The sequence below is a fragment of the Monodon monoceros genome, unplaced genomic scaffold, assembly GCF_005190385.1.
Source record: "Monodon monoceros isolate NGI ecotype Baffin Bay Population unplaced genomic scaffold, NGI_Narwhal_1 Super_Scaffold_16, whole genome shotgun sequence".
In the NCBI taxonomy this organism is placed as follows: domain Eukaryota; kingdom Metazoa; phylum Chordata; class Mammalia; order Artiodactyla; family Monodontidae; genus Monodon; species Monodon monoceros.
The window spans coordinates 108,260,277-108,404,455 of record NW_021703772.1 but is presented as its reverse complement, the minus strand read 5'-3'; the positions used below and the strand labels follow the sequence as shown (position 1 = coordinate 108,404,455).

Here is a 144,179-nt window from a genome sequence, read left to right as displayed (position 1 = left end):
AAACACTAAATAAAACGTACACTTGGGTTAAAATCTCCCAAGAAATCATTGACTATATTGCATTTTATCAATTTTAAGACACTGTCAATTCTTTTTTCCAAGTTTGGGAGATCTTTTTTTTTTTGGCCGCACTACATGGCATGCGGGATCTTAGTTCCCTGACCAGAGATCAAACCAGCACCCCCTGCGTCGAAGGCACAGAGTCTTAACCACTGGATTGCCAGGGAAGTCCCTGGGAGATCTTCTTTATTGAGAAACTGAGATGTATGTTTTCTTTTTTCCTAAAAACATATGTGTGGTTTCTACGATCCATCTACTAACTCCTTCTTAGGGTTCACTTGAGCTGTTATTAAGTTTCCTTCAACTTTTATTTTCTTCTGTACTCCCCAGACCAGGGAATCTCTTCTAGCTTGAGAGATAACAGTGGGAAGCTTGATGTGATTTACTGCATATTTGCTATGCTCTAAGTCCCTTCAAGGCCTAGGCCTTTGAAACTCATTTTCTGCACCAAGACCCTAGGAACAAAGCAGGATAGAAATGGCTATGTAGGGGATCAGGCAGACAGGCACGAATCATCTTCCAGAGTTTCCTGTAGCCCCAGATGGTACAGTCTCAGCAGAGGAGCACTAAGGTAGAGATGGGGTAGGAGACTGGGGTCCAGTATGTTTCAGGAATAGCAGGATGAAATGCTGCCCAAAGACACTGTCAATTTTAAGACATATCATTGTTTTATGAAACATTGAGTGAAAGATGCCACCAATTTTAAGATAACATATTGATTTGATTAAATGCATCCTGATTTTGGAGATGCTACAATCGGATAAAATGTGGCCACTTTCTTAGCTTGGCCCTGCACTCTCTTATGTTGGGGTCTCCTTCCAAGTTCTTGGGAGGGGCATGTCCTCTTCCCCCACCTTGCCAAGCTCTGTTCTCTTCCCTTTATTAAACACCTCTTAACACCTTCTTCAAATAAATAGAAAATTTCTTTTAAGTACAACTCTCTCTTCCATTACTACCACATTTACACTTTTCCTGGAAGATAACATAATAATTTAACCAATTCAATATATTTGTCTAAAGAAATCCCTAAAGATCTCTATAATCATTTCAGTCCTAGCCTGCTGACAGATAGAGTCTGTGTCCTAACAGCCTGTGAACAGCACACAAGCACAGTGCACACTGAAAGAAGGTCTTACTAAATGCATATATGATGAGAATCTCACTCCCTAAAAAGCTCCTGAATATTCACTAGCAGAGCCTACATTTTCACTCAAACACGTGAAAGAAAAAAAATGTCTTCTTACCTGGTTTCTAACAACAACGGAGTGGAAAACCATTTTGTTGTAAGAGAGGTTGTAATGGCTTTTGAATCTGCCTTTACTGAGGAAAACAGCCATAGTCCAGTGAGTACAGTCAGAAGGCCCATTTTATGGCAAACCCCTAAAAAGGGAAAAAAAAAAAGTTTCGCTACAAGGCAATGTTTAAACCTGAATCTTAATAATTAGAGATAAAAAAGAACATGACTATCACAGAAATAAAAATGCTTCCAAAATATAACAGCACCTACTATCTAGATAATTCAGCAGATGTTTGCTGATGACTGACACACAACTAAAGGTGTGTCGTTCATTACACTCTCTTCTACAAAGGCTGCACTTCATCTCCTGTTTGTCTATACCATACAGAGATATAAAAGTCAGCTGGTGGCCCAGCAGGTTGCACACAATCATACTTTATGAAGCAGGAGAGTAAATAAAGCTTAGACAGGTGAAAACACAAATGAAAGGTGTTACAGATTGAACTGTATTCCCCCAAAAAGATAGAGTGAAGTCCTACCCCACCCCAGTACCTCAGAATGTGAACTTGTTTGGAAATATGGTCTTTACAGAGGTAATCATGTTAAAATGAGGTCATCAGGGTAGGCCCTGGTCCAATGACTGGTGTTATTAAAAGAAAGGGGCGGGGGGGGGGAATGTGGGCAGAGAGACAGGCATGCAGAGGGAAGACTACATGAAGAGACACAGGGAGAATGCCCAGTAAAAACGGGGGCAGACACTGGAATTACACTGCAAGCCACGAACACCCAGGGCTACCAGACTCTGGAAGAGGCAAAGAAAGATCCTCCTCTACAGATTTCAGAAGGAACATGGTCCTGTGACACCTTAATTTAGAACTTCTAGCCTCCCAAAATTCGTGAGACAATAAAGTGCTGTTCTAAGCCACCCAGTTTGTGGTACTTTGTTATGGCAGCCTTAGGAAGCTAATAGGGCGGGTCGCGAATGTAAAATCAAATACAGGTTCTGGAATGAGGAAATGTAAGAACTCAATAGATGCCCATCTATAAAATAAGAAAGTTGGGGTCACTGGTGAATCAGCAGGGCCACAGAATGCAGGCCTCCTAAATCCCCAGCAGCAGCCTCAGCAAGCATGCCGAGATCCTTGGTGTCCACATCATTTCACAAAAGGTCTCCGGCTTCAGGCTTCTTTGATCTGTGTTTTCATCCCCGGAAGTCTGCCTAACACAACCTAATCAGACTTCCACTGTGATATAAAAAGTCAGCATCCAAGTTCCACCCATTTGAATGGGAACCCAAAGGGGACATGAATATGTGGGAAACACTAAACCAAACTTGTGCTTCTGAATGTTAAGGTCTGGTAAAGCTCACCCCAATTCCTCGACGCCAGTTATAATATACACTGTTGGGGAAAGACAGCCCACATACTGGAGCAACCAGTCAGTATCTTCCTTTTACAAAAAGCTTTATCATTTGTGCCAACATCTTGCTTCATATAACACACAATATCTCTAAAGAACAATGTGGGGGGGGGGGGGGGGGCGGGGGAGGAGAGGTCGAAGTCGATGCAGGCCCCTCTCAGAATGTAGCAAAAGTTACTGACATTTCCCGCAGAGGAAGGACCCAAACTTTTACATACAATTTCAGCCCACTCAACTCTCTCCGGCACTCTAGCCTCAGAAACCTGCTCCTCATGATAGAACAAACACGGGTTAGCAAGAAGAGAAAGCCTTTAGAGTCAGGCACCTGTGATCAGTTCCGGAGTTTGCTACTCACTGGCAGTTTAACCACAGGCACCTTACCTGATAACTCCCTCGCCCTTAGTCTCCCACTCTCTCAAACAGGAATGACAGTATCTGCCACAACATGCGCCACGAGCGAATTGAGAAGGCAACGTGAAAGTCACTTTGTAAAGCGTCAAGTACTACACCAGAACTAACTGCTCCAGTTAAAATATGTAAGGAAGAGAAACTAGAAACTGTCTTCTAAATTACAGAATAATAACTCATCGTTATTACAAGGCCTCAAAAATATGCTTTGGAAATATATCCTCTGTGGCTAGGGAAAAAAATCAACAAAATCCTCCCCCAAAGTCACTAAGTTTCTAAAGCGGAGACAGCGCATATGAAGTATGTTCAAGCAGTATTAATGCTACAGCTATGTTCACCATTTTTCCTGAAGGGACCTAGACGTGTAATCCCCCAACAGTGGTGATTCCAGATGAGAAATTAGATGCCTCTGCACAGTACTCCCAGGCCGAGGGCATGCACAGAGTGGGGAGGGGACAGGGAGGGACCGAAGGCCCTAGGAAACACCCGCACTTACAGAGCAATTACTCCGGGCGAATCACCCTGGACAGCGCCACTGCCAAGCGCTCTGCAAACTCGTTACCCAGCCCTTCCACACAAGGCCCCAGGAGACTGCAGCTCCCGAGGGGGGCAGCCTCGTCCACTTTGTCCACCACAGCCAACAGCGCAGGGCCTGGCAAACAGCAGGTAGTCCATAAATACGCTGCATGATGCGTGAAACACTATCATCCCTACTTGAAAAATAAGAAAATGGCAGCTTGCAGAGGCTAAGTAACTTGCCGGACTAACAAATAGCAATGTTTGGAACCCACATCTGCCTGTTTTCAAAAGTTCCACAATACCATGCTCTCTGCCCTGGTCCTCTGGCTTTAAGAAGCGGTAAGAATTCATACTGTGTAGACCCAGAATGAGCAAAGGACTTTATTACAAGACCCAAGGCAAGTCCAGAGATTCTCTAGGGGCAGAGTCCTTGGGACCCAGGTGGCTGAGAGAGGTAGAGCTTCAACTTGAAACCAAGGGTGTGAGCCTGAAGCTGGGAGCAAACCAAACCAAGCAACCAGCCTGAACAGATCCATACTTGGGCTGGCTCTGGGGACTGAATGTGAGCTCCTCAAGCACAGGGAGCTTTGTCGGTCACAGTCACATGCCTAGCATAATGCCTGGAACACAGGAGGCACTCAAAATAAAATAAACACAGACTTTGTTCATTAAGGGATGAATGAAAGCCACTGGAAGAAAGGGATGTGGCAACAAGAGTAAAGGCGCTACAAAAAGCCTAAGACTTAAGAAGGGTGAAAATGAAAAGTCTATGTACCATGACTCACCCAGAGATCCCCCTGCCCTGTTTTAAAGAGACAGAGAGTTTCTGGGGCACAGTACAGCATCAGTAGAGATGGGAAAGAGAGGAAAGCTACACATTAAAGAAGAGCTTTCCCACCCCCAGACCCCACATCCTTGATACCACAGGTAACACCAGAGGAAAAGGTTGTCCAGAGAAGTAGAAATAAGAACGTCACTGAGTGGCCTTTTGTTTGAGGATGGCTTCATTCTACGAGATCCCTTATCACTCTGACCCTCTGACCTTAAAAGGAACCCTTAAAAGCTGTGAAATAACAGCTGTCAGAATCTGCAGCGTGGCACTGCATGATTACAGGCATCACGCTTCCAGCATGATGGATAAATTAAAAAGAGTCTTTAATAGGTTCTACGCCCAAAAGATTCATCTAGTAAGATCTAGTGTGTGGCCCGGTTTCTTTAGTTTAAAGACACTATCTCTTGCTCACTTATCAAAAATATTAATCAAAATTATATTATGGCAAATGTTTTTCACTTTTGGAAACAGAAGAGGCATAAAATTATAAATCATCATCAACTTTTTCTTTTTCCGTTTTTAAACTGAAGAAAATAGCTTACAAACTCAAAACAACCTTGCAGGGTGCAAGTTAATAAGTAGCCATCCGAGTTTCAACATATATGATAACAGCAAGGAAAAATAACAGGAAGTACTCTTCTTGAGAAATAAATTTACTTCTGAAAAATTTAAACTTAATATACACTTATACCTGTTAGCAAAACCCATTTGCTGTGAACCACATACATGCAATTTCAGGTTAAAATTAGATACTATACATGTAATATGAAAATGATCGCAAGTAACTGGAGAAAAAGTCTAATGGTATTTTCTCCATAGTTCAATTTATTCTCCTCAAGTTAAATATGCACTGTGAAGATGCCCTACTACTGTACAAAGCAACGTTTATTTCCTTCAATAAAAATGAGTTTCAGCTAAGTTTAACAAAATCAAGTCAAATGGAAAGGCTACAATCAACCCAAATTTTGTGTTGTTGTCATATAGCTATTTAAAATGTCTTCAAACATCACACAGTAAAGTTGGCTGGCCAAGTACACGATGAATGAATGTTTCCAATACAGTGTAACACAGTAAGGCATAAGACCCCAGGACTTTGAATGAACAAAATATGCTAGTTCTCAAATCGGGCAAGAAATGCAAAACGATCTAGAGATTCTGGCCAAGGAACACGAAGAGCTCCCACCCATAACTTATTGGCGATGTACGCAGATCCTTCTCTTCTGGCAGGTCCCACACTAAAAGTGAAACCGGATCATCCAATTTTCAGCCACCAGATCCTCGTATTAAATGAAAACGGAACCAATATTCATCACCCGAATTCATTTTAGGGAAAAAAGAAATCTATAAAAAGATCCATTCGTTCTCCAACCGGAGTCCTGCAAACTGCTGGTTCTCAGCCTACTTGGGGTCAGGCTTGGACGAAATTCACGTTAGGGCACTTCCCCCACCTCCGTCTGCACTTGGGCACACGGGTCTCGAACCTCTTCAATGAAGGTTCAAAACGACTAAACAGAGCCCGCGACCACCCTCGCAGAGACGGTATGTGCCCAGAGGACACCGAGGGACAACTCGGGGGACTCGCAAAAAAGGGGAGGGCTGGGATACAGGAGGGGAAACTGAGTCAGGGAAGAAACGGAAGCTCAAGGTGACCGGGACACAAGGTGGCCTCGCTCCCCAGACCCTCTCTCCCCCCGCGAGAACTCCCCACGCCACCCCCCCAGGGGTACCTGTCACCGGCCGCGCAGCGGCAGCACACGCGCCGCCCGCAGACCCTTTCCAGTCCATGCCGGGGCCGCGCTTCGTCCACGACTGCCCCTGCGACAACGCCGGGGCGGGGCGGCGCAGCGGCGGGGCGGCAGCAGCTGCGCCAGTGAGCGGCCTACACGCGCCTTTCCCGTGGCTCCGCTCGCAAGCCGGCCTTGCAAAGATAGAGCCCTGCCGCCGACCGCCCTTTACTTCCGCTTCCTACTGGCTAGAGACGGAGGACTTCCGGCTACCGAGTCGCGGCCGGAGCCGCCCAGAGCGTCACTCGGCCGCCATCTTACATCCGATGAGGCCCCGCCTGTCTCCTTGCTCTCTGCAGTTCAGTGTGGGTAGGGAGGCGTCGATCTTCGAGGTCGTGGGGTCTCGTAAAGGGGGCAGCTGAGACCCAGAAGCTTCTTTTACATAGAAAGTGTAAAATTTTAACTGACTTTTGATTATATGACACAAACAGCCCTTCGCTTGAGAATGGCAGAGCAAGGACTAAAAACACTTGCCTTAATCTGATAGCTATATGTCTCTACTGTGCTTAAGAACTTCTGTAGCTGACTACTGGGCTTTCTGTTCCTTGCTGGACTAAAAGGATTTCAAATAATTTTAAGGAATGGAAATGACTGTTTTAAAATTTATTTCTTGAGGGAGATTTTGTGTTAGTAGATTTCTGTTGTGTGTTTTTAAAATCACTTCAGGTGATGCTTCCATAAAAAAGGAATTGTTTAATTCACTGAATTACAGAGTTAGTTTTTTGCTCTCTGTTTTAACTTGGTCTTCTACTATTGATGCATGAATAACACCAATATTTGCTTAGTTATAGCATACAATCAAGTGACAGTGCAGAACTTCTAGGAAAGTTGGGTTTCTCTTTTTCTAAAATTTTCTCAGAAAATTCAGTGCTATTTTGTTTGACTTAAACGCAGATTTTTTTATTGTTTTAATTTTTTATTTTGAAATAATTACACAATCACAGGAAGTTGCAAACATAGTACAGTGAGGTCCCATGTACCTGGTTCTCCCAATAGTTACATCTCAAATAAGTATATTACAGTCTCAAAACCAGAAAATTGACATTGGTACAATGTGTTTGTATAGTTTTGTCATTTTATCACTTGTGTAGATTTGTGGTACCACCACCAAAATCAAGAACTATTCCAGCACCACAAATATTTCCAGTGGGTTAGGGGGAAGGAAGGACAATTAGGTGGAGCACAGAGAATTTTTAGGGCTGTGAAACTATTCTTTATGATATTCTAGTAATGGATACATGTAGTTATACACTTGTCAAACCCACAGAATGTACACCAGGAACCCTAATGTAAACTATGGACTTTGAGTGGTAAGGACGTGCCAATGTAGGTTCATCAATTGTAGCAAATTGTGGATGTTAATAGCAGAAGCGGCTGGGCATGTGTGGCGTTGGGGGTATATGAGAACTCTCTGCACTTTCTGCTCATTTTGCTATGGCTCTAAAACTGCTCCAAAGTCCAAAAAATGAAGTCTTTTTAAAAGTGAAAATCATAAATGTTAAAGGTGGAAGGAATATAAGAAATAAACTAATCCTCTTTTCTCATTGAAAAAATAAGTAAAAGTAAGACTCAAACTTTCAAAAATAATTGATAGACTTTATATTTTTAGTAGTTTTATATATATATATTAATTTTATAGGAGTATAGTTGATTTACAATGTTGTGTTAGTTTCAGGTGTACAACACAGTGATTCAGTTATACATATACGTATATTTATTCCTTTTTAGATTCTTTTCTCATATAGGTTATCACAGAATATTGATCAGAGTTCCCTGTGTTATACAGTAGGTCCCTGTTGGTTATCTATCTTATATATAGTAGTGGGTGTATGTTCATCCCAAGCTCCTTTAGCACAGTTTTAATTTTACAGAATAATTGAGCAGATGGTACATACAGTTCCATATAACCATCCCACCCCAACACCTAACAAACACCCAATACCAGTTTCCCCTAATATTAACATCTTGCACTAGTGTGGTACATTAGGGTTACGTATATGTAATGGAATATATGGAATAGTTTTCAAACGGAATAATTTCCAAGCCACATATCTGAAAAAGGACTTGAATCTAAAATATATAGAGGACTCTCAAAACTCAATATTGTGGAAATAATACTGATACATTATTATTAACTAAGGTCTATATTTTACATCACAGTTCACTCTTAGCATTGTACAGTTTTATGGGTTTTCACAAATGCATACATAATTATCATTACAGCTTCATGCAGGATAGTTTCACCCCTCTAATAATCCCCTGTGCTTCACCTATTCACCTCTCCCCTGAAATCCTGGCAACCACTGATCTTATCACCATCTGCTATAGACTGAATGTTTCTGTCACATCCCTAAATTCATATGTTGAATCCCCCAATGTGATAATATTTGGAGGTGGAGCCTTTGGAAGGTGCTAGATCATGACGGTGGAGCCCTCATGAATGGGGTTAGTGCCCTTATAGAAAAGACCCCAGAGAGCTCCCTTGCCTTTCTCCCATCTGAGGACACAAACGGAAGTTCTTGCCTGTGGTCCACTTTGTCCATTAAAGTCTTTAGCATATTACACAAAGTTACTTTAAAATTCTAGTCTGATATTTCCAAAATCTCAGCCATATTTGAGTCTGATCTGATGCTTTATCTCTTCAGATTATATTTTTTCTTGAATTTCAGGATGGCTCTAATTTTTGCTTGAAACCCAGACATGATGTACTGGGTAAAAGGAACTGAGGTAAATAGACCATAGTATGAAGTTTTATGTTCTTTTGGCTAGGAGTTAGGCTGTGTTTACAGTTTGCTGTAGCTGTATATGTCAGAGACCTAAATTTCTTCCACTGTCCTTGTTTTTCTCTCCTCTTTTGTATTGGGTTTCCCTAGAAGCTGCTTCTTAAATAGAGTCTGGACATTGTAGTCCTTTCAGCTGTAATCCACCTTATTATACAGGAGCCCTGTTGATATGATGGTGAGGTTGATGAGAGGGAAAGCTCTGCAACCCTGTGATTAGCTCTCAGCGTTTAGGAGGCCTGTGCCCCTGGGCTGTGACCTTCATAAGTGCTATTCCCGTTTGTATGAGATAGGGTAGCCAGAGGGGGCTGGAGTTGGGTAATTTCTTCCCCTCCAAGTCAGAAAAAGCTATGGTAATGGCTTTTTCCTTGCTGGGTAGGACGTTTTTCTGGAGAATTCTCTGGGCTTGTTTCAAAATGATTACTTTCCCCCTCCCCCAGACCAAGCATGAAGGGATTTTTCTAGGGTACCCACTGTGAGAACCTGGTAAGTCTCCTGAGGCAAACCCCACAAAAGTGTGGGAGCCCTCTCACCTTATTCTGGGTCCTCAGGAATATTTAACTCTCAAATTAGTCTAGACGCAGCCTCTAGAAATTCACCCAAATTGCCTGTTCAGTGTTCCTACCAGTTACTAGTTGCAGCCGCTCCTACTGCAGGTAAGCTGCTCTGTATTCTCTGTGTTTGTCCATCTCTCCAGTTTGGGGGGTGGCAGTTTGTCTCTGACTTAATTCTCTCTTGATTTTCAGCTCATTCAGTTTTTTCTTGTTGGGAGGACAGGAAAGATAACTCCCAAACACTACTCATAGAGCAGAAACCAGAAGTCCCAGACAGACCACTTGCAAGGAGTTGGTGACAGAACCCAGGTCTCTAGATCAGTGCTGTCTGATAGAAATAAAATGTGAACCACATATGTGGTTTAAAATTTTCTAGTAACCACATTTAAAAAGTACAAAGGGGCTTCCCTGGTGGCGCAGTTGTTGAGAGTCCGCCTGCCAATGCGGGGGACACGGGTTCGTGCCCTGGTCCGGGAGGATCCCACATGCCGCAGAGCGGCTGGGCCCGTGAGCCATGGCCGCTGAGCCTGTGCGTCCGGAGCCTGTGCTCCACAACGGGAGAGGCCACAACAGTGAGAGGCCCGCGTACCGCCAAAAAAAAAAAAAAAGAAACATGCAGCCAAATAAAATAGAGGGAAAGGGGAAGAGGTGGAAAGAATACACAGATGGAGGTTCCAAGGGAAAGAGCAGGCAACACCTAAAACCTCTCCCCCGCTGTGGACAGGAGCACTGGCTTGACTGGTTTGCGAGTCAGTGATGTGAGAGCAATGAGTTTCACGTATTCCACAAGTTATACTTTCTCCCCTGAACAAGAAGCCCTAATTCCACAGACCAACTAGCCATGGACCCCTTAGGCCTTATAAGCCTGACCTTTAGGCTACTCATGGCTCGGGGATGGGCCAGCTCTACCATTTCTCAGGCGTCTCTACATGGAGGTTAGCTAATGTATTACAATGAGTGTATAATGAGGCTCAAGTTCTACTGGAAGTCGAATCTTCTGCCATCTTGGACCTACTTGGTTCTAACCAGTTTTTGTTCTATCCTCAACGGCTGTGTCATTCTCCTATAGGTTGTGCCCTGCCCTCCTCCTTCCTATCTCAGTTGAATGCTACCCAAACTGAGGAGACACTACTGATTCCCCAGGAGACTGCCTGCCCTTGGTCCATCTTGGCCAAACCACCTCTTTCATGTGGACACATGTACAAGAGTTAGACTCAGAGGTCATCACTTGATGTTTTATCAGGTGGCAACTGGAGACATAATTCCCAACTATCACCCCCTAAAACTTTCTCGTTTGGAATGGAGGCGTGGTTTCCAAGTCTTGATTTTCTCTAAGCACTTCTATACCCCAGGATTCTTTGTTTAGTAAGGTGTTCACATCACAATAATTTCTTACTGTTCTTTTAATGTAGATTCTGTTTAATATGGGTGCATCCTCTCATTCCTGGGCTGCTTTCAATTATATTCTTAAAGAAACTTGAATAATCACCTCTTGGTGACTATAATTTAGATAGTAATTCTGCTAAAATAAAGTAAAACATACCTTTTTTAGGCTATTTTTTTAAGATTGCTTCAGGAGATTGTGGGGATGTTTGAAGATGGCCTCCAAAGATTCTTGCCTCCTAGTATTCACAACCTTGCATGGTCCTGCAATATTGTAATTTATGATAAATATATAGGGACTTCCCTGGTGGCCCAATGGGTAAGACTCCGTGCTCTCAATGCAGGGGGCCTGGGTTCAATCCCTGGTCAGGGAACTAGATCCCACATTGCATGCTGCAACTAAGAACTGGTGCAGCCTAAATAAATAAATAAATATTTTTTTAAAAAAAGAAAGAAAAGAAATATATGTATTTGGTCATTCAGATGACCAAAATATATCTCTCATATATATTTGGTCATCATCTACAGTTCCTGGCTCACAGCTCCAAAATGCTTCGAATTTCCTGAGTGATGAGAACTTAAAGATGTCTCTTAGGTTACATTAATGAGATGACTTTTGAAAACCACCTAAAGGTGAGGGCTAGTTGCCAGAACCAACCATATGATTAGAAGGTTGGAACTTTCAGTCCCCCCACACACACCTCCAAGGAGGTGAGAGAGGCTGGAGGTTGAATCAATTACCAGTGGCTAATGATTTAATCAATTATGCCTATATAATGAAGCCTACAAAAAACCCAAAAGGGGGGGGGGTTTGGAGAGTTTCCATGTTGGTGAATACATGGAGATTTGGGGGAAATGGCACTCTCTGAGAGGGCATGGAAGCTCTGTGTCCCTTCCCATATACCTTGCCCTATGCATCTCTTCCATCTGGCCCTTCATGAGTTATATCCTTTTATAATAAAAAGGTAATCTAGTAAATAAAATGTTTCTCTGAATTCTATGAGCTGTTCTAGCAAATTAATTGAACCCAAATAGGAGGTCGGGGGAACTTTTTATATATAGCCAATAGTCTTGCAACTGGCATCTGAAGTCCAGGGTAGGGGTTATGGGAACCTCCAATCTGTAGTCCATCTGTCAGTACCACTGGTAACAACCTGGTTGTGTGATTAGTGTTTGAAGAGGGGGTGGGGAGTCAGTCTTGTAGGACTGAACCTTTAACCTGTAGGATCTGACACTACCTCCATGTAGAACTGAGTTGAATTCTAGGACACCCAGCTACTATCCGAGAATTGCTTGCTGTTGTGTAGCAAATCACTCCCCACCACGAACTGGAATTGGGATCTGGACAATTTTACGTCCCCTCCCACAGTGAACATGGATGACCTAGGTAACCAACAGATTATTGTGGAAATTATGGAGTATGTCTTACGAGATTAAGTCATAAAAGACATTGGTACTTCCCTCTTGCTCTCTCTTGCATCACTCGCTCTGGAATAAGCCAACTGCCGTGTTGGTGTTGAGACTCAAGCAGCCCCAGGGAGAGGTCTACGTGAGCAGGAGATAAGCCCCCAGCTAACTGCCGGCATCAACTTTCTGGCCGTGTATGTGAATTGTCTTGGAGTTGGATGTTCCCACTGTGGCTGCAATCTCTGCCCATAATCTTAATTGCACCTAGTGAAAGGCACCAAGGCAGAACCACTCAGTTAAGCCAATCGCTGGCCCCAACTCACAGGAACTATGTGAGATAATGGTTCTTGTTTGTTAATGCCACTATGTTTTGGTATAATTTGTTACATATCTCAAAGCCACAAAGCAGTGTGGCCCTGTGCCAGTGCACACAGAATGGCCTGGGGGCACATCAGCCCAGGCAGAACTGAAGTTGGATGGGCAAGGGGTACCCATGCTGGGAGCAAAGGCAGCAGCTGTAAATTGTATCCTCATTACTCTGACCAGATATAGAGTTTTGCTAGGGAGTAGTCCATGCTTGTTTCATGCAGTTTCTGAGGAATCCCTGCTCCACGTCGTATCCTGAGGCATGTAGCTCAATGATGCCTCGAAAAGAAACCCTGTATTCACTGGGAATCATTTTTTTCTCAATATTGTGTCTTTGTAAACAGTCTTGAAGGAAAAAAAAAGTCCAACACCCCAGATTGTTTGAATTTGAGATGAGGTTTATCCATAGCAGCTGCATGTTAATGATAAATCTAGAACAGTGTTTAGACTGCAACAAGCAGTAACGTATTTCATATTGTGACGTAATGCTCATAAACATATCTATAAAACTGAAAAATATTTTATGAGACTATACTTTATACATTTGATCATGTAAAAACATTACAAAGCTGATATCAAATATTATTCTATTCATATGTATATATAACGCAGGAAAAAATAATACAAAAACAAAAAAATGGGAAGGACTTTGTTCAATGACTGTTCTTGAGTGTATTTCAACCCAGAACACTCAAGGACAAAGCTATTATGCACATATCTGGTTGAGACTTATGTGAACGTTCATAATAAAAACTCAGTGGTAAGTCTCATACTTGCTAACTATAGATAAAATTCTCCTACATTTCACAGATGTGAATTATGTTATGTTAAAATTAAATGCTACATAATACAAAAGAAAACAATCAAACTGAAAAAGAAAAAAAAGAAAGGAAAGAAATACAAAGTCAACTGGAAAACATGATTTAAAATGGCAATGAAAGGACTTCCCTGGTGGTGCAGTGGTTAAGAATCTGCTTGCCAATGCAGGGGACATGGGTTCAATCCCTGGTCTGGGAAGATCCTACATGCTGTGGAGCAACTAAGCCCACGAGCCACAACTACTGAGCCCGTGTCCTGCAACTACTGAAGCCCGTGTGCCTAGAGCCCCTGTTCCACAACAAGAGAAGCCACCACAATGAGAAGCCTATGTACCACAACAAAGAGTAGGCCCCACTCACAGCAACTAGAGAAAGCCCACATGCAGCAACGAAGAACCAATGCAGCCAAAAATAAATAAATAAATAAATTTATTTTTTAAAATGGCAATGAATACATATCTATCAATAATTACCTTAAATGTCAATAGACTAAATGCTCTGATCAAGAGAAATAGAGTGGCAAACTGGATAATAAAAGAGCCTACAATATGCTGCTGATAAGAGACCCACTTCAGGGCAAAGGACACACATATATTGAAAGTGAGGGAATGAAAAAAGATATTTTGCTCAAACAGGTAACAAGAAAGCAGGGTGGTAATACTCACATCAGACAAAAGAGACTTTAAAACAAAGCCCATAAAGAAAGATAAAGAAGGATACTATATAATGATAAAAGGATCAATACAAGAAGTGGATACTACACTCATTAAAATATATGTACCCAGTATAGGAACACCTTAATACATAAAACAAATACTAACAGGTATAAAGGGAGAACTTGATGGGAATACAATAATAGTAGGAGATTGTAACACCCCACTGACATCAATAGATAGATCTTCCAGATAGAAATTCAATAAGGCAAGAGAGATCCTAGATGACACAATAGAAGAGTTAGACTTCATTGATATTTTCAGGACATTACATCCAAAAAACAAAAAAAAACCCCAAGAAACAGAATACACATTCTTTTCAAGTGCACATGGAACATTCTCTAGGATAGACCACACTCTAGGACACAAGAGAAGCCTCAACAAATTTAAGAGGATAGAAATTATTTCAAGCATCTCTTCTGACCACAACAGCATGAAACTAGAAATCAGCCACAGAAAGAGAAATGAGAAAAAAATGATTACATGGAGATTAAACAACATGGTACTAAAAAACCAATGGATTAATGATTGAATCAAAGAGAATAATTAAAACTACGTTGAGACAAGTGACAATGAAAACACAACCATACAAAATCTATGGGATGCAACAAAAGCAATCCTTAGAGGGAAGTTCATAGCAATACAGGCCTTCCTCAAAAAAACAAGAAAAATCTCAAACAACCTAACCTACCACTTTAAAAATTAGAAAAGAAGAACAAACAAAACCTAAAGTCAGCAGAAGGAAGGAAATAATAAATATCAGAGAGGAAATAAGTAAAATAGAGATAAAAACGATAGAAAAAATCAATAAAATCAAGAGCTGGTTTTTTTGAAACAATAAACAAAGTCAACAGATTTCTGGCCAGGCTCACCAGGAAGAAAAGGGAGTGGACCCAAGTAAACAAAGTAAGATATGATAGAATAGAGATAACAATGGATACTGCAGAAATACAAAAATCCATAAGAGAATACTATGAACAATTATATGCCAACAAATTGGACAATCTAAAGGAAATGCACAACTTTCTAGAAACATACAGCCTGCCAAGAAGAAATAGATAAGTCAAGAAGAAATAGATAATTTGAACAAACCAATCACTAGAAGTGAAATAGAATCTTTAATTTAAAAACAACAGAAGGGGGCTTCCCTGGTGGCACAGTGGTTGGGAGTCTGCCTGCCAGTGCAGGGGACACGGGTTCGAGCCCTGGTCGGGGAGGATCCCGCATGCCGTGGAGCAACTAAGCCCATAAGGCCACAACTGGAGAAAGCCCACACACAGCAACGAAGACCCAATGCAGCCATGGATAAATAAATAAATAAATTTCTTAAAAAAAAAAACAAAAAACAGAAGGGCTTCCCTGGTGGCACAGTGGTTGGGAGTCCGCCTGCTGATGCAGGGGACATGGGCTCATGCCATGGTCCAGGAGGATCCCACATGCCGCGGAGCGGCTGGGCACATGAGCCATGGCCGCTAAGCCTGTGCGTCTGGAGCCTGTGCTCCGCAACGGGAGAAGCCACAACAGTGAGACACCCGCGTACTGCAAAAAAAAAAAAAAAAAAAACCAGGAAACAAAAAAACTCCCTGCAAACAAAAGTTCAGGACCAGATACCTTCACTTGGGAATTCTACCAAACATACAAAGAACTTATCCTGACCCTTCTCAAACTCTTCCAAAAGACTGAAGGGAAGAGAACAGTTCCAAAGACATTCTGTGGGACTTCCCTGGTGGACCAGTGGTTAAGACTTAGTACTCCCAATGCAGGGGACCCAGGTTCAATCCCTGGTCAAAGAACTAGATCCTGCATGCTGCAACTGAGAGCCCACATGCCACAACTAAAAGATCCCGCTTGCTGCAACTAAGACCTGGTGCAGCCAAACAAATAAATAAATTTTTTTAAAGAATAAATTAACCAAAGACATTCTATGAAGCTACCATCACCCTAATAGCAAAACCAGACAAAGACACTACCAAAAAAGAAAATTACAGGCTAATATCATTGATGAATACACATGCAAAAATTCTGAAAAAAATATTAGCAAACCAAATCCAACAGCACATAAAAATGATCATACAGGGAATTCCCTGGTGGTCCAGTGGTTAGGACTCCACGCTTTCACTCTGGAGGGCCCAGGTTCAACCCCAGTCAGGGAACTAAGATCTCACAAGACACATGGCATGGCAAAAAAAGAAAAAAAAAGATCATACACCACGATCAAGTTGGATTCATCCCAGGGTCACAAGGATGGTTTAACACATGCAAGTCAATTAATGTGATATACCACATCAACAAAAGAAAAGACAAAAACCACATGATCACCTTGATAGATGCAGAAAAAACATTGATAAAATTCATTCATGATTAAAAACTCTTTCCAAAATGGGCATAGAGAGAACATGTCTCTATATAATAAAATCTATTTATGAAAAGCCCACAGACAACATAATACTCAATGGTAAAAAGCTGAAAGCCTTCCTGCTAAAATCTGGAAGGATGCCCATCCTCACCACACCTATTCAACATAGTATTGGAAATCTAGCCACAGCAATCAGACAAGAAAAAGAAATAAAAAGTATCCAGATTGGAAGGAAAGAGGTAAAATTGTCATTATAGGCAGATGACATGATACTATGTATAGAAATCCCTGAAGACTCCACACAAAAGCTACTAGAACTTATAAATGAATTCAGTAAGGTAGCAGAATACAAGGTTAACATACAGAAATCTGTTGCATTCCTTCACACTGGCAAAAAAATATCAGAAAGGTAAAGTTTTTTTAAAAATCCCTTATAAAATCACATCCAAAAAATGTACTTAGGAATAAAGCTCACCAAGGAGATGAAAGACTTATATGCTGAGAACTGTAAAACATTGATAAAGGAAATTGAAGATGATTCAAAGCAATGGAGAGATATCCCATGCTCTTGGATTGGAAGAATTAATATTGTTAAAATGACCATACTACCCAAAACAATCTACAAATTTAATGTGATCCCTATCAAATTGCCCATGAGATTTTTCACAGAATTAGAACATATAATGCTAAAATGTATATGAAACCATAAACAAGCAGAAGTACCAAATCAATCCTGAGGAAAAAAAACAAAGCTGGAGGCATAACCCTCCTAGACTGCATACAGTACTACAAAGCTACAGTAATCAAAACAATATGTTATTGGCACAAAAACAGACATATGGATCAATGGAACAGAACAGAGAGCCCAGAAATAAACCCATATACTTTTGGTCAATTAACTTTCAACAAAGGAGGCAAGAATATACAATGGAGAAAAGGCAGTTTCCTCAGAAAGTGGTGTTGGGAAAGCTGGACATGCACATGTAAATTGATGAAGTTAGAATACACCCTCATACCATATGCAAAAATAAACTCAAAATGGCATAAATACTTAAATATAAGACATGACACCATAAAACTTCTAAAAGAGAACATAAGCAGAACATTCTCTGACATAAATCATAGCAATGTTTTCTTAGGTTTCCCAAGGCAATAGAAAGAAAAGCAAAAATAAACAAATGGGATGTAATCAAACTTATAAGCTTTTGCACAGCAAAGGAAACCATAAACAAAACAAAAAGACAACCTAAGACTGGGAGGAAATATTTGCAAATGATGTGACAAACAAGGCCTATTTTCCAAATTAAACAAACTACACATACAACTCAGCAACAAAAAAACAAACGACCCAATCAAAAAATGAGCAGAAGACCTAAATAGGTATTTCTCCAAAGAAGACATACAGACAATAGGCACATGAAAAGATGCACAACATTGCTAATTATTAGAGAAATACAAATCAAAACTACAATGATGTATCACCACAATCCAGTCAGAATGGCCATCATTTAAAAAGTCTACAAATAATAAATGCTGGAGAGAGTGTGGAGAAAAGGGGACCTTCCTACACTGTTGGTGGGAATGTAAACTGGTGCAGCCACTATGGAAAACAGTATGGAGGTTCCTCAAAAAACTAAAAATAGAACTGCCGTATGATCCAGCAATCCCACTCTGGGTCATATATCCAGACAAATCTGTAATTCAAAAAGATACATGCACCCCTACATTCATAGTAGCACTATTTACAATAGCCAAGACATGGAAGCAACCTAAATGTCCAGTGACAGATGAATGGATAAAGAAGATGTGGTATATACATATATACAATGGAATATTACTCAAGCCATAAAAAAGAAGGAAATACTGCCATTTGCGGCAACATGGATGGACCTAGATTTTATCATACTAAGTAAAGTAAGTCAGACAGAGAAAGGCAAGTATCATATGATATCACTTACATGTGGAATTTAAAAATAGATATAAATGAACTTATTCACAAAACAGAAACAGGCTCAGGGACGTAGAAAACAAACATGGTTACCAAAGAGGAAGGCGGGGGAGGGATAAGGAAAGTTTGGGATTAGCAGATACAAACTAGTTTATATAAAATAGATAAACAACAAGGTCCTACTGTATAGCTCAGGGAACTATATTCAATATCTTGTAATAAACCATAATAGAAAAGAATATGAAATAGAATATATATATGCATCAGTATAACTGAATCACTTTGCTGTACACCAGAAACTAACACAACATTGTAAATCAACTATACTTTAATAAATTAAATAAAATAACATATTTAAAAATTAGGGGCTTCCCTGGTGGTGCAATGGTTAAGAATCCGCCTGCCAATGCAGGGGACATGGGTTCAAGCCCTGCTCTGGGAAGATCCCACATGCTGCGGAGCAACTAAGCCCGTGCACCACGACTTCTGAGCCTGCGTTCTAGAGCCCGTGAGCCACAACTACTGAGCGCAGGCACCACAACTACTGAAGCCTGCACGTTCTAGGGCCCAAGTGCCACAACTACTGAATCCCACGTACCTTGAGCCCGTGCTCTGCGACAAGAGAAGACACCACAATGGGAAGCCCGCACACCGCAACGAAGAGTAGTCCCCACTTGCTGCAACTAGAGAAAGCCCACGCACAGCAACGAAGACCCAATGCAGCCAAAAATAAATTTTTTTAAAGTTTTAATTAAATGCTATAAATCCACCCCCTGCCTCTTGGTAATGGTCAAACTGATCATTTACCAGTGAATCAAATGTCAACTATAGACAAAAGCTTGAGACACCAATAGTAGCAAATGCACATCCCTTGTACCATCTCACTCACAAACTTGTCAAAACTGGCATTAGCATCTGTCACAATGGGTGTAGTTTCAGAGTAAGAAACTGTGAAAGGCAGTGTGACATTTTCTGTTCTTTTTTTTTTTTTTTTTACTTGTCATAGCCCACAGATTTTTGGGTAGCTGGTCCACAGACTTGAAAACACTGGCTTAGAAGCTTTAACCTTTTAAATAGATACAGTATATGGTTCCCTGCCTGTATTAGCTTTCTATTGCTGCTCTTACAAACTATAACAAAATTAATGACTTATAGCTACACACTTGTATTTTCTTACAGTTCTATAGGTCAGGAATATGACATGGATCTCGCCGGGCTGCATTGCCCTCTGGAGTCTCTAGGGAAGGACCCACTTCCTTGCTCATTCAGGCTCTCACAGAATTCAGTTCCCTGGGGTTGTTTGACTGAGGTCCCCAGTTCCTTGCTGACTGTCATCTGGGGCTACCTTTAGCTCCTAGAGGCCTCTCTCTGGTCCATGAACATAGCTCCCTGCAGCTCAGAGCCAGTAACAGGACGCTGAACACTTCTCTTCTGTTCTTGCATCTCTCCCACTGCAAGTCAGAAAGGTTCTCCGCTTCTAAAGACTCGTGTGATTAGATTGTGCCCACTTAGGTAATCTCCCCATCTCAACCTCCATATCCTTAGTCACATCAGTGAAGTTGCTTTCGCCATGTCAGGTACCATTTATAGATTCCAGGGATTAGAACATAGAAAACCTTGGGACTCTTATTCTGCCAACCATGCTAACACATAGGTGCATGCTTACATACGTACATTTTATTGATAACAAAGCTTAGGATTGTCAAATGAAATTATTTCTTTATCATACTCGAGTATGTTGAAGACGCAGTGTTTTGGGGAGCTTTGTAAGCTTCCATCTGGTGCTTTCTCTGTAGACTTCAAAGTGCCATTTGCTTTTCCAGATGGTGTTTTAACATTTATACATAAATCTGGGTACACACAATAGCACACAGAAGTCACGTTTAGGTGTAAACTCAGAAGAATACTAAAGATAAAAAAGAGGCAAATCTCAGCCAGTCTTTACTTGTAATTTGTTAGATGTGAAAAGGAAAACCTGAATTTTTCAGGTTTTCCTTAAAGTATCCTGAATGGGACAGTTGGTTCTTTACCCAGTATCCAAAGAATCTTCCTTTAGGCTGCAAACCATCTTGTGTCAGCTGTGGTGGTACCTACTATATACTTTCTAGTGTCCATGGCTCAAGACTCCAGAATCTTGAGATCAAACTTGTCATTGGCCAGTTGTTGTGAGGTAGATTAAGTTTGGCATTCACATAGTCTCTGGTCTCTGTGACCACCACTGACTTCCAGCAGCCATACCTCTGGTCCCTATTCCAAAGCCCTCGTGTCACAGAATGCCCCACACATTTCCTTGACGTAAGAGGGATGGTATATCTAGCAAACGTTCTTTCATTCATTCAGTTAATTAATACTCACTCTGTGCCAGAAACAATCCTTGGCCCTCAAGGAGCCCAGGCTATGGGGAGAGAGACAAAGACACAGATGATTCTAAAACAGGTGAAAGGCAAAGACAAAGGCCATTTTAGGCTATGGTTGTGTGCAGAGGAAGGGCACTAAGCCAGCAAAGAGAATCAGGGAAGGCTGCCTGTAAGCTGTTAACAAGTTTGATTACTTCTCTCTTTTATATGATAATGCTTTTCATTATTAAAAAAATATAACCCATTGGACAAAGAAAATTTGGGAAACTCACATGTAGAAAAATTAACCTATACCTCTATCTTCCAAACATGTCTTCATTTTAAAATTTCCATCTATTTCCTTCTACTATTTTTTCTATTCGTAGAAATAGAGAGAGAGAGAGAGATTTGGGAGATTTTATTTTAATATATAAACTTTCACATGCAAGCAGCATTTTCTAAACTTTGAAAATTTAGGGACATCCCTGGTGGTCCAGTGATTAAGACTCCGCACTTCCACTGCAGAGGATGCGGGTTCAATCCCTGGCTGGGGAACTAAGACCCCGCAGGCTGCACAACGCGGCCAAAAAAAAAAAAAACAAGGAAAGAAAGAAAATTTAGCTGATCACTATCACATAGATTTGAAAATCCACTTGACATTACTATTTCACACAAATTCCTGGTGTAATTTAATTTTCAAATATTTGGGGATTTTCCACATATTTTTCTGTTATTACTTGGTAATTTAATTCTGTTATGGTCAGAAAACATGCTTTCTATAATTTCAAATTATTAAAATTAATTATAATGTGTGACAGATAAGAATATGGTCCATCACAGTGAATGTTCTGTGTGTACTTGAAAAGAATAATTTGCTCATGTTGGATGAAATGCTCTAAAGTATCAATTAAGTCAATTTGGTTGATAGTGTTATTCAAGTCTTCTTTAATCTCACTTATTTTCTGGCTTATTTTCCTTTCTTTGTTATCCAAAAGGTAACATATTTTAGATATTCTTTTGCACTTTACCTTTTTCAACTTATACCCTGGAAATTATCTACATGTTCATGGAAAACTTCCTCTCTAAATTTTTTCTTTTTTTTTTTGGCGGTACGCGGGCCTCGCACTGTTGTGGCCTCTCCCATTGCAGAGCACAGGCTCGGGACACGCAGGCTCAGCGGCCATGGCTCACGGGCCCAGCCGCTCCGCAGCACGTGGGATCTTCCCGGACCGGGGCGCGAAACCGTGTCCCCTGCATCGGCAGGCGGACTCTCAACCACTGTGCCACCAGGGAAGCCCCAATTTTTTTCTTTTTATTGTTATAATTTAAATATGAACAGTTTAATGAACAGTTGTTTGTGTTTTAACAAATACATTCAGTTGTGTAATGACGACTACAATCATGATGTACAAAAATTCCATCACCTCCCAAAATTCTCCCATGCCCCTTTGTAATCAAACTTCTCCCACGATCCCAGGCCCTGGCAACTACTTGTCTGTCTCTATCCCTGTAATTTTGCCATTTCCAGAATATCATAGAAATGAAATCACTGTGTAGCCTTTCCAATCTGGCTTCTTTCACTTAGCATAATCTGTGTAAGATTCATATATGTTGAATGAAACAATAGTTCAGGGACTTCCCTGGTGGTCCAGTGGGTAAGACTCTGCACTCCCAATGCAGGGGGCCCGCGTTCGATCCCTGGTCGGGGAAATAGATCCCGCATGCACGCTGCAACTAAGAAGTCTGCATGTCGCAACTGGAAAAAAAAAAAAAGATCCCACATGCTGCAACTAAGACATGGCACAGCCTAAATAAATAAATATTTTTTAAAAAAGAAAGAAAGAAAGAAACAGTAGTTCATTCTTTTTTGTTACTAGGTAGTATTCCATTGAATGGCTGTACCACAATTTTTTAGCCATTCACCAGTCTTTGAACATTTGTGTTGCTTGGTAATTATGAATAGAGCTACTATAAGCATTCATATATGCATTTAATGTGAGCACTTTTTTCATTTCTTTTGTGTAAGGCAGAGTAACACTTGCTGGATAATAATGCAAATGTAAAATTAACTCTATAAAAAATTGACAAGCTGTTTTCCAGAGTGACACAAGATTTAAAAGCATTCACTTTCTATAATTAGGAAGATCCTGAAAGTAAGTACCTCTTTATGTTTGGCACCCTCACTTTGCCTCACTTGCCTCACCTAGCCCCAGCCCTGTCTCTAATACATATAGGACTATTCAGGTTATCTGTTTCTTCTTGTGTGAACATTGGTAACTTGTGTCTTTCAAAGAATTTGTCTATTTCATCTAAGGAATTAGGAAACTTTTTCTATAAGTGACCAGATAGTAAGTATTCATAGGCTTTGTAGGTCACATATATTCTTTGTCACATCTTTTCTCTTTCTCCTTCTCCTCCTCCTTTTTTTTTTTCCTTTTGCAAGCTTTTAAAAGTATAAAAACCATTCTAGGCTCATGAGCTCATTGGACCCAAGAGCCATAATCTGCTCCTGGCCTAAGTTATCAAATTTAGGGGCATAAAATTCATAATATCCTTGCTTCTCCTTTTTTTTTTTTTTTTTTTTTTTTTTTGGTCATGCCATATGGCTTGTGGGATCTTAATTCTTGGACCAGGGATTGAACCTGGGCCATGGCAGTGAAAACACCAAGTCCTAACCACTGGACCACCAGGGACCTCCCCATTTGTTTCTCCTTTTAATAACTGTAGAATCTGTAAAGATATTTCCTTTCTTATTTCTGGCATTGGTAATTTGTGTAGTCTTTTTCTTAATCAGTCTAATTAGAGATTTATTTATTTTAATTGCTCTTCTCAAAGAACCAGTGTTGCTTTCTTTGGCCTTTTTTCATTTATTTTCTCTTTTCATTTTCAATGAAATTTGCTTTTTATTTCCTTCTTTCTGCATGATTTGGGTTTAATTTCCTTCTCTTTTTCTAGTTTATTAAGGAGAAAACCTAGATCATTGATGTGAGACTTTCTTCTTAAAGCTGTAAATTTCCCTCTAACTACTTAGCTGTGCTCCACAAATTTTTATTTTGTATTTTTATTTTCACTAGATTCAAAATGTTTTCTATATTCCCTGCTTCCTCTTTGACTCATGGATTATTTATAAATGTGTTGTTTAATTCCTAAAATTTTAGGGATTTTCCAAAACTCTTTCTGTTTCTCTCTAATTGTGGTTTGCAAACATGATTTATATAATTTCAATTATTTCAAATTTGCTAAATTTTGCATTATGGTGCAGAATTTGATCTAGTGTGGTGAATGTTCGATGTGCAATTGAAAAGAATGTGTGTTCGGCTCTTGTTGGATGGAGTATTCTATACATGTCAATTAGCTCAGCTTGGTTTGTGGTGTCATTCAAGTCTTCTATATTCTTACTGATTTTCTGTCTACTTTTTCTAGCAATGACTGAAACAGAAGTGTTGAAGTTTCCAATTATAATTGTGTTTTTGTCTATTCCCTGTTTTTAGTTTTTTCACTATTTAATACATGTCTTTTAAAGCCCTTTATGGCAATATATATTTACCATTGTTATGTCTTCTTGGTGAATTGACCACTTTATCATAATGGAATGGCTCTATCTTTGTTAATATTCTTTGCCCTGGAGTATATTTTTTGACTGTAATATGCCCAATACAGCTGGGTATTTTTAGTTCTTAATATTTGCACTTATATCTTTTACTTTTAACCTATCTACTTTGCCTTTATCTTTAAGGTGGGTTTCCCTCTTTAAAGTGGCCAAAAAATAAGTCTTAAGAAATTTAAGAAGTTTGAAATAATATCAACCATTTTTCTAACCACAGTGGTATAAAACTAGAAACAAATTACAAGAAGAAAAATGGAGATTCATAAATATGTGGAGATTAAGCAACATGCTACTGAGCAACCAATAAGTCAAAGAAGAAACCGAAACATAATTTTTTTTAAACTTGAGACAAATAAAAATGAAAATACAACATACCAAAACTTATAGGATGCAGCAAAAGCCCTTCTAAGAGGAAGGTTCATAGCAATAAATGCCTACATTAAGAAACAAGAAAGATCTCATATAAGCAACCTAACTTTATACCTCAAAGAACTAGAAGAAAAGAACAAGCAAAGCACAAAACTAGTTGAAGGAAGGAAATAACAAAGATCAGGGTGGAAATAAATATGATAGAGACTAAAAAGACAATAGAAAAGATCAATGAAACCAAGACCTGGTTCTTAAAAATATAAGCAAAATAGACAAAACTTTAGTTAGACTCACCAAGAGAAAAAGGAGAGGACTGAAATAAATAAAATTAGAAATAAAAGAGGGGAATTCCCTGGTGGTCCAGTGGTTAGGACTTGGCGCTTTCACTGCTGGGGTCCTGGGTTCAGTCCCTGGTTGGGGAACTAAGATCCTGCAAGCTGGGGGGGAAGAAAACCACTTACAAAGGATCATAAGAAACTGTTATGAACAAATATACATCAACAAACTGGACAACCTAGAAGAAAAGGATAAATTCCTAGAAATATAAAACCTGCCAAGAATGAATCATGAAGAAATAGAAAATCTGAACAGACAAATTTCTAATAAGAAGATTGAAAGAGTAACCATACCTTGAATAAACAAAAGTCCAGGACCAGATGGCTTCATTGGTAAATTCCACCAAACATTTAAAGAAGAGTAAATACCAATCCTTCTACAGCTCTTCCAAAAAATAGAAGAGGAAGGAACACTTCCAAATTCATCTTACAAGGCCAGCATTACTCTGATACCAAAAGCAGACAAAAACACTACAAGAAAAGAAAACTACAGGTCAGTATCCCTGGTGAACATAGATGAAAAAAATCCTCAACAAAATATTAACAATTCGAATTTGACAATACATTAAAAGGAACATAGACCATGACCAAATGGGATTTATCCCTCAAATGTAAGGATTTGCAGATGTCAACATCTGCAAATCAATGTGATACACCACATTAACAAAATGAAGGATAAAAAATATATAATAATCCCAATAAATACAGAAAAAGCATTCGACAAAATTCAACATCCATTTATCATAAAAAAAAAAGCTCTCCAGAAAGTGGGCATAGAGGGAATGTACCTAAACATAAAGGCTATATGTGACAAACCCACAACCTACATCATACTCACAATGAACATCTGAAAGTTTCTCTTTTCTCCTAAGATCAGGAAAAAGATGAGAATGACCACTCTTGTCACTTTTATTCAAGGTAATATCTGAAGTTGTAGCATGAGCAATTAGGCAAGATAAAGAAATAAACATCATTCAAATCAGAAAGGAAGAAATAAAAAGTATTTACAGATGACATAATATTATATATAGGAAACTGTGAAGACTCCACCAAAAAACTGTTAGAATAAATGAAATCAGTAAAGTTGCAGGGTATGAGATCAATATACAAAAACCAGTTGCATTTCTGTACACTAACAATAAACTACTAAAAAGAGAAATTAAGAAAACAATACCGTTTACAATTGCATCAAAAAGAATAAAATAACTAGGAATAAATTTAGCCAAAGAGGTGAAAGACATACTCTGAAAACTATACTACATTCATGAAAGAAATTGAAGACACAAATAAATGGAAAGATATTCTGTACTCATGGATTAAAATTAATATTGTTAAAACGTCCATACTATCCAAAACAATCTGCAGATTCATTTGAATGTCTATCAAAATTCCAATGGCATTTTTTACAGAAATAGAACAAGCAATCCTAAAATTTGTATGGAACCACAAAAGACCCCAAATAGCCAAAATGGTCTTCAGAAAGAAGTTCAAAGCAGGAGGTATCACACTTCCTGCTTTCAAACTATACCACAAATCTACAAAAATCAAAACAGTATGGTATTGGCACAAAAACAGACATATAAATCAATGGAACAGGATAGAAAGCCCAGAAATAAATTCACATATTTATGGTCAATTAATCTATGACAAAGGAGGCAAGAATATACAATAGAAAAAAGACAGTCTCTTCAGCAAGTGGCTCTTGGAAAGCTGGACAGCTACATGTAAAAAAATGAAATTAGAACATTTTCTAACACCATATACAAAAAAAATAAACTCAGAATAGTTTAGAGACCTAAATACAAGACCAAAAACCATAAAATTCCTAGAAGAGAACATAAGTGTAACACTCTTTGAGATAAACGTAGCAGTATTTTTTTGGCTCTGTCTCCTAAGGCAAAGGAAACAAAAGCAAAAATAAATAAATGAGACCTAATTAAACTGAAAAGATTTTGCACAGCAAAGGAAACCATGGACAAAACGAACAGACAACCTACCAAATGAGAGAAAATATTTGCAAATGAAATGACTGATATCAGGTTAATATCCAAAATATATAAACAGCTCATACAATTCAATATCAAAGAAACAAACAACCTGGTTAAAAAATGGGCAGAAGACCTGAATAGACATTTTTCCAAAGAAAACATATAAATGGCCAACAAGCACATGAAAAAATGTGCTTAACATTGCTAATCATCAGAGAAATGCAAATCAAAACCACAATGAGATATCACCTCACATCTGTCAGAATAACTAACTATCATCAAAAAGACCACAGATAACAAATGTTGGTGGGGGTGTGGAGAAAAGGGAACCTTTGAATACTGTTGGTGGGAACCTAAATGGGTGCAGCCACACTGTGGAAAACCAGTATGGAGGTTCCTCAAAAAACTAAAAATAGAACTACAGTATGATCCAGCAATTTAACTCCTGGGTATACATCTGAAAAAAACACAAAAACACTAATTTGAAAAGATGCATGCACCCCAATGTTCATGGCAGCATTATTTACAGTTGCCAAGATATGGAAGCAACCTAAGTGACTATCGATAGCTGAATGGATAAAGAAGATATGATGTGTACATACAATGGAACATTACTCAGCCATAAAAAGAATGAAATTTTGCCATTTGAAACAATGTGGATGGACCTGGAGGCTATTACCCTTACTGAAATAAGTCAGACAGAGAAATACAAATACTCTATGTTATCACTTATATGTGGAATCTAAAAAATAAAACAACCTAATGAATATAACAAAACAGAGACAGACTCACAGATACAGAAAACAAACTAGTGGTTACAAGTAGGGAGGGGCAAGATAGGAGTAAGGGATAAAGAGGTACAAATTACTATGTATAAAATAAATAAGCTACAAGGATATAGTGTACAGCACACAAAATATAGTGAATATTTTATAATAACTATAAATGAAGTATAATCTTTAAAAACTGTGAATCATTATGTTGTATACCTGAAATTTACGTAATATTGTAAATCAATTATACCTCAACAAAAAAGGAAAAAGAAAGAAAGAAAGATTTCAAAAAAGGCAATCTATGGAATGGGAGAAAATATTTGCAAACCATAAATCTGATAAGGGGTTAATATCTAAAATATATAAACAACTCATACAATATAATAGCAAAAAAAATCTTATTTACAAAGATGATTTAAAGAAATGGAGAGATATACCACACTCTTGGATTGGAATAATTAGTATTTGTTAAAATGGCCATACTGGAGACACAAAAGACCGCAAATAGCCAAAGCAGTCTTGAGGGAAAAAAATGGAGCTGGAGGAATCAGACTCCCTGACTTCAGACTATACTTCAAAGCTACAGTAATCAAGACAATATGGTACTGGCACAAAAAATATATATAGATCAATGGAACAGGATAGAAAGCCCAGAGATAAACCCACACACCTGTGGTCAACTAATCTATGATAAAGGAGGCAAGGATATACAATGGAGGAAAGACAGCCTCTTCAATAAGTGGTGCTGGGAAAACTGGACAGCTACATGTAAAAGAATGATATTAGAACATTCCTTAACACCATACACAAAAATAAACTCAAAATGGATTACAGACCTAAATGTAAGACTGGACACTATAAAACATTTAGAGGAAAACATAGGAAGAACACTCTTTGACATAAATCACAGCAAGATCTTTTTTGATCCACCTCCTAGAATAATGGAAATAAAAACAAAAATAAACAAATGGGACCTAATGAAACTTAAAAGCTTTTGTAAAGCAAAGGAACCATAAACAAGACAAAAAGACAACCCTCAGGATGGGAGAAAATATTTGCAAACAAATCAACAGACAAAGGATTAATCTCCAAAATATATAAACAGCTCAGGCAGCTCAATATTAAAAAAACAAACAACCCAATCCAAAAATGGGCAGAAGACCTAAATAGACATTTCTTCAAAGAAGACATACGGATGGCCATGAGGCACATGAAAAGCTGCTCAACGTCACTAATTATTAGAGAAATGCAAATCAAAACTACAGTGAGGTATCACTTCACACGTTAAAATGGGCATCATCAGAAAATCTACAAACTACAAATGCTGGAGAGGGTGTGGAGAGAAGGGAACCCTCTTGCACTGTTGGTGTGAATGTAAATTGATACAGCCACTATGGAGAACAGTATGGATGTTCCTTAAAAAACTAAAAATAGAATTACCATATGACCCAGCAATTCCAGTACTAGCCATATACCCAGAGAAAACCATAATTCAAAAAGACACATGCACCCCAATGTTCATTGCAGCACTACTTACAATAGCCAGGTCATGGAAGCAGCCTAAATGCCCATCAACAGACAAATGGATAAAGAAGATGTGGTACATATATACAATGGAATATTACTCAGCCATAAAAAGGAACAAATTGGGTCATTTGTAGTGATGTGGATGGATCTAGAGACTGTCATACAGAGTGAAATAAGTTAGAAAGAGAAAAACAAATATCGTATATTAATGCATATATGTGGAACCTAGAAAAATGGAACAGATGCACCAGTTTGCAGGGCAGAAATAGAGACACAGATGTAGATATCAAATGTATGGACACCAAGGGGGGAAAGGGACGGGGGTGTGTGTGATGAATTGGGAGATTGGGATTGACATATATACACTAATATGTATTAAATGGATAACCAATAAGAACCTGCTGTATAAAAAAATTAATTAAATTAAATTTTAAAAAATAGCCATACTACCCAAAGAAATCTACAGATTTAATGTGATCCCTATCTAATTACCCGTGACATTTTTCACAGAACTAGAACAAATAATGCTAAAATTTATGTGGAACCATAAAAGACCCAGCATTGCCAAAACAATCCTGAGGAAAAAAAACAAAGCTGGAGGCATAACCCTTCCAGACAAAACTGCAAAGCTACAATAAACAAAATAATGTGGTACTGGCACAAAACCAGACATATGGATCAATGCAGCAGAATAGAGAACCCAGAATTAAACCCACACACCTATGGTCAACTAACTTTTGACAAAAGAGGCAAGAATATACAATGGAGAAAAGACAGTCTCTTCAGCAAGTGGTGCTGGGAAATCTGGACAGCCACATGTAAATCAATGAAGTTAGAACATTCCTCACACCATAGACATAAATAAATTCAAAATGGCATAAAGACTTAAATATAACACACCATAAAACTCCTAGAAGAGAACATAGGCAAAGCATTCTCTGACATAAATCGTGGCAATGTTTTCTTAGGTCAGACTCCCAAGACAATAGAAATAAAAGCAAAAATAAACAAATGGGACCTAATCAAACGTATAAGCTTTTGCACAGCAAAAGAAAGCATTAAAAAAAAAAAAAAAACGAAAAGACAACCTATAGAATGGGAGAAGATATTTGCAAGTGATGCAACCAACAAGGGCTTAATTTCCAAAATATACAAACAGTTCATATAATTCAATATCAAAAAAATGAACAACCCAATCAAAAAATGGGCAGAAGATCTAAACAGATATTTCTCCAAAGAAGACATACAGATGGTCAATAGGCATATGAAAAGATGCTCATCATCGCTAATTTTTAGAGAAATGCAGATCAAAACTACAGTGAGGTACCACCTCAAGGTGGTCAGAATGGCAATCATTAAAAAATCTACGCACAATAAATGATGGAGAGGGTGTGGAGAAAAGGGAAACCTTCTACACTTTGGTGGGAATGTGAATTGATGCAGCCACTATGGAAAACAGCATGGAGGTTCCTCAAAAAACTAAAAAACAATGAAATAATGACATTTGCAGCAACATGGATGGACCTAGAGATTATCATAAGTGAAGTAAGTCAGACAGAGAAAGAGAAATATCATATGATATTATATGATATTTACACTTACATGTGTAATCTAAAATATGATACAAATGAACTTATTTACAAAACAGAAGCAGACTCACAGACATAGAAAACAAATATATGCTTACCAAAGGGGAAGGGGTGGAGGAGGGTTAAATTAGGAGTTTGTGATTAGCAGATACAAACTACTATAGATAAAATAGATAAACAACAAGGTCCTACTCTATAGCACAGGGGACTATTCAATATCTTGTAATAATCTATAATGGAATAGAACATGAAAAAGAATACACATGTGTGTACATATATGTATATGTATGCATATGTATATATATATGTATATGAATCACTTTGCTGTACACCAGAAACTAACACAACATTGTAAATCAACTATACTTCAATTTTAAAAAAATAACAGGCAGAGGATCTGAATAGACATTTTTCCAAAGATGATATATAGATGGCCAACAGGTACGTGAAAAAGTACTCAGTATCACTATCAGGGAAATGCAAATCAACCCACAATGACATATGACCTCACACCTATTAGAATGGCTATTATGAAAAAGACAGGACATGGTAAAAGATGTAAAAGAAAGATGTAGAATAAAGGGAATGGTTGGTGGGAATGTAAATTGGTGCAGCTTCTATAGAAAATGATATGGACATTCCTCAAAAAAACTAATAGAACTACCCTACTATGATCTAGCAATCCACTTCCAGGTATTCATCTGAAGGAAATGAAAACACTAACTCAGGTAGATATCTGCACCCTCATGTTCATTGCAGCATTATTTACAATAGCCAAGACATGGGAACAACCTAAGTGTCCATCAATGGATGAATGGATAAAGAAAATGTGATGGAGATAGAGGTAGAGATATATTTCAAGGACTAGTATTCTGCCAAAAAAAAAAAAAGGAAAGAGCGAAATCCTGACACATGCAACAACATGGATGGACCTTGAGGGCATTATGCTAAGTGAAATAAGGTAGACAAAGCAAAAAATTACCATGTGATCTCACTTATATATGGATATAAATTAAAAAAACAAAAAACAAAAAACTAACTGATAGGTACAAGAGAACAGATTGGTGGATGCCAGAGGCAGGGGTAAGGGATGGGCAAAATGGGGGAAGGTGGTCAAAAGATACAAACTTCCAGTTATAAAATAAATAAGTCCTAGAGAACAAATACATGTATACCGAGGGGAAAAGGAGGGGTGGAGTGGGAGGAATTGGGAGACCGGGACTGACACATAAACACTATTGATACTATGTATAAAATAGACAACTAATGAGAACATACTGCATAGCACAGGGAACTCTACTTAATGCACTGTGGTGACCTAAATGGGAAGGAAATACAAAAAAGAGGGGCTGACACTTCCCTGGTGGTCCAGCGGGTAAGACTCCATGCCCCCAATGCAGGGGGCCTTGTTCGATCCCTGGTCGGGGAACTAGATCCCACATGCATGCCACAACTAAGACTTTGCATGCCACAACTAAAAGATCCCGCATGCCACAACTAAGACCCGGTGCAGCCTAAATAAATAAATTTTTTAAAAAGAGGGGATTCATTTTGCTATACAGTAGAAACCAACATGACATTGTAAAGTAACTGTACTCCAATAAAAATTAATTTAAATAAATAAATAAATAAAATAAGTCCTGGAAATGTAATGCTCTAAATAAAGTAATTGGGTTTCCTCTAGACAGCATATATTTGTCTCCACCTGCTCTCTCTAAGAATTTAAATTCCCTGAGCACAAGGATTTTGTTGTTTTTTTTTATAGCTATATTCCCTGTGCCCAGAAAACTGTTTGGCCTGAAGCAGATATAAAATTTTTATTGAATGAACATCCAGCTTAAATATACTTTACTAGAAAGATTTCTTCATTTAAAGGCATGATATGGTTCTTCTTATCATTCCTCTGGTATTCATGTTGAGAGTCCTCATTTTTCTTTCCGATTTGAAAAATGTAATGTCTTCATTTACTTAGTCTTTTTTTTCCCCTCTGTTCTTTTCTTATGAGAGTAACTTGCCAACTGAATCTTTGTCTTTTTGCCTTTCAAAGTGATGATTGTTTAGTTCAAATGAATTTCCCTGACTTTTATTTCCCTCTCCTTGAATGTTTTGTGGTCACAGTATATTTTATTGTACTTCAATGTAAATAAGAATCCTTACCTATAAAAATTTTATTTGAACATTAAAAAAAGAAAAGAATTATCAGGCCTGGTGAGGGTTTCCCAAGATTTGCCCAATAGAAGGCAAATACACGGTATTTTTAATATGAATAAATTTCATTAACATTAGACTCTATTAACTTTTTATTTTTTGAATTCCAAAGGCATTTATTGAGCACCTACTATTTGAAGGCCCTGGGCTAGATACTTGGGACACAGCAGTGAATGAAACAGGTAATGTATTTACCCTCCTGGAGTGTAAAAACTGATAATAAATCAGTAAAGATGTAAATAAATAGAATATAGGAGGGTGGTAAGTATTTTTTAAATTTTACTGGAGTATCATTGATTTACAATGTTGTGTTAGTTCCAGGTGTACAGCAAAATGATTCAGATATATAAATACATATATTCATTCTTTTTTAGATTTTAACCATGTAGGCTATTACAGCGTATTGAGTAGAGTTCCCTGTGCTATACAGTAGGTACTTGTTGGTTATCTACATTATATACAGTAAAGTGTGTAGGTTAATCCCAAACTCCTAATTTATCCCTCCCCCCATGTTTCCCCTTTGGTAATAAGTTTGTTTTCAAAATCTGTGAGTTTGTTTCTGTTCTGTAAATAAGTTCATTTGTATCATTGTTTAAAATTAGATTCCACATATGAGTGATATCATGTGGTATTTGTCTTTCTCTGTCTGATTTACTTCACTTAGTATGATAATCTCTAGGTCCATCCATGTTGCTGCCAATGGCATTATTTTGTTCTTTTTATGGTGAGTAATATTCCATAGTATATATATGTACCACATCTTCTTTATCCATTCTGCTGTCGATGGACATTTAGGTTGCTTCCATGTCCTTGCTATCGTAGATAATGCTGCAGTGAATATTGAGGTGCATGTATCTTTTCGAAGTACGGTTTTCTCTGGATATATCCTCAGGAGTGGGATTGCTGGATCACATGGTAGCTCTATTTTTAGTTTTTTAAGGAACCTCCACACTGTTTTCTATAGTGGCTTCACCAATTTACATTCCCACCAACAGTGTAGGAGGAGTCTATTTTCTCCACATCCTCTCTAGCGTTTATTGTTTGCAGGCTTTTTGATGATGACCATTCTGACAGGTGTGAGGTGATACCTCATTGTAGTTTTGAATAGCATTTCTCTGATAATCAGTGATGTTGAGCATCTTTTTATGTGTTTTTTTGGCCATCTGTATTCTTTTGGGAAGTGTCTGTTTAGATCTTATGCCCATTTTTTGATTGGGCTGTTTGTGGTTTTTTTGTTGTTTTGTTTTGGGTTTTTTTTGTTTTCTACATAGAGCTGCATGGGCTGTAGACTCTTAACTTTTAATTCAGTGGTCATTGTATGTAGTTGTCAGACTCTGTCTCTGAGCAGCCCATCTCTCTACTGCACTTCTTCCAGAGCAAAAGCTGAAACTGTGGGAGTGCCCCCATAAAGGTACCAGCCAGACCTCAGCAGCTGGCCTGCACTCGTGTGCATGTCCCACAGGTCCTGGGGCACCCACAGGCAGCTGTGTAAATTGTTAACCAGATGTGTGCTGGCATCTCATAGCTCTGCGACCCCAATCTCCCATGCAAAACACTTGTAGGCTTCACCAGGAATAAAAATATCTTTGTCCCTTCGTTACAGACAGCCAAATGGCACATAAAAAGATGCTCAGCATCTCTAATTATTAGAGAAATGCAAATCAAAACCACAATGAGCTACCACCTCACACCAGTCAGAATGGCCATCATTAAAAAGTCTAAAATAATAAATATTTACATATTACTCAGCCATAAAAAAGAATGAAATAATGCCATTTGCAGCAACATGGATGGACCAAGAGATTATCAACTATCATACTAAGTGAAGTAGGTCAGAAAGAGAAAGACAAATACCATATGATGTCATTTATATGTGGAATCTAAAATATGACACAAATGAACTTATCTACAAAACAGAAACAGACTCACAGACATAGGCAACAGACTTGTGGCTGCCAAGGTGTAAGGGGTGGGGGAGGGATGGATTAGGAGTTTGGGATTAGCAGATGCAAACTAGTATATAGAGAATGGATAAACAGCAAAGTCCTACTGTATAGCACAGGGAACTATATTCAATATACTGTGATAAATCATAATGGAAAAGAATATGAAAAAGAATGTAATATATGTATAACTGAATCCCTTTGTTATATGGCAGAAATTAACACAACATTGTAAATCAAATATACTTCAATAAATTAATTTTTAAAAATCTTTGTGGGCTTCCCTGGTGGTTCAGTGGTTGAGAGTCCGCCTGCCGATGCAGGGGACACGGATTTGTGCCCGGGTCCAGGAAGATCCCACCTGCTGTGGAGCGGCTGGGCCCGTGAGCCATGGCCGCTGAGCCTGCGCGTACGGAGCCTGTGCTCCGCAACAGGAGAGGCCACGACAGTGAGAGGTCCGCGTACCGCAAAAAAAAAAAAAAAACTTTGTCCCTTCCTTTGCAGTCACTACTTTTCCTTTCCAATTTTTTTATTGTGGTAAAATACACATAACATAAAATTTACCATGCTAACCATTTTCAAGCAATTAAGCATTTTTCACTATTTAACCAATCTCTCACAAATTCTTATACATGAAGATATAGCCGAAGAGTTCCTTTAATCTGCACTCTGCTCGTAGTGTCTCGTATTGAAACTGGCTTCAGCAAACGCCTGAGTCTAATCTTCTAGCACCACTTAGAGTTGAATAATATCAGAGTGGAGAGCATGTCCAAACAGCCTGGTCTGTTGGTGAAGATTATTTGGGTGCATAAAGATGGGAGCCACAGGATTTTACAGTCTCCGTGGTTTTGATTCGACCAGAGAGCAGTCACCTAAGTCACAGAAGGGATGCAGGTGCAATCCCGAGAGGATGGCTGGGTCGATCATGATTTCATCACAAAAACAGAAGCCACTCTAGACAGTCCAGAAAAAATTAGAGGTTTACCCAACTGTGCTGGGAAGACACTAAGATGGCCACAGTGATTCCTCTCTCCTGCTGGCTGTGCACACACTCATGTAATCCCATTCCCATAAGTGTGGATGACCTAGCAACTTGCTCCTAACCAGCAGAATGCAACAAAGACATTGTACTCTAAGGACATCAAAGGAAGTCACCTTGGTGAGTAGGTTACAAGAGATTGTGACATCATCTTGCTAGTGGACTCTTTCTACTGCCTTTTCTATTTGCGTTGATGACACAATCAGCCTTGTTGGAAAGGTTCACATGGCACAGAACTGAGGGTGGCCTTCAGGCAGCATCCAGCTGGGAACCTTCACAACAACAGACCACAAGGAGCTGAATTCTGCCAACAATCACTTGAACCTGGAAATGGATCTTTTCCCACTCAAGCTTTCAGATGAAGCTCCTGCCCTGACCAACACCTTGATTTCAGCCTTGTGAGAAACTCTGAAGCAGAGGACCCAGCTAGGCCATGAGCAGACTCCTGGCTCAAAGAAACTAAATAATACATGTGATATGTTTTAAGCTGTGAGTTTGTGGTAATTTGTTTTGTAGTAATAGATAGCTTATGCAATAACTATTGGAAGGCTCAAGGAATGACTGGAGGCTGTTGCTGTCTCAGCTGTCTACAGCACATGGCAAAGAAATTAACTTCTACCCTGCATCTGAAATTGCCACCATAGATTCTCTTCTGCCTTCAAAATCTTGAGCAAGGGGACTAGTGGTTAAGTCCAGTGGTTAAGAATCCACCTTCCAATGCAGGGGACACGAGTTCGATTCCTGGTGGGGGAAATAAGATCCCACATGACGTGGGGCAACTAGGCACCGCAACTACTGAGCCCACATGCTCTAGAGCCCCTGTGCCACAACTAGAAAAAAGCCCATGCGCCACAACTAGAGAAACCTGTGCACCACAGCGAAGATCCCACAAGCCCCAGAGAAAATCCCGGGTGCCACAACTAAGACCCGACGCAGCCAAATAAATAAATAATAAATATTTTTAGAAAATCTTGTGCAAAGGAAAATATGAGTCTGGAATATCTTGGATGCCATAAAATAAGGAAGTGCTTTAATAAATATGGGGGAATGTTGAAAGGACACAGAGCCAACCAGAAGTTCTCAATGGCCAAAGCTCAAGTAATTTGGGAAATAAGCTAAATAATAATAGTAATGGACAATAATTCATAGAATAAAATAAATATCCATGATTCCTTGCTGATATAAATTAATTAATTAATTGGAGAGAAGGGACAACCCTTCCTTATGGAAGAAAACTAGCTACAAAAGTATTTGGGGGACTTCCTGGTGGCACAGTGATTAAGAATCTGCACTCCCAATGCAGGGGTCCCTGGTTTGATCCCTGGTCAGGGAACTAGATCCCACATGCATGCCGCAACTAAGAGTTCACATGCCACAACTAAGGAGCCCGCAAGTTGCAACTAAGGAGCCCACGAGCCACAACTAAGACCCGGTGCAACTAAATTAAATAAATTAAATAAATAAGTATTTGGGTTGGCCAAAAACGTTTGTTCATGTTTCCATAACATCTTACAGAAGGAATACGAGAAATGTAAAATAACCACCAGGCAAACACCATAGCAACAATTGTTGGAGGCAAGATTCACCAAGGGATGCTAAAATCAGTGGGCAAAATAGGATATTAGCATAATCTCAGAGTAAGTGTAAGATATTTATAAATTACAAAGGGGAAAAATTAGTAATTTTACATTGGAGAAACCCAGCAAATAACATCTTAGCCAAGTGATCAAGATTCACCTTCTGATATGATGCACAAAGTACACAGCATCCCATGCATAGCTTCAGTCTAATCATGAGAAAATATCAAACTCACACTAAGAGATATTCCACAAAATACCTCACCGATACTCATCAAAAATGTCCAGGTCATGAAAGGCAAGGAAATGAACTGGAGTAGAATAAGGAAACACAAGTTGGAGGAGACAAGGATGTACAAAAACTACATGTAGTGTATGATTCTGGATTGGTTCCTAGAACATTAAAAGGACATTAGAATAAAATAGATAACCAACAAGGATGTACTCTATAGCACACGGAACTATACTTAATATTATGTAATAACCTATGAGGGAAAAGAAACTGAAAAAGAATATATATATATATATATATATATATACATACATATATAACTGAATCGCTGTGCTCTATGCCTAAAACTTATACAATATGGTAAATCAACTTTACTTCAATAAAACCTTTTTTTTAAAAAAAGGACATTAGAGAAAAACTGGTGAAATTTCAAGACAGTTTGTGGTTTAGTTAATAGTATTGCACCATTATTCTTTTCCTGATTTTGATAATCATACACTTATATGATCCTACAAGTTGTTAATACTAGGGGAAGTTGGGTGAGGAACATGTGAACTCTTTATACTATTTTCACAAATTTCTGAGTCTACATTTTTCAAAACAAAAAACTTGGCATGCATACATAATCTCCTACCCATATGTAAAATGCCAACAAATGACAATAATTCCATCATCCCGGTTCTGCCTAGCATCCTGATACTGGCCCTCACATCATCAAAGATGCTCTTGTGCTCTCCCCAAGAAGGTGAGACCCTGAGACCTAAAAGTCTCTCTCTAGCAGATGTTCATTCCTTTTCTAGATCAATTACAGTCCAGTTTTGATACATTGTAATCTGAAGTCTAAATTATAAGGTTAATATAAACAAATAAGGTCAGTACTAGCATATCATGCAGAACCATCTATAAACCAAGCCTGAGGGAAAAACTCGTCTTTCTCAGTGGATAGGGAACTCCCCACGAGGCCATGGTGTGAGAGAACAGAGTCAGTGCAGCAGGAAGGACTACCATGGGATCTAAGCCATTTGCTCACACAAATCACTTGTGTTTTCAGGACAAGTTCATGCACAATCTTATACGTACTGTTTCTGCTTGATGTAGAATTACTGGTATGCACGACCAACTTTATAGCTTCATAGATCCAATGACAAACACCTAGATCATGATAACCAACAGAGGTCAAATAATAACTTAGTTTCCCTTTGGTGTCTTCTAGCACTGAGGAGTAAATCAGGAGCTGTTTCTCAAAAAGGGAATATCTGTCTTCAGAAAACGGCATTACTTTGCTCCAAAATCCTAGAAGTCTGAGCTGAGATTCTCTATTGGGGTTTTCCAGAAGTCCCATCATAGCCATCAAAATATTAGAGATGCTTTGGAACCATTGAATCTACTGCAGCACCTTCTCTTGCTCAGGCTTTCACTCAAAACTGAAACATTACGAATTACTCAGTAAGTGTGTCAAATGTATACGTTGCCTCCAGAATCCAAAGTGACCCACCAAACGCTATGCCTCTTTATTAGTGGTAGGGGCACAAGCTGCAGTAACTCATTTCATTCGGGAGGGGGCATCTCAAAATACCCCAGACCAAAGAACCTCTAGGAGCATCAACTAAGCGACAAACTTTTGGATTTTTATGAGGTTTATCTCCCATTCTCAGTCATGCACGTGTATTAAAAAGAAATCTAGGGTATTTGAAACATCTTCATTATCAGATCCAAACAGCGTCAGTGTAATAGACCAGGATGATGACCTGATGAAAGACTGTTTCCTGTAGACCGGATTATGACATAGAGCCAAAGATTCAACATCTTTGAGGAAAGATGATGAAGGTATACTACTGCTATTGTTGCCAGGGGAAAACAAATTCTGGTAGGTTTTTTTTTTAATTGGTATTTAGAGAAAAAAAAATGTCCAGATCAATTACCAGTTGATCTGATTGCTGCAAACCAGTTACCAGGAAGGTCAATTTGCTCTAAAGAGACATGAAATCAGATGCAACTGAGATTAAATTTATGATAATCCTTTGTTCTCTGAAATCAGTCTTTTGCACAAAACTAATAGGCAGGATAAATGGGGAATCCCTACATCTTTGTTTTCTTTACTGGTGATGTTGATCTCTGAAATTTCCCAGGGAATGTTATATTTCTTTTGTGATGTGTGGGTTAATTCCTGGGCTTCCACTTGGCCCTTCCTACCATGATAGCAGCCTTCATTCTATGAGTCGGAGAGCCACTGTGGGGTTTTACCAATTATTGTGTATGGAGAAAAATATACAGAATGAGTTCACTGACCACTAGACCTACTGTGAGACAGACTTGGACGAAAACTCCATGTACCATATGACTCCGTAAGTCACCCATTTGACTAGTAAAATGAAAAGTATTACAGTTTTAAGGGTCAAAATTTAAGGTGGGTCAGCAGGGCTGCATTCCTTCTGTGGGCTCTAAGGAAGAATCAGTTTCTCTGCCTTTCTTAGCCCCTAGAGGCCTCCGATTTTGCTTGGATCATGGCTCAGCACACTCTGACCTCCACTTTTCTCATCACATCTCCTCTCTCTCTGACCCTCCTGACTCTGTCTTATAAGGACCCTTAAGATGCCATTGGCCCCATCTGGATAATTCAGGATAATTTCCCATCTTAAGATCTTTAAGGACATCTGTGAAGTCATCTATTCACAGGTTCCATTCTGGGGCTTATGAAGTGAACTACTTCAGCCCATCCAGTAATCCTTGAAAATTCTGGGTATTTTCCTTCCCACAATACACAATCCCTCTGGTAAATGGCCGTAGATCCCATGTGGGAGATGAGGAAGAAGAATGGCCAAGTTGCAGCGTCTTTCCTAGGGAGTTTTCCCTCCCCTTCGATTTAAGGGGCCCTAGGGCTGTAAACTGGCTCAGGTGTGAGAATCAGGTGACGGACAATGACCCTACAATGTATAGCTCAGATCAGGTCTGTGGACGCCACAACTAGAACACTTTTACTTCTTAATATCGAGTAAAACTTTAGTGGAGTTCTCACATATTTTATTCCTTCTTATCATGTTCCCTAAGCCATCAGCAAGGATATCTTGAGTGAAACCATTCTGATGGCTACTCCATTCATGCTTGCTTTGCACCGTGTAATTATGATTCCATTTCTAATGGTCTTTGGCCTGTACTTGGCCTCTGCCCCCTTGGAAACTAGCAGCAGGGAGAACCACAGTTGCCATTAAAAAAGGTAATTTTAGGGAATTACTTGGCGATCCAGTGCTTGGGACTCCACGCTTCCAATGCGGCAAGCCGCGCAGCCGAAGAAAGAGAAAAAAGGTAATTTTGGTTTGTGAGCGCAGACAGTCGTGAGAAGAAGAGTAGTCACAAACCACGTGTCCCCGTCATCTTTCTGTGTGAGGGGTGAGCGTCGGAGCACTCCCGATATCTCTTTTGCTCTTTCTGTTCAGCTCGGGATCCTGGGTGACACGCGGTTGAGCCCCAGCCAGTTTACAAAGGCTGACCCAGGCTTGGCTGAAGTTTTTCTCACTGGTGTTCTTCTCACTTCAACTGTAAAGCAGTGCAGTCTAGACACAGCAGCGTAAGCTGCACCACTTCCCATGCCCACCTGGTTCCTCTGAGAGTCCTCCGCAATGTCAGTGGTCTCAGTAAACTGCATGGGATGACGGACACATGAGGCTGGAGGAACCCAGAGTTGCCCCCTCAGTGCCTTTAGCCTGCTTACGTAGCAGTAATCGTTGGGCCACTTTATCACCATAAAAGGAATTTCTGACATGCCTACTACAATGATAGACCGGCAGGCTTGGAGGAAATTACTGATTGACCAGGATATAAGCCAAGTGCCTGATGTGGCACTACATAGTCAGGCAATCAATGGTGTTGCAAAATCTTAGAAATTAGACAGTCATAACTCTGTGAATATGTCCTGATGTCTTAATGCCTTTCTGGAGAGGGGAGGGAGTGATGCCTAAGATCTCCAAAAATGACAGAAGCACCGCATCCCTCCACCTTTATCAACAGAGCACGAGAGCAGACCAACTCTGAGCTGCAGGGAAATCGGAAGAGTCAATTTCTTGTCATTTACAGAGGTGTCAATAAAGGCAGATGTGTATTATTCCAAAGACAGGAGACTAAAGCAGACTGTTCAGAAGGATTTATAACTTGAGTGAGATCTTAGATTATCTGTGTAACATTTTCCACTGGCCATGCTGTGGTGAGGAAGGCCCATCAGTTTGTTCTGAGTGACAACAGCTTGGTATAAGTCCCACTTAACCCTGGGATGTCCCACCAATGTCCTCCCATCTGCATGTCCCCAACACCCTCACTCTTTCATTGACACCCCAGTACCTCACATGTATTGAGCTAACATGTTCCCTTTTTGGCAGCATCTGTGAAAGCTTCCTTGGATCCAAATCCAACCAATCAGATAACACCTCATACAAAATTTAACCCACCCTTAATTAACGCATAAATACTTTTGTTTCTGTAATCTGGTCACTTCTCCCATTACCCTATCATCACCTACCTCCAGCTGATGAAGTCCCATCTACTTTGAGAGTCCCCACTGGTGTGAGCATTAATAAAGTTTTATCTTTTATGCTTGTTGCTGGTTGTCATTAGCACAGCATACAGGAAGCTCTTAGATGGTGGATCGCCCAGGGGAGCCCTTTGGGGAGGTCAACACACGTGAAATAGGAGAGGTGTGTTGGGAGAGACAGTTCTCCATGGGTCTCTCATTTCTTGCTGGGTATGCCAAGAATGCAAGTCCCTGACCACCCTTTCCCCTGGCCATTTCTCAGGATTGTGTTTGCAACAAGCAGCCTTGAGAGATGTGGTAATGTTTTTTCCTGGAGCAAAGAGCAGGCTTGCATACTGCTTGCCATAAAATAGGAGGCTCCCCAAGCTCAGTGTTTCCCAGCTGTGATGAAAACTCACTGTGCGCACAAAAACTATCAGGCCCACGTTGCGTCACCACCGTGGGATTGTGGAGGCAGTGGTGAGAAAAGAATCATGCATGTGTAATGCTGATGCTGCTTCCTGTGCTGTGGGTAATAAAGTCCATGCAGTGAAATTTGATCCAGGAGTCTGGTAACTTCTGCCAGCACCCATGAAAGAGGAACAGGCCAAAATACTAGCTTGGAGAGAGAATGAAATGAAATCTCAGAGCCCGGAAGGTACAGGAAAAGGGCAACATAGAGCCACAGAAGAAAGCCCAGAAGAATGTGGTCAAGGACAAAGCTGTTGGTGCCTTTTTTTTTTTTTTTTTTTTTTTTGCCGTACGCGGGCCTCTCACTGTTGTGGCCTCTCCCGTTGCGGAGCACAGGCTCCGGACGCGCAGGCTCAGCGGCCATGGCTCACGGGCCCAGCCGCTCCGCGGCATGTGGGATCTTCCCGGACCGGGGCACGAATCCGCGTCCCCTGCATCGGCAGGCGGACTCTCAACCACTGCTCCACCAGGGAAGCCCGTACAGCCTTTTTATAGATAAATACCTGCCAGAAGAGTCTTAGACTCTTTGAAAGGGACTTGAGACTCACTACTATATTTGCTTTGTAAAAAGAATGAACACCAACACCACACACTGAAGGCAAACCCTGAGAAATGAAAAAAATAAATAAAGAAGAGCAGGCAACCAAGATCACAAATTTAAAGAGGTATATCAAGTTCCCTGGAAGAAGTCTGCAGCAAACGTAGAGAAATTCAAGGACATTCTACTTTTTAATTTTTATTTATTTATTTATTTATTTGGCTGCATCGGGTCTTAGTTGCAGCATGCAGTGTCTTTTGTTGTGGCTCACAGGCTCTTTGTTGTGGCAGGCAGGCTTCTCTAGTTGTGGCGCAAAGGTACTAGAGCTCACGGGCTCAGTAGTTGTGGCGCGGGCTTAGTTGCCCTGCAGCATGTGGGATCTTAGTTCCCCAACCAGGGATCGAACCCAAGTCCCCTGCACTGGAAGGCGGATTCTTAACCATTGGACCACAGCGAAGTCCCTCAAGGACATTCTAATAGCCAATATTCCCGTCTTAGACTTTCCTTCTCCAGAACTTCCTCCTCCTATACCTCTCAGAAGATGGTTTAAATTTAACATAGAAGACTGTAATAGAGTAAGACAGTTAATACAGACAAAAATGGGAAAACACCAAGCTAGTGATGATACAGGGGAAGCAAACACCCATAATATTCTAAGTGAAGAGGCCTGCCTGAGGCTTGGGAGATGGTACCTGTGCTTTTGTTGCCTCTGTGTTTTAATGATTCGTTCTGATGGATTTGGACTAGGTAGACTCTAAGCTCTATGAGGTTCAATTTCTCTGGAAAAAGCTAAATGGCTACTGGAAATAACTTTTTTCAAGCAACTATAATTTTTATTTTCTCAACTACAGGATAGTAAAGTAAAACAGTATGTTACATGTAATAATCTATTATGTCACAAAATATAATGCAAAATAATATGGAAGTCTAAAGGCTACCTTGAATTTGAAACATTCCTTCCATCATGCAATGGAAATTGTGCCCCTTGTGAATACACCATTCATGCATCTAAGTTAAGTCAGTTACACACTTTTAAAATAGCTTTATTGTGACACAATTCATATAACATACAATTCACTAAGTGTACAATTCATTGTTTTTTAGAATCATTGCAGAGTTGTGCAACCATCACCCACAATCAATTTTTGAACATTTTCATCATCTCCCAAACAACTCTGTACCCGTGAGCAGTCACTTCCTATTTCCCACCAACCCCCCACCCCGCACCATCCCTCAGCTGCCACTAATCTACTTTCTGTCCCTATGGATTTGCCTCTTTTTGACATTTCATATGAATGGAATCATACAACATGTGGCCTTCTGTGACTGGCTTCTTTCACTTACAATAATGTCTTTAAGGTTCATCCATTTGTAGTATGTATCAATACTTCTTTCCTTTTTATGACTGAATAAATATTCCATTATATGGTTGTACCACATTTGATGTATCCATTTATCAGTTGATGGACATTTAAGTTATTGCTATTTTTTTGGCTACTATGAATAATGCTGCTGTGAACATTCATGTACAAGTTTTTGTGTGGACATATGTGTTCATCCCTCTTGGTATATCTATGAGTGGAATTTCTGTCCATAGGATAACTCTGTTTCAGGAACTGACAGACTTTTCTTTTCACAAAGTGACTGCACCATTTTACATTCCCACCAGCAGTGCATGAGGTTTCCAATTACACTAACTGCTCACCAGCATTTGTTATTGTCCCTTTTACCATAGCCATCCTACTGGGTGTGAATTGGTATCTCATTGTGCTTTTGATTTGTATTTCTCTAATGATAAATGAAACTGAGCATCTTTTCAAATGCTTATTGGTCATTTGTATATCTTCAGAGAAATATCTGTTCATATCCTTTGCCTATTTTTATTTTATTTTTTATACATCTTTATTGTAGTATAATTGCTTTACAATGTTGTGTTAGTTTCTGCTATACAACAAAGTGAATCAGCTATACGCATACATATATCCCCATATCCCCTCCCTCTTGCGTCTCCCTCCCACCCTCCCTAACCCACCCCTCTAGGTGGTCACAAAGCACCGAGCTGATCTCCCTGTGCTATGTGGCTGCTTCCCACTAGCTATCTATTTTACACCTGGTAGTGTATATATGTCCATGCCACTCTCTCACTGCATCCCAGCCACCCCTTTCCCCTCCCCGTGTCCTCAAGTCCTTTCTCAACGTCTGCATCTTTATTCCTGCCCCACCACTAGGTTAATCGGTACCATTTTTCTAGATTCCATATATATGCGTTAGCACATGGTATTTGTTTTTCTCTTTCTGACTTACTTCACTCTGTATGACAGACTCTAGGTCCATCCACCTCACTACAAATAACTCAGTTTCGTTTCTCTCTATGTTCTTTGCCTATTTTTAAATTGTTCTTTGCCTTTTCGTCATTGAGTTATAAGATACTTTGTATATTTTGGATATAAGTTGCTTAACAGCTACATGATTTGAAAATATTTTCTCCCTTTCTGTGGATTTGTCTTTTCACTTTTTTGATGGACACCTAAGAAGACTTTGCCTAATGCAATGTCATGAAGACCTACTCCTATGTTTCTTAAACTCCTTCTTCTAAAAGTTTTATAGTTTTAGCTCTATTTTTAGGTATATAATCCATTTGGAGTTAATTTTTGTGTATGATGTAAGCAAAGGGTCCAACTTTATTCTTTAGCATGAGGATATCCAGTGTTGTAGCACCATTCATTGAAAAGGTTATTCTTTCCCCCATTGAATTATCTTGGCACCCTTTTTGAAAATCAGTTGATCATAAATGTGAGGGTTTATTTTTAGATTCTCAATTCTTTTTCATTGATCAATATGTATATTTTTATGCCAGTACCACACTATTTGATTACTGTAGCTTTGTAGCAAGTTTTGAAATCAGGAAGTGCAAGTCCTCCTACTTCTTTCTTTTTAAGATAGCTTTGGCTATTCTGAGTCCCTTTCATTTCCGTATAAATTTTAGTTTGTCAATTTCGCGGGGGCAGCTGAGATTTTGATACAGATTATGTTGAATCTGTAAGTGACACACATATCTGGATGGAAATAGATGCCATGCTCTGTACTGCTCTTTTTTTTTTTTTTAATTAACTATTTTTGGCTGCTCTGGGTATTTGCTGCTGCACGCAGTCTTTCTCTAGCTGCGGTGAGCCAGGGCTACTCTTCCTTGCCGTGCGTGGGCTTCTTACTGCAGTGGCTTCTCTTGTAGTGGAGCACGGGCTCTAGGCACGTGGGCTTCAGTAGTTGTGGCACACAGGCTCAGTAGTTGTGGCTTATAGGCTCTAGAGCGCAGGCTCACTAGTTGTGACACATGGGCTTAGTTGCCCTGCGGCATGTAGGATCTTCCCGGACCAGGGCTCGAACCTGTGTTCCCTGCATTGGCAGGCAGATTCTTAATCACTGCACCACCAGGGAAGTCCCTATACTGCTCTTAACAGAAGGAAAATCTGAAGACTGCTGGGGAAGTAGTTAAATTTCCCTTTTACAAGTAAAGAAATCAAATGATTAGTTCTGCTTTTTCTCTTTTAAATGATCTCTTTACCTGATAAATCAGCATGTATTATAGTCATTGACTTTGAATCTCATTTTGCCATTTAGTCTTGGGAGGAATTTAACTTAATTTAATCTAGTACTGGACAGGCCATTGCAATTCTCCCTTGATTCACCTACACAGATCTGCAACTTCTACGTTTAACATTCATTTGAGATGTTACCATACCTTCCCTTAACTATAAACTGCATACTTGTTTTCAAATGTAGGTTTAAATATTATTCAGGTATGGTGAGGCCAACAGATCAGAAAACAATTGCCATTGAAAAGACGGTTTCTCACAATTCCCAGAGGAGGGGGCATGCCTCACCATGCAGGGCCACATGGGAAGCAGAAGGGTTAGCTAGGAGGCAGAGAGAACAAGGGTATAATATGGGCAAGAGTTTTTATTGTGGTTCCCAGGGGGAGGAATGGGCGAGGCAGGGTCAGCAGGCTAAACACCTTTAGGATTGCAAGTGTGAATAATTTCAGCAGGCTCTGGGGTATAGGGGATGCCTATTACTTCTAATATCAGGAGGGGTACTTTTCAATATGATACACATTGTGCTGGGTAGAGACAGTGTCAATACTGTATTGTTAGGAATATGTTTGGTACTAGAAAGGATTGTCGTTCATATTAGACAGAATTGATGGTACTTGTCAGGAGTCTCCAGGGAAACCCCTTTGTACTGAGGCTCCATCATTTGCAGAGACGTGGATGGACATAGAGACTGTCATACAGAGTGAAGTAAGTCAGGAAGAGAAAAACGAATAACATATATTAACGCTTATATGTGGAATCTAGAAAAATAGTACAGATGAACCTATTAGCAAAGCAGAAATAGCGACACAGACATAGAGAACGAACATACAGACACCAAGGGGGAAAGAGGGGGGTGTGAAGAATTGGGAGAATGGGATCGACATATACACACTACTATATAAAAAATATTTTTTCTCACCTGGGGTATTAAAGTTTTGTAGGAGAAAGTTCTTATTCTTAGGAAATTCATACTGAAGCATTTTAAGGTGAAGCGTCTTGATGCCTGAACTTATTTTCCAATGATCTAGAAGGAAAAAAGTGGGTGTCAACAAACACAATCACACATGAGAGGATGGGTGAGAGCATAAAGAAAGCTGATGTTAAAAATTGTTGTGCAAAATGTTGCAAATTGTTAAATCTAGGTGGGTGGAATCTAGATGTTCATTATGCAATACTGTCAACTCTTCTATGTGTTTGAAATATTCCCAAATAAAAAAGTGAGAAAAAAAATAACATAGTGGTGAAGTGCTTCCAACAGTCAGCTTAAAGGGAAAAACTAAAGCTAACCATGACGCAGAGCATTGTTTATTCCTAGACAGAAGCCTGGATGAGATTAGATATATACATTTGTCCCAGACTGGTTGCTTTCTAGATACACCCACTGCACCCCTTTGCTAAAATCCAGAGTCTCCTTTAAGGGAGTGCTTGGGTCCTGATGGTGAGGTCAGGCTAGCCTGAGCAGTCAAGAATCTATCCAAACACCACTGCGAGTGTACTTAATGCCACTGAATTGTATACTTTAAAACAGTTAAAATGGTAAATTTTGTTATATATATTTTACCACAACAAAAAAAATTTTAGAATCAGCTTGTTATAGTCACACACACAGCGGGGATAAAAACCTGCTGGGATTTTGACCAGGATGGTAGTGAGTCTCTATCACTTTGGAGAGAATAAGAGGTTTTCACGTTGAGTCTTCCAGTCCATGGAGATGGCATGTATCTCCTTTAAGTCTTCCTTAATTTCTCTCAACGTCATATTATAATATTTGGAGTATAAATCTTGCCATCTAATCATATTTGATTTTAAAATGTTGTTGTAAAACATGATACCTTATTTTACTTTCTTCCTTTTTTATGATTTATTTATTTATTTTACACTAGGTCCTTGTTGGTTATCTATTTTATTTTTTAATTTAATTTAATTTTTTTTTTAAAAGACAGAGATTCTTTATTTAAATCAGCAAACTCAGATTCTTCAAGCTCCAGCCCATGGAGGGCAGCCTTCCCTCCCCAGTCCCCTCACCCCCACCCCTTAGCCACAGAGAGGGGAATGGAAAATGAGAAGCCTGAAGGCCTCTGCCAGGGCAGGCTGCCTCAGAAGCTTGGTGAGTGCAGTCCAGCTGGGGCTGGGGGAGCAGCCGCCACAGACCCCTCTCTATAAATTAAGTCCCTGCAGCCACAGCTGTGGGCCAGGCGTACTTGTGGGGAGAAGGCCATTAGGCAGCATCCCTGACTCCCAGTCAAGGAATGGATTAGGGCACAGGGCTCAGGGGAAGAGAGGCCAGAGAGAAAGAGAAGAGGTATGGTGGGGAGAGGGGGTGATGCTCCCCTAATTTTGGTCCTGGGGAAAAGAGGCCAGTTGGTCCAATTTTGGTGGATTTGGAGAAGGGAATGTATTAGTAAGCACGGTGGGGAGGCCACTGTCAGGCACCCTCAGAGGAGACAGGCCAGGCCCCAACTCTGGCAGAAGGGAGTGTGAGATCTCCAGGGGCTCTCAGGGAATGTCACTGCTAAAATATATATATATACACACACATATATATATATATATTAACCATTCATGGCAGGCAGGCGCAGGGCTGTGGGTGGGATCAGAGGATCTGGCATGGCATCCCGTAGCCGGTCATGCCTGCCTGAGATGCCCCGCGGTTGGTCCCCATCTGTAACCCAATCACATTCTTGCCCTCCTGCAGCTGGTCGTCTGAGAAGTTCCGAGGGTTCTCCTTGGATTTCTTGGGAAACCAGTTGGGATCTCCAGAGAAGAGCCCATTGCTCTGGGCTACCGCCAGCCCACCCAGGTTCAGCAGTGTCCGCTGCACACAGGCCATGTTCTTTCCTTCCCAGAGGTCCACAGTCTGGAAGATGTCAGTGGAGTTGATGCCGTAGCGCTCGGCTGCTTGCAGGAACTGGGAGATCTGCTCCATCTGCTTGAAGGCCATGGCGGAGGACTGGATCTTCCTCACTGGGGCCTGCCCCTCGGGGTACAGCCCATTAATGAGCTCACACAGCATCGTGCCATCCTTGAGCCAGTTCTGGAAGTTCTCGCGCCCAGGCTGGGGCCGGCCCACATCCTTGCGGCACTGGGCAGTGGTCCATTGGATCAGGATCTGCTCCAGGTCTGCATCGTATTGTTTCTCAATCTTCTGCTGCACCTCCCGGCTCAGGCCATAGGCAGGTCCCCTGCTGGCCATTCCAAAGGGTGGTGGTGTCTGGGGGAAGCGTTCACGCGGGCCGGAGAGCTGCGCACTCAAGGCAGGGTCTGCAGCGCGAGTGAAGCGCCAGGCCGGGCCCGACCGCTATCTATTTTAAATATAGCAGTGTGTACATGTCAGTCCCAAACTCCCAATCTATCCCTCCCCCCACCCCCAGTAACCATAAGTTCATTCTCTAAGTCTGTAAGTCTGTTTCTGTTTTGTAAATAAGTTCATCTGTATCATTTTTTTAAGATTCCACATATAAGCAATATCATATATTTGTCTTGGTCTGACTTACTTTACTCAGTATGATCATCTCCAGGTCCATCCATCTTGCTGCAAGTGGCATTATTTCATTCTTTTTAATGGCTGAGTAATATTCCATTGTGTATATGTACGTCTTCTTTATCCATTCCTCTGTCGATGGACGTTTAGGTTGCTTACGTGCCTTACCTATTGTAAACAGTGCTGCAATGAACGCTGGGGTGCGTGTATCCTTTCAAACCATGTTTTTCTTGGAATATATACCCAGGAGTGGGATCGCTGATTCGTATGGTAGTTCTATTTTTAGTTTTTTAACGAACCTCCATAGTGTTCTCCATAGTTGCTGTATCAATTTACATTCCCACTGACAGTGTAGGAGGGTTCCCTTTTCTCCACACCCTCTCCAGCATTTGTTGTTTGTAGATACCTTCCCACTTTAATTTCTAATTGTTTTCTGATTATAAATAAAAATGAAAGTGATTTTTTAAAAAAAGAATCATGACCCCCAAATAGATAAATGTTGGCAGTGGGCAGAGATGGGTGGGGAGCCAGAACAAAGTAAATTAAGTAGGGCATTCCTGCCCAAAGGACACTAAAGGTCATCAGTGAACTTAGGATATGTGGCCCAGACATGAGCCCCATTCCCCAGGACAGCTGGTGATTCAAGGTTCCAGCCCCCCATTCCCTGAAGACTCACAGCTGCTCCTCTTCGTCATTCACGGGGCTCCCTCTAGAGGTCAGAGTGTGCTACTGACATGATGGCCAAGTAGGGCCCCGCAGCACAAGGTGGATGATCTCTCCCACAAAGCGGGTGGAGGGAAGGAGATTTAGTATGGTCCTTGTCCACCCCTGGAAGGTATCATTCTTTTCTTTGTGGGAGTGTGGAATTCCCCCCAGTGTTGGTCAGGTGGGTGAACCAAAATGGGAGTGCTGTGTGCTTGTGGAAGACAAAGGGAGTGAAGATCCCAGTTATTGTGAATTGGCAGACTCCACGCTGTGGGGAATGGACGTGCTCCATATGGCCACTGATGGCGGGCAATGGAAATGTGGACCTCTTGGGTCTGGAGGGCCTTGTATGGGGCTACAAATTCAGGTCATGGGCTGGAAGTCTAAATAAGAAATGAAGCAGTGAGGGAAGTCACAAAAGTAAGTCAAACACCCTCAGGAGGCAGGAACAGGTCCACAGGGCCTGGGACTGAAGGTTTCCCATTCTGTGCTGCTGATGTTATTAGCTGGTTTTCTAATGGCCACAAGCTCCTTCGGTGGCCAAGACACCTTCTTCCCACTGGTCCTCAGCAGTCCAGAAGTTGTAACCCTGTGGGTCAGTTTCCTGGGCCGAGGGTCAGGGTAGGGCCACTATCCTTGGGCTGCACTGCAAGAGCAGAGGTGTAAACACAGAGGCAGCTTTTGGGAAGATGTCAAGTCAAAGTTAGAACCAAAGAAGTCCTCAGTTAAAAGAAACTGGTCAGAAGGAGAGTCTTGGTTATAACCAAAACAGTGATAGTGGAAAGAAACAGATAAGAAAGGACTCAGATGAAATGTAACAGAGGCAGGACCTGGGTCTATAAAAATATACCTGTAGAGATTTTCTTAACCCGTTATCTGTCACAGACCCCCTTTGACAGTCTTGTGAAGCCTATGGACCCTTCTTAGAAAAATGTTCTTAAATGCATAAATACCTAGGGATCCTGGGGAAAGAAATTATATACAAACATGGTTATTATCAAAATATATTTAAAAAAACAAATTTGTGCATCGTAATACATGTGCTCCTTTATTAATATATTAAATAACAAACTAATATACTTTCAATATAGGAATGGTTGCAATTTGTGTTTTGAGATAGAGTTTGTGTAATGTGATATGAAAATATACGTGATTTTAATTGGTGACAAAGTTACAAGTACTGTTAATATTACCAAAATCTGTTACTTCTATTTACAGTGGAAGGAAATGGTAATTTTCAGGTAGGCATTAGTGAAAATAAACATGTACCTTCTTCCTATCCAAGTTCACACCCCTGTAAATTCTGTCCACAGACTCCACTCCAGAACACTGTTCTAGAGTCATTTTCATAAGGAACCCATTTCTTCTCCTTAGCGCCCTACCCAGGAAAAGTGGAGCTACGGTTTCTCCAGGTTTGCCTAGTATAAGGTTTTAGTTCAATTGGCTTATATCAGAACTGGGAGGCAAAATCCTTCATTTCTTCCAGCTCAATGTTTTTCAAACATTTTGACCTACAACCCATAATAAGAAATGCATCTTGCATTGAGACCCAGTGCACATACACACAACTGAAACTAAAATTTCACAAAACAATACTCTACTATATGTAGTATACGTACAGTACATAGTTTGCTAGGGCTGCCATAACAAAATATCACAGACTGTAGGGCTTAAGCAGTGGAAATTTATTTTCTCACGGTTCTGGAGAATGGAAGTCCAAGATCAAAATGTCGGCAGGTTAGCTTACCCTTCCCCCTCCCCATATCCTCAAGTCTATTCTCTAGTAGGTCTGCGTCTTTATTCCCATCTTGCCCCTAGGTTCTTCATGACCATTTTGTTGTTGTTGTTTTTTAGATTCCATATATATGTGTTAGCATATGGTATTTGTTTTCCTCTTTCTGACTTACTTCACTCTGTATGACAGACTCTAGGTCCATCCACCTCACTACAAATGACTCAATTTCGTTTCCTTTTATGGCTGAGTAATATTCCATTGTATATATGTGCCACACCTTCTTTATCCGTTCATCTGTTGATGGACATTTAGGTTGTTTCCATGTCCTGGCTATTGTAAATAGAGCTGCAATCAACATTTTGGTTCATGACTCTTTTTGAATTATGGTTTTCTCAGGGTATATGCCCAGTAGTGGGATTGCTGGGTCGTATGACAATCACTATCTTTTTAAACTTGCTGTAACAAGTTTAAAAAACTTGGCTCGTTAAATATCCTGAATGTGTCAAAATCATGTTTCTCTATTGTTTCAAATTTAGCTAAAAACTAAACATAACATAATACAGTCAAGGAAGTGACATATCCTCACCTTTGCCATATTCTACTGATTAGAAGAATGTCACAGATCCTGCCAAATTCAAAGGAAAGAGATTACACAAGGTCATGAACCCCAAGAGGGGGACCATGAGGGGTCATCCTAGAGTCTGTCCACCATACACACTCTGGAGGAGACAGAGTCTGAGTTTGGCCTAGGTAATAAACCAGATGAAGGTAATAAAAACAATGAATGTGAGTGAGCTCAAAAGCTTCACGTCCTTTACGTGTGTAGCTTTTAACAACTACACAATAAGATTGAGATAAGTAACGGTACTTTCATTTTACAGATGAGTTACCTGGAAGGAACTATATTTCCCTGCCTGGGGAGTTGGGCCAAGGGGAGTATCTGAACCTAGAGGAACCAAAGAGTCAGTATCATTAGACGACCCAGGCTCAGGCTGAGAACCATCTGGGTTCAGCGGCAGAGACCAAACAGAGCTTCACCAACACTTGCAGACCATCCACTGACATTTGACTGACCACCACAGGACACTTGCATTGAGAACTTACTCTCTTTGTTGGCAGAGGGCAGTAGTTATTTGTTCTCTTGGTAACCACCCAGCAGATGTTATGCCTGATGGTGTCTTTGTTCAATCCATCCAAACTCTCTTCTGTGCACACTATCTCCAAGAACCCAAGATACTAATAAGCCCCCGCAACTGGCGGGGGGCTTGAAGACCTGAGAAGTGTGGAAGGTTCAGCCTGGTTGGGGTACAAGAAGGCTGTCTTCAGCATGCCAAGCTCAGGGGATGGGAATCCTAAATCCTAGCAACACAACCATAGGTGAAGCATCTATTTTCCTTCAAGTATCCACTACATGAGGGACTAGAGACATAAGTGAATAAAGCAGAGACTGTCTCTAGTAACTAAGGAAAATTCGGATTTCATTCATGTACTACGGATGTGTTTGTGATTATACCCAGCAAACATTTATTGAATCCTTCCTGTTGATGGGAGATATAAAGATGAATAATTTCTCTCTCCGCCTAATCCAGGAAGAATACATCGTAGATAGATTAGTACTATAATAGAGGGACTGAAGAAGTGTCCACGGAAGTATCCTGTAGGGCGGGGGGGAAGGAGAGGAATTTCACGGAAGGCTTCTTGGAGAAGATAAATCATTTCCTTTGCAGTTAGGCATTGTAGAAATGGCAGCACTCTGCTACATAGCTGCTGGAGAGTGAGGCCTATATAAGGCAAGGCTTGAGCAACACCCTGGAAGCCAAGCTGTGTGGAGAATTGGTGGAAACTATGGTTGAGAGAGTACTCAACCATACTTGAGAGGTAGGAGGGACTGAATTATTAAGGCCTTTGAACTGGGTTTACGGGTTTGGAATAGATTTTGAAGTCATTGGAACATCATGGGTGGAAAGAACAGATTCAGAGGAATGCTTTAGAAAAAGAACTCTGCGGAGGACAGGTTGAGGGTAGGAAGAGATTTGAGTGAGGCAGTGTTAGTATAAGCCAGACAGGAATTAATGACAGGTTGAGCCGAGGCTACGGAAGCAACTGGAAAGGAGGTGCAGAGGTCCATAGGGTGACCCTGGGAGATGGAAGAGTGGAAACCAACAAGAATTAAACCAAAGGCAGAGAAGATGGTGATGCCATTAACCAAGCCCAGAAACAAGGGGGAGGAGTACACAGGTGAGGCAAATCAATGAAGATGTACGATATGTTAAGTCTCAGGGGCTTGTAAGACATATTTGTGGGACTGTAGGTATACAGTTCAAGAGAGAGTTATCTTGAGTTATCTTTATCACCACGCAGACAAAATATTGAGTCATTTTCGAGAACAGTATTTGAAACTGTGAGAGTGCATTAAACTAGTTAGAAAGATAGTAGAGCATTGAGAGAGGGCTGGAGAGTGCTGTATATGTGAGAAAGAAGTAGTAGAAAGCAACTTAATAGGGACAGAAGTAGAATCAGGAGAGAGTGTGGTTCTGGTGGCCAAGGGAAGAATTTTTTTTCCTGAGCATAGCCGATTTACGATGTTGTGTTAGTTTCAGGTGTACAGCAAATTGCTTCAGTTATAGATATATATATCTATTGTTTTTCAGATTCTTTTCCCATAGGGAAGCACATTTTAAGGAAGAATTACTGTTGGTAAACTAGACAAGATGAGAACTAAGCCAGGACCATTGGGTGAGGTGAGTAGGTCACTGGCAACTTTGGGGAGCAGTCTGAGAAGAGTGGCAGAAGCAGAATGGACTGCCTAAGGAGAGAGGAGGCTAAGGTATATCACACCAGTTACTTTTAGGAGAAATTTGAGAAGGGAAGAGTGTGAGAAAGGAAAGTGCCTTGAGGAAGGAGAGCAGGTATTTGAGACATTCTTGTAGCCACGAGCTACTCTTTTCCTCGCAAGAACACAGCTGTGCACGACAGGAAGAAGGGATGTGAGCCCCATTTATTTCTTAACACAAAACTCCAGATCTAAATTACCATCTGGGAAGGGAGGAGGGGGACATTAACTCTATTGTCAGATTCAGATTTTGCTCCGGCAGCTTTCGCTAAGTCTACTGCAGCTGTATAAACTCCATCCCTCCACCCCAAACAAAACAACAAAACACCACCGCCTCCCTCAGCTTCTTCGTAATCTGGAAAAACCGAGCAGGTGCACCGTGCCGGAGTCCTGCGCCAAAGGCCCCTCTCCGAGCCGGCTTTAACCCGAAGGTGCTCGGCTCCCGAGCGGGTCCGGCCTGGTGTGCAGCTCCCGACGCGGCGCGCCGGGCGCAAACCCGACAGAGTCGCTTCAGTTCCGCCCACCCGATCTCCCCACGATGCTCAGGCTTTGCGGGCCGTGGCCTCTGTGGGGACATCAGGAACAGTCAGGAAAGCCCTCGGCCCTGCCTGCAGCCCCTTCGGCCCGCTGCAGTCGGCCTCCATTACCTTTTCCCGCGCCGCACCGCCCTCGGGAAAATGAAACCTTGTGGCGTCAGCTGAGGCAAAAGGGTATGAGCTTTTTACTAGGTAAAGAGAAAATGCAGAACCGACTTTACACAGCAAAGGGGTGTGTTGCCCCAGCCCGGTCGCCCGGACGCCCCGCCCAGGCCCGCCCTCTCGGCACCTGGGACTACATTTCCCAGAGGCCTCAGCGGCCCCCGAGGGGCAGGCCCGTCCGCTCTCCGCTCACACTGAGCGGTGACTGGCTTCTCCGGAGGAGGGCGGGGCCTACCCCAGCCAATGGGTCAGAGGCTCGTTACGGCGGCGGAAGCAGCGGCGCTGGGCTGAGGGGGGGGGGGCAGAGTGCTAGCGCCTCGGCGGCAGCGGCGGGTCCGGGAGCCCGAGGACGCCGGCTCCACAGGCGGAGAGCGCACGAGAGCGAGCTCGAGGCGGCGCGGCGGCCACTCGGCGCAGCACTCAGGTAATGGCGGGACGGGCGCCTGGGAGCGGAGGGGAGGAGAGGGGAGGAGACGAGGGGGCGGGGCGGCCGAGCCGGGCTGCAGCGTCCTTCCCGCTGCGCGTCCCCGGGGAAGGGCAGCGGTCCCTCGTCTCCTGCGGCGCAAACCTGAGCTCTTTCGCGAGCTGAGCACGGCTTTTGGGCCGGCGGCAGAGGCCGGGTGTCCTGTGGCAAGGAAGGGAGAGGCGTCGGGAGGGCTGGGCTGATTCGGGCGTGGGGGCGTGGCGGGCGTGGGCCTTGGCGGGGAAGCTGAGAGGCCGGGGGAGCGCGGGCGGGCGGGCGGCCCAGGGAGTTTGGCTCCTGGAGCAGTTTAAAGTGACTCTCCACATCCGGGCCCTGCGCCCGCCGCTTTCAGACCCTGACCGAGGCGGGGCCTCCGAGCTCCCCGCCCCTTTCGCCTGCGGCGCTTGTCTGCCTCTGCCATTGGCTCAGCCTCGAGAGGTTTGGGCTGCTCCGGCGAGGCTCGCGCCTGATTGGCTGGCAGTCGGCGGGAGGGTGGGGCGGGATCTCAGCGCGCAGGCAGCGTTGGATTGGTGCGGGCCCCGGACTGACGCGCCCGGCGTGGGGCCAATGGGCGGGCGGGGGAGGTAGGGGCAGGTTCGGGGGAAGAGGACTGGAGCGTAGCGGCAGCCGGGCAGCGGGGGTGAGCGGGGCCGGCGGGGCTGGACAGCGGCGGGCCCGAGGCGGGCTGCGACACGAGTCGTCCCCGCGACCTCGGAGCCCAGCGCTGCCACCGAGATGGGTCCTCCGCGGCACCCCCAGCCCGGCGATGTGGAATCGGGAGGGGCGGGCGGCGGGCGGCGGCAGGTAAAGGGCACACTGGTCCCGGGACTCCTCAGAACGCCTGCCCCCCTCCCCAGGGATGGAGTCTCAGAGACCCGGAGTGTCTGGAGACCTGTGTTCTCCGATCTCAGCGGGGGACTTCAGGGTGGGGGCAGGATTGCGGGCGTATCGGGGATATCGGCTCCTGAAGGAGGAGTGGGGGTCGATTTTAGGGAAAGTGGTGAAGGTCTCGGTTCCCTTTGGCTCAGTGGGGCTCTGTGAAAGGGGCGGGGGAGAAATCCGTCAATGGAGGCCTGTGCAGGAAAGCGTTTGGGAATTCCTTTCGGATCAGGTCTTGATGGAAGGTTTCTGATCCCTTCTTAGGACAGGGCATCTGCCTCCGATTCCTCCTGTGACACACTGATGACAGTTCTGTTCACCTTGGTGTGAGGCTTAAGTCTTTCAAAGGCACATGCCATTTGTCTTGAAACTTTACACAGAATTATATATATTGTGTTAAGATCTGTCACGTGGATGTTATACACAATGCAGTGCCGACTTTTGTGGCAATCCACAGGTATTGGGGGGCGGTGTCATAATATCCCCCAGCACCACATAAACGATTTTACCATTAATTGAACCTATGTACATCAAAAGCTTAAACAGTTTACACCATTTCTGCACTATATATTGAACACAAGTATCATTTTAGATAGATGATGCTACATTTGCTTTTCTAAGGGAAGATGTAGGTACTAAAAATGCTTTACTTTCTCATTGATTCTAATATCAGAATCCAGTAATAACCATATGCCTATGCACTGCAGGTGGAAATGAGTTCTCAACAGTTTCCTCGGTTAGGAACCCCCTCCACCGGGCTAAGCCAGGCTCCTTCACAGATAGCCAACAGTGGTTCTGCAGGATTGATAAACCCAGCTGCAACAGGTGAGATGTGTGATATTTTTCTATATTGCTTCCTGCTTTAAAAATATTGCCAGTTTTCTAATTTAAAAATTAGCAAATTCTTTGTGGGATTTTAGTAAATACTAGGTTATCAAATTTGAAAAATGGATATATTACAGTTCTAATTTAAATAGGGCTTTCTTTCTTCCTGTTTTAACCACTTGATTCACATGTACAGAGTGTACATGAAACTTACAGTGAAGCACGCCTACAAGAACATTTTTTTTAATGTATTAATGTGTTCTTATTTAATTAAGGCCCAGAGGTGTAATAATAATGCCATGAGGGATGCAAAGGTGTGTAAGGCGTAGGTCTTGCCTTTCAGGAGCTTACTGTATAGGAAAAGAGATTTTAAAAAGATGTGTATACGCACATATATGCAACTTGGTTTTTAGTTGTGTACTCTTTGAATGCTGAAGATCAGTGGCCTCAGCTGGTGATGATTTTGCCCCCCAGGGAATATTTGGCGATGTCTCGGTACACTTTTAGGTGTCACAAGTAGGGGGTGCTCTTGGCATCGGATATTTAGAGGCCCGGGATGCTGCTAAATACACGACGTTAAGCAGGACAGCCTCCAGCCCCACAGCAAAGTATCTAGTCCAGTCAGCAGTGCTGAAGTTGAGTTACTCCTTCAAATAATTCTGTATTCTGTGTATCAAGTGGAAAGGTGGCATTGCGAAGTGAAGTAAGGTACTCCTTTTTTTATTCCTCTTTCTTTACAGCCTGATTTCTATGTTCCTCATCATGGTAAATGGTACTTACCATCTACTTGTTGCTCAAACCAGAAACTCAGGCATGGTGTTTAATTGTTCTGTCTTTGTCTCTCACCTGTGAGCTGTGGCCTCCTTCCTATTGCTTCACCTCCTTCCTGCCAACTTAGTTTTTGTTACAAATTTATTTTAGTCCTCTTTAGACTTAAAGTAACTTTAAGCTACTTTATTCCTCCTCCTTAATAGTGGCTGCTCATATTTTCTGAACAGATGATAAGTTCTCAGCCTTCTTGACCTTGGGGCTTTACACAGTCCAGTTTTGTTTTGTTTGTTTGCCACAGTCTTTCTTCTTCCTTTGCACACTTATTTATCTGGCTAATTCTTTGTTCTTCCTTGAGGTTTCCTCTCAGATGTCACTTTCTCTGGGAAGTCTTTACTGACTCCATCATCCACAGCAACACAAGGTCGGGCCTCCTCCTAGAATGAAGGCCAGGACCTATCTGTCCATGCTTCTTTGTATATGCTATCCTTGCTACAGGGTAGAGGTTAACAAATTCTTATAGCGCCACTTCAAGTTCCTGACCCCTTAACAAAGATTTTTGACAGTGTTTTATCTTTTGTATGAATTCACAGCGGAATTTTTTTTTTTTTTTTGGCCAAGGTGCATGGCTTGCGGGATCTTAGTTCCCTGACCAGGGATTGAACCCAGGACACAGCAGTGAAAGCGCCAAGTCCTAACCACTGGAGTGCCAGGGAATCCCCACAACAGAATAATTTAAAGGAGCATAGCTAAAGAGAATTTTTTTTAATAGAAATCCATTTTTAATTAATTTATTTTATTTATTTATTTTTGGCTGCGTTGGATCTTCGTTGCTGCACGCGGGCTTTCTCTGGTTGTGTCGAGCGGGGGATACTCTTCATTGTGGTGCACGGGCTTCTCACTGCAGTGGCTTGTCTTGTTGCGGAGCATGGGCTCTAGGCGCATCAGCTTCAGTAGTTGTGGCTCACAGGCTCAGTAGTTGTGGCTTGAGGGCTCTAGAGCGCAGGCTCAGTCACTGTGGCACACGGGCTTGGTTGCTCCGCGGCATGTGGGATCTTCCCAGACCGGGGCACGAACCCGCGTTCCCTGCATCGACAGGCAGACTCCCAACCACTGCGCCACCAGGGAAACCCCAAAAGAGAATATTTTTGAACATCTATTTGCAAGAATTATACTGCTCATTAAAAAGGGTATCAATTAGCAATAATTGCCCTCAGACTTTGTTGAGAAGGAAATCATTGACTTAGACCCAAATTGTCTATAATTTTACTTCTGAAATGTGTATGTTGTTTCCTTCAGTTGCTCTTAAAAAGAAAATAAAAGTTTTCCTTAAGTAGTTAGATGTTTTTCTATATTTCCTGGTGCTCTTATTGGAAGAAGTAAGTTGGGATCCTACGCATGTCAGGATTTCAAGTACATGTTCACAGTACAGAAGTATAGATTACAACCGTTCTCTTAACCACTGCTTCAAGGTTCTTTTCTGATAAAAATAAACAACTTCAAATACCTAGAAGGAAACGATACATAGTTGCAAAAAGAGCTTAGTGGAAAATGGTCAGTGCATTATATCTTAAATGAAAGTGTCAAAAATCAAAGTCTTCCTGGACAGATAGGTTTGGAGGAAAGTTATGAAGTTGTCCATTTCCTTTAAAATTTTAATTAGGGGAAAATCTGGGCAGTGGGGAAGGTTAAAAGTCAGTTGATAATGGAAAGACAGAAGTAAAACTCTTTATTCACAAGCATCACGTATACAGAAAATACTAAATGTTTTTTAAAAGCTGTTGGAACTAATATGTGAAATTACTAAAGGTTGCGGGATAAAAGTTCAGTGTACAGAAATCAATTATATTTCTAAATACTAGTAATGAATAGTGAAATTTTAAAAATGTCATTTACAGTATCATTTAAAAAAAAAACCATAAAATACTTAGGAATAAGTTAACAAAATATGTGTATGACCCGGGGTTAGAAAATGATGTAAAACATTGCTGAGAGAAGTTAAAGACCTAGATAAATGAAAAGATCTATCATGTTCATGGATTGGAAAACTCAGTATTTTCCTTTACCTAAAAGGGATCTGTAGATTCAAATGAATCCTAATCAAATTCACATCAGGTACTTTTCTAAAAATTGAATCTAAAATTAAATCTAAAATTTATGTGAAAACCAAAGGACCTAGAATAGCCAAAGCAATTTAGACAAAAAAGAAGAAAGTTGGGGGACTCCACTGCCTTACTTCAAGACTTGGTATAAAGCTGCACTACTCAAGACAATGTGATATTAGCATAAATCACTGGATCATTGGTACAAACTAGAGGATCCAGAAATAGACCCACACATAATGGTCAATTGATTTTTGATAAAAGTACATAGATAATTCAATAGGGGAATGATAGTCTTTTTAACAAAATAGTGCCAGAACACCAGAATATCCATACGAAAAAAAATAAAGCTTGGCCTTTACTTCCACTGTGCACATAAATTAACTCGAAATGTATAATTATGGACCTAAGTATAAAACTTAAAATTTCTAAAAGAAAATATAGGAGAAACTGTTTGTTACCTTAGAGTAAGTAAAAATTGCTCAGGGCACGAAAAACATTGATTATAAAGGAGGCAACTAATACACTGTACTTCATCAACATTAAAAATGACTGCTCTGCAAAAGACACTGTTAGTAAAATAAAAAGGCAAGCTACCAAATGAGAGAAGACATTTGTGATAAATGTGTCAGCAAAAGACTTACATCTGGAATATATAAAAAACTTGTAACTCAATAGCAAAAAAGGCAAACAGCTTGTGTTTTTTTGTTGTTAGTTTGTTTGTTTTTTAGGGATGAAATATGTGAATAGACACTTTACCAAAGATGCTATATAAAGGCCAGATAAACACAAAAGATATTCAACTGTATTAACTCCTCAGGGCAATGCAAATTAAAACCACAGTGAGAAACTACTATACACCCACTAGAATGACTAAAACAAAAAGAGTGACAATACCGAGTTTTGACGTGTTTCTCGAGCAAGCAGAACCTGTGCATTGGTGGGAATGCAAAGTAATCCAGCCACTTTGGTAAGCAGTTTGGCACAGTATGTTAAAAAATTTAACGTAAGCTTACCATACAACCCAGCAGTCTCATTCCTAGGTGTTTACCCAAGATAAATGAAAATATGTGTCACACATACAGTGACTTCTCCTTCAATGTTCATAGAAGCATTATTCATAATAGCCAAACCCTGGAAAGAACCCAGATTTTATCAACTGGTGACTGGATAAGCAAAGTTTGGTTTAATCCATACAGTGGAATACTACTCAGTGGTAAAAAGAAGCAGACTAGCGTTATAAACAGTAACGTGGATGAACGTCAAAAGCATTTTACTGAGAGAAAGAAGCCAGACCCAAAGGACCACATACTGTGTGGTTCTATTTCTATGAAATTCCAGAAAAGACAAAGCAGTGGTGATAGAACCATCAATAGATCAGTGGTTTCTAAGGAGTAGGGGTGGGAGGGAGGGAATTGTCTGCAAAGGGGCATGAATGAACTTGTTAGAGTAAGGGAAATGTTCTATGTCATGATTGTGTTGTGATAACAGTACTGAATACATTTGTGAAAATTTAGTTTTATACAAAAAATTAGTAGATTTTATATGTAAATTGTACCTCAGTTAATAAACCTGATTGATTAAAAAATGGACAAGATACGAACATATACTTCACAAAGGAAGATGTATATGAATGGCCTTTGGTCACATAAAAAGAAGTTCAACATTACCAGTCAGCATGGAAATGTTAATTAAAACCACAATGAGATACCCAGTACACACCCACTAGAATGTCGGTGTGTCAAGAATCCGTGAGGATGAGGAACAACTGGACCGCTAATACACTGCCGGTGGGAACATGAGATAATACAACCACTTTGGAAAGTACTTCGGCAGTTTCATATGAAGTTTACCATTTGACCCAGCCATTCTGCTCCTAACTTGTTGGTGAGAATGTAAAAAAAAAAAAATCATTGAACTCTCTTTAGAATAGCCATTTTATTGTATGCAAGTCATACCTCAATAAAGCGGTTTTAAAAATCAAAATTTTTAAAAATCTGAATGACCTAGGAGAAGGGTCAATGTATAGCAGAATATAAAATATATTAATCTTTTCTCCCAGCACTTTTTTCCTGCAAGAGAAAATTTCTGATTTTTTTTCCTGAGATCATTGAACAAGGACTCAGAGTACATATGGATATTTATTCTAGAGTTGTTGACAATAGCAAAAATTTGGAAATAGCGTAAAAGCTCATCGATGATATAATGGTTTAAAAAGGTATAGTACATCTATTCAATAGAATTTCATTTAGCACTTTTGAAATGATGCAGTGTATATTCTATATTACTTAGCGATTCCACTCTAAGGTGGAATCCAATAGCAATGGAAATGTTCACCAAAAGTCATACACATGAATAATTACTAGCATTCCTATTCATAATAGTAAAAAAAAACCAAAAAACCTGAAAACTAACTGGGAGTAAAATGGGTAATTTGTGATTTATTCAAGCAATGGCATACTGTACTGAGAATGAAGGAGCTATGGCTACATGCAGTAATATGCACAAATCTTATACCTATAAGTGAGAGAGACAAGAACCAGGTACATTTGTTATGAGTATATTTATATAAGTTCAAAAATAGACAACAGTAACCTATAGTTTTAGAAGTTAGCATAGTGAGTATCATTGGGAGGTACAGTGACTGGAATCAGGCTGAACAGAGGGTTTATGGGGAAGCGGTAGCATTCTGCTTGTTGATCTCGGGGCTGGTAACTCGGGTGTATTCCGTTTGTAAAAGTTCATTGAGCTATACATTTGTCTTTATGAAGGTTATAGTTAAATAAAAAGTTAAGTAAATAAAAACCCGCCTAAGATTAAAGAGCTGAGAAGTGTCTGACGTTTTACCAAAATAGTAACTTGGTGCCTTTAGGGGATAGACTTTGGGAGCAGCTTTACCTTCTTTATAGTTTTCCAAGTAATTAAAATTTTTTATGTAAGTATAATCTTTATGTTCAGAAAAATAATGTCAGTGTTGTTTTGGGAAAATGATAGTGCAAATTAATATTTTCACAGACTCTCCTCTTTCATTACATTAGTTCCTTGATTTTTAATAAATTTTTTAATCATTGTGTTCTGAATTCACAGCATTTTTAAATTTATTTTTAGTTTTATTTATTTTTGGCTGCGTTGGGTCTTTGTTGCTGCATGCGGGCTTTCTCTAGTTGTGGCGAGTGGGGGCTACTCTTCGTTGCAGTGTGCAGGCTTCTCATTGCGGTGGCTTCTCTTGTTGCAGAGCATGGGCCCTAGGCGCATGGGCTCTAGAGCGCAGGCTCAGTAGTTGTGGCGCACGGGCTTAGTTGCTCCGTGGCATGTGGGATCTTCCCGGCCCAGGGATCGAACCCGTGTTCCCAGCATTGGCAGGTGGATTCTTAACCACCGCGCCACCAGGGAAGTCCCAGTTCCTTGATTTTTTTAACTTAATTTTTAAATACGTTACGTGTTCTCGTGGTCCAAAATTCCAAAAGAAAAAAGAATATACACTGAAAAATATCTCTCCTTCCTGTCCCCCACTCATCCACTTTCTTTCCTTTCAGGCAACCAAGATGCTTTGGAGATACGTTATCCATATTCAAATACAAATGTATTTATATTTGTGTGTATTTTATTTACTTTTTCTCTGTTCTGTACTTTGGTATTTTCATATATCTTTTTCACAATATATATATATAATACATTTTCCCATAAGAGTACCTAAAAAGCTTTCTTGTTTTATTTTTATAGTTGCATGGTAGTCTGTTGTGTGAGTATACCATAATTTATATAACGAGTCCCCTATTGATGGACGTGTAGGTTTTTCGGTTCCTTTGCTAGTATAAAAATACTGAAACAGATAACTTGTACCTGAGTCATTTTACACACATGCTGTGTATCTATAGGGTACAGTCATGCAAGTGGAATTGTTGAGTCTCAAAGGGTGCATGCATTGTAATAATGATAGAGCTTTACTTGTTCACTCTGTAGGGATTTGGACTGAGAAATTGGTTACCTTTTTTTGGGGGGGGGGTGCACCACACAGCATGCAGGACCTTAGCTCCCCTACCAGGGGTCAGACCCGTGCCCCCTGCAGTGGAAGCATGGATTCTTAACCACTGGACTGCCTGGGAAGTCCCCAAGTCACCTTTTTAATATTAGGTTTTTATAACTTTTTAAATAAATATTTTAAATGAAATTGTCTTATATCTTATATTACAATTTCAAGTATTTGAGGTCATTCTAGATAGTTTTCAGGCCCTTTGTTCATAGGAGTAGGAAATTACAATCTTTAAAACAAGTCCCGTGTTCCATAGGTGTGACTTTCGAGTTTGCTCTCCATCAGGGGAATTTGATGCCCAAGTTTTCCTTGTTAAGAAAATCTCAGAAGGAAACGGTCAGTTTATCAACCCTGCAACTTAACTGCAAGCGCCACTCTTACATGTGCTGTTATGTTATTTGATATTGGAAGGGCATGACACGCTGTTTCACCCTTCATGTCTTCACTAGTCAACGATGAATCTAGTCGAGATGCTGAAGTCACTGCCAGGGAGCACGTGGGTTCCAGCAGCTCCCTACAGTCCCGTGAAGAGAAGCAAGAGCCTGTTGTGGTAAGGCCCTATCCACAGGTGCAGATGTTGTCTACACACCATGCTGTTGCATCGGGCACACCTGTCACAGTGACAGCCCCGCCAGCACATCTGACGCCAGCAGTGCCACTCTCATTTTCGGAGGGACTTATGAAGGTAATGGAGAGGTTTAAAATTTCACATTGAACGACAGCTAAAGACTGGCTAGTATTTCTGACAGTGCTCACAGAGTCTTAGGCTGTATCCTAGGATCATAGCTTTTTCTTTTTGACCTATCAGTTCAGCTCCTCTCTGTAACTCAGAGTTGCGCTGTTCTGCAGTGCCTAGTCTCGTGCCGCTGGGCAGTTGGCATCACAGGATCTTTTCTCGTACCCATTTTGACGTTGATTTTATTTCAAGTTATGGGCGTGCTAGTGTAGCTTTTATCTTGGAGTGGCACTCTTCTCCAAGGCTTTGTTTTGATAGCTTGCTAATTTGGGTGTATCAGAATATCGCCTTGTGTATTAACCATATGGATATGTGTCAGTTACTGGGAGTTTTGTTTACTTCCAGCCAAACTTGGGAGGCGGCACGGTATAGAAGAAAGAATGTGGGCTGTGAGCCATACAGATCTGGGCTTTATTCCCAGTTCTAGTTTTTACTGTCTGTGTGGCTTTAAGCAAGGGACTTAGCCTTGCTTTGTATGTTTCCACATCTGTAACATGGCAATGCTAGCACCTCAATGGAGAGGCTGTGATGCTAAGAGATAGAACATGTGAGGCTTCGGGCATCCTTCCTGGCGCTCTCCAGGTTTGATTTGTGCGCGTGTGTGGAATGAAGGGCATCGCTGGAAACGCTGTTGATCTGTGTCGTGTGGTTTTCTGTTCGCAGCCGCCCCCGAAGCCCACCGTGCCTAGCCGTCCCATTGCTCCTGCTCCACCTTCCACCTTGTCACTTCCCCCCAAGCTTCCAGGGCAGGTTACCGTTACCATGGAGAGTAGCATCCCTCAAGCTGCAGCCATTCCTGTGGCAACAATCAGTGGACAACAGGTTTTTTTCCTCTTAATTTGCTGATTTTCAAACTGAGATGCCAAACTGTTGATCATTATTTACTGAATGCCAGCAGTACATTAGGCACTGGACTAAATCAAAAATTAACTGGTCACCGGTATCTGCAAGGGGACAAGAGGAGAGTGGACAGAGAAGGATGGCCTCGGGAGTGAGACCAGTATGCACAGTGGTCTTGTCATTCGGCCCGTACGTAGTGGGTATCTGCTGTGTACGAGGCACCCCCTGCAGTGCGAGAAGCAGATCTAGATAAGACAGCCCGTGACCTTGAGGAGCACAGGAGTCCGGCTGTGCTTGGTTACAGGCGCAGAACTCCAGTGGGCTGAGGACAGCCTTACAGCAGCAGTGCTTCTCTAAGGCTGTTCTCTGAGGACGGTGATGTGTGTCTCTTGGGCGACTGGCGGGTTCCCTCAGCAGCCTACCAGTTGTGAACCTTTATTTTAAAGTCTCATGTTTTAACTTAATTTTTTTTTTTGAAATTGCAGTCCTCCTCCATAATATGTATTATTTAAATATTTTAAATTACTTACCAATGAAAACTGAATCTCACAGCTCACTCCCTTCAAGTTTTCAGGAGAAAAATGGTATTCCAAAAAGGTGCACTGTGGTGTTTTTCATTTTGTCATATTGCTGAGTCCTCCCAGAAGTGCTGGAATGCCCACCTGAGAAGCACTGGCATCAGGATCGGGCAGGTGTGAGGAAGGGACAGGTAGGGGTGAGCTGCAGAACTGATGGGCGAGTGCCCGTTGGACGCTGACTGAATTTTCTTAGAGATCCTGGCTAGCATAAAGCATACGTGAGTGCAGTGGCGTGTAAAGGAAATAGTGATAATAAGAAAAAATAAGCTGTAGGCCAAGACAAAGAAAACAAGGGTAAAAGAGTACTATTGAAGATGAGAGTGTCTGAAAGTGGACAGTCAGATGTGTCATCAGTGATAGGAATCTAACAGCTAGCTAGATTCAAGGCAGTTGATGGGTCCTCCCTGCCCCTTACCACATGCCTGCTGGCACAGGGCATCGTGCAGTATGCTGTGAAAAGGAAACTAAATGTCCTTTCCCTTGGGGTGCTCACTATCTTAAGAGGAACAACATGACCCACATTTGGAGGCAGCTGACTTCCTAGAAGCAATGGCTAAGCACCCGTGGCTAAGACCAGGCACTTGGAAATAACGTTGCATCCTGTTTCTTGCAGGGGCATCCCAGTAACCTGCATCACATCATGACCACAAACGTACAGATGTCTATCATCCGCAGCAACGCACCTGGGCCCCCTCTTCACATTGGAGCTTCTCATTTACCTCGAGGTAAATAAAGGCTGCGTGTTTTCTTCAGACTCCTGAAATGCAGTGACAGGTACACGTTTGGTAGAAGATACAGTAACACAAAGCGTATCCAGAATGAGCTTTTTAGAGTTGCAGGACAGCAGAAATAAACTTAGATTAATGCACATTTTTAGCGTGGCCTAATAGGTGCTTGTTATAGTTGTATTGCAACACATATGTGTATGTGTGTAAACTCAGAGCAATTCAAATTTTCTGTATGGTCTAAAAATTGGCCTTTATACTGAGGAACTCCTGAAAGCTGTGGTCGTGTAAATATGGGCTTCATTTTCAATAAATAAGTCACAAATGTTAATACTGAGTATTTTTGAAGTTTAGTGAAAATGCTTAGTCAAATCTTTTTATTCACATGGCAATAAGATGAATTTATTCTTACAATTAAGTGCTGATAGGTTGTAAGGTATTAAGTTTAATGAGTTTTTTCAGTTACTTGATCAGAAATTGTTACCTTCTACTGGAGAGGATAAAATTATTGTCGGCAGAATCAGGCTAACAAATACTCTCTCTCAATGTAACTTGGTGGTTGTTCTCAGAGTGAGGTTCACAGACTGCAGGGGGATCTGTGTGAGGTCGAAGCTAAGACGTGTGCCCTTTTGTCAGTGCTGATATTGGCACTGATGGTACAGAGGCAGTGGTGGTTCAAGTGAACTCTCACTGGTGGTTAAACTGCTGCAGCCTTGGCTTGAATCAGGGTACTAACAGCACCGTGCTGTGCTTCAATGCTACATACTTGCAGTTTAAAAAAAAAAAAAAAATAGCCAGTTTCATTTAAGAACACCCTTGAAGAAGCAATACAGATTGTCGATCTTATGAAATCTTAGCCCTTGGGCGCACGTTCTCCTAATTTTCTGTATGATGAAACGGGAAGTATACATAAAGCACTTAAGCTGAATACTGACACACTGAGCTTATAGGGAATGTAATTGTAGCTATTTAAATCGTGGGCCCGGAAGCCATACTAATGAAAAAAATACTGTTTTTCCAGGTGCAGCAGCTGCTGCTGTGATGTCCAGTTCTAAAGTAACCACGGTCCTGAGGCCGACTTCCCAGCTGCCAAATGCTGCTGCAGCTCAGCCAGCAGTACAGCACATCATTCACCAGCCAATCCAGGCACGCCAGGGTTGTGGGTAGTCAGCCAGCAAGCGTTAAGCGCCTACTCTGAGTTATTCGCTCTGCTTGGCACTGTGCGAGTCCTTGAACCCCAAGCGACTTTGGATCTAGCTGCCAAGATGTAGAGAAGGCTGAATTACATACAGTGTCATGTGATCCGCTGTAGGAATTTAGGAGAGAGGTAGTAAGGGAAGGCTTTTGGTTGGGATGGGTGTGGCAGTGGGGATTCAGAGGCGTGAAGGGGGGCAGCACTGTGAACAAGGCAAGGAAGATAGTGGTGGTTGTACACAATGTGGAGTAAAGACTAGTTAGAACTGAGGGATTCTAATTTGGTTAGGGGGGTGTGAACCCCTAAACATTTTATGCACATTTTTATGCACATATGTATGCTTTTTAAGGAAGACGGTCCATGCCTTTCAACTTTTTTCAAGGAAACCTGTGGCCTCAGTACTACTGAAGTATAACGTGTTACTGCGTGATACCGTGTCTGTCTCTAAATTCGGGGCTCTAAGGTGAAGACTGTAAACTTGATATTGTACACAGCAGAGAGCTACTGCGTCTTTGGAATATACTGATATATGGTCAAAGAAATATCTTTGAGAGATTTATCTAGCTGAATTGCGTACAGAAGGTAGAAGTTCAGTGCCTTTGGGGCCAGACTGGTAGCATGTATGAAATAGCTGGGTTTAAGATACTACAGAAGAGTGCTGACTGGGACGCGGGGTAAGATATGTCTAGCCTAGAGCTTTCACATTAAACAAAATAAAAGACCTTGCTGGTAATAAAACACATTTGGAGACTGATTAGGGCCCCAGGAGTATAATGGTAGGAAGGGTTGGAGAAAGAGGAGAACCAAGGTCAAGAGCTCAGTAGTGAGGAAGACAGCACAGCAGTCCTAGTGTGAGAGGACAGGCTGTGAGAGCAGCGCCATGGGGATGAGGTCTGCAGGTGAGAAACAGATCAAGAATGGGCAGAGTTTGCTGAGTTAACCTGCACGTGGCAGGAGCAGGACAGAAGGACTACTCAGGAGAGCTCAGATGACTGGAGAATCTGACAGTGGGCAAGCGGGTGAAGCCCAGTGTGGAACTCGTTAGTCAGGTGAAGATTTTACACACAGATGTAGGGGTAAGGGAAGTATATCCATATGGAAACATCTAGAAAGCATCTGGGCACCCTGCACCTTCCGCTGGTAAAGAATGCTATCACCACGTGTTTGCCTTTTTTGCCCTCAGATGGCATGAGAGCCAGCATCCAGTTCTGAGTAGGCCCTCTGTGGAAAGCCCTAGGTCGTGTCGTCATGAAAAGTGTCTGCTCCAGGACCAGCGACAGCTCTGTGGGAACTAGAGCTGAAGGGCTAGATTCCAGTCTGTACTAATCGTAGGACAGAATTTTGAGTCTGGTCATATTGGAAAAGGAGGGGCTTGTGTACTCTCCAACCAGCATTGGATTTTTTGGGATAATTCTGGCTCTTGGCCTTCTAACAACCTATCTGAAAAGAGAACTCGGTAATCATAATGGTGAGAATTTATTTTCATTTGGACATAAACACCCTTATTTCGAGGCCCAGTTTTCAAATTATACTTGCAGTGTTTTGGGCATACTGTATTTTGCTTTTGCTTTCAATGAAATATGTTTTTCTCTTCTCTTGGTAGTCTCGTCCACCTGTGACCACCTCTAATACCATCCCTCCTGCTGTGGTAGCAACTGTGTCGGCCACCAGAGCTCAGTCTCCAGTCATTACTACAACAGCAGCCCATGCCACTGATTCTGCACTTAGGTATATTTGGGGGTTTGAAGATCAGCCATCCTGTCATCCTCCCTTCTTCTCTCCCCTTTTCTTTTCCTTTCTTCATTCAACTCAACAAATATTTATTGAGTGCTTTTTTCTTTTTTTTAATGAGCTATGTTGTGTTCTAGACACTGAGGATAAAGCAGTGAACAAATAAAAAGAAATTCTTGCCCTCATAGAGTTTCTGTTTGTAGAAACTGTGGCTGGAGACATACCATAAAAAAATATATAGTTTTTTAGGTGGCAGAGAACGCTTTGGGGAAAAATCTGGGCGAATGGGATTTGGAGTGACAGGGTAGGCAGTACGGGGAGCTTACTTTGTCATGTAAGGTGATCAGGAAGGGCTTTGTTGATAAGAATGCAGTTGAACAGAAAATGGAAAGATGTGAAATGAGCCATATGGTTGTCTGGGATAAGAGTGTTCTAGGCAGTGGGAACAGTAAGTGCAAAGGCCCTGAGACAGGAGTATGTTTACCGCATAAAGGGGCAGCAAGAGGCTAATGGTAGGAGAGTGGCCAGAGATGATTTTGGGAGGTAGCAAGGTCCCCAGGTCATGCCGAGCCTTAGGAACCACTCTGAGGATTTGGCCTGTGCTGAGGGGCAATTGGAAGCCTTAGCAGGGTTTGGAACAGAGCAGTGCCATGATCTGAAGTAGCTGCATCAGCCTGGTTGCTGGAGAGAGTTGGCTGTGGGGAGGCAAAGTTGGAAGCAGGATGTTTCGAAGAGTATGGCAGGAATCCAGGAGAGATGGTCATTGGAGGTGGAAAGATGTGGTTAGATTCTGAGTAGAACTTTGAAGGTAGCGGAGGGGATTTCTGAGGAAGCACGTACGGGGTTATCAGAGAATGAGAACAGTCAGGCTTATGCCCGCGCTGGTTGGCTGTGCAGCTGGGAGAGTGGAGTTGCCTAAACTTGAGATGGGGAAGAATGGGAGAAGTAGGTTTGGGGAGGAATTCCAGGCTCCGGTTTGGGGCACTTTTAAGGTTGTGCTGACTTCTGAGCACCCAAGTGGAGATGTTGAGAAAGCTTCTGGAGTCCACAGAAGAGTTCGGGAGGAGATGATTTAGGAGGGCAATGTAGATGGGGAGGAGGTTTATGAGAGAAAATGGCTCCCAGTTGAGAGGGCTGTCGAGGGAAGCAGTGTTCTCAAGGGAGAACCAAGATTCATTAGGGCAGGAAGATAGTGGATATATTCACAGAAGAGGTTGAGGGTACAGGAGATTTTGCTAAAGATGGATTGTGAGTCCACAGGGTATAGTAGAAAGGTTGGGTGTTTGAGAAGTGAAGCCAGTACAATTAAGAGATTTACAGAGCCATACAGGGAGAGAATCTGGTCAATGAGGGATGGTCTCTGATGCTTCTTGTGAGTGACACAGTCAGGGATGAAGACATCAAGGTATTTGTCCTCACGACCCCCAAGCATATTGTGCTGGTGAAGCTATGAAAGTTGGGGAGGGCAGTGGCATGAGAGTCTTGCCAGGAGCATGCAGTGTTCCAGTGGCCTTTCTTGATTCTTGCCATCGATTACGTGGGTGCCGGGGAAAGAGCCTTCGGCAATATGAACAAGAAGTGATTCACTGGACCGAAGAAGGGATAGGGCATGGAGAGCAGAGCTGTCGGGAACTAGACACCATCCGGAAGACTTGTCTACCAGTTGGAAGCAGTCTGAGATGCCTCCTTGGTTTCTTCCTTGCTTGACCAAGTAAATGAAGAGGAAACAAGGGAAAGAAAGCAGATTTATTTATTTATTTATTTATTTTTGGCTGCATTGGGTCTTCGTCGCTGGGTGTGGGCTTTTCTCTAGTTGCAGCGAGTGGGGGCTCCTCTTGGTTGCAGTGCGCGGGCTTCTCGTTGCGGTGGCTTCTGTTGTTGCAGAGCACGGGCTCTAGGCACGTGGGTTCAGTAGTTGCGGCACGTGGGCTCAGTAGTTGCGGCACGCGGGCTCTAGAGCGCAGGCTCAGTAGTTGTGGTGCATGGGCGCAGTTGCTCCGTGGCATGTGGGATCTTCCCGGACCAAGGATCGAACCTGTGTCCCCTGCATTGGCAGGTGGATTCTTAACCACTGCGCCACCAGGGAAGCCCCGAAAGCAGATTTCAAAGAGAAGGTTAAGTTTTGTGATACTGAGTGTATCTGTGGCAACAGGCAGTTGAAGAGATGTCTGTGCTTGAGAAGTCATTAATGTGAGCTACAGTTAATGCTCTAGGTATCTGAGTCTACCCAGCGGGAATAAATATAATGAGAAGAGGGCCCAGAACAGAGCTCTGAAGAAAATAACACTTACATGCAGAGTAGTGCCTAGGACGTAACTTTAACCACTAGCTCTGTCATTTACTAGCTGTGTGTCATTAGGCAAGTGTTTTTAACTTCCCTGATCCTTAGTCCCCTCTTCAATAAAATGAAGACACTTTACTTCTTGGTAATTGAATATATTGCCTGAGGTACAAAGAGACACAACAGCCCAACATAAAATAGACTGTGTTATTCATGTTAACTTTATAGTACCTTCAAAAAATTAATATATTCAGATGGTATGATGAAATTCAAAAGGTATAAATGTGTATACAGTGAAAACTAGGGTTAGATTTTTTTTTAAACCATGTTGTTGAATTATCTGTCTTTTCCAGTGTATTGTTTTTACTAAAAAAATGGATATTGAATTTTGTCAGATATATTTTTAGCATATAGCTATGTTTTCACTCCTGTAACAAATATTATTGTGTGCCTCGTCTGTGCCAGTCACTGCTCTAGGCACTGGAAATACACTAGGGAATTAAACAGACAAAAACCCTAACGATCAGATGGTTTTTCTACTTAAATTATCTATAACTGTGATAAATTCCTAATGTCTGACTTCCTAGCTAATGGATGTACTGATGGGCATTTTGGCATATGTTGCATGTTTGTGATGGTGTGCCTTCAAGGTGTATTCCTGGAAGTGGGAGTGCTAGGTGAAAGAGTAAATGTCTCAATTTCCTCACCTAGAAAATGGCGGTAATATTACCTTCCTTGATATGGAAGTTAATATATACATATTAATGTGTAAATATGTATATATTAATACTAATATATAAAGCACTTAATACATGCCTGACATGTAATGGTCATTAACACTTTTTATGTGTTAGCACTTGTTATTTTTCATTAGAGTAAATGAAAATCAAAGACTAGTATAGTCTATGCTTTCAGAAACACTTCACATATCTAAATACTTAATAGAAGTACTCTTTGGGGGGTATATTTTTGTATGAGCTGGACCTCTTAAAATATGAGCACGTTTAAGTTTGAATTTAGGAGATCCTTTCCGGGTGATTCTGTTGGCATTCTTCTTTGTTACAGGTATCTTCAGAATTGTTCCCATAGTTAGATTCCTCCATCCTAAAATTTGTGATTATTTTAGTTATGTGTACACATCTCTCTGAATGCATTTCATTGTAAATGCTGGGAGTGGGCAGCTTTCACTGTACTCTGGTGACCTAAGTCATCAACTATTAAAAATCCAGTCTTCAATAGTAGGCTTTCTCCTCAGTGAGTTCCACCAGGTGTCATAGTTGCACCTATGACCAGGCTTTCAGCTTTCCTTTGAACTTGAATAATATGCCATTTAGTTCTTTCTATAGGGAGAAAGCCATCCTTTATTCAGTTTGTAAGTTTTATGCACTAATATCCCACCAGCTCTGATCTTAAAGCATTTTGAGAGAGGATCCCTATGATGAAACCATAGTTTGGATACGTGAGGTCCCAATCACATTTCACCCTTACGGCTCAACTTTTCATGTTTTCTTCTTCCTAATTTATAATCACATGGTTCCAAAATACAAAAACATAAAAAGGTATTCAGTAGGGAGTATCACTCCTCTGTCGCACGTCTACCAAGTTCCTATGTTCCTTTCCCTTTGCCTTTGTAAAGTAACATGTTTATAGCTTTCGGGGTATCCTTCCAGTGTTTCTTAAATACAGTCGAATTCACATGTAATTCTTAACTTTTATCCTTTTTACCCCCCCAAATTGTTTAATTCATAGATTCCTAAGCTGCCCTCTTACTGCAGCCGGCAGTGTGTCAGTCTCAAGATTTATATGTTCCTCTTTGGGTTTTTTCATATAACAACGTATGTTGAAAGCTTTCCATTTCAGTACGTGGAGTTTCATTGTTCTTTTAGCAGCAGTATGATGACCCATCGTGTATGTGGATTTGAGGTTCTTTTCTTTACTTTACTATCATAAATAATATTGCAGTGAATAACTTTATACCCTTGTCATTATGCCTGTGTGCAAGAATATCTATAGGATAAATTCCCAAAAGTGATCAGAGGGTATATGTGATTGTAATTTTGATACCTATGTCTTATTGCCTTCCATAGGGTTTCTACCAGTTTATACTCCCTCCAGAATATTTAAAAGTGCCTGTTCCCTTACAGCTTGAACAACAGAGTACCCTGTCAATTTTTTGGATTTTTGCCAATCTGATAGGTGAACAATGATATATCAGTGTCTTTTAAATTACATTTCTCTTTCTCTGATTAAGACTTAGTCTTTTCCCTTTGTTAAGGGGCCATTTGTGTTTTCTTTTTAGCAAACTGACTATTCATATCCTTGGCCTGTTTTTCTATTGGGCTGTTATTTTTCTCATGGATTTCTAGGAGCTCTTCATATATTAAGATTACACTTTCACCTATGAGTCTTTTTACTTTGCTTGTAGTGTGTTTTACTGTGTTAGGAGGCTTGCTTATTGGTTTACAGAGTCAAATTTCTTGATTTTTTTTTATAGCTTTTGGATTTTTAGAGCTTTTAATTGTTAGAAAGCTCTCCGCCACTCCAGGGCTATTAAAGAATTCTATCTTTTCTTCATGTCCTTTCTTATTTTCCATTAAACCTTCCATCATTTTCATATTTATCCTGGTGTACTGTGTGAAGTATGGATCTCATTTGATTTTTTCCAAATGGCTATGTAGTCTTCCTAGCATCATTTATTAAATAGCCCATTCTCTCCCCTCTGTTTGAGATGTCAACTTTGATATACTGTCAAGTTTTCTTACCATTTTTGCAATTTCAGTAGCATGCTTGCCAGTTAATTTGACATGCTGTCTATGTTGATATCCCATTCAATTATGAGGCAGTCATAACTATAACTTTATCTTTTGGTAAGGGATGATATAAAATTGGGGGAAGGAAGTCAGTGCTTCAAGGTCACAGGTTAAGCTTCCGTTAATGAAGGTTTTCTGTAATGTTACCTCAACAGTTAGAACCTTAGTGTGTATCTTCAGATTTGTCCACAGAGTGAAACGTGTTCGTTATAGTAATGCTTACTCGAGGTGGTCAGAGAGTGTTGATTAATTATATCGGGGATACTCAGTATGACTGAGGATTAATTTATTTGGTTCATGGTACATGTTGATACCTTTTAGAATGAGGCTTATGGCAGTTTCAGGAGAGAAACTCGATGGGCAGTTAACTTCATTGGTTCACCTGTGGACTTCACAGACCTGTGAAAAATAAAACTCTGACTGTGATCCAGCACGAGACAGTAAGTGGCCTTGGCTGCCTGCATTGCGTCTGGAGACAAGTCATAGATCGTGATGTCTTTTCTGTCTTCCCAGTCGGCCAACTCTGTCTCTCCAGCATCCACCGTCTGCAGCAATTAGTATTCAGCGTCCTGCCCAGTCACGGGATGTGACAACAAGAATCACACTGCCATCTCACCCTGCGCTAGGGACGCCAAAACAGCAGCTCCATACCATGGCTCAGGTAAAACCAGAGATGAAGAGCCATCTGTATACTCTGTGGGTTAAAACCAGAATTGTGCAAAACTTGCTAAAAGCCTGGCAATATCGAAGGCAGTGATTGCGTTTAAACGGGATTGGGTGGGAGATGTTCCTGTTTCTAATTGTGTTGTGGGGTGTTCCCCCCCCCCCCCCCCACAGAAAACGATCTTCAGTACTGGCACACCAGTGGCTGCAGCAACGGTAGCACCTATTTTGGCAACCAACACCATTCCTTCCGCAACCACGGCTGGTAAGTCGGCAGCCCTGCTCTTCCTGCCAGGGAGGAAGGAGGCATAAGGCGTGGGTTCATTCTTTATTTCTCAGCTTCAGGCAGAGAACAAGAATTAGGTTAGAAAAATTCTCTTTCTTTTTCCCAAGAGCTTTTCTTGGGTTTTTGAGAATCTGTAATGTGTGCAGAGAGGCCGTTGTTGAAGAATTTCCCTTTTTCTCCTGTCCAGGATCGGTGTCACACACACAAGCTCCCACGAGTACAATTGTTACCATGACAATGCCCTCACATTCATCCCATGCTACGGCAGTGACCACCTCAAACATCCCGGTTGGTAAGTGGTGTGCAGCCTGCAGACGGAAGCTTACAAGGAGTTTTCAGCCCCGCTGACCAGGTCTTCATATAGCTGGCTAGTGTTGATTTTTTTTTTTAATTGTTAATTTTCAAAGCAACACCGACTTTAACTTTGAGTATTATTTCATATACAGATTTGGCATTTTGATGGTAGGGGGAGAAAAAAGAAGATAACCGTCTCTGAGAGCGCAAAGTAAACTACTTTAACTCCACTTTTGACTTATTCATCAACCTTTACCTTTTCTATGTTTACCTTTTTAAAAAGTAAGTTAACTTTACTGATAAAAGTTTGACAAGAACAACAGGAAAAGCAAGAAAGAAGCAAAGATCTGGAGTGAAGAGACCTTGTACACTGACAGATTGTTCAGGAAAAACAATCTCTGGGTGATGCAACAGTGGGAAGAATGCTAACCTCAAGTCACTTCCCCGAGGTTCTTATCTGGGTGCCACCCAAGGTACTTCATGACCATCCTAAAATTCCTTCCAGGCTTTGCTTATTCCCCTTTTAAATATGTGTATATTTACAGTATTAAAACATCTTTGAAAAATTTCTGGCAGCCAAACTTCAGGGATCAACAGCAGGGATTGGCAAGCTTTTTCCATAGAGCCGGATCGTAAATGCTTTAGGTTCTGCAGGCCTCATGGGTGTGTGCAACTACCTAGCTGTGGACAATATGTAAACAAATGGGTGTGGCTGTGTTTCAGTTAGATTTTTTTATGGACACAGAAATTTGAATTTCATGTCATTTTCAGGTGTCACAAAATAGTCTTCTTTTGATTTTTTCCCTCCCCCTGCCGTTTAAAAGTGTGAACCCATTGTTAGCTCATGGGCCAAAACAGGCATCAGCAAGGTTTGGCCGGCAAGTTGTCGATGCCTATCGTCAGAGTTGATAGCTTACTGTCACAGCTTCCAAAGCAGAGGCTGTGGCCTATGAGGCAGAACACTCCTTTAACCCACAAGTGACAGGTTTTAGTTTCTAGTGTTACCTGTGCCTTGGCTCTGTAACAGTGAGTGTGCCATCTTACTCTCCTTCACTCCCAGAGATGTGGGACAGCTGCCATATTTTTAATCTGCTGTACTTTTAGAAGTAAGGCTGCCTTTTGTGCAAGGACGCACTGACATACTCGACGGTCAGAAATCTGGTGACCAGACACAGAAGTGTCTCCCCTACCTGCTGTGTCCCAGCACTGGGGTGGTCCCTCCCTCCCTGCTTCCTTCCTTTGCATGTGTGACAGGCTGCAGCTTCCACAGCCCTCCTAGCAAACTTTGAAGGTACTTTTCCAGAGTAACGGTAGGACCCAGGAAACCCTTGCTCCTCTTTTAAATAACTGAGCCATTCCAGCCCTTAAATTGGTACTCAGCCCCACAGACGGCTTTTAGCAGAGAAAATAACTGTGGTCTTTCTCACGTTACTGCTCCCTCCAGCTTGGCACTGGGGAAACCAAACTTCTGTCACACCCTCTGAATTTAATCTCACTTCTGTGAAGTCTGGCAGTGGGGTTAGAGGTTCAGCATTACAGCACTTTCGTTGAAAAAGATCATTGATTGTTCCATGTTGTCATTTCAGGCTGTTTTCTGGCTATAGCTAACAGTGTCATCAGTTATCTGCAGCGCTGTCGAGTCAGAGCCAAGCCCCTTCTTTTCATTTTTATAGTCGAGAGTCTCACTAGGGAATGTGTAGCTATGAAGAAAATCAGACCAGTAAAGAGGGGCAGCGTCCCCTAGGGGGCTGTCTGGTTGTGTCTTGAACCCTCTCTGTGGAGAATTATTTAGAGATCAGTTCTTGTTAATGTCACTGTGTCTTCCTAAGAGTAAACACTGTGCAAGTAAACTCACTGAAAGTAGCAGGAGACAAATAATGTTCATTCATTTGGCTAAAGCTACCAACTTCTTACCTGTCCTAAGTTACTGTATTGCTGTGTTCTCTAACTCGCCAGCTCACTTATCTTTGAACTTTTACCATTTACTAAATTCTAGGTCTGAAAATCATTTGACAGAAGTGTCCAAACAGATTTAAACTCTGCTACTTAGTGTGATCGCTTTTGTCGAAGCTCCGTCAGGTTTATGCTCTAGTTTTGTTTTCTTCTTGCGTAGTAACTCAGATATTTGTTACATCATGATGGGATCCCTGTACCGAAGGGCCTCAGTTGAGAAGGGAAAACTGATATTAACCCTAGAGCATTGATTTTCAAGTTGAGGGCATAAGAGCTATATTAAAATCACCTAAGTGGCTTTTTCTAAGTGTCACTTGCTTTCTCCAGGTGAGATTAGATATTGAATTCAGCCATTGTTATTAATAGGAATGTGTTGGATCAGGGGAAGAGCCTGATAACCCCAAGCATAGGGTTTTCACCTGCAGTGAATGCCCATTTCCAATAGAATGCCACCCTCATTTTCTCCACACATGACAGTGGTCTCAGAACTATAAAAAGAATCAGATGATGCCAGCCTACAGAAAACAGGGACTATCTTTGAAAATAGCCCCAACTTACGATTTCTGCATTATGTTTTTCCTGAAGGTTTTTTTTTTTCTAAATAATTGAGGATGTATGGCCCTTTTAATTAGGAAAAAGTAAAGGTATGATTCGTGTGTGTGTGTGGTTACCATCTGATGTTAGCTACTGTGCCAAACACAGCTGCTTTTTTATTGGAAGCATAATTTTCTCCTACCTTTTATGGGCACAGTGAAAACACAGGCTTACTCACTTTTCCCTCAGCACCCTCTCGACTGACTACTGATGGAAAAATACATCATGCCAGCTCCTCTCTGCATTAGCCAGCAGAGGCCATCCTCGCTGGTCAGACTGGGCATCTCACCCATCATCCTGCAGAAACTTCTCCAGCTGCCTCCCTCAAAAAATATCTGGGCCCGGGGGGGTTGCTGCTTACCTTTGGTGTTCAGTGTGCTGCACCTTGGGTAACGTGATGGCATCATCCCAGTCTCTAGTGTTTGCGTGCCTGCCATTGGTATGACTTGGGTCTTTACAGATAGAATTAAATTTGAAAACTGTATGATCATTTTGATTTTGCCATAAAATATTATGCAAAGTCACAGGAAACTCAAAAGACTTTAGAAATTAAGTGATTTTCTAGAGAAGGCCTCCTCATAGGTGAGGAATCTAAGACTTGGAAATTAAAATGACCTTCTCATTACTTATCAGCTACATTATTACTAATTAGTTATGGGCCCCTGAAAAGAATCTAAGGTGTTTGCCATTTCTGTATTCAAATTTTTGTTGATTTTTTTTTTTTTTTAAGTTTTCTCCTTTTAAAGAAAAGGTCTCCAAGAAACCAGGTCAGGGGGAAAGGATGTAGTTGCCGAAAGTATTAATGTTGAACCCTGCTTTGACAGATAGCAGTGTAAATATATCAGTGGATTATTGGATTGAAATAATTCAGTTGAACCATAGGTACTCATCTTTTCATTTTTTATTTTCGTTAAAACTAAAAATCCAGGCTTCTTATTACTGTTTGCATTCTTAAGATTGTTGCTGGCCAAGAATGTTTTGGCATGCCAGTGAAAGCATATGAGCAGTAATGTAATTGGATTATACTTTTTGTAGCTAAGGTGGTGCCTCAGCAAATCACACATACTTCTCCTCGGATCCAACCCGATTACCCTGCAGAGAGGAGTAGCCTGATTCCCATTTCAGGACATCGAGCCTCTCCAAATCCTGTGGCTATGGAAACCCGAAGTGACAATAGGTAGGAGGGAATGTGCCCCATCGTGTCACGAATTGTTTTGATTTTTCAGTGAAACCAATTGTCCCACGAATATGGCATGTATTTCTTTATTTTCAGTTTTTCCCCCTGAAAATCTAATACACTGTGTAATTTCTTTAATTTTATGAAACTGTGCTGTATTTATTCGTTCTCCTTTTGATGAATGTTCTAGTATCTTTTTTTTGACTTGGGTACTTCTCTTTTTAATTTATTTTGAGCCATTGTGAGTGTAAGGGTGGCAGCATCATGACCTCTTATCCCCTAAGTATTTCCATTTTCATCTCTAGAGAACAGAGCTGTTCTTACTTAACCACAGTATGGGGAACTGAAACGGTCCTTTAGCTTTCCATTCTCTTTCATACATTGAAATTTTTGAAGAGTATAGATAGGCCATTGTTCTTGCAGACTATTCTTCAATTTGGGCTTGTCGGATTGTTCCTCAGAGTTAGATTCAGGCTGTGCATTTTTGAAGTGAATACCATTAGGTGATATGTTCTTCTCACTGTTATTACATCAGAGAGCTCATGCTCTCCCTTTGTCCCATTAATAGTTATCTCAACATTAATTACTTAAGGAAGGTGATGCCAGATTTTTCTACTGTAAAGGTGCACTTTTCTTTTTTGTAAATAACTAATTTGTGTGGAAATACCTTGAGACTGTAAGTGTCCTTATAAGCTTTCACTCAGTAGTTTTGCTTCTATTGATGATTGCTGGCTGGATCAGTTGATGGTTGCAGTATGATGGTTGCAAGATAGCGACTTGTTCGATCATTTCGTTGATATTTATCAGTTGACATTCTGATGTAAAGAAAGTTCATCTATCCCCATTTATTTATTTTTCTGTGTATTTTATTTTTGAACATCTGCATGGGCTCGTGGATTTGGTTTTATTTATTCATAATTATAATCCATTACTGTCATCTGTTTCGAGGCTCAGATTGTCTCCAGGTTCGTCCTTGGGAGCCCCTTCAGACTAGTTTCCTGGGTTTTGCTATGTCCTGGTCATTCTAGCCCTTCCTTACTTCTCACCACATTAAGATACTTGAAACTCTTCGTGAACTTGGTCCCTCTGAACCCTGGAATCTGCCATTTCTCCAAGGAGCCCTGGTTCCTTTGCATCATTTAGAAACTAAGATCTAGCCATTAGCTCTGTTTGTTGTTACTGGATTGTCACTACTTCTAGGCCCATTCAGCAGGCAGAGAGGTAGGAGGTATATAACATTTTAAAAACTAAGTACATTCTGGTAGCTCTGGTCTAGCTCCATTACCTCCCCCATTCCGTATTTGTATCTCCCTTCTCCCACCCCACAGTGAGAACCTGGTGGAGTGCACATGAAGTAATTTCAGAATTGGATCATTTTTAAATATTCTTGTTTGATTATTGTGGTGTATAGAAATGCTTATTAGTTTTTTTCTTTTCTTTTCTTTTTTTACCGAAGTACAGTTGATTTACAATGTTGTTGTTAGTTTCTGGTATACATCAAAGTGATTCAGTTTTATATATATATATGCGATACAGTAGGATCTTGTTGTTTATCTATTCTATGTGTAGTAGTTTGTGTCTGCTAATCGCAGACTCCTAATTTATCCCTTCCTGCCCCTTTCCGCTTTGGTAACCACAAGTTTGTTTTCTATGTCTGTGAGTCTGTTTCTGTTCTGTAAATAAGTTCATTTGTGTCATATTTTCAATTCCACCTGTAAGTGACATCATATGGTATTTGTCTTTCTCTCTCTGACTTACTTCACTTAGTATGATCATCTCTAGGTCCATCCGTGTTAAAATATTACTCTCTCTAGGTCTGTATCCTTTGATATAATTGTTTGGGATGCAATTTAGGAAACGTTAGTATGGCAGTTAAAAGTAAAAAGAGTTTGTAGGGGATAGGATCATTTGAAGGGAAAGAAGAAAAACCATTTTGCTTCATATTCTCTGTGTTCCATCTATAGACCATCTGTTCCTGTTCAGTTCCAGTACTTTCTGCCAACGTACCCACCTTCTGCGTACCCACTGGCTGCTCACACCTACACCCCGATCACCAGCTCTGTGTCCACCATTCGACAGTATCCAGGTATGAGCCCCACTGTTAAGATGACTTTTAACATTTTAATTTTTGCATGCAATGAGATAGAAATTGATCGGTGAATATTTCTAGTATGGATTTAGTTACTCTAGCTTTTATTTTCAGATTCAGATAAGGCTGAAATCTGAAGCTTTAAGGTTGTAAATCACCATCCCTGAAATCTAAAAAGTTGTTACTTATTAGTGATAGTAGCATGATTTTATCCCACCCTGAGGATAATTATGTTAACAGTTTTTGTTATCCCTTAAAATGGAAGTACAGTTAAAAACGAATAAAGCTGTACTCTTACGGGGCTTCTGTTGTTTTGTGGGATATTTGTTGTGTTTTTAATGTTCGTCCAGTTGTGCTCAAAATTCACTATCCAGTCCGGTAAATAGTGTTCTTTTTGCCAATCCAGAATAAACAATGCTACTTAAACCTCAGGGTTTGTATAGTCTTTTCCTGTGAGACCCTCAGCTCACTTCAGGCATAAGAAAGCCAGGTTGTCAGATTGTGGCCATTGCCTGTCTGCTGTGCCGTCCAGGACTGCAGCTGCGCCCACGTGTGGCCATTGAGCATTTGAAGGGGATCCGGCACAAATGAAGAAGTGAATTTTTTGTTTTACTTAATTAAAATGAGAGAAATTTCAAATATGTTTAGCGCAACTTAGTGATATGCAACTACTTTTTTCAAAATTGTAGATTTTATGGAATCAAAATACAAATCGAATATTTCTGAAATTTAGTCTCTGAATTGAGATGTGTTTTAAGAGTAAAATGTACCCTGAATTTTGAAGACATAATATGGAAAAGAGAATGTAAAGTATGTTATTAATAACTTTTATAGTGATTATATTTTGAAATGATAATCTTTGGATATATTGAGTTAAACAAGATATGTCATTAAAATTAATTCGGCCTGCGTTTTTTTGTGTGTGTGTGTGGTACGCGGGCCTCTCACTGTTGTGGCCTCTCCCGTTGTGGAGCACAGGCTCCGGACGCGCAGGCTCAGCGGCCATGGCTCACGGGTCCAGCCGCTCCGCGGCCTGTGGGATCTTCCCGGACCAGGGCACGAACACGCGTCCCCTGCGTCGTCACTGCGCCACCAGGGAAGCCCTGGCCTGCGTTTTAGTTTATTAATGTGGCTACTGGAAAATCTAAAATTGCGTGTATGACTTATATTTTCATTAGGACAGTGCTAGTCTAAAACTTTCAAACACTGAGGGTTTTTTTAATTATATGTATAAATTTATTTATTTATTTTTGGCTGTGTTGGGTCTTCGTTGCTGTGTGCAGGCTTTCTCTAGTTGTGGTGAGCGGGGCTACTCTTCATTGAGCTGCGCAGGCTTTTCCTTGCAGCAGCTTCTCGTTGTGGAGCACAGGCTCTAGGTGCTCGGGCTTCAGTAGTTGTGGCTCTTGGGCTCTAGAGCGCAAACTCAGTAGTTGTGGCGCACGGGCCTAGTTGCTCCGCGGCATGTAGGATCTTCCCGGAACAGGGCTTGAACCCATGTCCCCTGCATTGGCAGATTCTTAACCACTGCGCCACCAGGCAAGTCCCAATACTGAGGTTTAAATAGCTTTGAAAATAGGTTCCTCCATCTCTACATTGCTCTATGTGTGTGTTTTGATTTTTTTTTTTTTTTGCAGGGTGGGGGGTGTTTGTTTTTCAAAACCTTCTTTTTAAAGGAACTTCATAACAGTGTTTTTTTATTAACAATCTTATAAAGTAGAATAATGTTTAATTGATTGTTGCCAAAAGTAGGATGCAAAAAGTATCACAGAAGCATGTTGACAATTAGGAAGTAAATTTCACGTGTGTGTGTGTCACACTAACTGCTGAAAATTCTTAAGTCTCTTTATCAGTAACAGCACTTACCTTCAGGTTCTCTCCTTCATCTACTACCTCGAATTCTATAACAGTGAAGTTCTATAACAGAACTCTATAACAGAATTCTATAACACGATTCTATAACAGAACTTCTGTAACAGTGCAGTCATTTTGCTTTTATGGAGAAGGTCATTCATGACCACTGTGTATTTCTCTGAATGCTAGCCAGCTGAAAAGGGCATGCAGAGTCTCTCTTGACCTAGAATCAACTATGCAGACACTATCATGCTATATAAACCTTTATTGTAAAAATCCATCATAAGAGCACTGTCTGAAGTGTTGGGGATCCTGCCAGTCATCTGTTTCTCTACATTATTCCTCTTTCATCACTGCTGTAGCCCTGATAGATACTAACACAGAAAAATGAATAGTACGTTCAATACTTTATTTCTTCCAGGATCAAACTGTCATTGTTGGTGCAGATGATAGGTAATATATTATTTCTCAGACATGTGAATCTAAACATGGATGGACACAAATGAAAAAATGACTTAGTAACCAGCTTACAGTATCCTATTGAATATTTATTGAAACCCTACTTTTTTGTAAGGTCCTGTGTAAGGCTCCTATGCTAGGCTCTATTTTTAAAGTTGACTTTTAGACAGCTTTCAACAAGCTTAGAGTCTAGTAGGAAGATTAGACATGAAGAGATATTATAATATGCTGAATCTTAAAAGAGGGGCTTGAGCAAAGCCATGCTGCTTCTGAGGTAAGAGGTTATGTCTACTTGAGAAGGTAGGGTTGGAGGTCAGGAGTGATTTCCTGAAGGAAGTGACATTTGGAAAGCATCTTTCAGAAAGTATAGGGCAGAGCCGTAGTGGGTTTGGAGAAAAGCACATTTCTGTCTGTGAATAAAGTATTAGCTAGAGTATGTGGTCGGAAGAGAGTGGTTTGGTTTGGGCAGGAGCATAGTGCGAGTGAGAACACAGAGTGTGAAATAAGATTGGATCTTAAAAAGGCTTGGAGTGGTGACCAGACTGCAGGCAAGTGACCAAAAACTGTTATTTAACAGAAATAGCACAGATACACTTCTCAGGAAGAAGCTATAATGCTCTGGAAATTGTGTATGTATCTATTTTACAAAGGAAGAATTACAGTATAGCCATGACTAAATTTACACGTAGTAACTTTTCACTGTACTTTGCTTATGCATAATAATAATTTAAACCTTTATCTCTATGGTTTATAAAACATTTTCAGTTAGATTATTTTTTAAAAATTGAGGTGTAATTGACATATATTAGTTTCACATGTACAGCCTAATGATTCAATGTTTATATATATTGCAAAATAATCACCACAAGTCTAGTTAACATCTGTCACCGTCCAGTTAAAGATTGTTTTTCTTGTGATGAGAACTTTTAAGATCTACTCTCTTAGCAAACTTCCAAATATACAATACAGTATTGCTAACTATAGTCGTCATGCTGTACATTACATCCCCATGACTTATTTATCTTATAACTGGAAGTTTGTACCTTTTGGCCACCTTTACCCATTTCGCCCACTCTCCACCCCTGCCTATGGCACCCACCAGTCGTCTTTGTATCCAAGAGCTTGGTTTATTTTTGTTTTCTGCATTTTTGATTCCATATATAAGTGAGATCATATGGTATTTGTCATTCTCTTTGTGACTTATTTCACTAAGCATAATACCCTTTAGGTCCATCCATGTTGTCACAAATGGCAGTACTTCGGGTTTTTCTTTTTTAATGGCTGAGTAATATTCCATTATGTGTGTATGGATATATATACCATATCTTTTTTATCCATTCATCCACTAATGGACACAGATTGTTTCCATATCTTGGCTATTCTAAATAATGCTGCAGTGAACATGGGGATACGTATATCTTTTTCCAGATTGTTTTGATGACCGAGAAGAAAAGTCTTTTGTTTGTTTGTTTTCTTTCCACAAGCAGTGAGAAATCGCTTCTTTTTTTTGTCGCTTCCTGGGAATGTTTTTGTTTTCAGTTTTGTTTGTTTGTTTGTTTTTAATATACACAGATGATATGTTTGCCTGATAGATAAAAGGACAAGTTACTTCTCTCTTCAGTGCATATTTTGGAATATAAAATTCACAACTACTGTATTTCAGAAGTGCCTGTGATAGTGGTTCTATCAATTAAAGCAAAGATTCTTGACCTGGAGGCATGGATGTATCTCAGAAGTTTTATATTAATTACTTACATAGTTGCCTGGCTCACATTTGGCTTTTAATAAATGATTGCTTTTTTCTCATTTTAATGCTATTTCTAGCAATCTGCAGAGATCGTATCAAATTGGTGCAAGTAGTGGGGGGGAAGCCTCAACGTATAGAGTTTACGTAGCACTTTTTTTTTTTAACTGAGAGTTTAGATCTTGAACAGTGGAAAAATTGTTTTGATTTGAGTGTCTTTCTCCTTATGTGGACTGTGCCAATCAAAGCTAACATTTTTGTCACTTTTTGCATCATTTTTAGTTTCAGCTCAGGCTCCAAACTCTGCCATCACGGCTCAGACTGGAGTCGGGGTGGCGTCCACAGTCCACCTGAACCCCATGCAGTTGATGACAGTGGATGCATCCCACGCTCGACATATCCAAGGGATCCAGCCAGCCCCCATCAGTACACAGGGCATCCAGCCAGCTCCCATTGGGACCCCAGGGATCCAGCCAGCCCCCATAGGCACACAGGGCATTCACTCAGCAACCCCAATCAGCACCCAAGGACTTCAGCCTGCACCAATAGGGACCCAGCAGCCTCAGCCTGAAGGAAAGACTTCAGGTAATTTTAATTTTTTACATGGAAGTTGGTGTGGAGGGAAAAGGTACACAGGGTTTGAATCATGGTTCTGCCACTTGCTGGCTTTGTGGTCTCAGGTAAGCTCGCTAGGCCTTGATTTTCTCTTTGTAACATGAGTTGCTTAGAACTTGCCTGTCAGGGTCTTTGTAAGCATTCGAAACTACGTACATAAACAGCCTAACGTGCGCTTGCACATGGGGAGAAGCGTTCTAAAAGAACTCTTAGTTGAGGGAGTACATTCACCTTATAAGACTAGCGTTCTCATTCCATTTCAAGATTTTCTTTTTCTTTTTTACCTTTTGGTCGTGCTGCGTGGCTTGCGGGATCTTAGTTCCCCGACCAGGGATTGAACCTGGGCCCTGGCAGTGGAAGTGCGGAGTCCTAAGAACTGGACCCCCAGGAAATTCCCTAAGATTTTTTTTGGAGTTGTTTATAAAGCTGTAAAGATAGACTGGAATGTTGGTACCATTATTAGGAATTGAGAGGTGGTGGTATTTCACCAAAAAACTGTAGCAGAACATTTCTTGCAGTATACTATATACTTTATGTATCTTATCTCACTTATTAGTAATTATGATTGTAGAGCAAAGAAAAGACGTTCTTAATCGTGCATCAGTAGACTTTTTGTAACCTCCCCAATTTGCCATCTGCTTTTGTCCGTATCCCTCATCTTCTTGAAATTGGACAGTCCTAACATGGATACTCTTGATTGTGGTGGTCTGATCGTTGTTTTTTGTCTTACGTGACATTTTAGTGATGTTACTTCCGTTTCCTTCTCTTCATTGCTCTTTCCTGTCCTCCAGCAGTGGTGTTGGCAGATGGAGCCACAATTGTAGCCAACCCTCTTAGCAACCCATTCAGTGCTGCTCCAGCAGCAACAACTGTGGTGCAGACTCACAGCCAGAGTGCGAGCACCAACGCTCCAGCCCAGGGCTCGTCCCCACGGCCAAGTATACTCCGGAAGAAACCTGCCACAGACGGGTGAGTAGATCCAGAAGTGCCAAAGGACACTGCTAATTCTGGAAGTAATTGGTGTAAGCAGTAGGCAGTAATCCAGTGCTGATAGCAAACTCAATTTCCTCCCAAATAACTTGACCGCCGGGTTATTCAGTAGAGCCTTGCCAAGCTCAGACTGCAGGATGGTAAGAATCCAGGAGTCAGTTGGGTGTCAATTTGTAAGCATGTGTTGCATATTACGTACTTTGAGGAGTTCTCTCTGGTTCTGAGAGTTTAACCCTAGAACCCCTAAAGTAGCTTGAAGTGAACTCTTCAGGCTTGTCTAGCTAGGCACAGTAATGTGTGCTGTGTATTTTTTCCTCATTGTCCTAAATGAATTGTTGCTCAGGGCAAGCAGTCTCCCAAGTGTATTAAGGGTCGTATTTAGTAGCAAGTAGTGTTCTGTGTTGTCATGTAAGCTTCTGAGTTGGTGGGTCACAGGTGGGAAGGTATGTGCTCTGCCATAACAGAGACCAGAGTCTCTGTCTTAATACTAGGTCAGTCCATGACACAGTAACCATATTAATGAAAACACAAGGCAGAGCTTGTAGTTAAGATGGCAGATTGAACATGCACTTCTAAATTTCTCTTCCTCTCAAAACCCTACAGAACTTATAGTAAAGAGGCTTTTTAAAAAGACTGTAGGGAATTTCCTGGTGGTCCGTGGTTAGGACGCCACGCTTTCACTGCCAAGGGCGCACGTTCCATCCCTGGTTGGGGAACTAGGATCCCACAAGCCACACAGTACGGCCAAAAATAAGTAAGTGGGTAAGTAAATAAATAAATATTTTTTTAAAAAAAGATTATAAACACACAGAGATGGGGAGAATAGGAGAAGACACAACAGCAACAAGTCTTTGAAGCTGGAAAGCAAATAGGCAAGTGCTCACTCGCTCCCTTAGCCGTGAAAAAGGTGAACGTTAAGTCTGCAGAGAAGAGCGCTGAGAACCATCCTTGTTTAAATTGTGAATCTTCAAAAGGACCAGGAGCGGGAAGAACTGGGGGTATCCACCTGGATTAGCCAGCACAGTGAAGGGCATGGTGCTGTACCAAAAACGGATTAGGGGACCAAGCCTGTGTGGAGTGCTGAGACTTCTCCCTCGTGGCTGACACGACCCTGGCAGCTGAATTTAACTCTGTTGACAGAAAGTGAGAAGACGACTGTACTCTGCTTCTAGGGTCCGTTCCAGCCCGAGGGGAAAGAGCTAAGGATACCAGCGGTAGGGGTGTAAGGACACTAAGGACAGGGCTCCGATTGCCCTTAAAGTAAACAAGCCCCGCCACAAGCTCAGAGCTTCCAGCCGGCTTTTTAGTCCCCCCACTCCTCCTCATGAGCGTGCAGCCAAGCCTATCAGGTATCTGAGGGTTCTTCTAACAATGCAAGATAGAAGCCACAGCGAACGCACTGAAAAAAGCAGCTCGGAAGATGCAGAGGCTAGGCAAGGAGAATAAAACTAAAAACAAAACATAAGAACACATGAACAGAGACAGACACTGTCAGTACCATCTTCAAAGGACAAATGAAAACTGCATCCATGAAACAGGAAGGCCATGCTCCACAAAAGGAACATTCCGAGAACAAGAATGTGTCCAGAAATCAAAAACTCAGTAGAAAACTTGAAAAGTAAAATTGAGGAAATCTCTCAAAAGTAGAGCAAAAAGACAAAGAGATAGAGAATAGGAGAGAAAAGACCCAAAATTTAAAGAGCCAGTTCAGGAGATCCTGCCTCCAAGTGATGGGGTTTCAGCAAGACAGATCAGAGAAGAGAAGAGGACGACTTAAAAATAATTCATAGAAAATCACCAAAACCGAAGGGTAGGAGTTTCCTATTTTAATGAACCATGAAATGCTTGGTACAGTAGATGGCAATGGATACAAACTGGCACCAAGGTAAAATATTTTGAAATTTCACAGCACTGGACAAAATGAGATCTGCCCCTTCTCCCATGCTTCGTCACCTCCAAAGTCCCTTCTGCTGTGCCCTCTGAGATCGTCCGTCATCATCTCAGTCCCCTGTGGCCTGACCTCTTCTCTGAGCATGGCTTCTTGCTTTAATTGGAACCTGGCTCTTCTCCGGGGTCTCGACTTCCTCGACTCTCCCCAGGGTGGTGGCTGTCTCTCCCTCCCCATTCCATCCTGTCACTGGGCCTGGAGGTGGGGTGGCTGTCCTCTTTGGGCCTCACTGCCACTTTCAGGCCCATCCTTCTCAACAGTGGACATGCTTCCTGGTCTGTATTTAGATTTCATAAAATTTGCAATTGAAAAAGCAGTTTCACATAGCCAGGTTAATCCAGACCCACTGAAAAGTTTTCCAGTAACTGAACCAAGTACCAGTTTTTAAATTCAAATTAGTTTAAATGAAATATTGTTAAAAATCATGCTCATCAGTTGCACTTGTCACCTTTCAAGTGCTTAGTAGCCCCATGTGGCTGGTGGCTACCTTGTGGGACAGATTCAGGTTTGATTTGGGGTCTGTGTTTGTCCTTCAGAAGGTACATAGTGTCTGGCTGTGTCATACCGTCTTCAACTTTAATGTAAACAGAAATGATTTCCCAGCTCTCTGGCCTCTCAGTTGCTTGAATGCATCCTCTGCATCCGCCCTCCCTCAGCAGGGCACACCCATGAGCGCTGGCACTCCACGGCACAAAAGTTCAGCAGCTTTTTCTGTACCCTAGGGTCCCACAGCCCGCCTCTCTTTCCACGTCCCTGGCAGCGACTCCCAACAAGACCCAGCTGGGAGCCTTCAGTCTATTGGTCCTTACCACCCTTTCACTTTCCTCACTGCCTTTCCTGGCCTCTCTGTCTGCCCTCCCTGGTTCAGAGTCTGTGGTGCGTTGCAGTCATTTCCTTGCGTGCAGCCTCAGCTTCCCTGTCGTCCTCTTCACTTTGTCAAAGTCAGAGTTAAAACCCAGCGTTCTGCTTAATTTGTGTTGTGCCGCTTGCCTGTGTGCAGCAGAGTGTTGCCTCGTCCGCCTTAACCTCACACACCTCCCCAGGGATCTCCCAGCGGACCAGCACAGTCTGCTTTCCTTGGCCATTCCTCCAGACACCCGGGTACCTCTGCTCCTTTCCAGACTTCCACGCCTCCTCTCCCGCGTTCACTTGTAGCTAATGAATGTGCCCACCTACTTTTTTCTTTCTGCTACGTTCTTGAGAAAATGGAAACACACAGAAGAGAAGTTCACAAGCTAGCTGTCACAGGCTTGCCTGCCTGCCTCTGTCTCCAGCTCCGCCTCCATCTCTCAGTGGTGGGCTCATCACTCAGAGCTGAGCTCTCAGGTCGTCTCTCCAGAGTGCCTGACTGCCGCCCGTCTCACCTCCGTGAGAACTGCTCCAGCTCTTCTGCCTCTCTCCTCCGTCAGTTTTTTCTTGTTAGTGGATCCTTCACATAAACAAGTATAAACTTGTTATCATTTCTTCCACTTTGCTCCACTCTCTGCCCCATTTTTTTGCTCCTGTTTGCAGTGAAAATGAAGGCATTGTCTCTGTTTGCTAGCCCCACTTCTTCCAGTCTCTCTTTCTTTCAGCACTTTCACTGAAGTATAGAAAACTGCACAGATAATGTATGTACAGTGTAATGAGTCAGCACAAACGTATAACTGCTGTATCGGTTAAGAAACAGGACATTACCAGCACTTTCTCCCAAAGATTACTAACCAGTTTTTCTTTTTTTTTTTTTTTTCAGTTTTTCTTTTTACCCTATGGATTTGTTTTGCCTCTTTTTGAGCTCCCATAGAATCATATACATTTTTTGTGTGAGTCCATCTTCTTTCACTTGATTTTGGGAGATTGATCCATGTTACTGCATATAATTGTAACTTTTTTTACGGTTATATAAAATGCCCTTGTCTGAGAATACCATAGTTTAACCATGGATATTTGGGTTATTTCCAGTTTAGGGCCGTAATGGTTATTTCCAGTTTCGGGCCATAATGTTACCCCGAACATCTTTGTGCATCACCTTTGATGCATCCATAAATGAAGTGCTGTTATGTACCTCGGAGGGGATTTGCTGGGCTGTGGGCTGTGCTCATTTTCAGCTCCAGCAGGTAACGCCAGCAGTTTGTCCAGGTGTTTGTACCCATTTACACTCTCACCAGCAGTGGGGTCCTTGCCTTCATCATCATCGACGCTTGTTATTTGGCACTCTTTTTTAAGTTTGGTCATTCTGTGGGTTTATAGTAGTGTATCTCTTTAGGGGTTTGGAGGGCTTGTTTGTACTGAGGAATGGGGGATTGAGTGGTCTTGCTTTTTTGTTTATTTCTTACTTTTTATTGTGGAAGGTTTAAACATAATACAAATTTGAACATCTGAATTTATACCCATCATTCAACTTCAGTTATTAACTTATCAGTTCATGTTTTATCTGTATGCCTTTCCACCATATTATTTTGAAGCAAATCATAGGGAACACATCATTTTGTTTGTATATATTTGTATATATTTCAGCATGTGTTTATTGAAATACATACTTTAAAAAAATGTTATAACCCCATAATGTTATCAAATATTTAGTCATTGTTCAAACTTCCAGTGATCTCAAATGTCACAAATTTTGTTTTGTTATATTATTTATTTGAGTCTGTATTCTGATAAGGTACACACATTACGATTGGTCGATATGTCTATTAAGACTCTTCTAATATATGTTACCTCCATTTCTTTTTTCCTTGCAGTTTGTCTGTTGAAGAAACTTGGTCTTTTGTCCTGTAGAGTTTTCCTCTCCCCTCCCAACTCTTCCTGAATATGTCGATTGCATCCCCATTCTGTTAGTTCCCTAGGGCTGCTATAACAAATTACCCCAAGTTTGATGGCTTAAAACAACAAAAGTTTATTCTCACAGTTCTGATGACTAGAAGTCTGAAATCAACACGTCGGCAGGGTTGGTTCCTTCTGAACACTCTCAGGGAGGATCCACGCCGTGCCCTTCTTCCAGCTTCTGGTGGCTCTTGGCGGTCCTTTGTGTTGCTTGGCCTGTGGATGCACCACTCCAATCTCTACTTCCTTATCCACATGGCCTTCCCTCTGTGTCTGTGTGTCTCAAATCTCCCTCTCCTTTCTGTTGAAAGGATACCGATCATTGGATTTAGGACCTGCCCTAAGTCTAGAATGATCTTATCTACTTAATTACGTTGGCAAAGACCCTATTTTTTTTACATTCACGAGTAGCAGGGGTTAGGACTCGGATGGGTCATATTAGGGAACACAGTCCAACCCCCTGCCCCCATTGTCTGGTTTCACTTGTTATTCTCTCCTCCACATTTTCTCTAAGTTGTTACTTGAATCTAAAGGCTTGGTGAACTTCACTTTTTCTCCCCTTTTGGCAAGACACCTTCCTAAGTTGGTGGTTTAGTCTTTTTATCAGGAGAAGTATGCTGTGTGGAAGTCAACCTTTTTGAGATGTTAGCAGTCTTACGATCAGTGTCTGGATCCATTCACAGTTAGGCATTGCAAAGTGGTATGCTCTAGCCGTTTCGTCTCAGACGGACTCTTCTAGCATTTGCTTGCACCACTCCGCCAAAACTAAATGTGTCAAGATCACTTATGACTTCCACATTGCTAAGCTCCAGTAGTTAGTGGTCAGTCGGAGCCACGTGTGGCCTCTGTACTGCGTGACACAGTTGATCACTAGCTACCTTGATCAACTGTTTTCGCTCAGTTCCTCAGGTCAGTATAAATACATAGGTACAATAATGATTGTAACTGCTAAACAGATTTAAATGTTATTTTGTTTTTAAGTTTTTTTATTATTTATTTATGTTTTATATATTTATTTATTTATTTTTGGCTGCGTTGGGTCTTCATTGCTGCGTGTGGACTTTCTCTGGTGGTGAGGGGGGGCTACTCTTCATTGCGGTGCGCGGCCCTCTCATCGCGGTGACTTCTCGTTGCGGAGCACAGGCTCTAGGTGCGAGGGCGTCAGTAGTTGTGGCGTGTGGGCTCAGTAGTTGTGGCTCGTGGGCTCTAGAGCAGACTAAGTACTTGTGGCACATGGGCTTAGTTGCTCTGCGGCATCGGGGATTGAACCCATGTCCCCTGCATTGGCAGGCGGATTCTTAACCACTGCACCACCAGGGAAGTCCCTAAATTTTAATATTAAGTACAAAGGAGATACGTAGGTAGAAGGTAGAAGAAGCAGGTAAAAGAGTCGCAATGGTTGCTTCCTGAAGAGAGACAGGCAGGAAGTGGGGAGGCAGGGGGAAGGGATCTGCTGTATGTTATTAAAAGCGTTTTAGTACTATTTGGTTTTTTAAATAATCTGCCTTCATTACTTTGGTAAAATTTGAAAATCCATTAAAAAATACCTAGCCATAGGTACACTTAGCAAATGTGTAGTTCTTATCCTTTAATGCCGTCTGGGTTTGTCTCTTTACCCTTTCAGAATGGCAGTTCGGAAAACCCTCATTCCTCCTCAGCCTCCTGAAGTGGCTAGCCCTCGAGTGGAGAGCTCTGTGCGGAGTACGTCTGGGTCGCCTAGGCCTGCAGGGTGAGCACATCATTGAGGACAGGAAAGTCTAATACATGTCGCAGACTTCACATCATTTGCCTCTAAAAAGAACCACTAGTGTGTGCGTCTGAAAGAACCATTTTCTAGCTATGAGATCTGGACACGTTTCTCAACCTCTCTGACCGTTATTTACCTCATTTATGAAGTGGGCATACTTACAGCACCTGCCTCATAGGCTCCTTGTGTATTGAAACCACTTAGAACAGAGCCTGCCTCACAGTAAACACCCAGTTATTGTTGCTATCGAAAATGGCATCATGACAATAGTTAATGCATTCTGTTTTCTTTACTCTTCATCTCCTTGATTCTAAAAGTAATATTTTGGAAAAGAAAATGAGACAATATAAAAATATTTAAGGTATAAAGAGAAAATCGTCCTATTCTCCACCCCCCCTCCAGTGGCACTCCCCCAGAGTAATATTGATTGGTTAAAGTTCTGTTAAGCATCTTTCCACATCTTTTTCTACATACACGTGTAGATTGATAGATTCTTAAAAACAGGGATTTTGTTGATTGTTTTATATACTGCATTTTATACTTATATCTGTAATAGCTTACCATGTTAATATATTTATATCTACTTCTTCATAAAACTTCAAAAAAAATTTATGAATGCCATGTGTGTGCCAAGTGTCATTTTAGAATCTGGGGATATAAGAGTGACTGAAAGTGTCCATTCTCCTTAAGCTTACTATCTAGTGAGTGTAGAGAAATAATAAATATGTGAAGAAAAAGAAAACAGTGTAAATGGAATATAAGTGATGGGAGGAAGGGGTGATGACTTACAGAAAGGCCTCTCTGAGCAGAGGCTTTAAGAGCATGGAGGAATAAGCCACATGCTCCCTGATGTCAGACTGTCAGGCAGAGGAAAGAGCAGGGACTAAGACTTTGAGGTAGGAGTATTTGCAGTCACCACTTTGTACATTAGTGCAGGAATGTGCAAATAACCATGTAAACGGAAACTGTGCATGGTTATTTATAATTGTTGTGACCTTAAAAACATTTGTGAACATATCAAAAACTCTCTTAACTGTCAGTTAAAATATATAGGGAAATGAAAAACATTGTAAAACTAAAATTTATTTAGTACACTGTAATTTGAACATCAGAAACGCTGAGAATTAAAGTGTTTTATTTCCTTCTAAAAGCTAATCAAGTGGGAATTCCCTGGCAGTCCAGGGGTTAGGGCTCCACGCTTTCACTGCTGAGGGCCCAGGTTCAAACCCTGGTCGGGAACAAAGATCCCACAAGCTGCGCAGCATAGCCAAAAAAGAATAAATAAATAAATAAATAAATAAATAAATAAATAAAAGCCAATCGAGAGTACAGTTGGCCCTCTGTATCTAAGGGTTCCACATCTCGAGCATCCACAGGTATCCATGGATTTTGGTATCTGCGGGGGTGGGCATTGAGGGACGACCGTAGTTGGAACAATGTTTCCCTTATTCACATTGAATAACTTATGATACAGAGCAAGAGTCCTCCTATGCTTCGGTGAATTGTCACACTCCTTTCTAAGTTCGGGTCTGCCCTGACATTTTATCCTATCTTTTTTTTCTTTTGGCTGCATTGGGTCTTCATTACTGTGAGTGCGGGCTTCAGTAGTTGTGGCACGTGGGCTCAGTAGTTGTGGCACATGGGCTTAGTTGCTCCATGACGTGTGGGGTCTTCCCAGACCAGGGATCAAACCCGTGTCCCCTGCATTGGCAGGCGGATTTTTTTTTTAAGAATTTATTTATTATTTTTTGGCTGTGTTGGGTCTTCGTTGCTGTGCGCAGGCTTTCTCTGCTTGCGGCGAGTGGGGGCTACTCTTCGTTGTGGTGCGCGGGTTTCTCATTGCGGTGGCTTCTCTCGTTGCGGAGCACGGGCTCTAGGTGCGTGGGCTTCAGTAGCTATAACACACGGGACTCAGTAGTTGTGGCGCGTGGGCTTAGTTGCTCCACGGCCTGTGAGGTCTTGCCGGACCAGGGCTCAAACCCTTGTCCCCTGCATTGGCAGGTGGATTCTTAACCACTACTCCATCAGGGAAGTCCGGCAGGCAGATTCTTAACCACTGTGCCACCAGGGAAGTCCCTGTCCTTTGTCTTTTCAGTGTTGTAAATTATTTCCAGAAGTTCCTTTAATGTGAGGTTGTTGCCAGCATCACTTCCAGGTACATCTTTATCCTTTTATCAAACCATCTTCCTTAACTAATCCTTGGAATCTGGGTGCACATTCCACAGCAGCATCTTTATCTGTGCTAGCAGTTTCACCAGATAGCTTACATTAATCAAATTAATGCTGACTATTGAAAAAATGAATCCAGCCTTTATTGGCTGTAAAAGGCTTTGGTTTTTTGGGTTTTTTTAATCCTCCCTGTAATTTCCATCTTCTTTCAATGTGGCAGTTAATTCAACACTTTGGTCTGAGTGATTGGGTTGTTGTGGGGTTTTTTTACAGTCTTCAATCCAGAATGGAAGTAAATACTCCGTTTCACTATAGTGGCTTACAGTAAAATGACTTTACCACCTTTTTTACATTCATTGGACTTTCTCAGTGTGGTCCAAGCCATAGCTTCATACAAGCCTAGGTCTCATCCTAAATTATCTTTGCTGTTGCCATTTTCAGATCTTCTAATCACATCCCATTTTACTTCTAGATTTATCACATTTTTTTCTGCATTTTCATCGCTGTTGGCCAGTTCTCTTTCAGTCGTTCATTTTTGTAAAATTTCACCTGGGTTTATCACTAGGAAACTAGACAGCACAGCTACACACTTCGCTGTCTGCATGAACTGAGAAGCAGATGTGCAGTAATCAACCAGTCAACGACATACTTCGAAAGAAGTGATGTGCGATGTGCATGTCTGTAAGTTACAGAGTGATTTGTGGACCGAAGAGCTAGTAGCAAAGTTTGCACTTTATGAAGTTACTCACAGTTAATAATTATACTGTAGTAACTGAAATTCGAACAGTGTTGGTGGGGGACTGAGGGAATACAGTTACACGTATGTATGTGAAAGTCACACATGTCAGTGTTGTGCGAAGTAAGCACTGTCTGTATATTAGGAATAAACAAGGAGCAGCAAGGGAGAGCAGCCTAGAATGAGGGGCAGGGTTGTACAAAATGGTTCAGAGATAACAATGAGAGCCAGATTACGTATACAGGGCTTTGTGGGCCATTCAAAATCCTTTGGATTTTATTTTGAGTGAGACAGGAGTGCCATCCGAGGGCTAAGGCATAGGAGTGACATGATTTGACTTATTTCTAAAAGGATTGCTCTGGCTGCTGTGCTGAGAATCAACTGAAAGAAGACAAGAGTGGAAGCAGTGAGACCAAGTAGGAGATGATAAAACCTTAGACTCTCTTAATGGCTTGGATCAGCATGGAGGTAGTAAAAGTCTTCAGAAGAGTTCAGATTCTCAATATGTATTGAAGGTACAGCTGTCAGAATTTTCTGAGTGGAGAGAAAGGGAAGGAGGCAATGATAGCTACCAATTTTTGCCTGAGCAACTACAGGTAAGGAATTACCCTTTCTGAAGTGAGAAATAGCAAGGGGGAAATCAGGAGTTTACTTTTAGATATTTTATTTTGAGATATCCAAGTGGTTAAACACACCCAAGTGGAGATGTCACGTGCATAGCTGGGTATATATTTCTGAAGTATATACAATTCTGGAATTGAAGATGGAGGTCCATGCTGCTGATTAAGATTTGGGAATTAAAGCAGGTACTGGCATACCTTGTTTTATGGCGCTTCACAGATACTGCATTTTTTTACAAATTGCAGGTTTATGGCAGCCCTACATCAAGCAACTCTATCAGTGCCATTTTTTTTTTTTTTTTTCAGCATTTGCCCACTTTGTGTCTCTATGTCACATTTTGGTAATTTTCACCGTATTTCAAACTTTTTCATTATTGTTATATCCGCTATAGTGATCTGTAATCAGTGATTTCTGATGTCACTGCTGTGATTCCCTGAAGGCTCAGATGATGGTTAGCTTTTTATAGCAAAAAAGTATTTTTTACAATTAAAGCATGTATATTGTGTTTTTTCAGGCATAATGCTGTTGCACACTTAATAGACTACAGTATAGTGTAAACATAACTTTTACATGCACTGAGCAACCAAAAAATTTGTGTGACTCGCTTTATTGCGATATTCATTTTATTGCAGTGGTCTGGAGCCAAGCCTGCATCTCTAAGGTATGTTGTATGTATGCTTTAACACCATGAGAGTGGAAAAGCTCCCATTGACAGTGAGTATAAATAGAGAAGTGGTACAAGGACCACACCTTAGGACATAACCATCTTTAGAGGTCAGGAAAGTACAAAACCAGAAAAGGAGACTGTATTCCTGTACTGTGTTATGTTCCCAGATAGGCTGGTGCCATAATTAAGTCCTCAGTTAATGAACATTTAAGTTATTTCCATTTATCACTGTAATAAACATTACTACAGTGAATCTCATTATCTATCATTGAGCCTCATTGCAGACATTTCTCAGGGATAGATTTCTGGAAGTAGCATTGATGGGTCAAAGTAAACGTGCAGTTTAAATTCTGATTTCCAATCACTCTACCTTTTTACATGCTTACAAGATATGTGTTCCCATTTCCTGCACATTCTTGCCAACACCAGATATTAATTGCAAACGTAATACACTTATTTTCAGTTGTTTAAGATTTTTTTTTAAACAAAGTAGCATATGGAGTTATTTTTAAAGTGGTAGAAAAAAAGTAGTTCATGGAGGTGAAGAGCACACTGTGATGTATCAATACAAAAGTTTATCCCTTGTGAGAAAAACGTGCAGAAACTTGGGTGAGGAGGGGCTGTTGTAGACTCTTTCCTGGGCTTAGTATGGTTCAGAGAAGCTGTGGGGTGGGCCCCATACAGGCACCCAGGCTGGCCTTTTTTTGCAGTTGGCAGTCTGTTTCTGTGGCACCTGAAAGAAGAGAGTATTTGGATTGTGAAAAGCAACCAGCTGAAAGAGCAGTTTTCCTACCCTCCCACGCCCAAGGAGTCTCACGTAAATGGCTGTTTCTTGGAATAGCCCAACTCATTTACCGACGAGTAATAACAGAAGGATTGATGGGAAAATAAGTTTAAAAAGTAGGAAAAAAGCAACAAAATATACTAGTTTGTTCACTGAGAACACTCACCAGAAAAACATTTACAGGGAACAGATGAAATTTATAACAGAATATTTGACTGTGAATAGAAATTACTTAACGAAATAGCCACCACTTTTATGAAGCAGAACACAAGGATGAAATACAAAGACTCCCAAGAATAAATGAGAAAACATAAAGAGATGATACGTTAGTGGACAGAATTCAGTAAAGATCTGGAAGAAACCATCACAGAATGAAGTACAGTTAAAACAAAAAACAGTGTAGGCATAGAGGGTGGAAATGAAAAAAGTGAACAAAAATTTTAAAAGAAACAAAACAAAAACCATACAGAACATGCTGTGATACAAGTAAGATCAAACATATACATGTCAACGTCTCTGAAATCAATATATAACTTTAAATTGACTGCATGTTAATATCCTTTCTTTAAATAATGTATTTTTAAGTTCACAAAATATTGGTGTATTGTATAGTGTTGGCAACTTAGATTCACTGAAATACTGAAATAGACTGGTGTTGTGTAGAGATGGTAGTGGGTAGGTTAGAGGAAGGAGACTTCTCAATACATCTTTCGAAACGTGAATACTAATTCAAAACAAAACGTTAAGAAAAGTTGAAATCTTAGAAAACAGTAGATTTAGAAAGTAAATCCAGACGCTAACAAAATAGATATAAAAATTGAATTTTAAAAGAAGTCACATAATACAATACTACAAGGCTACTATTCATGTTTGCTTAGGTTTTCCCTGCCAGCCACTAGTTCATCTTCAAACTCTCCACCAAACCTATAGAAAAGCTCTGAATAAAGGTGGACCTATAGATCTCTGTGTCATTTGTTCTTGGTAACATCCCTCCAGTCCGCATTGGTTGCTCTCTAGGCAACCAATATAATGTGGCAACTCCGAACATCAGACTCCCACCCCTCCCCAGGTTTGTTGCTGTTCCTTGTAGTTGTAGTTGTTTAGTGACTTTTTTGAACTAATTCTTTAAAATCTATATCTTTGTCTAATGCAGCCACTGAAATCTACTTGGTTAACTTTGTAGTCAGCTAATGAAAGAACAGATTTTCTTCAATGCCTGGAACCAATAAGTCTCCATGTGTTTGCCAGAGAGCTCAGTGTGTCTTGGGTACCCTGTCAACACTTAGGCAGGCAGTTGACAGCTCTGCCTAAGCCCTCTCTTCCTGCTTGCACAGAGCCTCACAGTCAGCCAGAGGTGAGACTTAGGGCCTTCTCAGTTCTTCCCTGGGCGTGTGCTTAGCCCCGGGTACGCACACAGCCCTACATGTGCGTGTTGCTTCCTAGACTGCCAGAAATATGTCAGAGCTGTTCAAATCTCCTGTGGATATTTCATTCTCCAGTTTTTCCTTTCACGTTTTTTGGGTAGCTTGTTGTTTGCTTCAACTGTTATCATCCTCTCAGTCAGCTGGGAAACTGATCGATTGCCTCTAATATTTTCCAAAAACACACCTTGGGAAAAGGTCGTTTGCACTGACAAGCTCCAAGTCAAGTCAAATAAGACAGCCTTGCAAATGGGATCAAGCAGACAGGTCATATCGTGGTAATTCTTTGGTAAAGAGGGTTTGTAGTGGCTCTGACCCCTCTGGTAGCAGCAAGGCTGCTGGTTTTCCCTGTCAGTGTGGGCTGTTGGCTGATAAGTCTACTGTGGAGCTGGAAATGGAAGAATGGAAACAGTGCAAGTTAAAACGCCACAAAGTTTACTGTTCTTACCAAGATTCAGCCTATTTTCTTGAATAGTTTTGCCAGATTGTTGAAAGCCTTTGGTTAATTTCTAGGAGTTCTGAAAAAGTTGTTTCTGACTTTCTTTTTTTTTTTTTTTTGCCAGTTTTTTGTTGCTTTTATGAAAAGGAATTTTCAGAGATCCTAAGTCTCATATATTTTTGCTGATGTCTCTGGTTTTTTTTTCTCTCTTTTTTTTTTTTTTTTTTGGTCGTGTTGGGTCTTCGTTGCTGTGCATGGGCTTTCTCCAGTTGCAGCGAGTGAGGGCTACTCTTTGTTGCAGTGTACAGGCTTCTCATTGTGGTGGCTTCTCTTGTTGCGGATCACTGGCTCTAGGCACGTGGGCTTCAGTAGTTGGGGCTCACGGGCTCTAGAGCGCAGGCTCAATAGTTGTGGTACACAGGCTTAGTTGCTCTGCAACATGTGGGATCTTCCAGACCAGGGCTCGAACCCGTGTCCCCTGCATTGGCAGGCGGATTCTTACTGTGCCACCAGGGAAGCCCTATTTTATCTTTTAATTGTCTTTAATTCCAGAATAATCCTTACCTCTACACCACCCTTATATTTTAAAATGCTTATCTTGAAATAATTTAAGACCCACAAGAAGTTGGAAAAGTAGTACAGAAATTTCCCATGTACCCTTTTTCCAGCTTCCCCAAATCATTACATCTTACATGACTCTAGTACATTTTTAAAATGAAAAGACTGGCATTGGTACAATACTGTTGACTTAACTACAGACCTCATTAGAATATCACCAATTTTTATAATGTCCTTTTTTTTTCCTTTGGTATATACTACTTTGAAATTTTATCACATGAATAGATTTGTATAACCACTGTTATAATCAGAATATGGAATTGTTTCAGTACAACAAAGACATTCCCTCATTTACAGTCACACCCTTCCCCCAACCCTAACTCCTTGCCATTCAGCTGTTCTTCATCACTATAATTTTGTCATTTTGAGAGTTTTATGTAAATGGAATCGCATAATTATATATATAATTATATAGCTTATTTTCACTTGGCATAGTACTTTTGAGAGTCTATGCCAAGTTGTAGCATTGTAGTACTGTTTTGGTTGAGCACTGTTTCATCATATGGAGGTAGCACAATCTGTTTATCTGTTCACTCATTGAAGTACATTGGGGTTGTTTCTAGTTTGGGGCTATTACAAATAAAGCTGCTGTAAACATTCATGTACAGTGCTCTGGGTAGACCACATTTTCCACCCATTTTCATTTCTGTAGGATAAAAATCCCAAGAGTGCAGTTGCTGAGTTGCATTGTACATGTATATTTTTAGTTTTATAAGAAACCTCCAAACTGTTTTCCAGGGTAACTGGACCATTTAAAATTCATACCTGCAACATAGGAGATCCTTTTATTATACAACCCTGCTAAACTCATTTATTAGTGTTAGAAGGTTCTTGTTTGTTTGTTTGTCTTTTAATTTTATTTATTTTTGGCTGTGTTGGGTCTTCGTTGCCGCACGCAGGCTTTCTCTAGCTGCGGCGAGCGGGGGCAGCTCTTCATTGCGGTGTGCGGGCTTCTCATTGCGGTGGCTTCTCTTGTTGTGGAGCCAGGCTCTAGGCACGCGGGCTTCAGTAGTTGTGGCATGTGGGCTCAGTCGCTGTGGTTTGTAGGCTCTAGAGCGCAGGCTCAGTAGTTGTGGTGCACGGGCTTACTTACTCTATGGCATGTGGGATCTTCCCAGCCCAGGGCTCGAGCCCGTGTCCCCTGCACTGGCAGGCGGATTCTCACCCACTGCGCCACCAGGGAAGCCCTAGAAGGTTTTTTGTAGAAATAGTTGCTCCACATTCTTTCCTGCACTTGGTATCGTAGGGTATTATATTTTCACCATTCTGATATGTGTGTGGTCGTGTATCATCGAAGCTTTCTTTGCATATCTCTAATGGCTAATAGTGTTGAACATTTTCTTGTGTGCTTATTAGCCTTCTGAATATTTTCTTTAGCAAATTGTTCATTATTCATGTGTTGTGCCCATTTTTAATGGGATTATTTGTTTTCTTAGTGTTGAGTTTACAGACTTCTTTATATTTTCTACATATAACTCCTTTATTAGATATGTGTTTTGTTTTCGTTTTTTTAACCATCTTAAGTGTATATTTCAGCAGTATTAAGCATACTCCCAGTGCTGTGCAACCATTCTCCAGATATTTTTCATCTTGCAAAACTGCAGCTGTATACCTGTTTTACAGCAACTCCCCATTGTCTCTCATTTCAACCCCTGGAAACCACCATTCTGCTTTCTTTTTCGGTGAATTTGACTACTCTAGGTAGCACATATAAATGGAGTCCTACAGTATGGTCACCCCTCGGTACCCTCTCGGGGCATTGGTTCCATGACCTGCGCCCCTGCATATATCAAAAACCATGGACGTTCAAGTCCCTTATATAAAATGGCATAGTATTTTCATGTAACCTACGCATCTCCAGATTACTTATAATACCTAATACAATGTAAATGCTGTGTAAATAGTAGCCAGCATGCACCAAGTTCAAGTTTTGCTTTTTGGAACTTTCTGGAATTTTTTGTCCCTAAATATTTTCCATTCACTGATTGTTGAATCTGCAGATGTGGAGCCTGTGGGTATAGAGGGCCGACTGTATTTTTGTGATTGGCTTATTTTACTTAGCATAATATTCTCAGATATATGCAGTATGTGCTTTGCAGATACATTTTTCAGTCTCTGCCTTGTCTTTTCAATCTCCCAAAATGGTCTTTAGCAAAGCAAAAGTTTTTATTTTATTTATTTATTTTGTGTGTGTGTGTGGTACACGGACCTCTCACTGTTGTGGCCCCTCCCGTTGCGGAGCAGAGGCTCCAGACGCTCAGGCTCAGCGGCCATGGCTCATGGGCCCAGCCGCTCCGCGACATGTGGGATCCTCCCAGACCGGGGCACGAACCCATGTCCCCTGCATCAGCAGGTGGACTCTCAACCACTGCGCCACCAGGGAAGCCCAAAAGTTTTTAATTTTGATGAAGCCCGATTTATCAGTTTTTTGTGCTTTTGGTATCATGTCTAAGAACTCCAGTCATAAAAGTTTTATAGTTTTACATTTTTACGTTTAGATTTATGATCCTTGTTTAGTTCATTTTTGTATATGGTGTGAGGTTTTGGTCAATAATGAATTTTTTGCCTATATAAGTCCTGTTGCGTGGGGCCTTGAACTTGAGGGGTATTGTCTTGTGTTGCTTTTGATATTCTGAATTTTCAGCAGTAGTATATAAATTTTCAGCAGCAGTAATATAAATCAGTAAAGCTTTACAGCTATCAAATGAAATATTTTACTTAAAAAAATGTTTGAGAAGAATTTGTAATGACATCGATGACTTCTTATAAAACTGAAAAAAATAGAATATACATTTTTGAAGACTGTATTTGTAGTTACTTTAGATGTCTGAAGTATTTCTGGTAAAACATACCGGAATGTTGTGGTGACCCTGGGTAGAGGGCTGGGTGTTCAGAGTGGAGGAAAGTTATTCTCAATTTGTATTCTTTTCGATCTTTTCCATGTGCATGAGTTTCCTGTTTTATAAGAAGTAGGTTTACAAGTGACATATGAAGTGTGAGTATAGTTGTTATTAAAAAAAAACCTCCTAAGGCAACATATGCAATAATGAATTCTTGGAGGGAAAAATACACTAATGTAATGAAAATTGGTTGTCTTTCAGTGATGTGACTTTGATTTCTTTAAAGTGTTCTTCGTTTTCTAAATTAATTTTATTACTGCCTATAAAAACGATGGGGATGGTTCTGAAACTTGAATTCCCTTTAAAAGTTACCCTAAAGTTCAACTTTTAAAATCAAGGAATAGAGTTTTAGTTGTGCTGTGTGTTGTACAAAAAGAATTGGACAAATATTCACCTTCTGAGATGATGCAGGTTAAGGCAACTTTCTGTGTTTGCTTTTGTGTTTCAGTGCCAAACCCAAGTCAGAGATCCACGTATCGATGGCCACTCCAGTCACTGTGTCTATGGAGACCATGTCCAATCAAAATAATGATCAGCCCACCGTTGCAGTCCCACCCACCGCTCAGCAGCCTCCACCAGCCATTCCAACTATGATTGCAGCAGCTAGCCCCCCGTCACAACCAGCGGTTGCCCTTCCAACCATTCCTGGAGCAGTTCCCGTCACTCCACCCATCACCACCATTGCCACTGCCCCTCCACCGCCAGTGGCTGTGGGCAGCAGTCTCTCCTCCGTTTTGGGCCCTCCTGTACCTGAGATAAAAGTTAAAGAAGAAGTGGAACCAGTGGACATCATGAGGCCAGTTTCTGGTAAGTTCATTCACAGTATGCTCTTCGCTGGCAGTTGCTTCTTCCCCTTTTCCTAACTCTCCTCAGAGTCCAAACTCTCGTGTGACCCTCAGCCAGGAAGCCCGACGCCTTGATGCCCATTTGAAACTTGTATTTCATTAGTTTTTAATAAATAGGAGAAAGCATTACGCTCCTTTTGAAAACTAAAACCATACTGCTACCCTTTTATAGTTAATTTTCTCACCAAAATCTTGAAAAAGATTATTATTTCCCCAAGAATATCTTTGAACATAGCTTCTTGTATTCATTAAGAAAAGATTGCCATGTAAAAGGGGTTCACAATACAATCATAGCTAAGTGCTGATTAGTTTACAGTGTGTTCCCTGCCAATTTTTGTTGCCTTGTGTATGCAATAAAGTAAGATTTGTGTTGCAGTAAGTAGTCTCTTGATAAATTTATTTGTGATTAGTAAAATCTCAAAACTACCATTGCCCCCTCCCTCTTCTCAACTCTAAACTTCTAGTTTGTAAAAGGCAGGTCACTTTAAAGGTTTTCTTTTTGTTTGGTTGGTTTTCTGTTATTTTAATAACTTACATGTACTCTTATTTTTCCTGACTACAAAAGTAACATTCAGTGTATGAAATTTATAAAGTACAGAGAAAGCCAAAGTGGAAAACAAGTCAGTTTGTCCCATAGTTACCCAGTATTACCCTCTTAACCATTCGGCATGAAGGCCCCCATCTCCCATGCCATCTGTTCAGTTATCAGGTGTGGTCATGCTATGTCTACAGTTTTTAAATCTGCTGTGTATTTATTTGCTTATTTATTTTCATTTTATTATGCCAGGAAATATCCTTCTATGGCACCCATATTTAGCCTCAGCACTTCCGTTGAAAGGTACTGTGGATAACCCTGGAGGGGAAAGGAAATGGTCTCACTTTTGCTGTTCATCTGCTCTTTCAACGTTCTGGATACTTCCTCTTAACCTCTCGGTACTAGGAAGTTGGCAGTAGTCCTTCCTCAAACTGTAGGGCTCTGCACCAGGCACTGATGATCCAACCTTGTACAAAACAAGCACAACCCCATCCTCTTGGAGCTTACCTTCTCGCAAGGGCAACAGACGGTAAAATGAAGTAGAGACAAAATATAAGGGAAAGTTAGGGCTGGAGCTGTGATTTTTAAGAATGTTTTAAAGGAAAGGCCTTACTGAGGAAATGATCTTTGAGCAGAGACATTAAAGAGATGAAATGCTGGCCATGAGGATATCTGGAAGAAGGTCATTTCAGACCGGGAGAGCAGTAAATGTAAAAGCCTGGTGTGCTCAAAGAATAGCAGAGGCAACAGCAGATGGAGCTCAGTAAATGAGGGGAGCGGGATGGACAAGGTCAGAGAAACAGGGTCAAGACTGTGAGAGCCTGTGGGCCACTGTAAGGCCTTCGGCTTTGCTGAGGAAGGTGGGAGCTATTAGAGGGTTCCGAGCAGAAGAGAGACTTGAGCTCACTTCCATTTTTAACAGACCACTCTGGCTGCTCTGTGGGAAAAAGACTGGGAACAAGGGTGGAATTAGGGAGATGTGTTTAGAGCCTGCTGCATTAATTGCAGGGACCAGTGAAGGTTTCAGCCAGGGTAGTAGCAGTACCAGTAGTATGAAGTGGTGAGAGTCTAGATATATTATTGAAGTAGAACTGAGAGGATTTCTTTATGAAGATGGAATGTTGTGTGTGAGGAACGGCATCAGAGGCAACTATAAAGTTTTTGGCCTTAGTGTATGGAAGCATAGAGTTGCTGGCAGTTGAGGTTGGGGAGGGTGCGGCGGCGGGGGCGGGGGGGCTCCATTGTGTAGGGAGAGATCAGGAGTTAGTTTTTAATCTTATCCATTAAGTTAGATCTTAATGGATAAGATCATCTGAGGAATGAGCGCACGATAAAAAACAGAAGCAGTTGTGAACTGAGCCCTGGGGCACTGCACCATTTTGAGGAGGGAGAGGAGGCCGAAGCTAGCAAAGGAGACTAAGTGGAGGGGCCAGAGTGATAGGGAGAAAGCGTAGAGTATGATGTCCTAGAAAGCCAGGACAAGGGTCATGACTGATGAGAGATCAAGTAAGGTAAGAACTGAGCAGGACCATTGGATTTAGCAGTATGAAGGTCATGCAGATCTCGAGAAGAGCAGTTTCCACGTAATGATATTGGCCACAGCATGATGGGGAGTGGATTCAAGAGAAAGCTGGGAAACAACTTAGAGACAGGGAGTATAAACAGCACTTGAGGAGTTTGTTATAAAGCGCTAGAAAAAGGAAGGGCAATATCTGAAGGGAAATGATGCCAAGAGGAAGTTATTTTTAAGACAGGACAAATGAGTTTTGTATGTTAATGGGAGTGATCCAGTAGAGGGGAAAGAAGTGACGATGCAGGAAAAAGAGATGAATTCCTGGAGCGATGTCTGAGGAGGTAAGAGTGGGTGGGACCTATTGTGTATGTGAAGGAATCTGTGTCTGCTGAAATCACAGAGAGAAAGGAAGTGCCTGGTCACAATGCATGTAAGTAGGTATAGCTGGTGGGAATTTATGGACATTTCCTTCTGATTATTTCTGTATTTTCCAGTAAGATAGAAAGCAGGGTCATAGCTGAGGGTAGGGGTGATATAGGAGGTGTTGAGGGTGAATGGACTTGGCAGATGCAGGAGGATCGTCCAGCAGCAAGGGCCTGCTCGAGGTCAGCAAGCATGCTAACAGGACACCTGTGCCCGTTGCTGTGTGTTTTTCTCTGGCTACACTCAGCTGCACAGGTGCAAACTAGTTGGAGAGTTGGATTTAACCTGTTGTGCTTTTTGCTCAGTGAGTACAGTGAAGCAAAAGAAAGGACAATAAACGAATAAAGTGAATAAAATTAATGGGAGAATTAAAACCCAGTGATAGGAGAGAGTGGACATTTGAGGGATGAGTGACAGCAAATAAGTGGTATGATTAATGGATAATAGTTCCTAATGGGGTCTAGGAATTGTTGGAGGCAAGTTACTAAGAGAAGTGACCTAGAAAGATAGTTGGGCTATCTTTGGGCTGGAAAGTCAGATGCTGGAAATTGAGATGTGATGACAGAGTGAAGGGTATGACTGTTGGGAGTGGGTGGCTGAGGAAGGGTGGAGGGAAAGGATAGGCCAAGGATATATGGTATAGAAGAGTTGAGGTGAAGTTTTCTCATGATTTGCGTGTCCCCAGACACATGATCCATACAAGCCCAAACAAATGATATTAACATTGTACTGAGAATGCTGCTTATCTGGGGGCAGTGGACTGTGGTAGTTAAATAGTCCAGGCTCCGAAGCCAGACTGCCTCTGTCAGCTCCCAGCTGTCCCACTTCCTACTTGTGTAATTTGTGCCACGTTTTCTCATCTTTAAATTGGGGCATAATATAATGCCTGCTTGCTCAGATTACTTTTAAGATTATATCAGTTAATGGGTTATCTCCTAGAAATCAATGCTCAAAGGCTTGAAAAACAGTGGCTTGAACATGTAAGGTTTTATTGTCTCCCTTGAAGCGAATCCTGAGGCAGACAGTCCAGGCATGGTATGTGGACTCCATAAAATCATTGGGGATCCAGGCTCCTATCACCCCTAGCATTTGACCCTCATGCTCTTGATTCAAGATAGCTGCTGGAACTCCAGCTATCCCATCTGAGTTCCAGGGTCACAGGAAGAAGACGAGGAGTGGGTCATGCCTTCTTTCTTTTAAGGAAACTTCTTAAAAGTGCTACAGAGCACTTGTATTTTCATTTCAAAAGGCCACAATGAACTGTAAGGGAGACTAGTAAATATGGTCTTCCAGCCAAGTGACAGCATGCCCATTTCAAAGTGAGGGGTGCTCGTGCTAAGGGAGGTGAAGATGTGAGGTATTAGAAAGCAGTTGGCAGCCTCTGCCACAGTTGGAGTGCTTAGCATAGCGCTGGGCATGTCAGAAGACTCCATAAATGTTAGCTCTTTTTCCTGTCTTCCTTATCTCTCTCATTGATGGAAATCAAGTGACACTTGGCACTGTGTTTGGGCTCTCATGCATGTGTGCACCCTTTTTCCTATGACAGCAGTTCCCCCCCTGGCTACCAACAGTGTGTCTCCGTCTCTTGCATTGCTGGCTAACAACCTGTCCATGCCTACAAGTGACCTACCACCCGGTGCTTCGCCAAGGAAAAAGCCTCGGAAGCAGCAGCACGTGATTTCAACAGAAGAAGGGGATATGATGGAGACAAACAGCACTGATGATGAGAAGTCCACTGCCAAGAGTCTTCTGGTGAAGGCAGAGAAGCGCAAGTCTCCTCCCAAGGAGTATATCGGTAATGCTCACTTGAGCTAAATTTTGTCACGAGAAGCTTTCCACTTAAGTCAGGGGTCCATCCCTGAGGCTGTTTACATAGCCAGATTTCACTTACAGCTTACCTGCAGGAATTATACCAGGAAGATTGTTGCAAATAGATAGTAAGCTATTTAATGTCTTCTTTTTCTTCTCTTGAATAGATGAAGAAGGTGTGAGGTATGTCCCAGTGCGTCCAAGACCTCCCATTACCTTGCTCCGTCACTATCGGAACCCCTGGAAAGCTGCATACCACCACTTTCAGCGGTACAGTGACGTCCGCGTCAAAGGTCAGTTTCCCCAGAAATGTTCGGTGTTAACACTTGCAATGGGTCTTTCACTCAGCTATATTGAAATCACAGTAGAATAGAGAAACAGAATCAGTTTCCCAGTTTCAAAAAGAACCATAAGTTTTTGTTATAAAATCTCAAGACTTTATTGTTTAACTTAGATAGAATACACAGTTGAGCACAAAATTTGGAAAATTATCTTTTGCCTCAGAAAGCTTTGTGTACTTTACTGGAAACACAGTCTAATGAATAAATGACAACATGTGTTGCCAGCTCCCCAAGTGGTCACAGATGACCTCTTTAGCCCTCAAAGTGGTTGAGGAAGAGCTATACTAGACTGTTACTGGACATGGTCCACAGTAGTTCCAGGATGCTCAGATATACGTGTGTGATAAGCCCCAGGAAGTATATTTTCCAAAAGACCTTTTGTTCAACATATGTGAAGCTCTTGGAATGGTCCAGTGCAAGCACTCAGTGAATGTCTTTGTGGTTTTGAACTTGAGAATAACATTCTCATTCATTAACCCACTTATAATAAAAATGGCTGATAGTACTTTGCGAACATCTGCAAATATTTCTCTGGATAGACTTTGTGTCATTAATCTCAAATATAATCATTGCACACAGAAGTGTAAGTTTTCAGAGAATTGGCCATATTTCCCATTCCCTCAAATAAACTTTACTTGGAAGCTTCCTTGAAGCCGCAAGGTGAGTCTGATTTGGATGGTACTGACTAATGCCTATCAGCAGGAGTGAAGGTCCTGACAGTTCACTATCTGAATGGAAGTACAGAGGTGGCTGCTCTGCCCAGCTTTTCTTCCTCACAAGTACACCCTGAGGATTGAAAAGAGGGTGAGATTTCGAAAGAGAAATCAGAGAATGTTGGCCTTTGGTGGAAGCAGGATATGAGCCACCAGACATTTCTTCACACCACAGGAATTCCATATCGTAGCAGGAGAATATTTACAGTTTTCCCTGGTAACATTTTAAGCCATAAAAGATTCTTATTGCTTATTGGAACTCACTCTTCAAAAGCTATCTCAGGAAAGGTTATTGGACAGCTGAAAATACTGATGATTCCTAAATCTTCTGTTTGGATATGTACATATTAATCACCTTGTGCCAAGTCTCTTGACTATTAAACTTTAATTGAACTGTTTTGCCTAAGCTTTAAAGTCATATTCATACAAAGAAATAAAGGTGGAGTACTAAAAACAGGTAACTCACAGGGAGGAAAGAAAAGAGAAATAGGGGAATAAGAAGCACAGAAAACAAATAATAACATGGCAGGCTTAGCCTTACATATCAGTAATTACCTTAAATGTAAATAGTCTGGAAGTACCAATTAAAACACAGATGGGCAGAGAGGATTAAAAAAAAAGATCCAACTATATCATGCCTGTAAGAAACTTCAGATACAGTGGGTCAGTAGAGTGACAGTAAAAGGGTGGAAAAATATGTACAATGCAAAAACTAATCAAAAAACAAGAGTAGTTATAGTAATATCAAATAAAAGTAGACTTCAGAGGAAAGAAAATTACTAAAAATGAAAAAAGGCATTACATACTGATTAAAACTATATAGGCAACAAAAATCATGAGCTTCAGAATATATGAAGCAAAAACAGCTGAAAGGAGTATAGGCAAATGTGCAGTCATAGTTAGACCTTCGACACCCTCTTCTCGGCAGTTGATAGAAGTACTTGACAGAAAATCAGAAGGATATACAAGAAGTGAATACCACGAACCAACATCTAGTAGACATTATAGGACACTAGAACTGCAGCAGAATACATATTCTCTCAAGTGCACACACAACATGTAAAGACAGACCATATTTAGGATCATAAACCTCAACAAATTAGGGAGAATTGAAATCATATAGAAAAATATAAAGTATCTTCATTGACCATAATGGAATCAAACTAGAAACCAGTGACAGATAAAACCTCCAAGCCATGGATTAAGCAACACACTTCTAAATAATGGGTCGAAGAGGAAGTCTAAAGGGGAGTTTTTAAAAATACTTAAAACTGGGCTTCCCTGGTGGCGCAGTGGTTGAGAGTCCGCCTGCCAATGCAGGGGACACGGGTTCGTGCCCCGGTCCGGGAAGATCCCACATGCCGCGGAGCGGTTGGGCCCGTGAGCCACGGCCGCAGAGCCTGTGCTCCGCAACGGGAGAGGGCACAACAGTGAGAGGCCTGGATACCACAAAAAAAAAAAAAAAGAGGAAATATCTCAGTCACAGTTTCTACATCAAAAAACGAGAAAAAAAAGAACAACATAAACTCAAAGCAGGTACAAGGAAGAAAATAGTGAAAAAAGCAGAAATCAGTGAAATTGAAAACAGAAAATAATAAAATGAAAAAGCTCATTCTTTAAAAGAAAAATCAATAAAATAAATCTCTAGCAAGACTGAAGAAGGTAAGAGAGAGGACATAAATCATGAATATGAAGAAGGAAACAGGAGAGGCAGCACTGCAAACATCTGCAGACAACAGCCGTACACTTACTGCATATGCAAGCATGGCAACAAACAGTGCTTGACACATGATATTCTGTGTCAGAGATTAGCTCAAGATGGCAGAGTAGAAGGATGTGAGCTCAGCCCTTCTTAAAAAAACACCAAAACCGCAACTAACTGCTGAACAAACATCAACAAAAAAAAAAGCACTAGAACCTACTGAAAAAGATAGCCTACATCCAAAGATGAAGAAGCCACAATGAGATGGTTGGAGGGGCGCAGTCACTATAAAATCAAATCCCATACCCTCCAGGTGGGCAACTCACAAACTGGAAAACAGTTATACCACAGATGTTCTCCCACAGGAGTGAAAGTTCTGAGCCCCACATCAGGCTTCCCAGCCTGGCAGTCTGACAAGAGAAGGAGGAGCCCCCAGAGAATCTGGCTTTGAAGGCCAGCAGGGTTTGATTGCAGAAATTCCACAGGACTGGGAGGAAAAGAAACTCCAGTCTTGGGGGGCGCACACAAGGTCCCATGCACACCAGGACCCAGGGGTAAAAAGCAGTGACCCCATAAGAGACAGGCAGACCTACCTGCTAGTATTGGATGGTCTCCTGCCGAGGTGGGGGATGGCCGTGGCTCACTACAGGGACAATAACACCAGCAGCAGCAGTTCTGGGGAGTACTCGTTGGAGTGAGCCCTCCCAGAGGCCACCATTAGCCCCACCCAACAGCCTGTAGGCTCCATGCTGTAACACCTCAGGCCAAATGACCAACAGGGCAGAACACAGCCCCACCCCTCAGCAGACACGCAGCTTAAAGTCTTCCTGAGCATGGCCCTGCCCACCAGAGGAACAAGACCCAGCTCCACCCACCACTGGGCAGGAACCAGTCCCTCACATCAGGAAGCCTGCACAAGCCTAATCTTAGCCTCATCCACCTGAGGGCAGACAGCAGAAGCAAGAACTACAATCCTGCAGCCTGCGGAATGGAAACCACAATCACAGAAAGTTAGACAAGATGAAACGGCAGAGGAATACGTCCCAGATGAAAGAACAAGGTAAAAACCCCAGAAGAACAACTAAGTGAAGTAGAGATAGGCAACCTACCAGAAAAAGAATTCAAAATAATGATAGCGGAGGTGATCCAAGGCCTCAGAAAAAGAATGGAGGCAGAGATCAAGAAGATGCAAGAAATGTTTAACAAAGACCCAGAAGAGCTAAAGAACAAACAAACAGAGGTGAACAACACTATAACTAAAATGAAAATTACACTAGAAGGAATCGATAGCACAATAACTGAGGCAGAAAAATGGATAAGTGACCTACAAGACAGAATGGTATAAATCACTGCCACGGAACAGAATAAAGAAAAAAGAATGAAAAGAAATGAAGACAGTCTGAGAGACCTCTGGGACAACATTAAATGCACCAACATTCGCATTATAGGGGTCCCAGAAGGAGAAGAGAGAGAGAACCTGAGGAAATATGTGAAGAGATAATAGCTGACAACTTCTCTAACATGGGAAAGGAAACAGTCAACCAAGTCCAGGAAGCGCAGAGCGTCCCGGGCAGAATAATTCCAAGGAGGAACATGCTGAGACACATAGTAATCAAACTGACAAAAATTAAAGACAGAAAAAAATGTTAAAAGCAACAACGGAAAAGCAACAAATAACATACAAAGGAACTCCCATGAAGTTATCGGCTGATTTCTTAGCGGAAGCTTTTCAGGCCAGAAGGGAGTGGTGAGATATATTTACAGTGAGGAAAGGGAAGCACCTACAACCAAGATTACTCTACCCAGCAAGGCTCTCATTCAGATTCGACAGAGAAATCAAAAGCTTTACAGACAAGCAGAAGCTAGGAAAATTCAGCACCACCAGACCAGCTTTGCAACAAATTCTAAAGGAACTTCTCTAAGTGAAAAAGAAGAGACCAAAACTACTATAGAAACAAGAAAATTACAATTGGAAAAGCTCACCAGTAAAAGGCAAACATACAGTAAAGGTAGGAAATCATCTGCACACAATATGATATCAAAACCAGCAAAATTGTGAGAAGAGGAGAGCACAAATGCAGGATGTTGGAAATGGATTTGAAATTAAAAGACCAGCAACTTAAAACAATCTTATTTATATATAGACTGCTATATCAAAACCTCATGGTAACCGCAAACTGAAAATCTACAATAGATACACAAAAAAGGAATCCAAACACAGCATCAGATCACAAGGGAAGAGAACAAAGAGGAAGGGAAGAAAAACCACCTGCAATAACAAATCCAAAATAGTTAACAAAATGGCAATAAGAACACACATATCGATAATTACCTTAAATGTAAACAGATTAAACACTCTAACCGAAAGACATAGACTGGCTGAATGGATACAAAAACAAGACCTGTATATATGCTGTCTACAAGAGACCCACTTCAGATCTAGAGACACATACAGAATGAAAGTGAAGAGATGGGAAAAGGTATTCCATGCAAATGGAGATCAGAAGAAAGCTGGAGTAGCATAAAAGACAAAATAGACTTTAAAATAAAGACTATTACAAGAGACAAAGAAGGACACTACATAATGATCAAGGGATCAATCTAAGAAGATATAATAGTTGTAAATAGATATTCACTCAACATAGGAGCACCTCAATATAGAAGGCAAATATTAACAGCTATAAAGGGAGAAATTGACAGTAACACAGTAATACTGGAGGACTTTAACACCCTGCTTTCAAAAATGAACAGATCATCCAGTCAGAAAATCAGTAAGGAAACACAGGCCTTAAATGACACATTAGACCAGATGGACTTAATTGATATTTTTAGAGCATTGCATACAAAAGCAGCAGAATACATATTCTTCTCAAGTGCACATGGAACATTCTCCAGGATAGATTACATCTTGGGTCACAAATCAATCCTCAGTAAATTTAAGAAACTGAAATCATATCAGGCATCTTTTCCAACCACAACGCTATGAGATGAGAAATCAACTACAAGAAAAAACTGCAAAAACCGCAAGCACGTGGAGGCTAAACAATATGCTACTAAACAACCAATGGGTCACTGAAGAAATCAAAGAGGCAATCAGAAAATACCTAGAGACAAATGAAAATGAAAACACAATGATCCAAAACCCATGGGATGCAGCAAAAAAAAAGTTCTAAGAGGGAAGTTTGTAGCAATACAATCTTAGCTCAGGAAACAAGAAAAATCTCAAATAAACAATCTAACCTTATACCTAAAGCAACTAGAGAAAGAAGAACAAACAAAACCCAAAGTTAGAAGAAATCATAAAGATCAGAGCAGAAATAAATGAAATTGAGATGAAGAAAACAATAGCAAAGATGAATAAAACTAAAAGCTGGTTCTTTGAAAAGAAACAAAATTGATAAACCTTCAGCCAGGCTCATCAAGAAAAAAAAGAGGGCTCAAATCAGTAAGATTAGAAATGAAAAAAGAGAAGTTACAACTGACACCACAGAAATACAAAGGATCATAAGAGACTACTACATGCAGCTGTATGCCAGTAAAATGGACAACCTGGAAGAAAGACAAATCCTTAGAAAGGTACAATCTTCCAAGAGTGAACCAGGAAAAAATAGAAAATATGAACAGACCAATCACAAGTACTGAAATTGAAACTGTGATTAAAAAACTCCCAACAACAAAAGCCCAGGACCAGATGGCTTCACAGTTGAATTCTATCAAACATTTAGAGAAGCACTAACACCTATCCTTCTGAAACTGTTTCAAAAGATTGCAGAGGAAGGAATACTCCCAAGCTCATTCTATGAGACCACCATCACCCTGATACCAAAACTAGACAAAGATACCACAAAAAAAGAAAGTTACAGGCCAATATCACTGTTGAACATAGACGCAAAAATCCTCAACAAAATACTAGCAAACCGAATCCAATAACACATTAAAAGGGTTATACACCATGATCAAGTGGGATTTATCCCAGGGTGCAAGGATTTTTCAGTATCTGCAAATCAATCCATGTGATACACCATATTAACAAATAATTGAAGAATAAAACCTATATGATCATCTCAATAGGTGCAGAAAAAGCTTTTGACAAAATTCAATACCCATTTATGATAAAAACTCTCCAGAAGGTGGACATAGAGGGAACATACCTCAACATAATAAAGACCATATATGACAAACCTACAGCTAACATCATGCTCAACAGTGAAAAGCTGAAAGCATTTCCTGGAAGGTCAGGAGCAAGACAAGGATGGCCACTCTCGCTACTTTTATTCAACATAGTTTTGGAAGTCCTAACCACAGCAATTGGAGAAGGAAAAAAAAAAAGTCATCCAAATTGGAAAAGAAGAAGTAAAACTCACTTTTTGCAGATGACATGTCATTATACATAGAAAATCCTAAAGATGCTACTAGAGCTCATCAGTGAATTGAGTAAAGTTACAGCATATAAAATTAATACACAGAAATCTGTTGCATTTCTATACACTAACAACAAAAGATCAGAAAGAGAAATTAAAGAAACAGTCCCATTTACCACCACATCATAAAGAATAAAATACCTAGGAATGAACCTACCTAAGGAGGCAAAAGACCTGTACTCCAAAAACTCTAAGATGCTGATGAAAGAAATCAAAAATGACCCAACCACATGGAAAGATGTACTGTGTTCTTAGATTGGAAGAATCAGTATTCTCAAAATGACTATACCACCCAAGGCAATCTACCATCTTAAAATTTGTATGGAGACATGAAAGACCCCGTATTAGCCAAAGCAATCTTGAAAGAGAAAAATGGAGCTGGAGGGATCACGCTCCCTGACTTCAGACTATACTACAAAGCTATGGTCATCACAACAGTATGTTACTGGCACAAAAACAGAAATACACATCAATGGAACAGGATAGGGAGCCCAGAAGTAAACCCATGCACCTGTGGTCAATTAATCTATGACAGAGGAGGCAATGGAGGAAAGATAGTACAACACAGTGGAGGGGGGACAGTCTCTTCAATAAATGGTGCTGGAAAACTGGACAGCTACATGTCAGAAAATGAAGTTAGAACATTCTTTAACACCATACACAAAAATAAACTCAAAATGGATTAAAGACCTAAATGTAAGATGAGACATTATAAAACTCTTAGAGGAAAACAGGCAGAACACTCTCTGACATAAATTGCAGCAGTATCTTTTTTGATCCGTCTCCCAGAGTAATGGAAGTAAAAACAAAAATAAACAAATGGGACCTGATTAAACTAAAAAGCTTTGTACAGCAAAGGAGACCATAAACAAAACAAGAAGACAACCCACAGAATGGAAGAAAATATTTGCAAGTGATGCAGCTCACAAGGGATTAGTCTCCAAAATTTACCAACAGCTCATGCAGCTCAGTGTCATCAAAACAAACAACCCAATCAAAAAATGAGCAGAAGACCTAAATAGACATTTCTCCAAAGAAGACATACAGATGGTCAAGAGGCACATGAAAAGATGTTCAACCTCACTAATTATTAGAGAAATGCATATCAAAACTACAATGAGATACCACCTCACACCAGTCAGAATGGCTATTGTCAAAAAATCTACAAACAGTAAATGCTGGAAAGGGTGTGGAGAAAAGGGAATCTTCCTACACTATTAGTGGGAATGTAAATTAGTACAGCCACTATGGAGAACAGCATGGAGGTTCCTTAAACAACTGAAAATAGAAGTACCATGTGACCCAGCAGTCCCACTCCTGGGCATATATTGAAGAAAAACATGGTTCGAAAGGATATGTGCACCCTGATGTTCATTGTAGCAGTATTTACAATAGCCAAGACATGGAAGCAACCATAGTGCCCATCAACAGAGGAATGGGTTAAGAAGGTGTGGTACATATATACAATAGAATATTACCCAGAATGAAATAATGCCATTTGCAGCAACATGGATGGAGATTATCATACTAAGTGAAGTATATCGTACAGAAAAAGACAAATATCATATGATTTCGCTTATATGTGGAGGAGAAAAACCATACGAATGAACTTCTTTACAAAACAGAAACAGACTCAAAGACTTAGAGAACGAACTTATTGTTACCAGGAGGGAAGAGTCGGGGGGAGGGATAGATTGGGAGTTTGGAATTGACATGTACAGACTGCTGTATTTAAAATAGATAACCACCAAGTACCTACTGTGTAGCACAGGCAAGTCTGCTCAGTATGCTGTAATAACCTAAATGGGAAAAGAATTTGAAAAAGAATAGATAATGTATATGTATAACTGAATCACATTCCTGTACTCCCAAAACCAACACAACATTGTTGGTCAACTGTACTCCAATATGAAATAAAAATTTTTTAAAAAGAAGGAAACAGGATATTACTAAGACTGTGCAGCCATTAAAAGCATAAGGAAATACTACAAACAACTTTATGCTCATAAAGTCAGCTGCTTAGATGAAGTAGACCAATTCCTTAAAAGCCACATACTAGCAAAACTCAATCAGAAACAGGCAATCTGAGTAGTCTTATAACCATTAAATAAGTTGAATCCATATTTTAAAAGCTTCCAAACAGGAATCTATAGGCTCAGATACTTTTACTGGGAAATTCTACCAAACGTTTTTTGTTTTTTGTTTTTCTGCGGTACGCCGGCCTCTCACTGTTGTGGCCTCTCCTGTTGCGGAGCACAGGCTCCGGACGCGCAGGCTCATCGGCCATGGCTCATGGGCCCAGCCGCTCCACGGCATGTGGGATCTTCCCGGACCAGGGCACGAACCTGTGTCCCCTGCATCGGTAGGCGGACTCTCAACCATTGCACCACCACGGAAGCCCTACCAAACGTTTAAAGAAGAATCAACACCAATTTCCCACAGTCTCTTTCAAATATAGGAGGGAACACTTCATTTTATGAAGCCAACCTTTTCCTGATACAGAAACAAGACAGAGTACAAATATAGAAAACTACATATCAATATTTCTTAATGAATATAGTTGTAAAAATTCTTAACAAAATGTTAGCAAATTTAATCCAGCAATATCTAAGTAGAATTTTACACCTTGATCAAGTAGGATTTGTTACAGTTCTGCAAGGTTAGTTCAGCACTTGAAAATCAGTGTAATTCACTGTTTTTAACAGGTTATATTAATTTCCTAGGGCTGCCATAACAAAGTACTACAAGGTGGATAGCCTAAAATAACAAATATATTCTCTCATAGTTCTGGAGGCCAGAAGTCCAAAATCAAGGTATCAGCCGGATCATGCCCTCTCTGAAGGCTGTAGAAAAGAATCCTTCCTTGCCTCTTTTTAGCTTCTGGTGGTTGCCAGCAACCCTAGTTATTCTTCGGCCTGCTACTGCATTACTCCAGTTTCTGCCCCCATCTCCAACAGAGCATTCCTCCCTGTTTCTTGACTCTTTGGATTTAGGACCACCCTAATTCAGTATGACTCCTTAACTTGATTACATCTGCAAAGACCCTCTTCCAAATAAGATCACGTTCACAAGTACCAAGGGTTAGAACTTAAACATCTTTTGGAGGAACACAATTCAACCCACAACAGAAGCTAAAGAAAAATCACATGATCATATCAATTAATGCAGAAAATTTGTTTGACAAAATTCAAAACGTTTTCATGATAAAAACTCAAAAATAGAGAAGGAGGAAGACTTCCTCAACTTGATAAAAAGTCAACCAAAAAACTAGAGCTAACATTATACTTAATGGTAAAGACTGAATGTTTTCTGCCTGTGATTAGCAAAAGGATAAGACTGTCTTCTGTCACCACTCTTAACTTAGGATAGAACTGGAAGTTCTAGCCACATCGTAAAGTAAGGAAAAAAGAGATAGAAGGCTATACAGGTTGGAAAGGAATAAATAAAACTATTTGCAAATGACATCATTGTCTACATAGAAAATCTCAAGGATTCTACTAAAAACCCCTGAAACTAGTAAATAAGTTCAGCAAGGTCACAGGCTACAATATCAACATGAAAAAAATCAATTATAATTTTAGATACCTGGAATGTTGTGGAAACATATTGAAAGCATAATGCCATTTACAATTATTCCCCCCAAAGTGATATACTCAGGTACAAATCTAGCAAAACATGTACAGGGCGTGTTTGCTGAAAACTGAAAAATGGTGATGAAAGAAATGAAAGAAGATCTAAATAAATGAAGAGACATAACAGCACTCATGATTAGAAAAACTCAAAGATGTCGGTTCTCCCTAGATTGACCGATACATTTACTGCAATTTCTACCAAAATCACAGAGGTTTTTGTAAACTTAGTAAAGCTTGTTCTAAACATTATGTGGAGAGGCACAGGGACTAGAATAGGTAAAATAATCTTGAAAAACAACAGAAATCTTCTTACCAAATCTTCTTTAGCTTCAGTACTCAAAACAGCATGGTGTTTGCAGAAGGATAGACGTGTTGATGACAGGAATGGAATAAAAAATGCAGAAATAGACTCACACAAATATGCCCAACTGATTTTTGACCAAAGTGCAAACGGAATTCGACGGAGGAAGAAGAGTCTCTTTAACAAATAATGCTGGACATCCATATGTTTGGTGGGGGCAGGGGGGACCTCAACCTAATCCTCACACTTCATGCAAAAATTTACTCAAAATGGATAATAGATTTAAATGTAAAACTATAAAACTTTTAGGAAAAAAACCTAGGAGAAGGTCTTCAAAACCTAGGGCATGGTGAACAATTCTTAGACATAACACCAAAAACACCATCTCTAAAAGAAAAACAATCAATAAATTGGACTTCATAAAATCTTTTTTTATCTGTGAAAGACCCTATTAGGAGGATGAAAAGACAAGCTATAGACTGGGAGGGAATATTAGCAAACTACATCTCTAATAAAGGACTCATGTCTAGGATATATATTAGGAACTCTCAGTACTTAACAGTAAATAAAAACAATAATCCAGTTAGAAAATGGACAAAGGCATAAAGAGACATTTCACCAAAGAAGATGCATGGATGGCAAGCACCTGAGAAGATGTCCAAGGGAATATAAATCCTAGTCCTTAAGTGTGGGCTATGTAGAGACTTTGTTCCAAAGTGTGCAGTGTGGAAGAGGGTGTCTCTCTCTCTTTACGGTGGAGACATGTGACAAACATCACCTCAGCCAGGTGATCAAAGTCAGTTTCAATAGTAATGAATCATGTAATAATAACGTACCCTTCTCAGGCAGTGATGACAATGGTACTTCTCTATGTCTCCTCTCAAAAATCTATAACCACTATCTAATCCTAACAAAAACATCAGACAAATCTAACTAGAAGGTCATCCTACAAAATAGTTAACCAGTACTCTTTAAAACTGTCAAGGTCATCAGAAGCAAGGGAAGTCTGAGAAGCCATCAGGCCAAAAGGAGTCTCAGAAGACATGACAAGTAAATGTACTGTGGTATCTTGACTGGATTCTGGAACAGAAAGCAGTAAAATTTAATTTTTAAAAAGCGTTTATCCCTAGCCATTAGAGGAACTTAAACTGAGATGCCTACCAAAATAACTGAAATTAGGGAATTCCCTGGCAGTCCAGTGGTTAGGGCTTGGCGCTTTCACTGCCGGGGACCAGGGTTCAATCCCTGGTCAGGGAACTAAGATCCCACAAGCCACGCAGCACAGCCAAAATAACTGAAATTAAAAATACTGATAATGCTAAATGGGTGTGTAGAGAAACTAGATCTCTCATACGTTCCTTTGAGCATTTTGAATGTTATCCCACTGCTTTCTAGCCTCCATTGTTTCTCTAGAGAAGTCAGCTGCTGATTTTATTGGGGTTATCTTGGAAATGATGCATCATGTTTTGTCTTGCTCCTTTGAGGATTTTCTCAACTTTGACTTTCAACATTTTTATAATACTATAATATGTCTATTTGTATCTTTGCATTTATCATACTTAGGGTTCCTTGAGCTTCCTGGATATATAGTTTATTGGTTTTCAGTAAATGTGAGAAGTCTTCAGCCATTTTTTCTTTGAATATTTCTCCTCCTTTCTCTCTTTATACATGTTTTGGTGCTCTTAGTGGTGTTTCATGTTTCTTTGAGGCCCTGTTCATTCTTCTTCATTTCTTTCTCCCTTCAGTTCTTCAGTGCTGTTGGTCTGTCTTCAACTTTACTAATTCTCTTGTACCAGTTCAGGTCTACTGTTGAGCCCCTCTAGTAGATTTTTAACATTTTGTTTACTGTACTTTTTAACTCCAGAATTTCCATTTGGTTCTTTTCTTAAAAAGTAATTTCTATCTCTCTACTGATTTTCTCTATTTAATGTGACATGATCATCATACCTTCTTCACTCAATGCTTTTCATTCTGTGAATTTATTCATAACGGCTACTTTGAAATCTTTTTCTGATAAATCTGACATCTGGTCACTCTCTCAAGCAGTTTCTGGTGCCTGTTTCTCTTTCCCTGTGTATGGGTCATACTTTCCTGTTTCTTTGCATGCCTCATAATTTTTGTTAGAAACTGGACATTTTAGATACTATATTGTAGCAACTCCTGGTACTGATCTCCCCATCTCCTCCAAGACCCACTATAGTTATTTGCTATTTGCTTGTTTATCTGTTTAGCGACTGGCTGGATTCTTTTAGTGAAGTCTAATCACCTGCACCCCGCCAACACCACCAAGTGTTAATAAGCCTCTGACGTTACTCCTTGCGGAGGCACAGCTTTGGGTGCCCACAGTCACCTGGGAAGACAGTGGCATTAGTACGGTTCTCCCCCACTGTTTCCCTGACTACATCCAGCTGATAAACCCCACTACTTGCTTGCCATTTGATTTCCTAGAACACAGTACTGGAATTTGACCTTAAACACAAATTCCTCTGCAACCTAATCCAGTCGTATTGTAGCTCCTTGCCAGAATGGTTTCTGAGGTCAGTGTTTGGTGTTGGTTCTGCCCCCAGGAGAGCCCCTGCCAGCTGTCTTACTCTTTGTTCTCTCCTGAAAACTGGTCAGCCCACAGTTTAGGCCGCGCCTTTCGCTGGGTCTGTACGTTTCCTCCTACTTTGACTGCACTCTCCACTGCTTTGGGGAGCATATGAACTTGCGTACTCTGTTGAAAATGGAGCCACTTCCTTTGGGAAGAGATTAGAAGCTTCCTGTGCTATGGCCTGTTTCTCCCTCCAGGCAGAATCTCTGAGCCTAGGGCTCTGGAGGTGGGAGTGGGACAGTGACAGCCTTTTCTCCGAGTAACACCTTGCTGTAGGAGGTGAGCACTCAGGGTAGGGGAAGAGGAGTGAGTAGCCTGGGGTATGTCCGCTTGGTTTGCCTCTCCTAATGTGACGCCACCATTTAACAAGCCAGGAGAAGGGCTCCTGGGGCCCCAGTGTTCTCAGCACGCCTTGCCTAAGGTACAGTCTCCATCCCACAAGTGGGGTTGAGCAAAAGAAGGGAGCCCCCATGTCAGTTAGACTCGCCCGGGACTTGGCCTCAGCAGCGGGGAGCACGGAGCAGGATGAGAAATGTCTCGCTTCTCCTTGGAGGAGAGCCATCTCCCTAGCGGCTGGCGGAGAGGGGGCTCTGTGGGCTGGGATGCAGCAATCTGGGATGGAGTCACCGCCTCTCAACTGGAGAGAGGAGAGAGGGAGCGGTCTTGGTTTAAATACCACAGACTTCCTGTTCTTTCCACATTTTCATAGATTTGCTTGAGTAGATGTTTCTGCTTTGCTCTTTGCCCTTAGGACCTTTCCCAGAGGTTTAAAGTGTTATTTAAAAATTTTCCCCAGTTTCACTGGGGAAGCAGCTTAAAAGAACACTGTCATATCACAAGTCAGTTGTCTCTTATACATTGCTGAGCTACTCTGGAAAAAAAAAAGTTTAGCAGTTTTATAAAAACCAAACATACACTTACCATATGACCCAACAGTTGCACTCCTGGGCGTTTATCCCAGAAAAATGAAAACCTGTGTTCACACAAAAATCCGTACACAGGTGTTCATAGCAACTTTTTGGTAATAGCCAAAATCTGGAAACAACACAAATGACATCAAACGGTTAAACAAACTGTAGTGCCATTGACTACTACTCAGGAATGGAAAGGAAAGAACTATTGATCATGTAATAGCTCAGGGGCATTGTGCTTATGCTTAGTGGAAACAGCTAATCTTAGGAGGACACATACCAAAAAGAAAAGAAAGAAGACATATCATGTGATTCTATCTATATAGCAATCTCTAAGTGACAAAATTATAGAGATAGAGAACAAATTAGTGGATTTGGGGGTTAATCATGGGGCAGGGGTGGTGTGACCATAAAGGTGTGGCACAGGAGAGATGTCTGTGGGGATGCAATAGTTCTGAATCTCGATTGCGGTGGCAGTCACATCAGTCTAAAATGATGTAATGGCATATACTCACTTTACATCAGTGGCGGTCTCCTGGGTGCGATACTGTACTACAGGTATTAAGATGTAGACAGTGGTGAAGGAGAAATACCTGACCTCTCTTTACTGTCTTTTTTCCCCAGTAATAGCTTTATTGCACTATAATTCATGTAGCATACAATTCATCTATTAACATGTACAATTCAGTGATTTTTAGTATGTTCACAGTTGCACGTCCATCACTACGGTGAGTTTTAAAACATTTTCATTACCCCAATAAGAGACTCCACGACCCTTAGCCATCCTCCCCAATCCTGCCATCTTCACTCCTCCCTATACCCCCAGCCCTAGGCAACCTCTGATGTGCTTTCCATCTCTGTAGATTTCCAGTGCTGGACATTTCCTATGAACGGAATCATATATTATACAGTCTTCTGTGACAGGCTTATTCCACTTAGTGTAATGTTTTCAAGGTTCATCCATGTAGCATGTATGAGTACTTCATTCCATTTTCCTGCCGAATAATATTCTATTTTATGGATATATACCACATGTTATTTATCCATTCATCACTTGATGGGCATTTGGGTTGTTTCCACTTTTTGATTATTATGAATAATGGTGCTGTGATCATTTGTGTCTGCATTGTTTTTATAAATTTATTTTATTTATTTTTGGCTGCGTGGGGTCTTCATTGCTGCGCGTGGGCTTCCTCTAGTTGCAGCGAGCGGGGGCTACTCTTTGTTGTGATGCGCGGGCTTCTCATTGTGGTGGCTCCTCTTGTTGTGGAGCACGGGCTCTAGGCGTGCAGGCTTCAGTAGTTGTGGCTCGTGGGCTCTAGAGCGCAGGCTCAGTAGTTGTGGCACACAGGCTTAGTTGCTTCGCAGCATGTGGGATCTTCCCGGACCAGGGCTCGAACCCGTGTCCCCTGCATTGGCAGGTGGATTCTTAACCACTGCACCACCAGGGAAGCCCCATGTGTCTACATTTTTGTGAGAACATCTGTTTTCATTTCTCTTGGACATATACCTAGGAATAGAATTTCTGGGTTATTTGGTAGCTATAGTTAACATTCTAGCAACTCCCAGACCGTTTTCCAAAGTAAATACATTTTTCCCACCGGCAGTGCATGAGGATACTTCGGATTTCTCCATATCCTCACCAGCACTTACTCTTTTTTTTATTACAGCATCCTAATGGGTCGGAAGTGGTACTTCACTGTGGTTTTGACTTACATTTCCCTAATGCCTAATGATGTTGAATATCTTCATGTGATGTTGGCCATTTGTATATGTTTTTTGGAAGAAATGTCTTTTTGGATCCTTTGCCCTTTTTAATTGGTTTGTCTTTTTATCATTGAGTGGTAAGAATTCTTCTTATGTTTTAGATACAGGTCCCTTACCAGATATATCTCTAGACTATCTTTGCAACTTCTGTGAAACGAAAAAGTTTTTTTTAATGCTCGTAATGAAATATACACATCCATCTAAAACTGGTGAAATCTGAATAGGGTCAGTGGACTCTGTCAGTGTCATGGTTGTGATATTGACTGTAGTTTTGCAAGATCTTACCACTGGGGGAAAGTGGATAAAGAGTACACAGGATCCACAACATTGTAAAGCAATTATAATCCAATAAAGATGTGAAAAAAAAAAGTACATGGGATCTCCCTGTGTTATTCCTTACAATTGTATGTGAATCTACAGTTCTCTCAAAAAGGTTAAAATTCTTTCATCCCATTTATGCTAATATTTGTCTAGTAGACAGAGGTTTTTTTTTAATTGCTCTGAGAAGTAAAGTTTGTCAGTTTTAGGTTCACAACCATATCAAAAGAGATATTCCATGTCCCACCCCCACCCCCTCCCGAACATGCACAGCCTCCCCTACCGTCACCACCACCACAAAGTGGTGCATTTGTTGCATCTGCTGAACCTAAACTGACATACAAGTATCACCCAAAGATCATCATTTACGGTCCAGTTTGGTCTTGGCATTGTATACTGTATCAAGTTTTGACAAACATATAGGTAGGGTTTTTTCAAGATTAATTTTTAAAATAATAAAATAAGGTTTTTAATTTAAAAAATGTTTTTTAACTATCCATGTACTATGTAATTACATTTTAAGTCCTAGTTAAACAGTGATATTAAAACTTCACAGATACAGCCAAACTCACCTTTGACAGGTACCCCTCAATCCTAGTTTCTTTCCCCAGTCCAAATGATACAATTCATATTTATTTTACTACAGTGCTGGTTACTGGACTTTTCTACCTACATTTAAATGTGACCCAAGTTGGAGCCCTGTAACTTCTCCAAGATCTAGATAACACCACGGAGCTTCTAAGCTTCATGCCCAAACTCTCCACATGCTGGCAAGCTTCACACATGAGCAAGGCTCCAACCCACTAAAGACCATTTCCTTCATTTAAGAGTTTAGAGTACTGACTTACTCTCTTTTGAACTCACTAGTTTAGCACAGTAGGTCTCTAAAGAATTCTTCTGGTGTGGACACAAAGAGCTTTTATTCATGTTGTGACTTGTATTTTCAGTGACTTAAAGATATTTAAGTAAAGTTCTTAATTAAAGTAGTGGCTTGAACACAAATGACTTTAGCTCTATAAAAATTGAAATATACTTTTTTTTTTTTTTTTATGGTTCCAGAGGAGAAGAAAGCTATGCTGCAGGAAATAGCTAATCAGAAAGGAGTATCCTGTCGTGCCCAAGGCTGGAAGGTTCACCTCTGTGCTGCCCAGTTGCTGCAGCTGGTAGGTGGCGCCCTAGCAGTTGTTACGTCCTGCTGAAAAGAAGGATGGATGCTGGAGACGTCTGAGTTCATAGAACATTTTCTTTAGAGTGATTCCGAAGTGTTCCCAGTTAACGTGGGTCGTGGTAGAATTTTTATGTGTGCTGTGTGGTATTATAATTACTGTTACCTATTCTGTGGATGGATGTAATTGTAATCTAAATATATCTTAGTTTTGGTCCCCATAAGTGAAATATACTGAACAACTTAAGTTTGTAAGATGTACAGTTAAGGTTCAGTGTTACCTGTTGCCGTGACATCTGAAAAAGAGGGGGCGTCAGATGACCCAGCTGTGTAAGCTCCTCCTCCTCACGCTGCTCCTTGTCGTGGGGACCAGGCACAGTTCCCACTTCTTCCTGAATAGTGGGCTTCAGTTCTCTGCCAGCTTGCGATACTCAGATAAGCCAGTGCCATCCTCCCGGGAGCACCAGGGGGCACCGCTCCCTCTTGATACTTCAGTGCCTGCCTCCTACAGCCCCTACTCCTTCACTCCGTTCCCTGCTTGTCATGGAGTGCAGCCCCCATGTGGCCGTGCGTGGTGTGCGGTGTCCTCTTCCCCTGGGCTGAGAGTATACTGACTAGTAAACTGCTGTTGATCCCTTCTGTCCAATGTGTTAGGTGTTCAGCCCTTTCCATAACTCTAGGCGGGAATCCTTCCTTCAACAAGGTAAAGAGGAGGTGATCAAGATAATAACCTCGGGCTTCCCTGGTGGCGCAGTGGTTGAGAGTCCGCCTGCCAATGCAGGGGACACGGGTTCGTGCCCCGGTCCGGGAAGATCCCACATGCCGCGGAGCGGCTGGGCCCGTGAGCCATGGCCGCTGAGCCTGCGCGTCCGGAGCCTGTGCTCCGCAACGGGAGAGGCCACAACAGTGAGAGGCCCACGTACCGCAAAATATAAAAATAAAAAAAATAACCTCACAAAGTCTTTCCATCTTTGGAGTAGCAATGATCTGAAGAACATTGTCTTTTATGAGTATTGTTTTTAAAGTAGTGCCATGGCTAGTTTTTTTTATGTAGCATAAAAGCATATTTCTCTGAAACTTATAGACTTGTTTTTCAGAGGGATTGTGAATTCCTGGCAGAATTTAAAAGTTATCCTTGGACTTCCCAGTGGTTAAGACTCCGCACTTCCACTGCAAGGGGGCACGGGTTTGATCCCTGGTCGAGGAGCTAAGATCCTACATGCCGTGTGGTGCGACCAAACAAACAAACAAATAAATAAATAAGTTATCCTGGGGGCTCCCCTGGTGGCACAGTGGTTGGGAATCCACCTGCCAATGCAGGGGACACGGGTTCGAGCCCTGGTCCGGGGAGATCCCACATGCCACAGAGCAGCTAAGCCTGTGCGCCACAACTCCTGAGCCTGCGCTCTAGAGCCAGTGAGCCACAACTACTGAAGCCTGAGTGCCTAGAGCCCACGCACCCAGCAAAGAGTAGCACCCACTCACTGCAACTAGAGAAAGCCCGTGTGCAGCAACGAAGACCCAGTGCAGCCAAAAATAAATAAACTAATTTAAAAACAAAAGTTATCCTGGAAGATGGACTCTGAATTATGGCAAACTGTAATGTAAATTGTTGATCAATTTTCTTTACTGCATCTTAGTCATAGGGAGAAGTGATTTTATCACCCAAACAGATCCGATACCAGTTTACACAGGTGATTCAGGGTGGGTTGTTCGCCTGAGTTTGACAAAAGTATCTCCGAGGTCATGACGCCCTGCCTCTTGTTTGTTGCAGACAAATCTAGAACACGATGTTTACGAAAGACTCACCAACCTACAGGAAGGGATCATCCCAAAGAAAAAGGCAGCAACTGATGATGACCTACACCGAATAAATGAACTGATACAGGTTTGAAGGGTCCTTTCGCTCTCCTTACTTCTCCCTTTCCCTCCCTCGCCCACTAATGTCTTTAGTAAAAACCTGTTACTTCAGCCTGCATTATCAAGGAACACTAAAACATTTTTTCTGTGTGAAAGCCTCAGAATGGCTCAATCCAAAGGTGAGAAGTTCTTCAAAAGCCCCATTGTTTCGAAGATTACTTACTGACGATGTGATGTCTTTTGTTTCAGGGGAATATGCAGAGGTGTAAACTTGTGATGGATCAAATCAGTGAGGCCAGAGACTCCATGCTTAAGGTTTTAGATCACAAAGATCGTGTCCTGAAGCTTCTAAATAAGAATGGGACTGTCAAGAAGGTGTCAAAATTGAAGCGAAAGGAAAAAGTCTAGACCCCGAATCAGGACTTTGGAAACAGAATTTATGAAGAATGGTGTTGGGGGTGGGGGAGGGCTTTGGTTATTTTCAAAGCAGAACATTGAAATTAAGAAAGCGTTCCTTAACTCACGCTCGAAAGCAGACGGGCCCATAGCATCCAGAGACACGGAAGGATCAGAGCTGATCTGACACAGTGGACTCCAGTCTTTCTTTCAGGCGTCTCCCTCTTAGACTTACCATGTCGTACATGATTCCTGATGCGTCAGTGTCTCCCAGTTGGAATCAGTGACACAAGTGACTGGCTGGCGTTTTTCAGCCTTCCAGTTGATAAACTGTATTTATCTGCTGGATTCCTGCAGGACCCATACTGAGCCTGGACTGAAAGTATCCACTCAGACCATCTGTTCTCTCTCTACGCTGAAAATCGAACCTCTTCCCTTCACCCCAGTCGGTCCTTACTCTGACCTTCAGATGCCCACGCTGGCCTTCTAAAGCAGTGCCATGGCACCGAGAGACCTGCCACATCTCACTTTAAAGGGTTTGAACTATCGATTCTTGTCATTTTTTTAAAGAACCATTTCAAAGTGAAATTGTTATATTGTCTGTCCTGCGTGTGTCAGAGTTGGGTTTTTGTGGAGGTTCGGAGCTGGCAACACCATGAGTTGCTCTGAGATCTTTGTTCTGAAGTACATCCTTGGTTACCTGTACTTCTGTAGCTGGTGTGATGCTGTTAATTGTATGTACCACACATCTCCAAACGTTAATAAAGGACTCAAAGAGGTTTTTGTACAGAAGCAGTTTACATCTTTTTATAAGTTAATCAGTGCTGTACTGCACATCGCTCGAGTGTTTACCCCGCTGTAGTTTCTCTCACGTTGTTGAGTCTACTCTGTTAAAGTTTTGTTGTTCCACATAGAGTTCCACTTACCCTCGTATCTTGAAGATGTCACAGATGGTGAAGCCTGTTGGCTTTTGGTTATCTTAAATACGAGACTACATTGTATCCCTCTGCAGATAGAAATTGGTCATGTTATAGGACAGTTAGGGGTAGAGCTTCCAGGAGAGTGGAGTTTCTTTACAAGGTTGCTTCCTGTGAACTAGCTCAAGTGGCAAGCCCAGCCTTGCTTTTTGCCTTGACCTGCATAGATCTGAGACAGGAGTCCATGCCGAGTGATCCAGTCTTTGGGACCAGAGATGGCCCTCCTGGGACAGCCTTCCTCGAACTGGAATGGTAAACTCTCATCTGTTGTAGGATTGGGGAAGAGAGAGGCAAAGCAGGCTTTCAGCCTTCCCCCGGTTAGGCCACATGGCCTGCATAGCGTAAGCTAAAGAGGTCCTCGGAACAGTCAAGGCTGCTTCACTAGAGTGTTTCAACCTGAAGATATTACTGACCGTGTACTAGACGATGCCGGTTTAGTGTTGTGTGCAGTATAGTGCCTGTGCTAGCACAGGGCTCCTTGCCTCCATTTCTCATCTGTGCATATTGCCCAGGTATATGTGATGTGCTGGCTCTGAAGGACAGGACCCAGGTACTTTGGATCCTGCTTTATAGACCTGTTCTGTCTCAAAGAATTGTTACCTCTGTTTAAACAAAACTTCGATAACCCTGGTCACAGGAAGATTGTCAGTACAAACTTTGCTGTCAGTGCAGGTTAGAACGGTGGTGTTTTCTGTTTTCCCTCGCCTTATGAGGACAGTATGATCAGAAGATAGGAGAGGGTGGAGGGGGAGATGAATTATATGTGTCTACTGCGTTATTTAAAAACAAAGCACCTTGAAGTATACAGTCTGATAAGATCTTACATACATATATGCCCATGAAACCATCACCACGATGAAGAGAGTGAAGATATCAGACCCCAGATTTTCCTTGTGCCTCTTTGTGATTTCTTGCCTCTCACCCCCTCCCTGCCTCACCACCCCCCCATCTCCAGGCAAAGATTAATCTGCTTTCTGTCACTCTAGATTGCATTTTCTGGAATTTCATTTGAACGAAATCACACAGTATATTCTTTTTTGAGGGAGGGAGTCTGGCTTCTTTTACTCAGCATAATGGAAATCTATGCTGAGATTCGCTCATGTGGCTTGTTTCAATAGTTCATTGCTTTTTACTGCTGAGTAGCAAGCATTCCATTGTATGGATATGGATATTCCTTCCACAAGTTGTTTCTGCATTCACCTGTAGAAAGACATTCAGGTTATTAGATTTTGGTTATTACAGACACAGCTACTTTGTACGTTTCTGTTCTTTGTATGGATAAACGTCAGTACACACCTTAATTGGTGATTTTATGTTGGTTGTACTTTCCAGGGATTTATGACCAGGAGATAGTGCTGAGAAGTCCAGACACCCAGTGGCTCTTGGTCCAGAAAACTATCAGTCACATACTTAAAGATGAGAAAGAATTAGAAATATATTTGAGGTAGGACGTCGATATGGTTTCTGTTCTTTACAGTAGAAAATTAAACATAAATCTGGGGGAAAAAGTTTTTGTTTTTTTTTAATATTTATTTATTTATTTGGCTGAGTCATGTCTTAGTTGCGGCGTGCAAACTCTTAGTTGCGGCGTGGGGATCTAGTTCCCTGACCAGGGATTGAACCCAGGCCCCCTGCCTTGGGAGCGGGGAGTCTTAGCCACTGGACCACCAGGGAAGTCCCTGGGGAAAAAGTTTTAATCCATCTGCTTGGTCTAGAAAATCTTTCATATTATTTTCTTAAACCTGGGTATTTCAAAAGATCATTAAATAGAAAATGCTTTAGAATATTTTCGTTGATTTTTATCATAGTAATAATATAGAATCACACAGTTTTAGAGTTTAGAAGTTATTTAGAGGTTATATAGTCCAGCCCAACCTGTGATGAAATGGACACCTTCGAAAGGATGTTAAGTTTTTGTACTTTTTTATAGTAAAATACAGCACAGGTAAAGAAAAGTACATGAAACAAATGTATAGCTTTATAAGTTCTTAAAAGAAGAACAACTTTGAAATGGTCCCCCAGAGTAAGAAATAGAACTTTGCTAGTCACAGAATGCTCTATCCCAATCACAGCACTCTACCTCTCCCTAAAATAACCACTATCTTGACTTTTCCCTCCCAAATAATCAGCTTTATTGTGATGTAATTACAGAGAGTAAAATACCCAAATCTTAAATTTACAGATTTGTGCATCTTGACACACATATACAACCGTGGCTAACATCCAGATGAAGATACATGACATTACTGTAACCTCAGAAGGAGCTCCTTTGTAGTCAAGTACACCTGTGTCCTCCCACCCACACCCATTAGTTTTGTCTGTTCTTGAATTTCGTGTGAATAGAATCACACAGTATGTACTTATTTGTGTCTGGCTCTTTTGCTCAACATAATTTGAGGTTCTTCCATGTGTTAAATGTATCCTAAGTTGTTTCTTTTTACTGCCGTGTGACTATGCCACAGTCTGTTTACCCATTTCCCCACTGAAGGACATCTTGGTGCTTCCAGCTCTTGACTATTACGAGTAAAGCTGCTGTGAACATTTGAATGCAGCTTCTCGTGTGGAATCTCAGGTTTAAATCAGTCGAGTAAAAACCTAGGAGTGTGATTGCTGAGTCATAAGGTAAAACCATGTTTAGTTTTGTAAGAAACTTCCAAACTATATTCCAAAGCAGCTGTACCGTTTTACAGTTCCACCAGCAATGAGTGAGGGTTCCTGTTGCTTCACATCCTCGTCAATATTTAGTGTTGTCAGTGTTTAGATTTTAGCCATTCAAACAGGTGTGTCGTGGTCTCTCATTATTTTCATTTGCAGTTCCCTAACGATACGGTGTTGAGCATTTTTTCAGATGCTCATTTGCCATCTTCATATCATTTTTGATGAAGTATTTGTTCAGATCTTTGCCCATATTTTCATTAGCTTGTTTGTTTTCTGATTGAGTTTTAAGAGTTCCTTATATATTTTTGATACCAGTCCTCTTTCAGATGTGTGTTTTGCAAATATTTCCTCCCTGTCTGTAGCTTATGTTGCCATTTACTTAATAAATGGTACCTTTTGAAGAGCAGTTTTTAATTTTAATAAAGTACAACATCAGTTTTTTCTTTCATGGATTGTGCTTTTGGATAATAGCTAAAGACTCATCACCAAACCCAAGGTCACCTAGGTTTTCTCCTACGTTTTGTCATAGTGGTTTTATAGTTTTGTGTTTTACATTTAGGCTATAATTATCAATTTTGAGATAATTATTTTGAAAGTCGTAAGGTCTGTGTAAAGTCTTTTGGGTTTTGGTTTTCGGGGTTTTTTTGAACATGGATGTCCAATTGTTCCATAATCATTTGTTGAAAAGACTATTCTTAATTAAATTGCCTTTGCTGCTTTGCCAGAGATCAGTTGACTGTATTTGTGGAAATCTATTTCTGAGCTCTGTATTCTGTCCCATTGATCTACTTGTCTATTCTTTTGCCAGTACCACTCTGGTTTTTGGGGGGGGGGGGGTTGTTTTTTTTTTACCACTCTGTTTTGATTACTGTAGCTTTACAGTAAGTTTTTAAGTTGAGAGTATGAGTTCCCCGACTTTGTTCTTCAGTATTGTATTGTGTTGGCTATTCTAGGTCTTTTGTCTTTTCATATAAATCTTAGAATCTGTTAATATCTATAAAACAGCTTGCTGGAATTTTGACTAGGATTACATAAATCTAAGATCAAGTTGGGAAGGAACTGACATCTTAATAATGTTGAGTGTTCTAGTCTGTGAACATGGACTGTCTCCTCATTTATTTAGATATTTGATTTCTTTCATCAGTCTTGTAGTTTTCCTCATGTAGAGCCTGTACATCATTAGATTTATACCTAATTATTTCATTTTTGTGTGTATGCTATTGTAAATGGTACTTTTTTTTTTTTTTGCCACACCGCATTGCTTGCGGCACGTTAGTTTCCCAACCCCAGGGCTTGAACCTGGGCCCTCAGCAGTAAAAGCATGGAGTCCTAACCACTGGACCGCCAGGGAATTCTCTATTTCAAATTCTGATTGTTTTCTGTTGTTATGTGGGAAAGCAGTCCACAGTTATATATTGTTAACCTTGTGTGCTGTGATGTTGTTGTATTCACAGAAGTTTTTTTGTTGATTCTTCAGGACTTTCTATGTAAACAGTAATTCCATCTGTGAACAAATACAGTTTTATTTCTTCTTTCTCAGTCTGTTTAGGTTTTATTTCCTTTTCCTATCTATTGCACTAGGTAGGCCTTCCAGTAAGGTGTTGAGTAGGAGTGGTAAGAGGGAATATCCTTGCCTTGTTCCCAGTCATAAGGGTAAAGTGTTCAGTTTCTCATCATTAAGCATGACATTAGCGGCAGGGTTTTTTTGTAGATGTTCGTTATCAAGTTGAAGTTCTCCCCTCTTCCTAGTTTGCTGAGAGTTTTCAATCATAGAATGAATGGTGGATTTTGTCATATGCTCTTCTGCATCACTAATATGATCATATGAGTTTTCTTCTTTAGCATGTTGGTATGATAGATTACATTAATTAATTTTTTACTATTGAACCAGCCAGTCAAACCAGCACACTTGAAATAAATCCCACTTCATTATGGTGTATAATTCCTTTTACACATAGTTAGATTCAGTTTGCCAACACTTAGTTGCATCTGTGTTCATGAGAGATACTGGTCTGTGCTTTCTTTTTCGTACATGCCTTAAGTCTGGTTTCAGTGTCTTGGTAATAGAATGAGTTAGGGAATGTTCTCTCTGTTCTCTTTTCGGGAGGGGATTGTAGAGAATTGGTACAATTTCTTCCTCAAATGTTTGGTCAAATTCAGCAGTAAAAACATCTGGACCTGGTACTTTTCTTTTTTGGGAAATGATTAATTATTGATCCAATTCTTTAAATAGACATAGGCCTATTCAGATTGTCTCTCTCCTTGTGTCAGTGTTGGTAGTTTCTGTCTTTCAAGGAATTGGAACATTTTGTCTAAGTTATTTGTGGGCATGGAGCTGTTCCTAGTGTTCCTTTATTATTCTTTCCATGTCTGTAGGTACAGTAGTGATAATCTTTCATCTCATTTTTTTAAATATTTATTGAGATATAACTCACATAACATACGATTCACCTACTTTATGTGTGAAATGCCGTGACTTTTACTATATTCACAGAGTTGTGCATCCATCACCACAGTCAATTTTAGAGTATTTTCATTGCCCCCAAAACAAGCCCTGCGCCCTATAACCATTACTCCTGTTTAGGAGTTTAATCTGTTTTGAGTTAATTTTTGCATCTGATGTGATGTAGGGAGTCCAACTTCATTCTTTTTTTTTTTTTTATTGACGTATAGTTGATTTACAATGTTATGTTAATTTCTACTGTAGAGCAAAGAGATTCAATTATACATACATATATTCTTTTTCAGATTTTTTTCCATTGTGGTTTACCATAGGATATAGAATATAGTTCCCTGTGCTCTACAGTAGGACCTTGTTGTTTATCCATTCTATATATAATAGTTTGCATCTGCTAATCCCAAACTCCCAATCCATCCCTCCCCCTTCACAACAACCACAAGTGTGTTCTCTTTGTCTGAGTCTGTTTCTCTTTTGTAGATAAGTTCATTTGTGTCATATTTTAGATTCCACATAAAAGTGATACCGTATGGTATTCGTCTTTCTCTGTCTGACTTCACTTAGTATGAAAATCTCTAGGTCCATCCACGTTGCTGCAAATGGCATTATTTCATTCTTTTTTAATGGCTGAGTAATATTCCATTGTGGAATTATGGTATATACCACATTTTCTTTATCCATTCATCTGCTGATGGACATTTAGGTTGTTTCCATGTCTTGGCTATTGTAAATAGTGCTGCTGTAAACATTGTGATGCATGTATCTTTTTGAATTATAGTTTTCTCCAGGTGTATACCCAGCAGTGGGATTGCAGGATCATATGGCAATTCTATTTTTAGTTTTTTGAGGAACTTCCATACAGTTTTCCATAGCAGCTGCACTAACTTACATTCCCACCGACAGTGTACACACCCACATCCTCCACACCCTGTTCAGCATTTGTTATTTGTAGACTTTTTAATGATGACCATTCCTACCAGTGTGAGTCGGTACCTCATTGTAGTTTTGATATGCATTTATCTAATAATTAGCAATGTTGAGCATCTTTTCATGTGCCTGTTGGCCATCTGTATGTCTTCTTTGGAGAAATGCCTATTTAGGTCTTCTGCCCATTTTTTGATGGAGTAATTTGTTTTTTTGTTATTGAATTGTATTAGCTGTTTGTATGTTTTGGAAATTAAGCCCTTGTCGGTCACATTGTTTGCAAATATATTCTCCCGGTCCATAGGTTGTCTTTTTGTTTTGTTTATGGTTTTCTTTGCTGTACAAAGGCTTGTAAGTTTGATTTGTAAGGTCTCATTTGTTTATTTTTACTTTTATTTCTATTGCCTTGGGAGACTGACCTAAGAAAACATTGCTATGATTTATGTCAGAGAATGTTTTGCCTATGTTCTCGTCTAGGACTTTTATCCAACTTCATTCTTTTGCACATGCCTAGCCAGTGTTCCCACCACCATTTGTTGAAAAGACTATTCTTTCACCATTGAATTGTCCTGGCAATCTGTCAAAGATAAGTGAGTTGTATTTGTGAAGGCTTATTTCTGGATTCTCAATTCTATTCCTTGGTCTAGACTTAGGCCACTACCACACTGTTTTGTTTACTAAAACTTTGCCATAAGTTTTGAAACTGTGAGTTCTACATTTTGGAACTCTTTTTCCATATTGTTCTGGCTGTCCTGGGCCCCTTGAATTTCCAGGTGAGTTTATGAACAGCCTGTCAATTTCTGCAAAGAAGTCATCTGGGATTTTTATAGGTATTGTGTTGAATCTATAGATAAATTTGGAAAAATTTGCCCCCCTTAATATGAAGTCTTCTGATCTGTGTACCTGGACTGATTTTAGAATTTATTTACTTCTAACTTAAATTCTTTCAATTGTTCTATAATATTCAGAGTAAAAGTTTTTCATTTGTCAGACTCACTCCTAACTTTTATTATTTTTATGCTACTGTAAATGGAATAGCTTTATTTTTTTAATATTAACTATTGTTAATTTATTATACAACTCACTTAACACATTCAAGCAGAAATACAGTCAGGCCCAGAGGAAGACAGTTTTTTTCTGTGCCCCTTGGTTATTACAGATTTTAATAAGACATAATCCTTATTGTAGTAGATTCTTCATGTCATTACAGCTTCCTGCCATTGACACATAATTACTGGCATTAGTAAGTGTAGGAAAAATGTTGCGGTCTGGTCTATGTAGCAAAAATATTTGTGGCAGGCCCCTTTGATTAGCTTTATTTTTTTATTTTATAATTTTTTATTGAGGTATAATTGATTTACAGTATTCAGGTGTACAGCATAATGGTTTACAATTTTTAAAGGCTATCTTCATACACTTATAAAATATTGGCTATATTCCCTGTGTTGTACAATATATCCTTGTAGCTTATTTATTTTATACATAATAGTTTCTATCTCTTAACCCCCTACTCCTATCTTGCCCCCCTCTTCCCTCTCCCCACTGGTAACCATTAGTTTGTTCTCTGTGTCTGTGAGTCTATTTTCGTTTTTTTGCTATATTCACTAGTTCGTTTTATTTTTTAGATTTCACACGTAAGTGATATCATACAGTATTTGTCTTTGTCTGGCTTATTTCACTAAGCATAATACTTTCCAAGTCCATCCATGTTGTTGCAAATGGCAAAATTTTATTCTTTTTTATGGCTGAGTAGTTGGAACAGCTTTCTTGGTTTCATTTTTTGTTTGCTTATTGCTACTATAGAGATACAATTGATTTTTTAAATATTGTACTTATTATTTATTTATTTTGAAACAGCTTGACAAATATAATTCACATACCATACAGCTCACCCATTTAAAGTATATAATTCATTGGTTTTTGATATATTACATTATTAATTTTTTAATTGTAGTAAATACATAACATAAAATTTGCCATTTTAACTATACAGTTCAGTGGCATTAATTACATTCACAATATTATGCAAACTTTACCACGACTATTTCCAAAATGTTTTCATTACCTCTTTGTAACCATTAAGCAGTAACTCCTCATTCCCCCTTCCCCAGCCACTGGTATTCTCAAAACTATTTTCTGTCTCTGTGGATTTGCCTATTTTCAGGTACCTCGTGTAAATGGAATCATACAATATTTGTCCTTTTGTGTCTGCATTATTTTGCTCAGCATGAGCTTTTCAAGTTTCATCCAGGTTGTAGCAGGCATCAGAACTTCTTTCCTTCTTACGTCTGAATAATATTCTGTTATATGTACATAGCACATTTTATTCTATCCATTTATCTACTGGTGAACACATGGATTGTTTATAAATTTTGCCTATTATAAATAATGCTATAACGAAAATTGGCATATAAGTCTCTGTTCAAGTGCCTGGTTTCAGTTCCTCTGGATATGTATCTAGGAGTGCAATTTCTGAATCATATGATAATTCTGTGTTTAGCTTTCTGAGGAACCACCAAACTGCTTTCCATAGTGGCTGCATCATTTTACATTGCGAAGTACGTTATTCTTTTTGATGCTATTGTAAATTGAATTGCTTTTACAATTTGCTTTTGTCTTGTTCATTGCAAGTATATAGAAATACAACTGATTTGTGTGTTGATTTTGTATGTATCCTTCAGGTTTGCTGAATTTATTAGCTCTAACAGTTTTTTGTGGAATCATTAGGTTTTTTTACATGTCAAACCATAACATACGCATACAGAGAGAACTTTACTTCTTCCTTTCCAATTTGGATGCCTTTTATTTGTTTTTCTTTCCTAATTGCTCTGGTTTGAAATTCCAGAACTATGTTGAATGGAAGTGGTGAAAGGTGGCACTGTTGCCTTGTTCCTGATCTTAGAGGAAAAGCTCTCAGTCTTTCACAATTGAATATGATGTTAGCTGTGGGTTTTCCACATATGACTTTTATTGTGTTCAGGAATTTCCCTGCTATACCTGGTTTATTGAGTGTTTTTATATTGAGTTTTATTAAATGCTTTTCCTGCAACAATTGGAATGATCATGTGGTTTTATTCCTTCTTTCTAATAATGTGATTTACTACATTGGTTAATTTTAATATGTCAAACCATACTTGCGTTCCAGGAATAAATCCCACTTGGTCATGGGATGGTCCTTTTCATATGCTGCTGAATTTGGCTTGCTAGTATTCTGTTGGGTGTTTGCATCTATCTTCATAAAGATTTTCCTCTGTTGTTTCTTTTCTTGTAGTGCCTTTGTATAGTTTTGGTATCAAAGTAATTCTGACTTCATAGAGTGAGTTAGAAAGTGTTTTCCTCTTCTTCAGTTTGTTGGAAGAATTTGTGAATAATTGGTATTGATTCTTTTTTAAACGTTTGGTATAATTCACCAGTGAAGCCATCTGGTTCTGGGATTTTCTCTGTTGTGAGGTTTTTCATTACTAATTCAATCTCCTTACCACTTACATGTTATCCTAATTCAGGCTGCTGTAACAGAATACCATAGACTGGGTGGCTTAAACAACAGACTTATTTCTCACAGTTCTGGAGGCTGGGAAGTCCAAGATCAGGGTGCCGGCATGCCTGATGACTGGTGAGACCACTCTTCCTGATTTGCAGTGAGTGTCTTCTTGTTGTATCCTCACATGGGGGAGAGCAGAGAGGAAGCAAGCTCTCTCGTGTCTCATCTTATAAGGACACTAATCCCATTCATGAGGATTCCACCTCATGACCTAACTACCTCCCAAAAGCCCCACCTCCTAATACATTAGAGGTTAGGATTTCAACAGATGAACTTTGGGAGGACACAAATGTCCAGTCCAAAGCACTTACATTTAGTGTGATTACTGATAAAGAAGGGTTTACTTACGTCATTTAGCTATTTGTTTTCTGTGTATCTTCCATGTTTTTTATTCCTCATTTCCTCCATTACTGCCATTTTTGTAGTAAGTTAGTTTTGCAGTGTACCATTTTGATTCCCTTCTTTCTTTTTCTGTATATTTTAAAAGTTATTTTCTTGGGAGTTACCACGGGGATTACAATTAACATCATAAAATTATGATAATATGCTTTGAATAATAGTTCTAATAGTATACAAACGCTTTGCTCCTGTATATCTCCTCCTCTCCCTCTTTATGTTATTATTGTCACAGATTACATCTTTATACATTATATACCCATTATCATAGATTTATAATTATTTTATGCATGTTTCTTTTAAATCATATATGAAAAGGGAGACATTGGGACTTCCCCGGTGGCGCAGTGGTTAAGAATCTGCCTGCCAGTGCAAGGGACACAGGTTCGATCCCTGGTCCAGGAGGATCCCACATGCCGAGGAACAACTGAGCCTGTGAACCCCAACTACTGAGCCTGCGCTCTAGAGCCTGTGAGCCACAACTACTGAGCCCGCTTGCCACAACTACTGAAGCCTGCGCGCCGCAATAAGAGGAGCCACCTCAGGGAGAAGCCCACACAGCACAGTGAAGAGTAGCCCCTGCTCACCGCAACTAGAGAAGGTCTGCGCGCAGCAACGAAGACCCAACACAGCCACACACACACACACACACACACACACACACACACACACACACACACACACATACATACACTCACATATATATATATATATATATATGTATGTATGTAAAAGAAAAGGGAGATATTAGAAATATAAACTAAACCCGAAGTACAGTAATACTGGCTTTTTATTTACCTATGAAGTTACCTTCACTACTGTTTTTTAATATTTTCTTATGTCTTTGAGTTACTGTCTAGTGTTCTTTCATTTCAGTCTGAATAACTCATTTTAGGATTTCTTTTTTTTTTTTTTAATATTTATTTATTTATTTGGCTGCACCGGGTCTTTTCATTGCAGCATGTGGGATCTAGTTCCCTCACCAAGGATCAAACCCGGGCCCCCTGCATTGGGATAGTGGAGTCTTAACCACTGGACCACCAGGGAAGTCCCCATTTTAGGATTTCTTGTAAGGCATATATACTGGTAATGAGCATCCTCAGCTTTTGTTCATCTGGAAATGTCTTAATTTCTTCTTCGTTCTTGAAAGATAGTTTTGCCAGATACAGAATTTTTAGGTGACAGTTTTTTTATTTCAGTATTTTAAGAATGTCATCCCATTGCCTTTTGATCTTCATGGCTTCAGATGAGAAATCTGCTGTTAACCCTACTGAAGATCCTTTGTACATGAGGAGTCACTTCTGTCTTGCTGCTTTCAAGATTCTCTCTTTGAGTTTTAGCAATTTGACTATAATGTATTCCTTAAAAAGATGTGGATCTCTTTAAGTTTACCGTTTGGGGTTTGTTGAGCTTCTTGGAGGTGTGTATTCATATATTTCATCAGATTTGGGAAGTTTTGGCCATTATTTCTTCAAGTATTTCTTCTGCCCCTTTCTGTCTTCTCTTTCTGGGATTCCTATAATGTATATGTTGTTCTGCTTGATGGTATCCCACAGGTCCCTTAGACTCCGTTCACTTTTCTTCATTATTTTTTCCTCATTATTTTTATCCTCAGATTGGTTAATTTCTTAATATCTAATCTTCAAATTCATTGATTCTTTCTTCCACTTGTTCTGATCTACTTTTGAATCCCTCTGTTTTTCATTTCAGTTATTGTACTTTTCAGCTCCAGAATTTCTTTTTCATTGCCCTTTATAGTTTCCATCCCTTTATTGATATTCT

The 144,179-nt window shown here is 40.7% G+C and overlaps 2 protein-coding genes and 1 pseudogene across 12 annotated transcripts in view; 1 reads left to right on the top strand and 2 right to left on the bottom strand.

The window, feature by feature from the left end:
• The window catches only part of UGGT1 (UDP-glucose glycoprotein glucosyltransferase 1), a 108,713-nt gene extending 102,308 nt beyond the window's left edge, over positions 1 to 6,405 (bottom strand). For both annotated transcript variants that reach the window (XM_029224766.1, XM_029224765.1), the window contains exons 1-2: positions 6,203 to 6,405; positions 1,305 to 1,440 (exon numbers count right to left, since the gene is read on the bottom strand). In XM_029224766.1, the coding sequence (XP_029080599.1) occupies positions 1,305 to 1,440; positions 6,203 to 6,260 (194 nt within the window). In that variant the 5' untranslated portion in view covers positions 6,261 to 6,405. The remainder of the gene's footprint in view (positions 1 to 1,304; positions 1,441 to 6,202) is intronic.
• A 43,398-nt stretch (positions 6,406 to 49,803) lies between these two features.
• LOC114897098 lies at positions 49,804 to 50,476 on the bottom strand (annotated as a pseudogene). Its single transcript, XR_003794000.1, has one exon. The product of XR_003794000.1 is annotated as a transgelin-2 pseudogene (transcript).
• Positions 50,477 to 56,913: 6,437 nt separating this feature from the next.
• SAP130 (Sin3A associated protein 130) lies at positions 56,914 to 132,468 on the top strand. Of its 9 annotated transcripts, none has more exons than XM_029225133.1 (22): positions 56,959 to 57,086; positions 58,712 to 58,829; positions 66,182 to 66,417; positions 67,132 to 67,290; positions 68,500 to 68,611; positions 69,633 to 69,757; positions 71,410 to 71,534; positions 77,142 to 77,289; positions 77,466 to 77,556; positions 77,765 to 77,869; positions 81,454 to 81,595; positions 83,560 to 83,681; positions 88,021 to 88,323; positions 89,148 to 89,322; positions 95,721 to 95,825; positions 106,647 to 107,005; positions 107,831 to 107,881; positions 111,061 to 111,309; positions 111,491 to 111,616; positions 129,082 to 129,185; positions 130,962 to 131,075; positions 131,297 to 132,468. In XM_029225133.1, the coding sequence occupies exons 2-22, from the start codon at positions 58,718 to 58,720 to the stop codon at positions 131,453 to 131,455; spliced, it is 3,222 nt and encodes a 1,073-aa protein (XP_029080966.1). In that variant the 5' UTR covers positions 56,959 to 57,086; positions 58,712 to 58,717; the 3' UTR covers positions 131,456 to 132,468. The 9 variants fall into 9 exon arrangements, with proteins under 9 accessions (XP_029080968.1, XP_029080967.1, XP_029080966.1 ...); XM_029225132.1 differs by having other exon boundaries at positions 89,145 to 89,322; XM_029225135.1 differs by lacking the exon at positions 107,831 to 107,881 and having other exon boundaries at positions 56,914 to 57,086; positions 131,297 to 132,231.
• The last annotated feature ends 11,711 nt before the right edge of the window (positions 132,469 to 144,179 follow it).

Coding starts and splice junctions, on each gene's coding strand:
- SAP130 (XM_029225140.1), top strand. CDS start 57,861: ATGGGTCCTCCGCGGCACCCCCAGCCCGGCGATGTGGAATCGGGAGGG. Junction 95,826..106,646: donor GGGTCGCCTAGGCCTGCAGG/GTGAGCACATCA, acceptor TTTGTGTTTCAG/TGCCAAACCCAAGTCAGAGA. Junction 107,006..111,060: donor CATCATGAGGCCAGTTTCTG/GTAAGTTCATTC, acceptor TTCCTATGACAG/CAGTTCCCCCCCTGGCTACC.